The following is a 144,179-nucleotide window of genomic DNA, read 5'->3' as shown; positions in this document are numbered from 1 at the left end:
GTAATAGCAACACTGCTAATAAGGGTAATGACTGCAGAGCTGTAAGAGCATATCTGATGTTTTCACAGGTGATGTAACTTTTCATGCTATGGAGATACAGCTCAAAACCCTTCAGCTATACTTTTTATTACATTCCATTTGCTTTTATCTTTTTTTGTTCTTTGAGTACACTTCTGATTCTGGTGTAAAACAGCTGACACACACATAGAGAGGCAAGTTTCCACAGGCAGTTAAAACTGTGGGTGCAGACATGGGTGCCCTATAAATGACATTTCTTTTGAGGAAGGGAGGAAACACAATGGGAGAGAAACTGTTTTAACTTTTAAAACAACAACAATAAAAGTTTGAAGCCATTTCCTAGAAGATAAAACAATTAAAAGCTGAATTACCAGGTTGAGTACAGGGTAAACCCTTCATCAGTAACAAAAACCAAACAAAATCCCAGGTGGCTAAACAGACATTCAGCTGCACAGGGATGAGGATGGTACTGGAGGGAAGAAGGCACACTTGCTGTGCGTGATGCTCTCTTGGTGCCAAGGTGCACCCTGGCATTGTTACTGAGGTTGCTTGGAAATGTGTTAGGCTAAAGGCTGATGTCAATTACAGCAGCACAGAGCTGGAGCAGCTCAACTCTCTTCAGCTAGAAATGCTACGCCAAGTTTTCTCATGCTTGTGGATGGTGAAAGTTTGGTCCTTTTGTCCTGGACCCTGCCCCACAGCATGCTTTTCCCCTTCCTTGCAGCAGCCCATACTATGTCACTGTAGGCATCACCTGCTGCCTCAAAGGAAGCAAAGGAAAAATAGCACATGTGATTAATGTCTGAAGTTTTTACAGATGCTCACAAAACATCACTTTTTGTGACTACGTGAATTCAAAGTTTAGTCAGGGTATTAAATCTAACATGTTTGCACTGAGTTCTCTTGATTTCAAACTTAGAAACAAAGTGCTTATTCTTTCACCTGCAGAAAGAAATATGCTCCTGAGGAGCTGCTGGAGGGTGTAGCACAGCACAGGACCCCTTCCCATTCAGATTCAGCAATGCTGAAGTGGCTGCTCTGGCACCAATTAGATGACTCCATGTCATCTTGGGATGAAGGAGAACTGGCTTGGAGCTGCAGCCTGCCAAGTTGTTCACTAAGAAGGTTGCCCTTGGGTGTGTACCTCTGAGCCTCTTTGGGGACACACCATGCACCTTTCTCAAGCCCTGGGGGTTATCTCTCTCTGTTTGGCACAACGCTGGTGCTTGCAGGAAGTGCTCGAGACAGCGTGGGCAGGCAGCATGGGCCGGCATGGGAGGAAAGGCATGGCCCCTGTGAAAAAGTCTGGAAAAGTGCCCCGGGATGCCAGGCCTGGGCATGCTGCCTTCCTCCTGGGCTGGGGCTCACTAGGGGCCATGGGGGATAGCTGGGAAACCCCATGGGAAGTGCTACAACATCACAGTAGGCTGGACCAAAACAACCCCACATCTCCTTGGGGAGAATATATAACAGCTTCTCATGGTGCTGTCCCCATTTACAGCAGTCCAAATTTTGCCTGATTCAGTGTGCACCTGGAGCAGCGCCTGGGCATCACAGCCATTGCAATGACCCAAGCAGAGGGTCCATGTCCCTGCCTCCTGAGGGACACTGTGGCCATCCCTTGGCCATCACGTCACCCCACACCAGTGTGTAGGATTGCTACCAGCATTGCTTGGATCTCAGAGCAGCCAAACCCGTGCCTCAAGGGAGCCCATTCCTCCTGCATTGCACACTCCAGCTAGCTGAGTAACCAACCCCACAGGAATCAGGCACCAAGACATTGGTGGAGCTGCCAGCCACGCACCAGGGCTCACCAGCACCGCAGTGTGCAGGGCCCATGCCCAGCACCCAAAAGCCACAGAGAGCACATCCCCACCAGAGCAAAGAGTGAATACCAGAGTCATGAATCCTGCACTAACAGCTCTGGGTTTGCAGAGCTTAATTAAAACGATGAAACGGCTGCAAGGCTGGGCAGGCTCACTGGCATGAGACTGGCAGCAGCAGTGGGGCAATCGGCTCAGCTGGTTTCTCACCACCAAGAGGTGCACAAGCCAGGGAAGGTCAGCTCATGCCTGCTCCTCTGCTACTCATACTGCTCCTGCTGCCTTGAGAAGGAGCTCATCTCCCAGGGACAGAAAGGGATTCATCCACTCCTCAGGTCCCTGTCTTGCTCGGAGCTTGGCTGAACAGCTGTGATGGGTTTAGCCCTGTGTCTGTAAATGTGTCTTCTCTCAGGCACTCACACACCTATTTGGAAGACCCACTGTGGTCTACACCAAGGGACACTGTTGCCATTTTCATCTTCACCTTGGGGATGGCCAGCTTTTGATACTGCAGGTTCAGGCTCTTCTTGTGGAGGGCAAAGCATTTGAAGGGTTTGCCTTTCTGCCAACCCTCACCGCTGCACTGACTAGAGGGATTCAGCTCATCTGAGCTTGGTTTAGAAAAGCTTCAAGATCCCTTTGACCAAACCTAACTGCTACCCACGCAGAGGTTCTACCTTTAAACACTGTGTCTCCAGTCCCCCTGCAGAGACCCCTACCCTGCGCATGGCCTCCACAGCCTGGAGCGGTTTGAAGACGGTGAAGTCTGATGAAGCTCCTGAGGTCTGATGGCCCTCCTACAACCCATCTGAAACTCACAGCTAGCTGCATCCACAAATACTTGTGTCCACACAGATTATCCTCAAGACAGTTCCAAGGACAAGAAACCCCTCATAGATCTGACCGTGCATCATCACCAGGCAAAGGTGCTCCTCTTCCACCTTTCCCACAAGAATTCCACTGCCTTTTTCCCATACACACTCATTTGTGGGTTTAGGAAATCAGGAGTAAATGATACAGGAATGCATGTTCATGCAGCTGGAATATCTCTGTGAGCCCTTACTGCCTCATCTCTTTGCTGCCTGTCTTACAGGACCAAATGTTATGAAAATGTAGATGGTTTGCAAAGAGCTGGAATTCTTACAGATTTTGTATCTGAATCCTTTGATGTCCTTAAAACTTGACTACCATTCCAACACCTAGCAAGATGTCACAGGAACCGCAAAAGCCGCAGATACACAGGTTTTTTTTTTCTCCTGGAGCTTGCTGGCTCTTACAGTGCCCTCAGATATTCTCACTGCTCTTCCTCCTCAGGGGCATAGCTGAGCTGTTTCAAGGGCAAATATTCCAATTATAGATAAAGCAGACAGCTCTCAGAGGCAGGTGCTAACATTTAGCTTATAGCTCTGACTTTTCCAGTACCCCCTTTGAGGTTTCCAGGCGGCAGATGTAATCCCCCCCCACTTCCCTTTCTGTCCACAGGTCTCACAGTGCTCTGAGCACACATCACAGTCACCTCCTGGTAAAGCAGGAAACATCTGAATGACACCTCTGCAACACAAGAACAGGAATGGAGACACAACAGGCATGTAGAGCACCCTGAGTTCACACGATACCATGAGTGGTCACCTCAAAACCACCAGCTGAAGTAAGGGTAGGGTAGCAAAATTGGTGGCTGGGGACTTGCTCTTTGCCCCCTGCTTGGCTGTTAGAGGACATTGCTGTGTCACCAGCCTCCATTCTACCACAGATGAGTTGGAGTACTGCAGATATATCACTCATACTTAAGGACAGCAATAGGATCTACATCAAGCACTGCTGCAATGAATGTCCCATCACATGCATGTAAATTACCATTTCTCAGTGTCAGAAGAGAGAAAATAAATATGGTATCAAAGACAACCAACCTGTATTTTAGGAGCAGAGAACCCTGAGGATTAGTTCCTCTGTAATAACTGCTCTTACTTAATAGGCATCAGATAAAAGCCCCTATCACGTATCAGTAATATTCTGTGTGTCCCCAAAGAGTTAATATTTTTCAGCTAACTTTTTCTGTAGTCAGGAATAACAGAACATCAGAACTGAGTGGACAAAATATCAGACAGGGAACAGGACATCAGGAGAGCCAGTCCCAGTTTTAATGCTATGACCTCAGGCAAATCACTTACCTGCCCCACTCTTTATCCTTCCCATGCTTTGTCGGCCTTGTCTGTCCAGACTACAAGTGCTCTGGGACAGACACCATTCCTCAAAATGTGTTTGCAACAATTTCCCTTGGAGGGCACTGAAGAACAAAGTAAGTGCTTAGTATACTATAAAAATATTTAGTAAATAACAGACAATTGTGAATCACTGTCCTGTAACTCTGTCTGGCTCTTGGTAAGTATTTTTATACACAACTAAGAGATCTAAGTACCTACACCCATCTTCAAAAGGAGGAACCTAAGGGGCTTGACTAATGTGGAGTTAAAAATGCAACGGCTGAGGCAGACAGACGTCTTGTTCAGCCTCTGAAGCAGAGGCGCCTCTTGGATGAGGAACATGAAGAGGACAGCTGGGAGCAATCTCTGACTTCAGCTGTCCCAATATGTAGGGGCAACCACAACTCCCTGAGCTGCCATTATCTCAATCCCTTGCATTGCTTCATTTTTTGACACTAAGAATTTACTGGTCTCTTGGCACTAGGGTATGTGTTTATTTTCTTGTGTTTGTTTTGCCTTTATTCTTTACTGACCTCTGTGCAGGACCTTGTCATTATGGTCTTGTTTAATGATTTAAGGTTTGCTAGAGAGCAGCTATGAATCAGCTTTAGTCTGCAGTGCATCTTAAAAGCACCCAGCTGTGGGGACATCTTCATTTGTAATCACATTGTAAGGGATGTGTCCCATTTCCTCTTCACCTGTTGATCAACCTAATTCATTCAACTACTTGCTGCTTTCTCTTAATTTCTCTACTAGCTCATCTGGCTCCACAGCACCACAGAGGAGGTCGACCTGGTACAATCACACCAGGTTTGGTGTTCCTGACTCAGGCAGAGGACAGCTCATGTTGCCAAGGATGTGTGCCTCACCTCCAAGCCCATCCACCCTTGCACTGCTTTGACTGCTGATCTGACTTCTTGATAGTCCAATGAAAAATCTTGGGCAATCCTGGCGAATGCTCATCACAAGAAGTTGGATGAGGCCTGCGTGTGTTGGAAAGACTGTGCATGCACAGATGATCTGTGAGCTTTTCGTGCCTAAGAGCCATTTCCATACCTGATAATATTGGTGAGTCTCTAGCTCATGCTCTTGGTCTCTCTTTTGTTGGCTATTTCAGCAGTGCAAGTAAAACTTGGCGAGTGAGATAGCTGGAGGTGTTATAAAGCAGTGAGTTTGGCTGATCTTGGTGAACATGAAGATCTGATGAGATGAATGTGGCAGCTGGATCAGCCAGGTGTTTAACCAGGTTCAGGGGATCATTTGAAAAGGTGGGATGAGGAAACAGTATGTTCTTTCTCTCATCAAAGAGCTTTGAATATATCCCTATAAGGGAGCAATTTTAAGCATTTGCCTGTGATAATTTTGTCTGACCAATTAAACCTACCACCAGCTTTTGTGCCTTCCCCCGAGGGCTGCATTGAAATGAGGATGTCAGTGCAACTTCACCTGGCAGGAGGAGAAAAATCACTTCTACTTCTTAGAAATACATGGAAACATATGATACAATGAAAAATCTGTGAATATTTAGAAGGGGGCTGAGTCCAGGAGAAAGCAAGAGTTCCTAGATCAGACCCATTCTTTGTCCTCCGTCGAAGCTGTGACCCAGGCCAGTCTGTAAGGGTGAATTTAAAAGAGGAAAGTACTGCCTGTTTCAGACCATTGCTATGTTACTCAGCACTGACACAGTCTGACTGATGGGGCTCTGCTTCTCTGTGGTCCCCCTGCAAAAGCCCTTTGCAGATGAAACCAGAGCTCCTGGGCCATCAGGTACATTTTATTGTGCCAAAAATGACAGGGCTGTTTGTCCTGGGTCCCAGTGAATTCCTTCTGCTGCTTCTCCTTAAAAGGCATCACCCACCTGGCTTGATTATGAACGTGAACTAAGCAGCCTCACACTCACCCTTGCATAGCAACTGCTGGATAGTGACAGATTTTAAGGGAATTGGTGGTTATCTGATACATAGTTGAGCAGCCATGTTCAAGGCTATAATTGATCCTTGCTCTCTTTTCTTTGCCACAAGCCCACCTGCTAACTGCAGCTCTTTCCATCAGGTTGTTCTCTAAAAAAAAAGAGAAGGGATTAATCTTGCAGTGTAGTTCAAATTACACAGGAGTTATTTGACAGAGTAATATCTGTGCACTCAGCTAAAAAACTGAGCTGGGAGTAAAAAAATCAAGCAAGGCTGTTCTCTCAGTGTTTAAAACATAGAGACTAGGCTTAACTGTTGACATTGGTATGGTGACTGGCGTAACAGACGACACAGAGGGCAGATTTGCATTTTTTATTTTCATTTTCAAGGGGTTTTGTCGTGTTGTGACATGTGCTCTGGTGCAATGCTGTTTTACCTTAAACTGCTTCCCTTGGGTGAATTTAACAGCTAACAACTTGTATGTTATTCCAGCTGTAGGCAGAATGTGTGGCAGCGGGCTTTTTATTTGAAAAATAGTCACATTGGCGCAAATAAATGACACTGGAATAACTTGTGTTGTAGATTATTTGCAGCTTGGGAATTACATAAGGTTGAAAAAGCCCTCATTTATGAGCAGGTTGATAGAGAGGTTAAGACCTGAAATAAGAGTCATTGGCCATGTCCTGTAGCTATGTTTGGTAATGTTTCCTAAATTATTCTTTCTATGGAGATAAAATCACTGCTTTCTTTTCTCCCTTTTCTGGTTTTATGATCACAGAATACATTAACATATATTCATTTTTTTGCACTTTCATAGTTGGCTTTGCATGTTTATGAACACCAATGAATTTAGCACAAAGGCATTTGGAGGCAGAAAGACATTGATTTATCAGCTGAGAGAGGAGGAAAAAGACCAGGGGTAAATAGCAGGGAGGGAGACAGTCGCAGGAGGCAACTGAGAATAGCAAGGGAGCTGGGGAGAATCCAAGATGCTTCATCAAACTACTGCCTGGATCTGCTGTTTACCAGCACATGATCCTGAACTTTAATATCACTGCCAAGGGAAACTCTTTGCAGGAGAAAGGAACATGAAAGCATGACCTAGGCATCATAATTACCGATTGACTGCCAGTCCTGGCAATCCGTGATGTCAAGGAAGCACAACAGGCTTTGTCTGAGCATCTCAGTTAATGCTCAAAAGGGACAACAAGCCTGGAATAGTGGTGACCCAAGTACTATCACAAGGATAGTGCTTTTAGAAGAAAAAGTGTTTCCTTTTGACAACCTTAGCAACAAATTCACTGATGAAAGACCTGTTTGTTGAACAGAAGCTTGTAAACATTAAAGCCTGACCTCAGCCATGATTATACAGGACACTGGTGCAGTTAATATCACTGCAGTTCACAGACAGGATGGAAGTAAATAATACCTCTGTTTGCAGAAGGGGCTGTGCATTCTTATGCCCCTGTAAGCCAGGGACATACCAATTTTCCACTGGGATAATTTCCAACTGAATAAATTACTGCATAAATGAGAAGAAAGGAGGTTGCCCCCTTTCAGTGCAATTGCACACTAATGCTGGGGCTCAGCTGGTGATCTGGTATCTGCAAGGTGGCCTTATAGCACCACTCCCAAGGACACTTCTCCAAATTTTGAGGATAATTGCAGGTCAGATCTGCTCAGGATAAAGCAGAAAGGTGTGTTGCCTGAAATCCTGGCTTGAGCACCCTTATCAAACCACCTAGAGTCCTCATCTGCTTGGACCATGCAGCAGGATGCACCAAACACAAATGGGGTTTTACCTCCTTGCAACAGGTATATGCAAACATCTGTGCAAAAGAGGTGGTGGATCCAGGCCGTGGAAGGAACAAAGTGACTGGACAAGGTTTTTAGGTAGCAGAGCATCCCCATGGCATCAACATGCACATGGTGTTAGTAGCATTTATTCATTAGCCATCTTTTGTGAATTATTTGGGTTTTTTCCTGTCATTCCCTCATTCTTTCCCCTCATCCTCAACTTTATTAAGCAATTTATGCATGTGTGGTGAGATAGAAATTGAATAAGATGTTGAGAAAAAGGAATTATGAAATTGAGGAAGGAAAATCAGTTGAGAAATTACATTTGATTTCTTAATCAAGGAAAACAAGGAGAAATTAAGAGATAGCAGGTGACAGTGTGGGGCTGAAAAGGCAGTGAAGACAGAGGTACATAAATATTACGTGAAGTTATACAGATATGCTTTTCTTTGAAAAAAAGACAATACTGGATTTTTATTCAAGTTTTAGATAACGTTTTGATAATTTTAATACTTGGTATGGCTTTATTATTTTTTATAGCCAATGCACCAGGCTGACAGATAAAATGTGTTTCTGCTCCATGTGTTGCATTCCCCTGTTGTCACTGCAGCAGCGCAGCCTGTGACGGTGTATCTGCTGCATTACAGAGCACGTCTGCTCCGTGGTCTATGACAAATTCACTCGTATCTGCTTAAAGGCTGCTTTTGCTTAAAACATTCTCTTACCTTTCATGAAGTGTAAAGCTACATCCTGGAGAACTTTAGAGAAATAATATCTGTAATTTTACTAAATCTGATTTTTTTTTGCTTAAAATATCCTTTTTGCCCTAAGTTTGGAATTCATGTGAAAAATTTTGGATTTTCCTAAATACAATATTTCTTAAAAAAATCTATTTTTCTGACAAGTGGAGACTTTTTGGTTTACTTTTTCTCCCTTTCAAATTATAGCTTGTCTTTAGTTTATTCTTCCATTTGTCCTTTTAAGTCTAATACTCTGCAGTTATTGGAAAGTCACAGGTGACAGGACTTGTCACCTTCTTTCTTCACTGTCTTAGAGTTAAATGTCTAGTGAAAGCTAAGCTAAGCCTTTTGCCCCTTCCTAGAGAGTGTGGGATAAACTGCCAGCTGGGTGTCTCTCTGCACACTGTAAAATGAGCCCAGAAGCCCAGCTCGAGTAAGTAGCTAACTCTCAAATGGCTAAAACTGCATCAGATGATTTGCACCCAGAGTGACTAGCAGAGAAATGAGACACAGGGATTGATTGAGAGAAAGCTGAAAAGCCGAGAAGAAAATTCAGCCTCAGATACCATAAAATCTATGTGACATTGAGTGACAAGTGAAGAACAAAGGGACTTGCAATGAAGAGTAGAAAGGGAAAAATAAGGAAGAAAATTGTCATTTCAAACATTTTAATAGATCAATAGCTATATTTTCAAAAATTTTTTTTTAAATACAAAGCTCAGCTTTTCTTATACATCTATCTTCATAATTTGGGGGTTCATTTCTATTTTTTTCCTATCTCTGACATATATTGGTAAATAATAATAAACCCTCTGTATCTAGCAGGATAGATTCTAGCAGCACAAACAGCTTCCTCTGTCTTTCTCTGCTTCTCTTTACCAGCTTCAGCTGTTATCCTCTGCCTTCACACATGCTATGTGCTGCTTTTCCTGGTTCCAGATGGCCAGAGAAGCCCAACACAGTGTAGGCACTACAGGACATCTCTGTCAAGCTATAGAAGACACAATCAATTTTCCCCCTTCTTGGATCATCTTGTACATATTTTCTGACGGTGCAGAACACAATGACATGGTGTAGCTGGTACTAGCCCTTATACAAGGGCATTATATGGATAGCCCTGTCAAACTGCTTATACCTGCCATCTTCTATCTTTGCAGCATGGAGCATGGCCTCATACATTTCCATCTTCCCACAGATTCTCGCTAGCGTATGCAAGTCATAATCTCCATTTCAATCATTCTGGCTGTTGACAGCATGACCCTACTGTTACTGCAGAAAGTTTGAGCTGAAAAAATAGGTAAAAAATATTAGTGTTGGAGGCTCATTGTGCAGGGCCAAAGTGGATCCAGTCCAAAATGCCATCAGGCATAGACAGTCAGTTTGTGCCACTTAGTGTCCCAGAAAGCTCCCCTGTCTTGTTTTAGTATTATGCATTTGGGCTAGACCCAGGCTTCCCCTTGGGAAGAAAAACCTTGTGGCAGTCTCTGCCCATGCATCTCTAGGCTAGGATATGATTTTTTAAAGCCTTCTAAGTGATGTGAAACTTAAGGGAGAACGACTGATCTTTGCATGATCTTGCATAATGGGCAGGTCTAGAGAATGGCTGTAGCTGGGGGGGGCAACAAAAGCTTCATGTGAAAACTCCCTCTGATCCAAGAAATGAGGGACCAGGAAAGATGGAAATGGAACAGCCAAGTAAGGGTTGCTCTGCAACACACCACAAAATCAATAGTACTGCAGATAAGTACCTGTACCACTGGTACATCATGGTCCTTCTGGGCCTTAGTTGCTTACCTTACATCTTTTTTCCAGTAGCTCCTTAGGAGTCCAGGAGTCCATTACTCTGTCATGTAAGTGAGCACACCTAATGGAGCCCATCAAGTGAACAGCCTTTCAAGACCAACCTCCATTTTTCAAGGTAACTTAATGGCCTTTCCACTGTTTCACTGGTTCCCATGGCTTTGTTTTCCTAAGGTTGTAGTAGATTTTCAGGATGTTGCACAATTTGAAAGGGTCACTGGATCAAAGGTTCAACTTGTAGATGTATATCCAAGTGTGGAAGACTAGGTAGAAAACAGACTCCCAGGGCCAAGATGGACATGATTTCATGCTGTGCCAACAATAAGGAAAGTCTCCTATCAGCATTATGACTTGTCATCCTTCATAGTAGAATGAAATTGGAAGCTGAAAGAAAAATAGGGAACTTACTTAGGAATTTGCTTATAGTTGTTACTAGAAGTGGTATAGCTGTGTCAAACATGCGTCCAGCTTCCAATGTTCTAATATAATTCATAATTTTTCTTGAAGAAGCAAGAGAAAGCAATGCAAATTAGGTTTTATTTTCCATTGTTCGTTTCTAGCAGTTCTGGTAGTATCTGCAGAAAACCTGCTACCCACACAGAGAACCATATTGGAAGTATATTTAAAAATATTTCAAGCCAACCCACAGTTTGTATTAGCATTATGATACATCTTACAGATACTACGATTGGGCACACTGGGATAGCCCTTCAACAAGCATATGATGAGAAGCAGTGCTTGTTCAGAGCTGGCAGCCACAGGGCCCAAGAAAGTCTAAGGGTGGATAAAGATTAAGAAGCAGTGTCTGAGCTGGAGTCAGACATTATAAAGAGACCAAGTTTCCGACTCTCTTACATTCCTAAGTGCTATATTCCAGTTTGCCATATCGTGCTTTATCCACATCTTCTTCCCTTTGAAATGGATATAAACCCAAATACCAGTGGACCCCTGCAAAGGATCCTGAGCCATTTCTGCTGGCTTGGTAACTTCTTTCAATGTACCAGTAAGAGCAGCATGTGACTGATTTGATTTGGAGCTAGCACACAGTGCTGCCATGACTCTTCATTTTGTTAACTCTTTTCCCAAAGTCAAATATGGAAAAGCTGTGACAGCAGCATGAGCAAAAGGATATTGGAAATAATCCTCTTCATTCAGCCTGCATGCAAGATTTAGTGGTGCAGTAGCATTGCAAGGATGATTTCCACACATCTGATAATACTGTGGCACTCTATAATAAAACATATACCTTCTGTTTCATTTTATCCATTTAAGCCCTTTGAGCAACCAGTTGTTGAGTTTCCCACTGCTACTATTAATAGCTGGGGCAGACCATGTCTGTCTACTTAGATTTATTACATTTTAACTAATCTTGATTGAAGTCTTTGTCTGTATAGGTCCCAGAGCAGCCACTCACCAGGGTTACACACAACATACACACATGTACACACAGATTTTTTCCTGAAACTAGCTCAGTAAATCTCACACAAAATAAACATAAACACATGTATGAGAAAAAACAGAGGTTCATTACCTTTTTCCTAATGAAACCTGGACAACTAAACACAAGAATCACCTCTTTCACCATCATGGATGAATTCTGGACAATTTTGCCCATGAGAAAATTCCACTGAAGTCTATGGGAAGATTTCCCTGAGTAGGGAAACTTGTGCAGCTCCAGAAGTTTTGCCTATACTGAGTAGCCATGATTCAAAAGAGATCACATGCAGAAAGACAGAAAAGAAAATCCTCCCTGATATTCTACATATTTTGTTGGATATTTTTGATAATAGACTTTATTATGTTGAGGGATTTGTCAGTGTCATGTGAAAATCTGCTTAGGGGAAAACTGTGATGCACTTTCTCAGTGGCAAGATAAGCTCTAACAAGCCATATTTACATGTTGCAGCAGATAATGCAAAGGGCAGTGCTCTCCCCATGGCTGAGAGAAGAGGTTTGGAGGCTGCCATGTCCCTGTTTTCTTCCTGTGTCCCCCAAGACTTCATGAGTAAGCTGGGTGCCTGGCTGAGAAAGGACTTCTGAAGAGACTCCGAACACTTTGCTTTAAATGCAACATTTCAGTCCCTGTAAGCCAAAATATTTTGTTTAATTTTCATGTTCCAGTTTACATTACTGCAATAAAAAGTCAGTCATGCTCATTTCCTAAATGATATGTCAACTTCAAACATTTCTCTGAGAAATGTCCAAATTCTAAAAATAAAATAAAATTAAATGAAATAAAATAAAAATAATAATAAATAGCATAACTTCCCATTATGCGAAGGAGCAGTGACATTCTTGAATTCAACCCACCATGAGTGTTTCCAGGAACTGATTTTGCCAATGAATGGTATTGCGCACCAGCAATACTCCCTAACTGCAGGCAGCCATCTCTGAGCTATGCAACCCTGGGAGCTCCTGCTCCAGGAGAAAAGACCCTTTAATACTTTAATAGTATTATTTAACCCTTTAATACTGCTCAAGATTCATTTGCTTGAAGCTTATTTTCCATGGATGCCTCCTGCAACTGGTGCTGGGGGCAGTAGCAGCTGCTGTGGCACAGCACTGCGTGGGAACAGAGAAGCAGTGCCCAGGCCAGTGGAGGTACCCCAGAGCCATCTCCTGTTCCCCAGACAAGGGAAAACTCAGCCAAGCAGGACTTCTTGTTGCGCATTTCCAAGGTTTCCAAAGGCAAAGTTTGCATCTAGCAGCCCCATGAAGTGCTCAAGATCAGATGAGTCTCAGCCATCAGCCTGGGCTCCATGGGAAGCCAATCAAAGCCCTGGTCTCTGAAGTCTCCAGTGGATATTTAGCAGCTGCACTGGCCTTTCACTCTTTGCTGTCCTCAAAGGACAGGGTTCATAAGGTTAACAGGCATGAGCATTTCTATGCTTTCCATACAATGAAGGCATTAGCTCCTAATCATCACTCCTGGGTTAGCAAATGCTCCTGTTGCAAGAACAGGATAAATCCCTTGAGTTTTAAGATTTGCTTCAAAGGTCCTGCATCTGGGTACAGTGGTGGTCTGAAGCCCAGTCAGGCCAGTGGGTTTGTCCTAGCTGAGAACATGCAGGAGTTGGGGCAAGACACAGTGGGTATGGGCAGAGAAATTGTGCAATGCAGGGAGGGTACAGCAGCAGTGCCGGATGCGTCAGGCTCCTGGAGCAAGCACTACACAGGAAATGCAATGTCTTCAGTACAGGTGGAGCTTCCTGACCATATACAAATCTCCTCCACCATTTGTGCACAGCTGGTCCAAAGTGTCCGGGGTGCAGTCGACGTATTCACCACACGCTGCATGCACAGCTTGCTTTAAGATGACCAAGGCCAGCTTCTAGTGTTTGGGGATGTCAAGCTGTCAGTGAGCTGAGTCCCTGTGTGAGAGTGCACTTGAACTGTAGAGTCCTTCTCACTTATTTCTGGAAACTCTGTGAAGGAACCTGACTATTGCCAAAAATTCTTCATTTGGGGAGGAGCAGCAAGAGTCTGATAAGAAGTTGTTTTCTTGCCAGTTCAGCAAAAATGCCATGGGGAATGATAACTAGGGAGGGGTTTGAGTAGTCTGAGGTTTGGCAATGGGATATGTTTCAGCAGGGACATTTCCACCTATTAAAGCCCTCCTATTGTCTAAGCCCAGGACAGAGGTGACAACTTGTTTCCTCTTGCTTCCTTACTCTGTCAGGATGAGACCTGGGGCTTTCCATTGGAAATGTGTTTTGGGTGTTGACAACAGCCCTGATCCTGCACTGCATGGCTGGGGAATAGAGAGTGGTGCTGGAGACCTGAGTGGTGCTCACATGGTTGCGAGGACTAGACTGGATGGCCCCAAGATGCGTTCCCATCCTGTGTTGGGTGGCAACTTCCACTTTGAACTAGTGTTTTGACCTGCAAGCTAAGAGATGGACATTCATGCTGCTCTGATGCGATGATAGGTAGAAAATTCTTTCTGTGCCTGATTGTGCAATGTGTCTTTGCCTTCCATCAGAGAAACAGCATTTCATGTAGAGCTGGTGGCTGGTAGCATTTGTCCTTGAGAACAAAGTAAAAGGGCACCAGTGTTAGGTGTGGAAAGGTGATGTGGACACTGCTCCAACACTTATGTGGGTGCTTTAAAGAGCTGGATGAATCAGCAATTTCTGCTGGGAATAGCAGTGTGTGATCAATCACAGTGTGATTGGCTTGTGAAAATGGCGAACACCTACATAGCTAAAAGGACTTCTTCAAACCCATTGGAATCATAAAAACATCAGTTTCAAGGGATGTGCGTCTAATGTCCTTTTTGGCAAAAAGAGGACATCACCCATCCCCTATCTGCTTTTGCCATAATCATGGAATCATATAATAGTTAGGGTTGGAAAGGACCATAAGATCACCAAGTTCCAAACTCCTGGCCATGGGCAGGGACACCTCACACTAAACCATATCTATCACCCAAGGCTCTGTCCAACCTGGACATGAACACTGCCAGGGATGGAGCATTCACAATCTCCCTGGGCAACCCATTCCAGTGCCTCACCACCCTAACAGGAAAGAACTTCTTCCTTATATCCAATCTAAACTTCCCCTGTTTAAGTTTTAACCCATTGCACCTTGTCCTATCACTACAGTCCCTAATGAAGCGTCCCTCCCCAGAAATCCTTATAAGCTCCCTTCAGATACTGGAAGGCTGCTATGAGGTCTCCATGCAGCCTTCTCTTCCCCAGGCTGAACAGACCCAACTTTCTCAGCCTGTCTTCATACGGGAGGTGCTCCAGTCCCCTGATCATCCTCATGGCCCTCCTCTGGACTTGTTCCAACAGTTCCATGTCCTTTTTATGTTGAGGACACCAGAACTGTACACAAGACTCCAAGTGAGGTCTCACAAGAGCAGAGTAGAGGGGCAGGATCATGTCCTTCGACCTGCTGGTCCTGCTCCTTTAGATGCAGCCCAGAATACAGTTAGCTTTCTAGGCTGCAAGCACACACTGAAGCCAGCTCATGTTCATTTTCTTATCGACCAACACCCCAATTTAGAGACAAGGAAGTCGTGTGGGACAGTGTCGAACTCTGCACAAGTCCAGGTAGATGACATCAACAGCTCCACCCCTGTCCATCAGTTCCATAGCCTCGTCATAGAAGGCCACCAAATTGGTCAGGCAGAATTTCCCCTTAGTGAAGCCATGCTGGCTGTCACCAAGCACCTTGTAGTTTTTCATGTGCCTTAGCATGGCTTCCAAGAGAATCTGCTCCCAGATTTTGCCAGGCACAGAGGTGAGACTGACTGGTCTTTGCACAAGTCCAGGTAGATGATGTCAACTGCTCTACCCCTGGCCATCAGTTCCGTAGCCCCATCGTAGAAGGCCACCAAATTGGTCAGGCAGTAGTAGTGCAGATCAACAAATCATCACCTTCAGGAAACCTAAACACTTTTATGAGCAATTTAATAAAAAGTTCCTTTTTCAGCCTACATGCAGCAGAAGCTGAAACAGGAGATATAACACAGTGACGAATCTGTCCATCAGCAGCAATGTGTTTGGGAAATTTTGTGTCTTTTTCTGTCTCACACACCTATTGCAAAACTGTATCTTACCAGTTTTTCTAAACTGTGTCCAGATTTCCTGTATAAATCATTTTTAATTTAAAGCCATGACTTTGTATCTGTAATGACGTATTTTACAAGACATTTTTACAGTTACAAGCAGCTTGATATAGTATATATTCCACTGAAAAAATAATTGAGCAGCAGACCAAAGCATGGAGATCAAAATGTTGTTTTAGGACTATTGATGCACAACAGTTAAGGAAGAAAGTCTTTGTAGGAGAAAGAGAGAAAGCTCAGGATTGGCTTTGGAGCAAAGGCTTAAGGACACAACTCTGGTCCCTGATGGAGATCCTAGACTGGGTAGTGGTTTTTGTTGTTTTCAGCCACCTGGGAAACCCTCTTTTTCCCTGGGTGTGGATTTCTCTGAAAAAGGCCTTCATGACTGCAATCCATTCTCCCAGGGGTTTGCACTGAAGGTGTGAGCCCATGGAGCAATGCTGGTGAGGTTAGCCACTGCCACTGCAGCCTTCCCCAGCTAAATGACCTCATCATGCTTTTGTCACACACTAGAGAGTTGTGCACAGGAGAGCAGAAAGGGAAGGTAAGCGTAGCTATGGGGGAGGGTAGAGACTGACACCTAAAATCTGGGAGCACCAAGAACCCAAAGGAAAAGCCCTGGTGGAAAGTGGTGTGAACTGAGGTGCAGACGCAGGTATGGATCCTGCAAATGCCATCGGGCAAAGGCCGTTGCAATCCTGGAGGAAGCACATCGAGACCTCGCAGAAATGTTTGTTTGAACCATGCTGCTTTGATGCTGCTGTGGCCAAAGTACACTACAAAAAACCACCCATTAAAAAAAAAATAAAGGGTTTAACAGGGCATATCAATTATGTAATAACAACACTTACAAAGCCTCTGCTCGCTGCTGGCCTCTGATGCTTTGCTTAGTTACAAGACATTATAGAGTCCATTTTGCTTTCTAGACAGAAGGAAGACCTTTGCAGAGAGCAAACTAGGAACTGCTTATTGGGAGAAGCCAATACAATACGAAGTAATGCCCCAGTTGAAAAACCTTCTGTGAACCAGCAATTGGGGAATGAGGGTATTTCGTTTGGCTTCTCCTCCTGGGGACCATTTCGAAGGAAGCCTTCATAGTGAAGCCAGAGCATGCCCCCAGCATTTGCCCGCTCCTTTTACACATCACCTCTTTCCCCAGGCTTTGCAGCAGCCTTGGGTGGGCTCAGCCAAGCCTGGTATGACAGGAATTTCTTAATAAAATGATCTGCATGCCTCCCTTGAGCCTCCTTGTGCTCACAGTCCTCCTGCCCCACGGAGGCAAGAGAACTTTGTGAGGCTGCCGTGGTTCAGGCAGACTTGAAGCAGCCCCACAGGCATGATTGATGGGCACTCTGGTGGTGGGAGCGCTGAAAATAATCCCAACACATGTTTCCCAGTAGCACCTGGCAGCCAACCAGAAGACAGCACTTACATTTCCTAAATGCTGGAAAAATCACTGTCACCGCAGATGCCTCACTAAATATAGCCCAGTGAGGTGGCAGCCTGTGAAAGGCTGGAAAGGGGCAGCTACCCGGGATGTATGTACAGCTCTGGTCCCATCTCATCACTGGCTGTCATCCCTGGGCTCTGAGATCACCAGTACTGCTTGCTGCACAGGCTCTGAAGTCCCAGAACTGATGGGAAAGTGTCTCTCATGGAGAAGGTGTTGATAAAATATTGGAAACAGAAAATACAGAGCTACCTGAGCAGAGCAGGCTGTTACAATCTACGGGCAGAAGATATGATTGTGAGTGTTCTAGCTGGGACTCCCTGGGAGGGTATTTGCTCCCTTTGAGGAGCTTTTAATTTTTAAAGGAGATGGGGATTATCCTCCTCAGTGTGCCCTTCTCCCCTTTGCCCTTGAGGCCTCACTTCAAGAATTAGTTTACCAGCAGAGTCCAGTGGTTCCTTGGGTGACGGCACTGCAAAGCATCAGTCCTATGAGCTGCTCTGTATTGTGTTACAGGGCGAGTCAAGGGGTAGAGCTGCCAGTGTTTGCTTTAGCAGCTTGCTGGGCCACCATATGCCCCCAGATATGTGGTTCTGACACTGATATGTGAGTTTCATTTTCCCAGGCTGTCTTTCATAAGGGGGGAGTAAAGTTAAAGAGACCTCTCAGGTCACTCTTGAAATCTGGCCTCTGGGACAAGTCCCTGCCAAGGTGTTTCATGGTTCTGAGGCTCAGCTGTATCACCTTAAAAGCCAGAATGTTAAATGATGTGCTTCTAAGACAGAAGGGTTTGTTTGCAGAGGTTTCATTTACTCTTCGACCTGCTATCACACACCAGCATGAAGTGCGTAAGGTCAGCTCTGGGAATGGCTGCTCAGCTGCGGGCACATACCTGAAGAGCCATTTCATGAATCCTACCAGGGCAGACACAAAGGGAAGAAATCAGAATTTTGAGTAAGTGGTGTTTTCCGTTGCCACTTACTCCTGCCATGGGACTCATGAGCCATGGGGAGTGATAAGCAAGGTGATGGAGGAGAGCCTTCAAATCATGGAGCATAGAAAGCCCATGGTAAGGAGGGGTTATTAGCCAAGAGATGAAAGCCTGGGTGAGGCTGCAGAGGAGGTGGTCACTGTAATATGCCCAATACAGCTAGCAGGAGGAATGGAGCAAAGAAAGCACCATGGCCCTGATTTTATCTGGTTGTGACTTGGGTCCATAGCATGTTTGTTCTCTTGTTACTTGCACTTGATAAAGCTCACTGTCATGGCATCCTTGCTAGAGATGTGCCAGCAGTGTGCTAATGTCAGCAGCAGTCGTGCTTCATCCTGCTGTGTGGAAAGACCCACAGATAAGGTGAAAAACATTCACCCATTAAAAAGTCTTTTTCTGTTTTTTCACAGAATTATGGGAATGTGTCTTGGAGAAGTGACAGGAACAGCCTTGCTAAACATCAAGCCCAATCTCCTAACAAGCATTGACCAAGAATAGTCCTTTATCAGCAGAGAAGGGCTAAATAGCAGGTTTCTAGTCTAGATGCTGTAGTCCAGGTTGGCCTCCTTGGTACAGTCAGTGGGCATTTGTCTGTTGGATGAAGAAGGTTACACCAGTATTAGATGCAACTGCTGGAGTGTTTGCTGGTGTAGCAATCATTGGTTGCTTCTACAATGTCTGCTGTTAGATGTTTGGCATCTAATACTGCCAGAATTTTAACTCTATGTTGGACCTCAGTTCAATTTTAACAATGCAGAAGAAGCATTGAAGTGGCAGAATTGTTTTTCTGGATTTGGCCTTGCCCTTTGATTCTGATCCGTGTGAAGCTGCAAGTAACCCTTTTCTCAGCTCTTACTCATAAGCAGGATAAAAAAAAAAGACTAATGAACATAATAGAATAAAATGCCCATCCTGCAATGTTATTGTAAACTCTGGGCTATGTCCTTTCTGTATGTTTGCATAGTGCCTGCTACTGCAAGTCCAGGGGTCCTGGAGACCTACCGTCAGACAGGTACTTAGCAAAGGAAGGGAACTGCAGACTTCCATTTCAAATCCATCACTTACCATGCTGGCAGAGGGCAATTCTGGAAATTGTTATCTGCAACTGCCATCTTCTAGACCTAACTCCGCATGCACAGTTCTAACCACTTTTTGGAAACTCTTGATTGTGCTGGTTTTGAAATGATTCAGGCTTCAGCCCAGTCTTGAGGAACAATTAATTTCTGAACCAGGGAGTGCAGGGTTTCAGACTTGCAGGTGTTCCCTCTAATAGGGCTGTCATAGGAACAGTTCCTACAGCAGAGTAGGTAAACAAACGGATATAGAACATAGTCCTCCATAGGACAGCTGGCAAGAAAAGCTGTAAGGGCAGAAGTGTCATTTAGACAAAAATATCTAATTTAGGATCTCCTGTACAGGACATAAGCCCTTATGAGTTGCCAGTGTTTGAGTGTATGGTTATGTCTGACTCATTTTCATCTCCACCATTATCTGTACAACCCAGAATGGAGCACGTGAATTTTTTGGTGCAATTCTTTGCAAGAGATGGGCAAACCCGATCTCAATAAAGAGACTCTCAGCTGCATCAGCACTGCATGCATTTTTGGGTTTCCTTTTTGGCTGGCTCTTCTCTCCAGCCTGGCTGTCTGTGTCCACCTGTTGGCCCTGCTCTTATGTTTCGATTGTAATTGCTTTGGGATAGGAGGCATTTTCTTCATGTGGGGCACTTGTGCAGAACCCAAGCTGCTGGCCTTAATGCTCTGACATGATATGTAATGGTCCTCTATAGCACTGTGGAAAGATTAAGGAATTTTCTGTATTCATAATCCTACAAAGCTCTGTCCGTAGGAACATAAGAAAGTGTGTGCTCACACGCATGGGCAAACTGTGTGGTGTGGCTTTTTGTGACCCTTGGATGATGGTGTGAGAGTACATGAGAGGTGGTGGGGGGGGACACCAGCAGGCATGGGGCTGGATGCAGGGTCCACCTCCTCCCAGCTGGAGGAAGAGACACATCCTGCCCACAGTAACATCTCTTGGCTATGTTGGGGCTCGGCTGTTTGTCCATCCTTGGAGCATGGTATGGTGCTCCTGTGCAGGCTCCTGGGAGAATTGCAGTGTAAGGCATGGGGATGTGGTGTATGGAATCAGAAACTCCTGATCCAGAGTGAAAAGTGAAGCACTCAGGTGAGCCACGAGTGATGAAATTCAGTCCCTTTCCCAGCATGTCGTACAGACAACCACACCCTCAGGGCCTCCTCCTACCTTCCCGTTTGTGTCTCTCCATTCTTCATCTCATCTCTTACCAGTGTCCACCCTGCAGAGCTGGCTCTGTTTCGTACCCTTGTTTGTGGCATGTGGTGAAGTGATAAGGAGAGAAAGGGGTCCTTCAGCCCACCTTTCTGGTTCCTCCCCACCTCCTCACAGCTCTCGTCCAGGCAATGGGAACAAAAACAAATGTGTCTGACTCCTGGAAAATCCTCTGAGCTTGACTCTATGAGATTTCATTACATCATGTCTCATAATCTTTAAGGAGATTTCCCAGCCTTCCCCCTCACTTCAGCATGTTTTATGATGATCTCAGGTGGTTTTGGAAGAGCAGTCCTCCATGACTGAGAATAAGGGCTCTGGCTCTTCCTGCTTCAGCTGCACTACAGTGGGATATTGCCTCCAGAGAGCCATTAGAGGGCATAAAGTAAAATCATCTCAACAAAGGCTCCCTTACTTTTTATACTCATCTTTAGGAAGGCCCATTGCATGTCTTCCATCCCATTCAGGTATTAGCAGAATTAACAGGCAGCTCAGGAGCCATCAGTATTTTCATATTCATACACTTTTCTAATTGTTCCCTTCCCAGTGCCTTTTCTTCCTGCCGGGAGATGATAACGCTCCTTGTCTACAGCCAGATTCCTCCAGCTCCCTAACTAATTTTCCTACAAATTTTGCAGCAAAAGCAGTTGGCTGGTAAACCTGCTCAACACTTAAATTGCACCTAGGGGGAAATAAATCTCCCTAGCTCCAGGTACTTCCATCTAGCTGATTACCATCTAGCCTGCTGTTGTCTCTTTAGAGTCAATGGCTTCAAGTGGGATTTATCTCATGCTAAAATAGATGCCAAAATCAATTACATCCATCCTTCTCTAGAAGGTGTTACATGTCTGTGAAGGGAGCTCTGATAAGACAACAGTGTTGTAAATGTCTAAAATGCTGTGAGATGAATCCTGCTTTTGTGCCACAAACATTTTTCTCCAGAAACTAAAGTTGGTTAAAAGAAGACTGTAAGGAACTATGAAAAATGCACAACTGCACTGAAAAAGCCATCAAAAAGCCTTGACTTCTTTCTAATCGCTCCAGGTGAGTAGTTCCTATTGCCTCCTAATCCCAAGCATCCTCTTGAACCTCCCAACCCCAATGGCAGCCACCAAAGAATTTATATGAAAATTCTGTCTCAGCTTTCTGGGTGTATGTGCACAATTTGTTATCTTATCTGTAATGAATTGTCCCTTTCTGTAGCTGAACTGCAGGTTTAGATACTTTCCAGCTCTGTAGCTGTGATTTTAGGGCAGGCTGATGAGCTGTGGACATGCTTTGCACAACCACTCCCACACCCAGACAATCATGGGCAAAAAGAGCTCTAAGTTCTCCTGAAAGCCTCAAGGTGGGAAGAAGAGAAAGTTTACCTTTGGTTGTGAATCCTGCATTTTCACAGTTCTCAATGTCTGTAAAAGCTTGTGGAGTCTTTAATTTAGTAGGACTTTGGCACATGCCGAAAGGCAGCCACCTAGTGAACTTTCCTCCTGAATGAGGAAACACGAAACACCAGGGCCCTTTGAAAAGAGCATTAGTGTTTATTTTAGGTTTTGGGGGAGAAGTTATGCTCTTGCCTTATGGTTGTTCAATGAACTGGAGACTGTGAGTCTGCAGATACACACATGCACAGACACACAACTGGTTTGCAAACTATCAATTACAGCACTAAAAAAGAAAGTTCGATATCTGCTGAAACACCCCACTGAAGAGGGGAAAAAAAATACATGAAACAATGCAAGCACAGAACTGGCAAGAGAACTGTCCAGAAGTAATAAGTGAAGAAGTGAAGTTTTTAAGCTAAGTTTGAGGACTAGCTGCAACTTGCCACACAGGAAAAAACAGAAGACAAAAGCACCATTATGCTTGCTTAAAAATGTAAGGGTACAGCACACACACTCCCTGACAAGGTCATTAAACATTGGTTCAGAGACCCACAGCGGCATAGACCTGGGTAACAGTGGGTGTTTACTCTTTGATTCAGCAAGGTGCTGATATGCATAGGGGTTGCTGTCGCCTGAAGAACATTGTTTTTGGCCCTGTGTGTATTACAACCACTTGGTTTGGTTGGCGCACAGAAATGCAGCTAAGCCCACCCCTTCAGATATCTAATTTGTTTGGAATGACAGGCATGTCTTGACTAAAAATTAATTCTGCCAGGTGATATAACTTGTTTGAATTTGCAGGAATTTGCCATTTGGAAAAAGGAAAAAAGAAAAACATTCAATTAGGGACAGAGTTAAAGCAGCTAATTTGATCTTTCCATGGAAAAAATAAATTACAGGTTAAAAATGAAGATTATGTGCTCTGGGTGAAGCATGCTCCTTCCTTTCAGGTATGCTTTGATGAGGCTTCTTCTGCTGCTAGGAAATGCAGTGCACGTTTCTTTCAAAGTAGCAGCAGCACTGACTTGTTTGTTATCCTCCTGTTTCTGTCCCCAGGCAGATGACCTCGCCATGCAGGATTTATCCAGGGAGCTTCCCTCTGCCTTTCAGCTCTTTGTGCTGTGCAGCATGTAACCCGCAAGGAAAGGCAAAGCTGGCTGCTGTGAGCATGGAGAACAAACCTACCTCTCCAGGGCTTTCCACCACATGCACTGTCCCAGCTCAGCCTGACCCCTCTCACTGAGAAGCAGAGCGAATACATGCCTTCCTCTTCCCTGGAGCTGGCCAATCCCTTTTATCCACACCAAAACCCCATGGCACAGTCATAGAAAAGAAATGGTGTTGTGGGGAGCAAGAGTTGAGCTGGCATGATGCCACTGGGGTCTGGGCTGGCCCAGGCATGCCCATGAGACCACTGCCCACAGCTTTAGTGTGCTGTGGGGAGCCCCAGGGCAGCCCTGAAGGAGCATCTGGGTTTGCCACATCCCTAGAGCCACCTTGGCTCCTGCCCAGGTGCAAAAGGGGCCTTGCAGATAGGCTTGACCTCAAGCCCACAAAAACCCAGGCAAATTTCCTGTTGACTCTAGCACTGCAGATCTTTAATAACACCAAGGACATGTCCGAGCAGGGATGGCTTTGGGGCTGCCTCCTCCAATGGGAGGTTTGGGACTCCATTGCTCCTGCTGCCTCCCCTGGGACACCCAGCCCAAGAGCACAATACAAGAGAGCTTTGGCCCTATGTCGGAGTGGTTCGAATGCAGACGTGTTCAGACCCACCCTTCCCCTGGCCATGAGCAGATGGTCTAGACCACTAAAACCGCATTTTCTGGAAGTAGGTTCTCAGATGGAGTCACTTCCTGACAGAGCCCTTTGTCTTTTATCGGGAGGAGCATAATCAGAAAAGAGCTAATTACTTACTGGAGGGATTTTTTTTTTTCCTTAAATCTTTTCTCATTTCTTATGAGTGTCCTTCCAGTTTATTACTCATCTGTGGCTTTTTTACAAGTTGTCTTTCAGGTGAGGCACAGTGAAGTGGTGTTACATTCCATACATGTAGGGGCTTAGCTGCAGTTTCATTGTGTATTCAACCCTATAATTAAAACTCAGATAGAAGACTTTATGCCTTTAAAGCAAAGAAATTCTAGGTTTCTTGGCAAAACATTTGGCTGAGTACATAGAGAGCACCTTAAGTACTTAAATGGTCTCTACGTGAAGAAACCTGATGCCAGAAATTATGTACCTTAAAGGCAGGCTGTTGGGAAAAAGCAAACAAACCAATGCTAAAGCGCTTGATGTCTCGAGGTGCATTCTTCCTGTGTATTATTTTTTTCTTGGAAGATGCTCTGTGAGAGGGATTATAGTCTCAAAAACCAACTTGTTACTGGCACCCAATTGCTATTAATGTGAGCCACATAAGGCATGGGGAGTAGGCAGAAACCACCCAGCTGGTTTTCAATAAATTATGAGGGACTCGGCCACTGCCTTGAAGCAAATCAATACAGAGCTGCTGTGGCATGCCAACAGCCAGGAAAACTCGATGTGAAGAAGCTGGCGTCTTTCTTAGGCATTACCACGTGTAGCTGCTGTGCCTGACCACTTCTAAGGGGAGGCTAGAGTGAGGTACAACAGCTGTGGTCATGGGGTGATGCACACAACTGGTCAGGTTTTCAGGCGAGTGTGGGGTGTTGGCATGGGAGAGCTTTAACCATGAGAAAACCCCTGTGGGGAAGAGGAGCAGAGTGCCTCCTCCAGCCTGTAGCTCTGCAGAAGACACCCAAGGGCTGTGGCCCTGCCTGGAGAAGGGTCGGGGCAGCCGCAGGCGGGAGGAGATGCTCAGCTCTTGCCAGTGGTATTTTCCCATCTGGGTGTGCACCCATCGTTTTTCCCTGCTTCTCTTCTGTGTGCTGCCTCGCAGCCTTCACTGCATCCCTCAGGACCTGTTGCTGTATGAACTGGACCCACAGCTGGAATAAAAGCTTCAGAGAGGGGAGTTGCCAGAGCAGCCCTGCAACCCACTGCTCCATGGGGAGCACAGACCAGGTGGTCTTCTATGTTTTGGCTCCTACTGGAAGGCAGTGCAGATCAGTGCAGACTTTGAAGCAGGAAACTGTACGTAGAGAGAAGAACACAGTCATTAGAATCAGGATAAGCAGCACAGGTCATATCTCCCCATGCAAATAGTATCGTCTGGCTTTTGCAAAAGGGCTGTGCTTGCGCTCAGATGCTGGAGTGGTGCAACATAGGCTAGCAGTGTTAATAGCCACCTCAGTGGTAATGAATAGCACTAAGAATATTAATGCTAACAATAATGGTGTACAAACCAGGAAGCTCTTTTTCCAACAGTCCATCTCAAAATACTCCAAAAAAGGATCAATAACATTTTTAATAGATGGATAAACAGCGGCACAGAGCAGTGACCTTGTCACTGTCATCCAGCTGGCTGGCAGCAGAACTGGCAGTACAATTAAATTCATAAACCGTGCTGTTCTTAGCCTAAAACAAACTCAGATTTGCCATTCTGAGTTTTCACAGCACCATTCTAAAATTTGGCAGAGAAAGGTGCATGTATCCTCCACTCACCTCCCCTGTGTTTGTGGCCTATCAAAACTTTAATGAAATGGCAGAACCAGAGCAATAAAGATTTCTATCAATGGGGGACCTCCCACTGCACAAGGAATGTATTTAGTTTGACCTTCAAAAGTAAGCAATTTGCCAAAAGTCAGACAAGCTTTTTAGGGGTATCTGTGCTTCTTTCAAGGAGCTGGTCTGTGTATCAGATGAGCCAGAATCTTTTGGGATATGAAAATTACAACAGCTTCTTCTTCTGTTTTTTGGGTTTTTTTTTTCTTTTTGTTGTTGTTGTTATTAAGCATCAGAGTAAATAGGTATAAGCCCTACACAGAGCATCTTGTTGGGGCATACATTGTATATGCTCCAGGGCGCAAATATTTTACACACCCTCCCCTTTGATTTTTTTTAATGGAATATGTAAATCGTGCATGTTTCAGCTGGGATTGTCTCTCTTTGATCTGACTATTCTCCATCCTGGAATTTCTTGCAGTGGGGAGAAACCGAACTGAGGCATGCAGCTAAAGGGAATTTCACCCTGCACTTTTTCCAAACCCATCCAGGGCCAGCAAACTCACCACAAAGACCTTGGATAATGGCAACAGGTTTGGAATAAAGTCTCTACAATGGAAGGGCCAGAGAGCACCATCCCAGGCCATCGCAAAGGATGAGCAGAAAGGCTTAGGTGCCTCCCACCATGTGAGGATTCACCTCCATAGGGAGGGTTATGTGAAAGAAGATCACTTTATTTCGTTTGAAATGCCTGTCCTCAGCACGAGATGGTGGAGGCATTGACAGCTCGGTCCCGTGAGCGTGATGGATGCATGCTCATGTACAGCAGGATGGAGACCAGCAGTGCATCTCCTACCCAAGCAAAGACCCAGCCAGCCAGATCCCCTGGCAGCACCGGCTCTTAGTGTTACTAGTTTGCTGCCTTTGTCCAGCACCTCTTGGCCCCTCAGGGTCTCAAAAACAATGAAGGGTGCAAACCCTGCGTGGGGAGGGCTTCCAGGCGCCCTGCTGGGCAGAGCTCGTCACCCACAGCGAGTCACAGAGAAGGGATTTTTAAGTGCACACCGGGGGAAGGCTGCTGTAGGAGCCACCTGCCCGGCCGGGAGGTCAGCCGGAACAACAAGCGGTGCCTAGGCTACGCTGCCAAAACAGCTCGCGCCAGGGCTTGAATTACCACCTTTGTGCAAACACCCCGCGTGGCTGCCGTGATCCGCTCCTGTTCTTTGATGAAGCAGATAGGGCTGAAAGGAAAACAGAACAGGGAGAAAAAGCAACATATGGCGATACGTGTGGGTTTGCTGGACGAACGTGCTCCTGCTCCTGCTCCTGCTGGAACCAAGGGAAGTTTTGCCTTCGACTCCAGTGACAGCACAAGCAGAGCTCAGGGGACTGGAGGAGGGGTTTGGCACAAAGGGAAATGAACTGTTCATCAGGGGTGTATCCATGGCTGGAAAGACCTGTATTCCAGGCCATGCTGCAGCAAACTAAGCACAATCTGGAGTTTACATGTATTTAGGGAGAATGATTTGAGTAGTATGGAGAAAATTATAGTAATACTGGGGAAAAGAGAGAGAGAGGGTGTCCTTTCTGAATTTGGAAAGTATTCCTGTTTATTTCTGCTTGCCTGTGGGGGAGAGGGAAGCATAATGAATCACCCCAGCCACATAAAGAGCACAACTAAGATTTTACCTGAGCAAGGAAAAAGCTTTTTCAAGGCTCATAAATGCATATTGATTTCTCCTTTTCTATTTGTGTGTCTGCATTTCCAAGAGCACAAGGGGAAAGAAAACATCCCTGAAAAAAAAAAAAGCAAGCTCTATTAGGAGAGGTCTGACCCTTGGCCCTTTGACAGCAATGAAGCCGCTTGCCTCCAGCGATGGATTTGGTCCATCCTCTGCTGACAAAAGCAAACCATCCCACTGTGCAGAGCCCCTGGCCTGCAGCAGTGCCCTCCTATGCTTTCACCTGCATACATTTGCCTTTTGGGCGAGCCCAGGACACTGCCAGGGGTCAGCTGGGGGGTAGCCAAGAGTTTGGCCTGTAGTGTCTTGGGGCTTATCAATGGACTGTTGTTCAGCTTGGGATTCCTGAGCTTCTTAGTCACGTCTTTGCAGGTAACTATAAATCACTTTCTGCAGAGCCTGGGGTTTTGCAATACCTGGCCGTTTGCAATTTTGCCTCTTCTGCAAATAACAGGAGTGGCCATTTTTGTTCTGCTTGAGACAGGCTTTCAGATTATGGGCCCTGGCTTCATGAAGAATTAGGTTGGCTGATTCTGCTTACTTACAAAAGTTATTATATTTCATCAAATGCAGCTAGAAACACATTAAGTTCCTCTACACTCTTCTTTTTCCATATAAGGAATAGTTGGGCTGGAAAATTGGCAAAAGCATCCACACAGGCATCTCCAAGCAGGCTCAGGAAAAGACTCTGAAGGGATCACATACCTGGTCAAGTTTACATCTCTGGTCACTGGTGGTGGCCTTTCCCCACAGGTGAACTTAGTGTTTCCTGGTTGAAACTCTCCTGCTGTTGCTGTGATGGTGATCCGCTGGGCAGAGGCAGGCAATGTCTGGGGTCCTCCTTCCCTCACCCTGTCAAATCCTATCCACCTCTACGGACAATGGAGTCCCAGAGGACAAACCCTGTGCCTACACTCTTCCCCTGTATTTTATGCAATGCATTTTCATGGTGCAGCAGTTTGGGATGTATATGCATAGCTAAATGTGGGTCCCAGGATAGTCTCATCTGATGGCTTAGGAGTGCTGGGCTCATGGCAGAGCCCGCATGGAGCAAGGAGCCTTTCCACCACTCCCAAATGTGTTTTGGAAGCAAGGGGATGTGCTGCCTGAGGAGCCAAAGCTGAGCTGTTTTGCACCAGCTGAGGTATTTCCCAGCCTCAGGTAGCAGCAATGCCACCCAGATCTGGGCCAGGCTTGTAGCCCGTACATCACGGTATAGGATTGCACCACTTCTGTGGGGTTTGGTTCTGGAGCAGCTGATGCAATGGCAAAGTTATCCCAGTCCCTCAGCCCTGGGCTAATTATTACAGAAACAAGTGAATAGCAGACTTCAACATTTACTGGCTCATTTTTCACTCAGGCTTCTTCCCTTTCTAGGAAGTTGGTAAAATAATGGGAAAACCCTATGCTATTGCAGCAAACCATCAGCATGGCTGTCATGTCTCTGACTCATGTCAGGTCAGCTCTGCCCATAAATGCAGCTGCTGCATCAGCTGCTGAGTCTGCTCAGGGTTGGGTTTATTTCTTTTATTATTATGAGGATAGATTTGACTTTTCCACTTTCCAGGTTCACTCACCCTCTCATTGGTGTCTTTCCTTCTCTCTGAGCTCCTTAATAATGCATGACAAGGAGCACAGGCTGCTTGCTCTGCCACAGCAGCAATAATGCAGCGAGTACCCGCTCCGTGCAGGGTCAGGTTTCTGCCACTCGGGAATTCGACAGATGGAAATGCTGGGATTCTTTCCATGGCCCTCCTGCCTCCCAGGCCCCCAGGATAGCAGAAGATTATCGGGGCATATCCCAGCACAGTCACCAGCATGGGAGAGGGAGAGCCTATGGTGAGGGGAGAGGGGAGGGAGTGGTTGTAGAAGTCATTATTTCAGTGAAACTGTTGAAGATGAGGCCTTTCCCTCTGCCTGGGAAGGCAGTGCATTCGTAATTGCATGGCCAATAAAATCAGTTTGGCTTCTTAAAAATGATTTTGTTTTCACTGTCATGACCCAACTAATTAAAAAAATCATAAACAAGGTCCCCTTGCCTCCCCCCCAAAATGATGCTGGTGTTGCCTCTCCTGTGTTTTCTCTGCACTGAGTTCTCTGTTCCAAGGGAGTCTGAAGAAGGTTCCCAGACACTAGTGTCTGCCCGGACTCCCTCACACAGCAGGGATGAGGCCATGCTTACAAGCCCAAGTGCTTCTGCATGAATATCACACCGCCACTCCCAAGCCACTGCTGCTTCTAGACTCATCTGGAGATGCAGAGACTGGCCCATATTAACAAGCCTTTCTCCTGTTTGTGCAGGGAACTTCGCTTTTAGATCAGTCACATTTGTACCAGATGCTCCATAGGTCCCAGCCTGCTACAGCAGAGGCAGGAAGAGGATTTTGGAAGCTGATCTGGTGGGTAGAGGGATATATATTTTATTTCTATTACCTCTGTTGTCTGAGAGCTAGGGTGTTCATGTGACAGAAGATAGGACCGTAAAAACAGGGTTAGGAAGAGCAAAAATGCACATAAGGTCACTGAAAAGCGGGGCAAACAAGAATGTGTTGTAGCCAAAGCTAAAAAGGAACAACAAAGAAAGACAACATTTGAACAAGTTTGTGTTCAGAAAAAAAAGCACCAGTGGTGGTTTTCTGTATGACTCTGTATCTCCATTATACTGAGAAGCATGAATGAGAGGAGCAGGGTACACAAGCCAAGAATTTCAGGGTTTCAGGATTAAGTAGCAGCCCATGCTAGTGTGTAGGTAGGTGAGGCCATCCTGAAAGATGGGCTGGAATCCACACTCAGCCTTCAGCCCTGAGGCTGCCCCCATTACCTCTTACATTCGTTGGCATAGTAGTATGATTGGTTTTGACTTTGGCCCCAATCCTTTATATATGAGAAACACTTGGGCTGCTTTGTCTGCAGGAGTCATCTTTCCTTCCAAAAAATAACCTTATCTACCTTCCGGATTTCATCCCAGATTCAATGTCTGCTTGTTTCTGCAAGAGCCGTCTGTACTGTAATGAAAATATTCATCTTAGAGTATGAAACACTGCAAAAGTCAAAGCTGGTTATATTTTGCAGTTATGGCAGAGCTTTATCACAAAAGTGCCATTGTTGTCAGAAATGATTGCTAGAATCTGAAAGCATTAGTGCAGCAGATACTGTGGAGGGTTTGGGACCAGTCACCTGCCTCTACAGTTGTTTCCAATGGAGGAATTGTCAAACAGGAATCCATTATTTAATGCCATGCAGTACTGGTATCTGGTATGTTCAGTTATGACCAAGTAAGCCCAGGAAGTCAGTTGCCATGTCTGGGTGTGCTGGGTGCATGGTTTTCGCTGGGCCATTGCACTCCTCCTTCTGAATTGGCAACCGTCATTTTATCTCCTAAAACTGCCTCACACAGCAACAAAGACTAAATATGGGACTTAGTCATATCCATAGTGTAAGGCCATTGATTTTCGTCTTGTCCGGGATACACACAGTGCTCTGACTGCTGTGGGAGCAGAGCATGTGGGAGTGGAAATCACGATGCTCCCAGGTGCTCTGGAGGGCTGGTGCAGCCCCAGCTCTCCATGGCTGACAAAGCAGTGAGAACAAGGGTATCTGCTGGGGTTCTACATCCCCAGCTCCTGCTTGGGCAGCAGGGAGGACACAGCATGGGCCTTTCACTGCTGCCACTGATGGACAGCTGGTGGTCAGAGAAATCACTGCAGGGCATGGGAAACCTCCCTTTGGCTCCGGGGAGGAGAGGCAGGGTATAACGTGAAACATCAGGCAGGAGTATCATTTGACTTTATCCCTTCATGAGGCCACTCTGTGGTCTCTGTCAATCCTGGATGACAAGGTACATAGACAGAAGCCAGCATTTGCTCTGTGTCTCATTTTGCCCCCTCCAACCACGTATGGAGACTTAAAGTGCCTGAAAACAGGGACAGAGACAGCTCCCATACCAAAATATTTCACTGCTGGCTGACACAATCCAGGCAAGAGACAAAGGGACTTAAGACAGCTCATGAAAAAAATGCCATTAGACTCGCCTTTAAACCTTGCCTTCAGGCTTTTGGACTTAAAAATAACACACACCGTTGGCCATTTATGTTTAGCTCACTGGGGGCTTTCTTTCCTGCAGGAATGTGAGGATTAGATGGTCTTCTCTGCTTGTGTGGTGACTCCACCAGCACCCTGCAAAGCGATCATGTTCTCCTCTCCTCAAGTCTTGGTTAGATTGGCAGCAGCGGTGCAACAGCAGATGCATGAATGAGATTCCAGCATGCTGTGTCACATCCAGGTGGGACAGAGGGGACTGCTGTGCAGGACAGGCTCCACGGCAGGCTGGAGTAAGACCTTCAAGCCAAGCAAAGACTCCAAGAAAAATATGGGTGGCATTCATCTCCATTTTACAGGCAATGAAACCTAGTGTTTGCAATGCCCTGATTTCTCAGGGTCAGATCCAGCTGCCTGGCTGAAATTGGTGACAGGCTGCCAGCAGAGTTCAGTGTAGTGAAGTGACCACAAATGACAATAGGAAATAGCTGCAGAGGTTTGTTAAGTCAGAAAGTGTTAGAAAAATAGGTACTTGGCAGGATGCTACAAAATCACAGGAGCAGAGAGGTGTAACAGTGCTCTGCAGTCGGAGCTAGGACTGGAGCCATAATTGAGGAGCTCAGAAACCTCAGTCTGCTCTCAGAGCTAAGTCTGAGCAATCTGCAGTATACCAAAATAGGGTGTGGGGTAAAAGCTATGGCTCCAGTGCGGGCTCCACCCCAGTTCTTACACAGGACAGACACCTGAATCTGAAAGACGCAGCCCCGGCCTCAGTCTAGGCAGCAACTTGCTGTTTGTTTGAGTGGTGAATATACATGTGCAGTCCCAAGGCACAGTCCCTCAGCCTGACAAGACAGAGCAACTGAATGCAATCTCCTCCTGCCCACAGACAAGAGGCTACCCAAAATGGGCAGCTTTTCTCTGGATATCCTGGGCAGGAGGAAGCACTTTACACAAGGGGCAGAACAAGGTCTCATGCTCCACTGCTTGGCTGCTGGTAACACCTCCTCATCTCTCTGGTGTGCAGCTTGAGGCCTGGAGAGCTGTCATTAGCCAGGACACCTTAAAGAAAGAAAAATACCAAGCCTGCTAGCACATTATTTATGTATTTATTTATTTTTAATCTCTTCTCTTTTTTTTTGTTTGTTTTTGTTGATGGTGGGAAAGACAGAAATAAAAGAGGAGGTTTACTAGAAGAGGCCTAGAATTAACATCCACACAACCTGAAAGCAGGTTTACTTCTGATAGTGAACCTGTAATACAGGCTCTGCATCATGGCAAAAGACAACTCTGTCACAGGCAGACTAGTGTCTTCGTCCCTCAGGGGATGGATGAGTGATGAAGCAATGTCCCAAAGCAAGCCTGCTATCCCTGGAGACTCTCTTGAAGATACAGGGAGGCAAATCTTTTTCAGAAGGAATGTTATTAGCTGGGACAGTGAGGTTGGACTAGGTGCTGGCTGCCATGCTGGGTACCAGTGGGCTTCTCCTAGGTGGTTCCAGACCTCTGTCTACCTGCAAGAGCAGTCCACCCAGAGAGATGCAACAGCAGACACTGCTGAGCTCTGGTCTGTGCACTTCAGGATATGATTCATAGAGATGCTGGGCTTCCCCAGAGCTGAAGGAGTGGTTTTAGCCCAGATAATGCAATACCTCCCCATAGAGTCATAGAATCATAAAATAGTTAGGGTTGGAAAGAACCTGAAGATCATCCAGTTTCAACTCCCCTGCCATGGACAGGGACACCTCACACTAAACCATGTCACCCAAGGCTCTGTCCAGCCTGGCCTTGAACACTGCCAGGGATGGAGCATTCACAACTCCCTTGGGCAATCCATTCCATCCACCACAGCCGCTCAGGACATCAGTGTTGCTTGTCAGAGCCTGCTGAGATTGCTATGACTTTCTCCTTCAGTCAGTTTCAGGCTTTCCTAGTGCTGCTGCCTTGGTTCTTTTTACCTGTTTTGGGGTCTAGCTGAAATACTTCTTTGGCTCCCTTCACGTTATTGCCTCTTAACACATTTCACCTCCAGCTGTGAGAAGAGCTGGTGGTGTTACCTTTGCTTCACAGGACCTCCTAAGGGTCACAGCTTTTGGAGGCTCTGTTATGGTATTATTAACACACATGGGTAGTAGCCATCTCCAGGCCTCTGGATTGCATTGAGATAGCCAGCATTCCTCCAAAGCTGCTTCAGTCTTCTGTGATCTTCAGGGAGTAATTTGTTAAGTATAGGACGTAGCGTAGGGCATAAGAAAAGTGGTCCTTAAAATTATGCTTGTTAGAGCAGGAATGTTTGCAAAGCTGAACTTGAAGTGTTCAGCTCAGATGTTAAATGCCATACTGGAAAAGTGTTGGGTGGTGAAATAAAGATTGGCAAACCCTCTTGTGATGGCTGGTTTAAGAGATCAGACATTTTACAGTTAGCCTTTGGGCTAACTGTAAGAATGTGGAGTATCTAAAGAGACATGGGGGCTGGTGAAAGAGAAAAGTGGTGGGTGATCATTCACACCAATTTAGTAACGTTGGAAATAATTTGAAAGGATTTAGTGGTGGAAAATGAAGAGTCAAAAAAAAATATTTCTTGGCCCATGTAGCTGAAAGATTTTCCTTGTGAAAAATTTGACTCTTCAGCCAAATGAGAATGTGTAATTGTAATTCATGGGGAGAAGGAACTGCTGGTTGTCATCATTAGGGATAATATATTAGTACTGAATGTTCTGATGAGGGCCCTATGTGGTCAAGTAAACATGCCTGCAAGGGTTAGCTATAGTGTCTTCCTTATAGAGAATACCTAATTACATCTAGAGAGACCTATTGCACCTTTAATCATGATAAAGTATCATTGCTATTCTTCTGACACTAGAGTTGCCTATCTGCTGAGTAGTGGTAGAGATCAGGAGACTTGGTAGGTGGTTCATTAGTAAAATAGAAATCACTACTACCATATGAGTATATTACTAATGTGTTTTATTTCTACACACCTTCTCATCTCCTGGCTCTGAGCTGCTCAGTGACACACACTACTTTCTTTTCTTCTGACCTCCCAGCCAATATGCAGTTCCCAAGAGAAAAATCACGAGAGATGTTCTACCAGAATGACTTCCATGTTGAAAGGAGGTAGCTCGTCCAGCAAGTCTCCACAGGACTGTGTGCTCCATGGAGGTACATGAAAAAGCTTATGTTCAACCATTGCACCTTAGGACTACTGCAGAGGTATTTATTAGAGTGTTTTCTCTGCTAGTGAGAGGAAGAGATCATCTTTACCTTATGGGTCCTTTGCAGAAACTAGCTCAAAGAACAGCTCTGTATTTATGCAAATTAACCCTCAGTGGAGAAAACGAGAACTTCAGAGTAATTTTTATGGTCACCTTTCTGATTTTCAGCCACAGAGATTTATCCAGTGGTACCTATTAAAATGTTTATTGAGAGCCATTGGGATGGCACAGTTTAGGCAGGTCAGGAAGAGCTCAGAGAAGAAAACTGTCTCTCTTGATGCGAATAAGCCCTCTAGAATAGCTGGAAAGCTTTTTTTTTTTTTGTGGGCTCTGCGAAACATCATGGTCTAATGGGCTGTTATTTGCTCCTTTATACTAACTGTACATGCTGAATGCACACCCTGGCATGACGTTATGCTCTTTGTCTAGAGTACATGCTGGGCACTAACATTAAATGAGTGCAGATGTACTGAATTTGCAAAACCAAGAGGGTCAGAAAACACTTTCAGCTGTACGCTGTCACACAGGTGCAGGCCTTGCTTGGGCTGCATTTGCCCTTGTTTTATACAGGCAAAGCCCTGATGACTTCACTGCCGTATAAACAGGGTAAGGAGCACATGGTAAGTGTCTATACACTTACAGTAGGACTTGGATATACAACAGTGGTGCAATATATCTGTTTCTAAAATCATGTATGTTTCTAAAGTCACGTATGAGACTGGAAAGGCACAGTCCTGAGTGTGTCTGGGCTCTCTGTTTTAGTCTGCTGCTGGGACAGCAGCTAAGCTATAAAGCATCAGAAAGCTCTTAGCTCACTTTAAAGAAAAGTGGTAATTCCTCAATGGCTTGGGAAATCAGGCAGGCAAACTTTGTGGGTGTGGTCCCAATTCAGCGATTTCCACAGGGGTCAGCACATAGTCTACCCTAAGATACCAATACCAGCCTGTGATAATGTGCATTATCATTGAGTATGAGCATTTTCCCAGCTCAGTGCCCAAATGCATGATCCCACAGGAAAACATCTCTGAGAGTTCCTCAGCCTTGTTTATCCTGAGACAGCAGGGACTGCACCCGTCTGACAGCCAGGCTTTTCTCTTGCAACCAAGCCAACAAAGCCCAGACCACATGTGCAAAGCTGCAGATAACTTCCCCAGGCACATTTCTGCTGAACAAGGTGGTCAGGCCAAGGTGGTGGAGGGCTAGCTCAGGGCGTGTTGGACCACCACACTGGAGCAGCCATATCATCGTGGTGGAGCTGGGAAGGAAGAACATTTCCATTTCTGTGAGCCTTAGCTCCCCTCTGGCATCCTATTGCAAATTGCAGCTATGCAAATAGAGAAGTTTCTCTGCACTCTTAGTTGCTATTTGTCATTTTTTTCAGCATTGGTTCACATCCTGTTCTCTTTTCACTGTACTTTCCCCTTTTCCTGTCCCTTCCAAGTGATACAGTGAGGATGCTCTGCCCTTCCAGGACATTTCCTTGGGAAATCTCCCTGCCCCAAGTCCCTGAGCCAGCCCTCTGCATGGGATGATGGTACATATTGATGTTTATTTGCCACAGGGCAGCAGGGTTTGCAGCTTTGGTTTGCTCCTGCTTGTCTGCACATTCCCGCCAGGGATAACAGTATTGTCTCAAGGAGTGACAGGCGTAGGTATGGAATCAGGAAACTTGTTAGGTCATGCTGTAATCACAGTAGGAACTCTTTTATCTGCTCGTATCATGCAGAGCTACAGTGCAGCTTCCCTAAAGCAGTGGTCCCCTTGAGACCAGTCAGTGTGAAGGCTGCCAGTGTGGGACCAGAGACTCCAGCACAGCAGCACTACCCAGAAATGGCTCAGTCCATCTTCCCTGCACTGACAGACACATTTAGCTTCCTCAGGGATCCCATATAAGCAGGGAGGGAAGAGAAAGAGTGCAGGGAGAAACCTGTGCATTTGTTGCAGCTTTCCCCCTGGCTGGGCACTGCTCCGAGATTGAGGCAGCCTCTCCTTTGCAAGCATGCTGTGTGCAGTTGCTAGGCTGCACCTACCTATGTTGTAAATGCCCAATGAAGGGGGTTTCAAATCCTCATGAGCCTGTACAGGGAGCATAAGGACCCCCAGGAAGAGTGCCTTAGCACTCTTTAGAGAGCACACATCGGTCAGAAGGTGATTGTGCTGCCTTATTCCTGCTACAGACAGCTTTCTTGTGTTCATGTTATCTGCTTATGAGTGAGCTTTGAGAAGGCTAAGCCAAAGTTTTGGGTAGCTTGAGGGGTCCAAAGCAAGATATAAATTCAGCACGGTGTTTGTCACCCCTCCAAAGCCTGGCTGGGGTTTCCAGTCAGATTTCTGATCAGAAGTGAAAGCAAGCACCAGGTTTGCTCTGCACTGCTGCCCTTCACACAGAAGGAGGCCTGTTTCAGGCAGCAGCAACAAGGAGCAGCCAATTATCCCTGGCTTTATTTGAAAGAATTGCTGTTCAAAACAGATGCACGCTGGGGTGGTTAATGCATGCCCCACTCTACAGTCGGTTGTCTCCTAATGCTCCTGGATGGCTGGGGTTCAATGATGATTTCTCTGAACCTCTCCTCTGGAGGGGTTTCTTCACATGGAGGAGCTGGGAGGGTGAAAAATCACACCCTGAGAGGCCCTGTGCCTATTTTGTGCCCACTCCACGCATGTGTGATGTGATGAGGCAAGAAAATGAAACAAGAGTGGGGATTTGTAATGGCATTCAAGCAGAAGGAGGGACTGGTCTTTAGAGACTGTGGGTTCAGTCTTGTTTCTGCACTGCCTGTTCAAAGAGTGTTGAAGCCTATTAAAAAGCTGGTGAGCTTAGCAACTGTATTTCTGTGTTTTGTCTAAGAACTTGCTCACCATGAGAATACTGTGATATCAAAAAACACAGGAGTGAGCCAGCTGTTGCAAGCCTTAGGAAGCTTTGTGTTTGATACAAGTGTTGGCAAATTGACTCTGGGCTGTTGCTGTCGCATCACCAATTCTCTCGTCCTCACTTGCCCTTGGTGCTGCATCTTTACCGACCTCCCCCAGATCCAAGAACAAACAGGGCTTTTCCATCACTGAAGACTACAAATCGGGGAAACTGGACAAGACAGAGAGGGTCAGAGTGTCCTGGGAAGAGGCTGGAAATAAGTGGGGCAGCAGGGTTTTATGGTGAGCAGGGACATTGAAACAGTACAAATACAAGGTGTAAGCTTTAGGTTCAGCAAAGATAGCTGCTGAGTTCAGTTTTGGGCTGCAGGACTGAACCTAGTGTAATTAAAATATTGTAGAGGAATGGGCAAAGTCTGTTGTGGAAAGAAAAGCACCGTTGCTTGTTTGCTTCTCCCAATATACTGCAAGGAGCATAGCAGATAAGCAGCATCTCCTGGGTTAGTTCTGCATTGCCAGAATTTACAGCTCCTTCCTTTATATTATTTTACAATAAATCACAGCAGATATTCCCCTGATGGAAACTCTCTGTTTGTTCTTGGGTTTAGGGGGAGTGGCACACTGGGAGCTGGCCGGGGCAGGATTGAATGTGTTTGCACATTCCCTCCCCTTATAGGATTGAATCCCTGTCAGCTTGGTGATGGATGCACTGCTGAGTGTGTATATCTGATAACCAGAATCATTAACTAGATTGTTGGAGGGTCAGGGGTTGGAGGGACAAACACTATTCTTGTTCCCTATTTTACAAGTTTCCTTTGTGATGTAGCGTGCAAGCCAAGTGGTGTAGACAGGGAAAGCCACCAAAATGCTCTGTAATCATGGCTGAGTCACAGGGGGGTGACATGGCAAGCAAGGGACAAGCTGTTTGTACAGGGACTGGGAGAAAACTGTGGGGCTTGGGTCGCTCAGCCACCGGACCTGCCATATCTTTGGAAACGAATACAGGATTTCCCCATGCTCACAGCTTCGTCTGAGACCGGTGTTTGCCTTTCGTCTCTGCAGAAAGAAAAAGGGCATGGTGGTGGCACTGGATTCCCTCACCCATCTTTCTTGCTGCCTTCCTACTCCTCCTCCTTTAGGAAAGGTCATTTATGGGACGCAGCCTCTCTCCCTGCTCCATCAGGGCCTCTCTGCAATTCCTAGCTGTCACACACACGCCCAGCAACTTTTCTGGGAAATTGCCCTCCATTTACTTGTGTCTGACCCACAAACACATGCAGCTCCTGGGGAGGCAGCCACTTCCCCAGGCAGATGTCTCCGGTGTTAAAATAATCATCAGCTGCAGGCTGGGATGCTTCTATTCATCCTGGAGAGCAAACTGCAGGGGAAAGGAAAGGATGCGCCCGTCCTGGCTCTTTATGGAGGATCTGTTGCTTAAGAAGATATTGAACCAGATTCAATGCGCCACTGAGGCATCTGAGAGGGGATTTAGGGACTTAAATTTGCCTGTGGGCACCGATACACACTTTGTGAACAAATGGCTGCGATCCCTGAAGAGGTATCAGGCTGCTGAAAAAGTGGGAAGAAGCAATTGGCTCATGTTTGGTCCTACGAGGGAACAGGATGAAATGGCAGCACAAGGTTCAGATAGGAGAAAAGCGCCCAGGATGAAATTCCTGAGCAGAGATGTGCACTGCCCAGCAGCTTTGTGAAATACACTGGGAAAAGTGTAGAGGGAAAATGCGTGGCATTAAGTACATCCACTTCAGTGACCAAAAAACATTTACTCATTATTTTAGTGTCACAAAAAGGCATTTCTGATACAGCTTTAGATAGCTGCCTGCAAATATTCAGGGAGAAAGGGAAGGGGAGGAAAGAAGAGGGAAGGGAAGGGGAGGGAAGAAGAGGGAAAAAGAAAAGGGAAGGAAAGGAGAAAGGGGAAATGGGAAAGAGGAAATGGGAAAACAGGAATATAAAAAGAAAGGAGAAAGGAAAAAGGAGAATGAACAAAAGGAAAAAGGACAAAAGGAAAAAGGAAAGGTCAATTTCTTAAAAGAACTGAAGCTTTCTGTGGGAACAGAGCTTTCAACCAAAAGTGGCTTTGCAGGAAGTTGCACCAGCACTTTCCTGCCAAGGCCAAGATATTCCCTCATCCTATTCCAAGCGTCCTTTTTTCTTTTTCTTTTTTTTTAAATAACTTTTAATTAATTTTTAATGCATGTTCTATTACAGACATCAGTGCAGCTCAGAAAAGACTGAGCCTGGAATGGGGAGCATTGATTGTATTGACAGAGAATGTTCTAACATCTGAAGTCTCACTCATACCTCTGGAAGATTTCAGACAATTCTTCTATTATTAAATGTTGGTTTGGAACCAGTATTTCAAACTCAGATGAGTTTTGAAATCACATAAATTCCACCCCCAAAGGAGATTCTCATCCTGTGCAGTTTTACTCATTTCCCGAGCAGACCTGCAAAATGTGTCATTGCCAGCACCACTGCCAGGCGTAGGGGTGAGGAGCTGCAGAGCTGGCAGAAGGCCACTTGTGGGCTGTGAGAAATGGGAAAGCCTGTGAGAAAAACCAAACATCAACTACCTCCAAATGTGGATGTTCTTTAATCAAAAGCTGGAGGTATCGAATCAGGACATGAGATCTTGCCATGATTAAAATATGTCAATGTCAGAATGACTGCGAAAGAAATTTATTGGGGAACATCATGCATGGAAGGCAGAGAGGTGCGGTGACCTTATTATCATCCTCTGATGAGCTGGTGCTGCAGGTAGCACAGCCAGAACCTTGTCTGGTTTTAGTACAAATAATGCCCAATGCTTTTTCGGCGGGGGGGTTGGAGGCTGTCCCAAGAGGGCTGTGCTGCAGATTTGTGACTGCATTAACCTTGCTTCTTGATGACCTTTGAAAGCAGATAACTCAGCTGCAGTCTGTGGGGAGGTGCAGTCAGAAATGGAAAGAAAAGATGGCTGGAGACAAGACCCCAGGGAATATCCAGCTTCATGACACATTGTGGTGGTGGGCAGAAAGAAATGCTGAAAAGCAGAATATTCAGAGGTGCTTTTCTTCAGCTGCTTTTCTCATGACTCCACTCCCAGAGGTGTCAAAAGGGCTTCAAGAAGCCAACCTGCAGACTCCCCAGCATGGTGACACAGCTGCAAGGAAGGAGACTCTCTGCAGAGGGGATAACAGCTGTAAGACAAGTGCAGGCACACAGCTGAGGTCAGATTAGAGGGGACCCAAATTCCTGGGCAGTGGAGGACTTGCCAAATGGGTTCTCTTACTTGCACCACCAAAATTCAGAGACTTCTGTGGACACGGCAGCTGCACACCATGGTGTTTGTGGAAAGTGATGCTGCATGGCCACAGCCCATGCCAGGGGCCAGTTCCACACCAGCAGCACTGAGCTGGGCTGCTGGGCATGCTCTGTGGTCAGAGGCAGGCAGAGCATCCCTCCTTCATGGCTGGCTCCAGACCCAGACACGAGCCCAGATCTAAGAAGCAAGCCTGGGAGCATCTCTCTTTATGGCCAGAAACCAAGCACATATTCTCAAAAGGTCTCATTGGCTCTCCATCAAGTAACTCAGCTTCTGTATACATGGGGGAAAGGCAGAAGAAAGAAGCTGCACTAAGAACTGACCTCATACAGTTAACGTTTTTACACATTTTCCTCTCCTATGACATTCTCCCTCTCAGGTGAGATCTACGCAAAGAGCCCTTTGGCTGGCTTACTTGACAGGAGATTCACAGCTGGATGGTGTCCCAGTCCCATTGCAAATGTGTGGGCTCCAAACCCTCTGCACTTGACTCCCTATTTGGGAAACCACCTTGAGGTCACTTGAGAAATTTAGCACCTTGAGGTTTCAAAATTGCAGCTGACTCAGAGGTGTGCAGGAGCTGCTGCCATGAACTTGGCTTATGAGATGACTGCACACATAATTTCCGACACTAGAGCTAATTAATGTCACCGAGGCCGTTGCTGGAGCATTTGCTGAATCACTGCACACCTCTGCCTGAGATGGGTCTTTTTTTATTATTGATTAGTCATAAGGAAGACAGGCTTCCCATCTCTGTAAACCATGGGCTGCTCTGCGGTATCCAATTAGCTTTGCAGGAGAAGGCTGCTGGCACTCCTGTCCAGATTAAAAGCAACAAATATTCAATGTTCTTTCTTCTGAAGACTGAATGATTCACAGCAGGGTAGTAGAAAGGTGTGAGTGCTCCTCTGAGGAGAACTTATGTTTTAAAGGAGAAATTATTTGATAACCAAACAAACCTCATGCTGTGACCCCTTTTACTGACACTACTGTGTGGATCAGTGAATGAAATGGTAAATTGCACATCTCTTGAGTCAGCTGTCTGTGGGCAAATGATTCTTAAATTGTCATCTGAGACACATCTGAGACCTCTTGCACAGAGGGCAAGAAAACACCTACATCCAACCAAGCTAATAATTCCCGGCAAGGAATTTGGTGAACATGAGTGAGGTCAGTGTGAATTCATTAGAATTACTGACAATGGACTTGGGTTTTTCTTGGCAGGTTATGGGTGGAGAGATTTGCTGGGTTTTTTTTTTGTTTTGCTCATTGTTGCAATTTCAGGTGCATTCTGATGGGAAATGCAGGCTGTAGCTTATGTTACTGTCCCTTGATGAACCTAATAAAATCACACAGGATCTTCACTGAGAGAGGAATTTGTGTAGCAGAAGGACAACTCAGTGGGGATCAGTAATTGTGCCTACAGGATAGAAAAGGGGGGGGGAGAGGACAAACTTAGTTACTTGGTCCCATGTGGAAAAATTAAAAGAGATAAAACCAACCAAATAAACAAACAAAACCCAACAAACAAAAAAAAAACCCAAACAAACAAACAAAACCCAAAACCAAACCAACAGGAACAACAACGATGATGCAATTAGTTTAGTTTCTTAGGCAGTCCTGCATGTTCATGTGAAGTCACACTGTGCCAAAACTGACAAGCCACGATTGTGATGGTCTACTGGTAAAATAAGTATTACCATGGCACAAGGGAGGATTTGGTTACAGTTAGCTCCAGGACTACATCATGTCATTGCTCCAGGATGTTAACATGTCACTGTTGCATGAAGTGAGCAAATTCCAACAGGATAATATGAAGTGAATCTTAATGGGGTATGTAGACTCTGGGGTATGTTTCTGTTCTGTGATGAACTAAACCCAGCTCAAGGAAGAGCTGCAGCTGGAAAGCGACAGAAAGAAAATTCCAGAAGTGTGGCCCATGGTACAGATAGAATGTGATCTTTGCCTGGTTTCTCATTTCTAAAACTGGAGGTGACACCATCTATTGCTAAGGCCTGGACCCAGAAAGAAGTCCCAGGAGCCCTTCTACCTCTAATTTTTCTGTTCTAACCAGGTACTAGCTGGCCAGTGAGCAAGTGGGGTTTCCTCCCTGTCCCTGGTGCAAACCACAGATGTTCCTGACTCTTCTTCATCCGGGGCAAAGCCAAAGACACAGTCAGGTGAGTGCAGCCCCTGAGCTTTGCCTTGGGATGGAGGGAAGGAGGAAGATAACCACTTGGTCTTCACACCACAGGTCAAACACAGAGGAAGGGTGCATGGGAGGCTTCCTTTGGGTGCTGAGCTAAAAAACACATTGTGGAAAGGAAACCTCTTTCTCCAATGAGCATCTCTGGCAGTCAAGGTCCTACCTCCTGAACTTCCTTTCCCCAGCCTTCTCTCAGAGCTTTGGGGCCTAAAAGCACTGCCATAACCTGGCATGAGTAGCTCAGATTTTTAGACAATGACTCATTTTTCTTCCAGTGTTTGGGTTCTGGTTTTGTTTTGCTTCTTCTTTTTAAGGGGCTTTGAAAGCCCCTATGACTTGAGTCTGCTCCTCTTTCAGTGTTCAAGCCAACACCTTCCTCGAGCATGTGATGCACTGAACACACCATTAAGTGCTACCCACAGGACTATCATCAGACCTGCCCTGGCTGGTCAGGGATCCCCCATCTGGGATGCCAGCCCTCATATCCAGTGCGATACCAGTCCCTGAGCTGTTTCTCTCCCCCTATGTTGTGTACCTTTATCAAGTCATGCCATCTCTAAACACTACTTGGGTATTTTGTCAGGCTTCACATCAGTAATGGGCTGTTTTCTCTCTTTTAAAATCCATCATTTGTTCTTTATTCACTCCCTTCTGCTGATTCAATATGCTGCAGAAATGAGCCTTGCATGGTGGCTCCTCTGAGATATTGGAGGAGCTGTGCACTTGGGCAAGGTGCAGCCATGTCCTCCACCTCCCACAGAAACCATCAGCTGTGGCCACGTACCATAAATGTGCTCTCTCTGAATCTGCTGCCGAGAGGATCTCAGCCATGGGGATGTCTCCAGTTAAACTCGTGCCAAAGCACCTGATTTGGTCACTGATCCTTTCTAGAGCCTGAGGAAAAAAAAATGAAACATCCTCAGCTTTGGAAATTGTTTGTGGGAGACCAGGCTTCCAATGCTGAATGCCATGGATATATGGAACATATATATCATGGACATAAGAGGCACAGCAGCAATATGAGGACAGGAGGATAGGGAAGGCGGGCAGACCTTACAGACAGTCTCGTAGGAAGCTGAGTGTCTCTTTAAATTTAGCAAAGAGGACTGGGAGTCAGACTGATATATATGCTTTGAAGGGATGAAAATATTCCATGCTACTGGGATCTTCAACATTACCAAAAACATAGGTGGTTTAAGTTAAGGACAAGCATATTTGAACCAGAAGCAAAGCACATGACTAAACAATGATGGCGACCAGTGAAAGAGAAATGAGCCGCTCCATCTCCCAGTGTCTTCAGAGCAATATGGCTTTGGTCAAAAAGGCTATTGAGCTTGAGCAACTGAGTTCAGTGATCTGCATAAATACAGATTTAGCAATTCCTCATGGCCATAAAAGCTATGACCCTGCTGGTTCTCATGGTATACTTGTGGGAAAGGGCTGAATTTGATAAACTCGGACATAAATGTCATGCGATGTATTCATACAAACCAGTGCAGCAGTTTCCTTGTAGAGGAGCAGTCCTGTCCCTGCATGGCAGCACTCATTTATCAATGGGTGGCAGCAGGTCCGGGATGGGGGGCACTCCCCAGGAGGGCAGCTGGAGGCCATCCACAGCTGTCCTAGAGCAGTGGTGTTTCTGGCAATCCAGACCAGCTTCTCTGCTCCTAAGGAAGCTCGGAGGGAGGGTTTTATGCACACAGAAAGGTGCCTTTAAGAGGTCCAAGATCAGCAGCATCCTGCAGCACCTGGACAGGAGCCTAACACAGAGTGATGTGCTGTTTCTGAAGATGTCAGACAAACAGCATCTACATTGCTGTGAGCAGATCTGATGATGGTCTGCTTCATCCAGCATTCATGTAAATGCAATTCTCCGAACACCCAGAACCCCTTAAGCTTTACTAGCCAAATGAACAAGCCCTAGCCCTCTGATCCCACAAAAACAAAAAAATCCCCAAAAAACTAAAAAAAAACAGCAAAAACAAATGGGTTATAAACACTATAATAAATATAAGCTTCATAACTCCCCAAATCCGGTTTGGTTCAAGACAGGGGACAATTTTCAGCTTATGCAGTTTCCTGTGCAGAAATCCCCGGCATCAAGCCTCCTCCACAGGGCAGACACAGGGGTAACCAGAAAGGCTACCACAATCTCAAAGCTGAGCTTGGACACTAGTTTTTTGTAAGATTCATGGCATTAACCAGGCATCTTATGAAAGGATCTTGAGCATGGGTGGTAATGTGGGGAGCGGTGTGAACCCATCAGTGAGAGTAACCAGAGCAGCAGAATCGCTATGGCAATGGAGATAAGGGGCAGCCCTCACACCAGCTGATGAGTGACATGTTTTCTAGCTCTTTCAATGCCTTGAAGTGTTTTCTGTCTTGATTCAAACTAGAAGTAGCACAGCTTAAAACAATTAGTGTCCCCTTGGAGAAAAAAAAAAAAAAGAAAAAAGGTAAAAAAAAAGCAGCATTTTTTTTCTATTTTTAAGTCTTACTTCACTACAATAGCTCCAATATTTCACTCCTGACTCAAAGGCAAAGTCCAAGGGAGCAGGATATGCTGTAGGGTATCTCTCCTGCCACACTCTTCGTGTTATTTTCAAGTTCCTCTCTCCCGAGTTGATCTTGGCAGCAGATCACAGCGCCAGCGCAGCACAATGTAAACTGGAGTCATTGTTACTCCATCTCCCGCTCTTCATCGCTGCAACAACATTTCCCCACACGCCTCCCAGAAAATTGTTGCCATGTCCCGTCCCACTTCCCCCTGCCTCCAAAATCCATTAGGCTGCTGCAGTTCAGTTATTCATCTAGCCCCTCAGGCTGCTGAACCTCAGGTAACCCACCTTGCTTCTCATGAGTGCATGTTAACATGGCCCCAGCACCTGCAGCAGCAGGATGCTCAACCAGCAAAGCCAGCCCCATCCCTGCAGAAAACCCTACAGCCATGCCCTGCCCATGCTCTGCACAGGCTGGTGGGGATGGTACCCAAGATGGGTTGGGAGCAGTGATAAAAACGACATCCGTGGGAGTTCACTGCCAACTTCAGTGAAACAGGATCAAGTCTTCTGTCACTTGGCAACCTGTTTTATCAACGTGAACTTGTATCTCTCCCTGCTGCTGTTTTTCCAAGGGCTATTCATGGTTCAAAGCTGTAGACAATACCATTCCTTTCTTCACTCACCGCCACCTAGTTATCTCTGGCAGAGTGTGACTCTGGAGAGAAGCAATTTGAGAGAGGAAATACATTGGAGATGGAAATACCATGGAAGATACAACAAGGACTTGACTTTCTTCTTTCTATCTTACTCAAGATTATGTTTCATGACGGCATCCACAAAGTCATTTGAGTTCTGAAAATTATGAAAGGAACAAAAAAGATTTTTCATGCACATTGCAGAAAATACAGAATGATTCTGTTAACTTCCATGGTGTGGGAGTGGGAAACAGGGGTCAGCACTTGGCCCTTGGCTAAAAAACAAATAATAGAATCACAGAATCAACCAGGTTGGAAAAGACCTTTAAGGTCATCAAGTCCAACTGTTCACCCAGGACTGCCAAGACCACCATTAAACCATGTAACTGAGGGCCTCATCTACACGGTTTGTGAACACTCCCAGGGATGGTGATTCCACCACTGCCCTGGGCAGACTGTTCCAATGCCTGGCAACCCTCTCTGTGAAGAAGTTTTTCCTAATATCCAATCTAAACCTCCCTGGCACATCTTGAGGATGTTACCTCTTGTCCTATCGCTTGTTACTTGGGACAAGAGATGGACCCCCACCTCACTACAACCTCCTTTCAGGCAGTTCTAGAGAGTGATAAGGTCCCCCCTGAGCCTTCTCTTCCCCAGACTAAACAGCCCCAGTTCCCTCAGCCGTTCTTCATCAGACTTGGGCTGCAGACCCTTCACCAGCTCTATTGCCCTTGTCTGGACTCACTCCAGCACCTCAATGTCTTTCCTGTAGTGAGGGGCCCAGAACTGAATACAGGATTCAAGGTGCGGCCTCACCGGCGCTGAGTACAGGGGATGATCACTGCTCTGGCCCTGCTGGCTACAGTATTGCTGATGCAGCCAGGATGCTGTTGGCCTTCTTGGCTACCTGGGCACAAGCTGGCTCACATTGAACCCGGGGTCAGTCAACAACCCCAAGTTCTTTTTTGCCAAGCAGCTTTCAGCCGCTCTTCCCCAAGCCTGTAGCACTGCACAGGGTTGTTGTAACCCAAATGCAGGACCCAGCACTTTACCTTGTTGAATAAAGATAAAGAAAAGCAAAAGAAAGATGAAAAGAAAAAGAAACTTGTCAGCAAATATTAGCAACAGGTTTTTAACAGGTGGAGGAATTATCACATCTATCTAGGAAAAAAAAAAACCAACAAAACAGGCACTCCTAAATCACCAGCACTGATTTAAGCATGAGCTTTTAAATACAGTGTGAACAGCAAATAAGTTCTAATTGAGGAAAGCTTGTAAACAAACAACAGCTTTCATCTGTAGCATCACATGCAATACCGGCTTTGTGCTGGGGGCTGGACTGTACTGCCTCAGCCCTGGCCTGGGAATGGAGACAAGAACAGGCTCCAAATCTCTCTAATGAATTACAAGGCAGAAGCAGAAGCATCCTGGAGCAATAAGGAATGGCAAACCTGGAATCACACTTCTCGGAGTATGAATGAGCAAAGAGAACAGTGTCAGGTCAGCAAAAGGCACACATGAGGATCCCAGGGCTGCTGCGTCTCATCCAGGTGCTACAGAGAACCAGAGCAAGGTCTGAAGGCAACCTTGGAGCAGATGAGTCACTTTTTAAACCACCTTTGAGTGATGTCATTTTTTTGAAAAGAGTAGAAGGCCTTTTCCAGCACCCATGTGGGCATCTGATGCATGTCATGTTCACTCTGCATCTCCTGCGCTGGGTAAAGACCTGCCTGAACATCCAATGTCTATTGAGCACAATGAAGATATATCTGAGGAACAATCTGGGAAAGTGGGAGTAGCTGAAAGGAGAGAATGTGGCTGGAAGCAAGCCTCTGAAAGAGAAGTGGGGCCATAGTCAGGAAAGAAAGTTCTGCTGCAACAAAGCATGCAAAGTTAATGCTCAGCCTGTGATACAAGAGAAGGGGAGATACAGCATGTCAGGAAATGTCTAAGGAGTGTAGATACAATCAGGCTGAAAACACACAGAGCATGCCAAGGAAGTAACCTTGAATGTCTGCTGGTATTTTCTCTGGAAAGCAACAACAGGATATTACAGAGGGACAGAAACATGGACATGGTTGCCAGTGCTTACCAAGATACAGTAATTACCTGCCCTGGAAATGAGCATGAAAAAGAAAAGTGTTTATACCGGGTTCTAGACCAGGGCTCCTTTAAAGGCAGGTGCCAGCTCCACTGGCAGCAGTGCCCTGCTGAGCAGTTGCAGTCAGCTGGAGGTTTTGACAGTGGGATGGTTGCACTCAGTATTGCAGCTCAGCATTCCCACTGGGTCTATAGGGGACAGGCCATGAAAAACACTTCCCTTGCAAGAGAGATGCACTGTAGTACCCGAGCTACACACAAATCAGGTATCTGCTGCTAGGAAAAATAGTCCACCCTAATTAATTTCTTTTCCCAGAAGTTTCAATGACTTTCTGCTCCAAGAAATGATCAATTACTCACATGAGCTGAACCAGAAACTGGCAAATCAAAGCCACCCTTGTTTTGAAAACACTTTGCCCACAAAACCCAGTTAAGCACCAAACCCCACAGCAGGAGAAACACAAACCCAAGCAGAATATAGCACCCACAGCTCCCAGCCCAAGTACCCAAATTTAGGCATGTAGATAGAGCAGCTTAACCCTGAGGATTGCTGGGACCCATATAGACCACCAGAGTCAATGGAAGCAGCAGGTGCTTGGAAACACTGCAAATCAAAGCACTCATTTAGGGCACTAAATATAGAGCAAAATTCAAACACCCAGGCTGGAAAATGCTGGCCATGTAGTCCCTCTGCTGCATTTCGCTGCGGGTCCTGTGCACCCAGGCTGCAGCCACATGATGCCCGTAGAAGGTGCTGGGTCTCAGCTCCCACTGCTGCTGCTCATTAACAGGCTTTTATCCATGGTGACACAGTGCAAAGTAGGTTCTCCTCCTCACTTTTTTAGAGGATATTGCTGCACTTAAGATAACCTCACTGGTTTATCAGTACTGAAAGCAATGTCAGCGGGCTGTCAGAACACCTCCCTGTTGACCCACCGCGTCCTGGGGGCCATGCGCAAGAGCTGTCCCTGTGCCACCAAGTGGGGACCCTCACCACGTGCTTAGCATGCAGGCACCCCCCAGCAGCCCACTGGGTCCAGGGAGCCAAGGCAGTATCTTAAAACTTCCCAGCATCTCTCTTCAAGGAGTCAAAAAACTGTTATAATTTATACTTTGCTATATCTTTGTCATTTTATTAAAAAAAGTAAAAGGGAAGCATAAGAAAAATAGAGGGGAGAGCATGTTGATCCGCATTTACCTTTTAACTTGCCCAAGTGTTCAACTCCAGCAATGCCTTATTTTACCTCCTGTTGAGAAGCTGCTGTACTTTCCATTTTCATCTTCTTTGGAGAAGTGGAGATTAGAAAATACTGCAGCAACTGAACCTTCAGTGCCAGGGGAATTTCAGCCCCACGGTAGACAGGCCAGGTCAAGACTGCCACCTTGGCTGGATCAAGGGCTGCCTTGCACATCTCCTGTGCAGGCTGACTTGGGGTTTCAGCACCAAACAGCCCTTTAGGATGCCTCTTTAAACCACCTTGTTAAGTAGCACGTGGAGGATTTTGAAGTGTAGCCCTGTCATGTAAACATACATCAGTGAAGGGACCACCAAAGAGGGAAGGACTAGATAAGCCATGTGGCAAGAGGAGAAACATACAAACTGTCCCTGTATTTTTAATCCATACAGAGGTCAGGTCCTAGGTCTGAATCTAACAAGAGACCTCACTTGGAGTACTGTGTACAATTCCGGTGTCCTCAACATAAAAAGGACATGGAACTGTTGGAACAAGTCCAACAGTTGAGGGCCAACAGAGGAGGGCCACGAGGGTGATCAGGGGACTGGAGCACCTCCTGTATGAAGACAGGCTGAGAAAGTTGGGGCTGTTCAGCCTGGAGAAGAGAAGGCTGCATGGAGACCTCATAGCAGCCTTCCAGTACCTGAAGGGGGCCTACAGGGTTGCTGGTGAGGGACTCTTCATTAGGGACTGTAGTGGCAGGAGAAGGGGTAATGGGTTGAAACTTAAACAGGGGAAGTTTATATTGGATATAAGGAAGAAATTCTTTACTGTTAGGGTGGTGAGGCACTGGAATGGGTTGCCCAGGGATGTTGTGAATGCTTCATCCCTGGCAGTGTTCAAGGCCAGGTTGGACAGAGCCTTGGGTGACATGGTTTAGTGTGAGGTGTCCCTGCCCATGGCAAGGGGGTTGCAACTTTATGATCTTAAGGTCCTTTCCAACCCTAACTATTCTATGATTCCATGATAAAAGGAGGGACAACCCCTTTCTTCACAACAGCTATCATATTCTATTTCAAGCCAATGTAACACTTAGAACTTTATATAAAACTGCAGGTCCTAAATATACAAAATGGTAACGCTTAGCCATGTCTGAGTGATGTTGCTGCTTTTTCCAGCACTGGCAGGTACCAGGACCTGGAAAAGCCCTGACAAGCTATTTTGTCTGCTCCTAAACCCATGAGCTGTCTGCAGCAGTTCTTAGACATGAGCAAGCTTTTAGTAACAGGCAGCCCAGTGATGATGAGGAGCTGCTGCTCTCTGCCAGATAACAGTGTGGAGAATCCATCCAGGCTGCTCTCCTAGCTGGAGCAACCATTTGTCTGCCCAGAGCTGAGCATAGGACAACAGCCATCCCACCAGCCACCTGACCCTTCTTCCTTCTCTCTTTTGCTTCTTCAACAGCAAACCAGGAGTGCTGGTGGTGCAGCATGAACATGGCCATTGTGGCCTCACTTTGGAGAGCAGAGGGCTGTGAATACACCACTTTGAGAAAGACTGTGCCAGATGTGACCTGCTGCACCACTCTTCAGCAGCAGAGAAATTGAGGAGGGATGAACCAATGTGATAACTACCTAACCCTCTCTCTGGATCCTGCTGATGTTCCCCGAAACACAGTCCTCTTCCACACTCACTGATGCCCATGTTCTTTTTAGCCTCCTCTGTGCTAAGGAGGCTGTAGTGTTAGCCCTTCCAGTAGCCTTCTCTACACAAGTTCTGGCCATTGGCATATCTGCATATACACCACCCCAACAATGGATAGGATTGCAGTGCTCAGGCCCAGCACGGTCATCCTCACCCCACCTCCTGGTGCTGACCCATGCAGACACTCACGGGCACAGTAAGCTTCTCCAGGGACCCCAACACCCCAAACTGCTTTGCAACCTCTCTCTAATGAGAACCAAGCACATACAAAGCCAAGGAATGAAACAACCACCTTCATTTCCCCACCAGTCTTGAAACCAGCAGGGGCCAAGAAGTGATCAACCCACCAGGGACTGTCAGGAAAGGATTTGAATCAAGTGGAGAACAGTGCTGGTTTGTGTGCTGTGCCTATGCATCAGATGCTGTTCAGTTTCGTCATCCTGACTCAAAAGTGTCAGAGAATAACTTGGAAGAGCAGGAAGACCAGCTGGAGATGTGGTACAGCATCTCTGCAAGTGATTCTGCAATTCATGGTGCAGTTGTGGAACTCTGCCACAGGATGTTGTGAAGACCTAAAGCATAAAAAGATTATATGATGCCCTGGAGAGGTATCAGGAAACCCCTAAATCACTTATTTATAGAATCTGGATGGCTACAAGGACAGCTAATGCTACAGTTCACTGCTTTCTTGTAGTTTCTGCAAGCATCTTCCACTGGCCACTGCAGAGCACAGGAGACTAGATAGTCCTTTGATCTACACCGGTACAGTTGTTGGCTGAATCAACTCACACCCACAGGTAGGGCCTTGTTAATTAACAGGTGAGGTTATGCCCAGAGTTATGGGCCAAGCCTTCAAAGGGCCTTACGTATACTGCTGCCACAGCAGTTTCCAAACCTGCTCCACAGCTCCCTGCTCAGTGTTCTTTCACATGTAGCCTATCACACAGCAAATCTGCTGCAGGGAGAAGTCTTCTCTAACCCAAGCCTCCTTCAGATGGGTGGGAAAAATGATAGGATAGCAGCTGAGAAAGATCTACAAGTTAACAAGTCCCTCCCTACCAAACAGGGCTGAAGGGTTTGCATTTGGTTCGTTTTTTGACAGAACACTTGAAAGGAATATCCTAGCTTGAGAACACATAGACCAGGAGACAATGTGACACCCTAATCAGTCTTGCATCCTTACAGGATTGTCACACTTGCATCTGCAAAGTGATTCTTCTGCCTTATCCACCACTGAAAAAGAAGATTATGTCTCTGTGGTTATGAAGAGTAATATGGATGGAGTCTCACAAGAGCAGAGAGGGAGAACCACCTCCCTGGACCTGCTGGCCATGCTTCTTCTGATGCAGCCCATCATAGAGTTGCCTTTCTGGGCTGCAAGCATGCACTACCAGGTCATGTTGAACTTCTTCTCAGCCAACACCTTCAAGTCCTTCTCAGGTCCTGCCCAATTCAGGTGCAGGACCTCGGCCCCTGGTCTTGTTGAACTTCATGAGGTTCACATGAGTCCTGCTCTTGAGCCTGTGGAAGCTTCACTGGATGGCATGCCTTCCCTCCCGTGTGTAGACCACACCACACAGCTTGGTATCATCAGGAAACTTGCTGAGGGTGCACTCAATTCCACTGTCCATGTCACCAACAAAGATGTTAAACAGTGCTGGTCCCAATACCAACCCATGAGGAACACACCACTAGCCACTGGTCTCCACATGAACATTGAGCCATTGACCACATGTCTGAATGCAACCATCCAGTCAATTCCATATCCACGAAGTGGTCCATCCAATACAGAAGTATAACACCTCCCAAGCACAGCCTGTTTGTTTCCATGTTTTTGCCCATCTAGGAAAAGTTTAAGCAGCTTTATTGCCAGGGGAAGTAACTAAACTATCTCCTATGAGTTTCTAAAGACCTGGACATTTTTCACCCAAGCTAGATATTTATATACACCTTTCATAAAGTTATTTCAAGGTACTCTGAGACATATGTGCTCCATCTGCACAGCTGTAGGAACAGATTATAGGTATGAACTATGTTATTGGCAGCAAGAATCAAGATTGCAGTGTTTAAATCTTTGGGAAATTGCATACCTTGTGCAAAACATGCTGATTCTCTGCAAATAACCTGGATTGTTAACTCTGAGGCAGGAGCACTGGGTCTCTGTCGAACAAACTGGTAAGACTGACTTACCAGTGTTTGTAAGTGCTATAAACACACTTCCCTCTACAATCTCCATTTTTTTTGTGCTTCAGAAGTAGTACATACAGTATAAAAAGGAGATTCATATCAACCACACAGATTTTAGTAGTTTTTGCAGGGGAAATGTTGACCCAATGAACCATGAAAGTTAGTGATGAATGCAGGGGAAACCAAAAAAACCCAACATCCTATTTAAGAATATTACTTGGGACATTAATTTATAAACATTTGATCACAAGCAGATATTTACAGTGAAGTGCTTGAAGAGAGAGGTTTTTGCTCTTAGTCTAAGTCCCTATCATGCTGAAATAAATCACTTGTATACAGAGCAAAAGCAAAAATTTCTACATATCTGCATTGAAACATTGTGTGCATGAGAATGGGTGCTTAAAAGGGATGAACGTGGGAAGGATTTAGTCATATTTTATTCCCAAGGCAACCTTTTGTTCCTTTACTATTTTATAAGTCACCATCTGTGATGAAATAAGGACAAGAGGCTAGTTAGGAACCGCTTTGCAGCACCGAACAAAGCAAGTCTGAGATTCACATATTTTTTCCTAAAGCAAAAGTAAGATTCCAACCAAGAGTAACTCAAACACCTACTTTACGGCTGAGAACGGAGAAAAAGCAAAGCCAACCTCTACCCTCCTCACTTGCTAGCAGCCCCCAAAGGTTACAGCTAGACTGTCTAATACAAAGTATGAGAACTGCCTAGGACGGTTTGCAAGCTACTCAAACTTTTCATGTTCACCATTCCTCTGTTCCATTCAAAGGACTGTGACAGCCACCAGCACTTGTGAACAGTGAGACAGAGAGTGTGTGACCAAATGAAACCTAAATTCCTGTAAAATTCAACTCCACAATACCTGAATCCTTTATTGCCCAAGCTACCTCACAACTGGCATTGCAACTAGTGTCCTCTGCAGCTTTCAAGTCAGTGACTAAAATGCCTTTCAGCTCCTGGGCTGTTCTTGAAGTATGGGGCAGCAGCAAGTTAGTTCATACAACAAAATAACTTCCATCCAGGCATTGCTTGGCCTCAAAAGGACCAATTACGTTGTCTGCTAGAGAACAAGCCAGACAATAGCAAATTGCCAAAAGAACTGAGCCCACAAAGGGTTTCAGGTTAGCATCAGATCCTGAAAAGAACATCACAGAAGACAAATTAACCTGGAACCACTCTTTACTTAGAAAATCCTCAAAGAGAACCCCATTTACTAATTTTCCTCATCATGTAGATTTCAAAGATATTATTCTGGAAGTAACATATTGCTTAGTACATGTGCACCAGCAAGAAGTTGAGACATACAAGTTCAACATTCCGTTTAAGTAAAATAGAAACAAAACTACTGAAAAAGGTGATAGGGAGCAAGTGAAGAAGACATGCAATTCATTTAAGAGCAGCCCAGAAATAAAATCTGCATAAAACAGATCAAGGTTAAATTGAGCAAGTTGAAGTTTACTTTTTGTTCACCCTCCTCTTTTATTCATGTTCTTTCACATAATTTATATATCTCAGTCTGCATAACTTGTCCTTGGTCATCATATGAAGATTGCATAAAATAATTCTTCGTTTTGGCAGGCAAACAGCACTAGCACATTGAACACTTGCTCATGCTGGCTCTGTGATGTGGATTGCATCCTGAACACAGTATCAGACACAGGGGAATGCTCTGACCCTTTGTTTGGAGCAGTGGGTGATGACCACTGTTGCGATGCCACTACTTTATATAGCATTTCAGTAATGGGAAAGAAGCCAAACTAGCACCTTCAGGAGCAGTGGGCCAGTTCACTGCTGGAAGACAGAACAGCAACAGCCTCATTCTCAATGTATATAAAACCCCCTATTATTTTTTCCCTTTGCCTACAGCAGTGACACCTACTACATTGATTTGCATTCATGTATAACTTGCAACAAGGAGCATTTTCTTAGCTATTTTAAGTACATTTTGAGTATTGGAAGCTGCTTTCTGCAGCAGGGAGACACAAGTAACTGCAGCCTCTGAGAACAGCAAACCTTACAAAAAGACATTTTTCAAACCTGGCACTCTTCTGAACAGCTATAGCATTGCTCCCACTATTTCTGAGGAACTAACAGCAGTCACCAAGTCTTTCCAAGGCACCATGTTGAGTTGATTTTAGGAAGTCACCAATTAAAATAAAAGTTGGTTCTTTATCTCATCTTTAGATTCCCCCTCCTCATCAGCCATTTTGTAAAGGACAGGAGACACATTTGAAAAGTGAAAATCAAAGGTAACAATAGATTTTCAAGGTAAAGACATGCCAATACTCCAAGAAAAATAACAATGTAACTGTATGATGCCTGGAATAAAAACTTTGCTAGGGTCTAGAATTCTGCTTTGGAGGTTGATAGCTATTAGGAAAAATTCCACTTTCATATTCCACATTACCCTATGTAAGAGTTTACCTTTTACTACAGAGAATATTCTATACAAAAGCTGTTGGAAGTCACCATAAGAAACAGGCACAGACCTACTAAATTGAAACTGGAACATGACAAAAAAAAGGCTGGAATGGCTGCAGAATAGAAAGGTATTACCTTCAAAAACCCAACTGAATTTGTCAAGAATACCTCATGTCCCTGGCATGCCTGAACAGCTCTCTTACCACCCAAGAAATTAAGACGATAGTGCTCCCACAAGACTCTATTCAGCAGCTTTCAAAAAAGGCACATCATACACAGAGGCAGTACCTGTCAGCTAAAACCAGCCTTTCTGCTTTTTAAAGAGGCAGTGCAGGGAGATTCCTGGGTTAGGTAGTGGAGATGTCCATGTCTCTAGACCCATGTGGGATGATATCACCTCCTGTGCAGTCAGAGGTGCAGCAGTGGGCAGAGGACAACGCTGCTAAACTGTCTGGGGAAGTATTGGCACTTGTGTGCAAGCTCTAAGCTCAGGTTACAGGAAGTACGCTGTATTAAATCAGGACTGTCACTCCATTTAGCCTCATCACACCAGAACTCCAAGCACTTAGAAAGCAAACACGATCTGAAGTATCTTACACACAATGAGGGAATAATTTTATTAGATTATGGAAGACAGCAGCATTACAGTACAAAAAGTTACAAGAGTAGCGGAAAAAAAAAGAAGTGGTTTTGGTTTAAATACTCAGGATTATACTGGGGAACATGAGAAGGATAGTACCCTTTTCTAAACTAACTCCTAACCAGGTTATCAAAATAAGTTCTGAATATTTAGCACAAGTAAAAAAGTTACAACAAACACCATTATAAAATGCTTTAATAAATAGTTTCTTTTCTGAAAGTTTTTTTAAGAACATGTCAAAAAATGTACTAAACCAGAAGATCCTGCAAAGCAAATCCTGTATTCCTGTATAAAATAACTGATTTCAAAACATTCATGTTTACATTGTTCATGGGCCAGAGTTTACACTCTCAAACATCCGCTTCTCTCACTGGTAGGGTAACTAGGTGTATGTAGTGTTATGTTTCTTCAAGTAAGTAAAATAAACTTATAGTTTGCCCAGTTAATAGCAATAATAAAAGCCTTTAAAAAGAAAATAAAGCCCCAGCAACAAAAACGCGTAAGCCTTCCGTGACAAATACCCATTTCTAATGTGGTACTCCCATCCTCTGACTTTGCCAGCCTCTTCTCTTTAGAGCAAAAGATGAATAAAGCACAACAGAAACAAGATTGAGGAAAATATTGTTCCCTTCATTAGGCCTGTATTTAAACGCAAAAAAGTAATACCACATGTAATTAACATATTCACAAAAGAAAAACAATGCCTCACTATGTTGGTACTGTACAGTAGATGCACCTGTTAGTGTTTTTGAGATGGACTGAACGTGGGGATAAACAAACATTTCTGGATCTATTTACACGCAAGTGGTTATGCTCCTAAATACAAATGACCAACAGATTCCTAACATTGATTGTATTAACATCATTTTCTAATCTGGACATAATACCAAAAAAAGTCTTATAAACTGCCATAAAGCCTCCTTTTTCTGCAACATAAATTAAAAGGAATGACATGTAAAAAAAAGACCAAAATATTTAAGTTATTAAATCAAATATACAGAGTGATTCATTTAATATGTACATATTTACAAAAAAAGCACTTTAACTATTAGAAAATAAACTGTGTCAGTTGGGGAACCTAGAGTTCTCACAATTTTACTATACTGATATGGCAGTCTTTGACAGTTGCTATAGAAAAAGTTTAATCTCAAGGCACTTGTCACATGCTTCAATACTGCAATTCTAAAGTAATTCAACAGAAATAAAAAGGCCACTTTTAATCCACAGTTGAAAGATCTCTATAATTTTTTTTTTGTTCCTATTACAAAATGTGTAAGGCAAATTTGGAAAAATCTTACAGAAGCTACTAACGTAACAAGTGCAGTGAGCTGCCATTAATAGAGATTTAAAGTCAAGAAAGCAGTTTAAAGTTCACACAATTTCCTCAACCAGGAGGTTTTAAAGCCACCATTAAATTAGAGCAAGTAATAAAAAGAAATACATTCTGTAAACAGTGTACAGTCGTTTGTAATAAACTTTACACATATTGAAAATACAACCTCTCCTCTGCCACACAGCGAGTGTATTATAAGTAAACTTTACAAAAATAGCAACTATCAAAGATTACTCATTTTTTTTCATCTGACAGTCATTGAATAATTTATACAAGGCTAAAGAAACAAAATAAATTTTCTTTATTATTTTATTTATTTTTTTTACGCAAAATAAAGAAACTATGAACATTTGACTCCAGATACTTTTAGTCCTTGATGCAAAGTGGAGATGTCAATTTTTCCCCTCCCCAGTAAGTGTAGGCACAGTCTGCCTACATTCCAAATACAGGTTAGTCTCTACTGCCTTCAAAGTTTGATGCATTCACATTTTTTACAGATCTGTTGTCCATTTTGCCTATTTGATGGGATTTCTTTACTGGACTGCTCTCTGATGTGTCAGATGCCTTTGTGGGCAAAGGCTTTGCAAGTTTGTGAGAGAGGAATTTGTCCATTTCCTCATCTCTTTCCTCCTCTTCATCCTCCTCTTCCTCATACTCCATATACTCCTCTACTGCATCACAAGTTCTTTTTTGAGGAGATATGAAGTTTTTGCATTCATAACGAATGTCTTTGTTACTGTAAGATCTGTCTATAGGATTTCGTATGGGATTTAGAGGTGCCCACTGATTATTGGCACCCTCTTCTCTGGGAGGACGACTTCTCTCTCTCTCTTTTCTTCTCTTCCGAGTCCACCACACGCAGATGATTATACAAGTCAGCCATACAATGCTAAATACCGCACAAAGAATTGGAACCAAGTAATCTAGAAGGCAAATGAAAAACACACACAGAAACATCAAAGACTTGAGTTAATAAAACTAGATACATAGCACTGGACATCTGCAATAGAAGTATCAATACATACCTACAAGTTAGCACTAGAAAGATTTTTAGGAAGAAGGAAGATGCCATTACAGCACAATGATAACTGTTTGAATGCACTATTCCATCTAGAGATGCTCTTTACCAACTTAAACCAAGGCAGAGTTTTCCCTGCTTAATAATGTTACATTGGAGATTTTTTTCCCTCCAACAAACTGGTTGTATGAGCAGCATCTCTTTGTCAAGCACGTATGCTAATCAGCCCAGAAAACTCAGTAACACTCAAGAAAAAAGAGTCTATCCTTGTAGGAGGCAGGCTAAAGAGAGCACTATATCTCTAAATTGTTCTAGAAGAACTAGCACTTGCATCAGAAATATGTCCTCCATATCAGAAAGAGTCCTTTGCCATCAAGTCCACAGACATTTATGTATCAGCTATCTCAAGAAAAATTCAAGTTAGAGCTATGTAACTGAATCAGTCATGCACTCTTTAGGGTATTCTGGTTTTACTTCAGAGTAAAACACCATAATATTTTCACTAGAAATGAGTCTTCACTGCTCAATGAATAAAAAAAAAATAAGTTGAGGCATTTGTTTTTCTCCACATTCCAACCACAAAACCCCACTAGTGCTCTCCTAGCCACACAGACCCAGGTTATTTCTGTAGGAAACCATTCCTGTATATATAAAGATTACAGATTTAGACTATTTTTTTCCTTAAGGCTAGAGGAAATCAATTGTGTCTAAATGATCACCCCCATCTAGACACTTGTGCATCCCACAGAAATGAGATTCTCAACACATAGGGCTTTACACCACATTTTATAATAGGTTTCCACCTACCTCACCCAATTAAGGGCTAACAAGAAACAAACCAAGTCAAGGAACATGAGAGTGCAGGTTACAGTTTATTTCATAACAACTCCAATTAAAGGACTAGGGGCCAGTGGTCAGTACTGAGCATCTACATTAAAATGATGAGTCTGGAAACCATTCTCTGCCCCTAGCTGCAAGAAGTTGAAGTCTATCCACTTTCTTGGGAGAATCTTTGAATCTTATTGAGGTGGGAGGCAAAGTAATCCCCATCACTTCTGGCCTAGCATTTAACACAGAATCAAAAGAAAGCAGATGAGGTATGTCAGAGACTCAGCTTGAATCTTCATGTCTACACAATATCTGTTCAAGGAAAGAACAAAAGCCGGCACACTCCTTCAGGAGAGCTGAAGAACTATCACTATTGCAAAGGCTTTAACAGACAAAAGACATTCCCTAGAAGGTAAACAGAACCTGACAATTTACTAATTGTTTGGACTATGGGTGGAAGACCTTCCAGCAGATTATGGAGTTGGGAGGGTCTCCCACCATTGTAAGATTTCCACTCTGGGGCTTAGTTGAACTTGAGCATACCAGAGGTCTTCCACAAGAGCATCTCCCACCTCACCCAGGCAGAAGAACACAACCATACACAATCTTAAACTGCTTATTTTGGCATTGCTCTTGGAGAGTCAGTATTCAGATATAAAAGTCTCCCCAGTCACACCATATCCACATTAAGAGAAGTGACCATTTCTTTTTAAACCAGCTGTGTACTAGTGAGAAGCACATGTTGAAAGATAACAAAGTTTTACATCATTATGACCAACTATTGGAAGATATTGCACATCTTTAACTCTTTTTAAGGCATATAATACATAAGTACTTCAGAAGAGAGCTGGTATCACACTATGTGTCTTTACCCTCACCATATTTTTATTACTTCAGTCTCAGCTCCTACAGCACAGCAGCGTCAAGTGATTAGGTTGGGTTAAGGTTAATGCAGGAGAATTGGAAAGGATTTGAACAGTCCACAAAAAGAACTTCTGATCTTGTGAAAGATATGCTTAGACTGGAGAATAAGGTTGGAAGTCAGAGCCAAAATAGTGGCAAGGGTAGGTAATCTCTTACTATGTAAGAGATGAGATTAAGTTTAAACTTGCGCATAGGCACAGAACCTTGATTTTAAAGCCACTTTCTCTTCAGTTCGTAATAGCAATTAATTGAACAACCCAACCTATAATTTTCCCCAATGTGTAAAGATAAGACTGACAGTAAGGGAACAGAAAATGCTCACATACACAGAGGATGCTAACACACACAGAATATGCATGCATTGGGAATCTTACCTGATGATGAATTCCCAACAACGATCGTCTCTACTTTAACTTCAGTTACTGCCAACATAACAGTGCTGTTTTGCCTCTTAGTGATTGCATTTACTATTATATTAGCAGCATTCTGTATGAGACTATTATCTTCTTCATCTCGATGCGGGACAAAAGACTAAAGGGAGAGAAGAAAAAGAAGTTATTGCAATCACCTAACTGTGGAAATCTACTTTTTAAATCCAGCTACACCTTAATTGAGTTCACTAGGCGGAGTTTACAGTAGTCACAAATAGTATCCCCAGAAAGTGTCCTGAAGCAACAGCATGGCTGGCTCTATCCAGACTGCAGAGACAGCATCAAGACCTGGTGGGTAACATGCCTACTTGATAATCTAGCATACCTCAAATAAATGGCAGCTGACTTCCATGTTACACTGCTGAGCTAAACTTAGTCATAGTATGGAGTACTTCAAGACACATGGATTATCTAGATAAGAAGCTTGGACTAGTAACAGTCTGCTCTATTTATACCATATACTTTGCTTTTTGCATCATGGCTCAGCACATTCTTTACAGTACTCAGAGAGACAATCCAGCTTTTGCCTGGATAAAATATTTTATAAAAATTAACTCACTCTTAGAAATTAAGCAATTCAACAAGCACTGAGAGATTGGGTTCACTTGCTTCTAAAGCAAGTCTTTACCTCAACACGGCAACAGTTACTTTTATTTACTCAAATTACACCTCCTTCCACTTCCTACTTATGTATTTCATAGAATCATAGAATGGTTTGGGTTGGAAAGGACCATCTAGTTAAGATCATCTAGTTCCAATCCCCTGCCATGAACAGCTCCAGCAGCCATACTCCGCATGCACAGCAGAAACTTCTTCAGCCACCTGCAACTGTAGCTCCTTACTGAGAAGGTCAATAGCCTAAGATTTCAAGATAGGCACCTGTTCACTAATTTCAGCTGAATTAGACTTCAGAGTAATTTATCAGGAGGTTGTGGTAGCCTTCTCTCATTAATGAAACCTGCAGTTTCAACAATCTACTATTACAGGAAATCACCGGATCACAAAATTGCTTTGCAGTCAGACTAAGCCACAGATTGCAGTAACAGCACCGAAGTGAAATAAGCTTAAATCACCTCTTCCCCAGCTCAAACAAATGAGGAAAAAAAAATCCTATGTATATTAATACAAGTCTCATACTTACAATAGCAACTTCCACTGCATTCTCTGTGGAGTAAGACAGATCACATAATATTATCAGAGTTCTGTCCCTAGAAACACTCCTAGTAGCTGGTAAATACCGGATTTCAGAACAGATATTTTCAGTTGTAGTACCCTGTTAGAAACAAAGGAGATTGTATGACTATTTTAACTAAAAAAATAGTACAAAAAAATAAGCATCTTCAGAGTTTTTTGCAGTTACTGAGACCTGAAGAAGGCAGCAAAGGGGGCAGCAAGAAAGGGCAATAAAATGAAGAAAAGGGTTTTGGAATGAAGGGCAAGAAGCTGACCTTAACATGACTACCTTAGTATAGTGTGAGCCCATCTTGAAATGTGAGAAAGCAGTTGAGATTTAAAGAAAATAAAATATTCAGTACAAACCCTTATTTTGCCTCGCCTTTTAGACAAAGCACAATTAACAGCAACAGAAGAGTCTAACAATAAATTTAGCAAGTTTATGATGGCAAAAAAATATTAGAAACATTAATCTTCCAAGCTTTGACATGGAACGTATTCCTATACATCTTGTCACAATTTTGTCCTCACCTGGGGGATTTTGTCTCCATTAAAAATTAAAGTAATTCTAGCACAGTCATTGTCCAAGTATCCAGAATTAGGCAGACACTTGATATTGGCAGGCAGAGGTTCAGAGGCACTGCATTCTCCCCAGTCCATGCATGGTGGCTGAAAACATTTCATGTACTTCTCCCGGCATTCTTGACCCATGGGACACTGGTTATTTGAATTATCCCAGTGTTTGTGTAACAGACAAGGCTTTTTCCCACACCACACCTTGAAATTAAAAAGAAAAAGTACTGTTGCAGTTAATTGCATTTATGCATCAAATCAAAATAAGCCATTCTCATAAAATGGTCATGATCTACTACAGACTGCAAAAGAAAAAAAAAATTCTATTTCAATACTGCTGCAGTCCTAGTAGGAGATGGAGTTGCTTTGCACAAAGATACATTGTATGGACAAAAGAGTAAAAACTGTAAAAATTACCCAAAACATCACTGACTGGCCATATCTCCTTGGAGGCTTATGGATTTGTCCTCCATAACAGAGTTATACAGAAGTTCAAGCATTTATTTTAAACTAGTCATCTAAGCTTCTATAATCTAGAAAGAGAAACACCTCTCCAAAAGAATTAATTTCTCTTCAATATTTATACTGCAATCCTTGCCACAGAACACTGAAGATTGAAGAGCTAATGCACGCTGGTAATAAGCACCATCATTTCAACCACTCTCCCAAAAGAAAACAGTATGCCAGTACCAAGTTACTGAGGTGTAGCAAGCTTCCAAACACAGCTCCATTTCAGGAGGAACCTTGAAGATTCCATACAGGAACTCAATACAGCTATTAGTTTGGGTACTTACAGACTTCTTAAAGCACAATTGTCACCAAGAAATCATGTTTGTTCCATGAAAGAACCAAACACCACATATGGGCAAGTTGCCACACAAACATTTCTGAGATTCTCGTTACCTTCATGTACTGTTATCTTCTGAAGATATCTCAAACTTGAAATCACAACACCACAAATGTTCTAAAATAGCGTTTCTAAATGACTAACTGCAATATTTAATTATAACGTTACCTACCGTGCACACTTAGCTAAACAAAGCAATATTAAGGCTGGATAGAGTAATAGTAAGACCCAGAGGTTTTTAAACTGGTGTTTCCAGTGGAATGTGGGAGACTGTCGTGTGAGGCAGTGTTTCAATTGCTATTTGCTGCTCATCTGGACTCACCCAATTAACCTTACAACTTGTCTGCAGCACTGAACTTGTCTCTACATCTGTGATGTAAAGCTACACAGGTACCACAAATCCACTGAGAAAGCCTATCTCAGGAGAGCTGAAAGGCTTAGAGCACACACTAACATGTCCAATCTGCATTTAGGCTAGTCTGATTTTTTCCCAAGTCACAAACACCAGGATACAGTTCATAATAAATACACAAAAGAATAAACACACAAAAGTTGCCATTTGTCAATTCATAAACCTTCTGAAGCGTAGTACAAAAAGACAGCTATTACCCACTGAAATAACTTTCCTGCCTACATGTTCTTTACTTTGGAATTAATGTTGCACAAAATTAGGAGCTCTAAAACTATGTTTGCAAAGATTTAGCAGAGTCATTCATTATCCTTTCAAAGGTCATTATTCCAATTCCAGTCCATACTTCCTTTTCTGTAAATGTGCCTTTCTGCTTTTAGGCAGCCTGTTCTAGCAGGTAGAGAGTAGGACAGTAGTTTATGATTAGAGAAAATCCCACAAGTATTTTTTACAGGAAGTCATTAATTTTTTTTGAGGGACGCACAGATGAACTTGTACATGAGGAACACTAAGCTTGTTTCAGCCAGAAGGATTTAAGAAAATTGGTCAAAACAGCTACCTTGGTGCAGTCAATACGGCCATCCAAACAGTGGCAGTTGTTGCATTCTTGATCCCACCTGCTGCCATGGGGAAATGTCATTCCCTTAAGCCAACATGGCTTTCCAATTCCAATCACTAGGAAAAAAAACCCAAAAGGGAACATTCAGACACTCATTCAGACACTTCACCACTATGAATTACTGAAGTTATACAAACTTAAATAAAATAAAATTTAAAAAAATAATAATAGCTACTGTTTCTTCCACATCAGACTACTGTATGTAAACTCTGTACTGGCTATATTGTACCCTACTGGGTTTGTGGCTAAAGACTGACAGTAGATATAGAAATACCTTCTTGGCACCTAGGACCAATTCTTCCAGGAGGACAAGTGCATCGGTATCCATTTATTTCATCTATACAAGTGGCACCATATCCACAAGGTGAAGACTGGCATTCATCAATATCTAGATAGAAAGCAGGTAAAACTCAATGGCAAGGGCATAGAACATTGTAATTAAACATTTACTGAGATGTAATCTGGTAATACGTGCTTTCTTAATATGCAAAAGGCAGTTAAGCTTCAAAATTAATCCCCTAATTGGATAGTTCTACCATTTCAGCAGTAACCTAACAGATTTCTCATAACTGCACCCTAATCGAGGTTCTGCTAATCAAAGCAGCAGTCAGAGGTATTGGACAGCTGAAGGTGCTAATATCTTCTCCACATTCAGCTACAGAAATTAAGTCCCACGTCTTGTTCTGGCACCAATGTCAAAACATTTAGGCTTCTTAGAAAAGCACATGCTTTCAGGAAGTTATCACAATGCAAGAACTGAACAATGAATTGTCTCAAAAATGCTCAAAAGAAGTGACTCTTATACTGTTCACCATAAGGAAGAATCCCTGGCAGTGTTCAAGGCCAGGCTGGATGAAGCCTTGGGTGATATGGTTTAGTGTGAGGTGTCCCTGCCCATGGCAGGGGGGTCTAAACTAGGTGATTTTAAGGTCCTTTCCAACCCTAGCTATTCTATGATTCTAAGAAGCAATAGTTTAGTTTGCAACAGACATTTGATGTTACTTTTTCTTAATAACCATGAAATAGTGAGTAGATTAATACATACAGTTGGCCCAAAAGCCTAAAGCAAACAAACAACAATATCCAAAGACTGAGAGATTTGGGCATAGCAATCTATTGAAAGAGGCAAGGAAGCATAGTTCATTCAAATGCACAGCAATGTGTTGCTATCCTGAGGAAGTGACCAACAGTAATTTATGCAACAGTTTACCAACAAAGGCAAGAGAAACCAACCTGTCAAGTTGTGAGCCACCAGCATCAACTACTTCATTTTCAACCACAACCATTCCCTTGCAAAGCATCTTTTGAAAGGCTTCCTCCCATTGTAAATGAATGCCCACTCTAGTCCCTCAAAACCTGTTTAAACACCAGTTCTTGACTTATGCACGGTATCAGCTCATCTTCTATGTTTAAAGGACTGGACTTAAAAAGCAAACATGATAAATGTTGTAGTGCAACTGTCACCCATGTCAGCAACAGAAAACACCAAATGGTTGTGGAAGGGCTTTTGGTTCTATTCTAGTTTCCTTCAGAAACGTAACAGATTTTATAGCTTTGAAGGACCTTAACCATTCACTCCTCTGTTATTCACATGCCAGCACAACACTCCTGATGTTTTTGTTTTCATTTGAGGTATCTCAGTGTATTTCAGTTTTTAATGTTAAATGGGACACCTGGCCATATTTTTCTTTAACTTATTAAAGAAGTTGCTTATCAAGAAGAATACTTAAAACTTAATCAAGCTTCTATGAAGTCAGTACCCCAGAACCTTCAGAATTGTCAAATAAAATCCAGCTAAATCCAAGCTTTTTAAGCCAACTCATTTCAGTTCCAGATAGTGACATGAAGAAAGGAAAACAACCTACTGTTATTTACAAGTATCAGTACCTAGCTGCCTGACACGTGGGTTCTGCTTCAATATTTAGAATTTAGCTAACTTAATGCAAAAAGGGTCACAGGGCATTCTTTCCGATTTGTGCATCAGAATAGTAAGCCTTTGAGGTCTTCACCCACACAGGTACTTACTAATTCTGCAGTCAGGGCCAGCAAACCCAGGTGCACATTCACATCGAAACCAATTCACACCATCAACACAGATGCCTCCATTGTAACTGTAAAAGTAACAAACCTATTATTACACAAAGTGTTCACAGGGTAGATTCATGGTCTACAGATGAGCAAAAATGCCAGTTTTCATGTGGTGTGTTTAAATGCAAATTGCTATTGTCCCTCTTCATGTACTTTCTCACTATTCAACAACACTGAATTAAAAAGTCCTTGCTAATTCAGAATATATGTCTACTTAGTAAGCCTTCTACATTGTTTCACTGGTCTCTAATTAAAACTTTAATTAAACCTTCTGGTGCTGTTTAGGGGAATGGTCTATTCCCATCAATAAAGAAAGCATAATGTTAGATAAGCAGTCTTAGTCACCTGTTAGAGCAGCAACATCCTATAAAAGTGCATACATGAAGGGGAAGTGTATTAACAGAACTCAAGGAACTAAAACCTCATTGTAAAGTGAATACGGAGAAAGCCTACGCTTATGCAAGGTTGGTTTTCTTTAATATAATGAAGTACAGGTTATTGCATCAGAATGGATGATAGAGAAAGATAAGGTAGCTGGTTCTCTTCATCCACATTTTCCCCCTACAACTGTAAAATCAACTTTTTTTTTTAAAATACTCCCATTACATATTCCAGAAAATTTTGGTTTTAAAACGTATTTATACATAGTATTCGATCTAGCAGGACATTTTTATATTAGCTAAAATTATTTACACTAACAGGTTTTAATTTCTTATTTTTATTCTGAAACGGAGATGAAGGTGCTTGAATTGTTCACAAATCTTATTCATTTCACATCACAGTAATTTATTCTGGCACAAAGACAGCACTAAATACTTTTTCCTGTTCATATGAATCAAGTAAGATTGTTTTGTAGTTTTTTTTCTGCCAATAAATAAATAAGGCATGGCAAAAAAATGTTTTAAGATTTTTTACACAGGTTGGCTTCAATTAGTTTTGAACAGAGTTCTAATCTGGAATGGGAATCCATTTTACAGTGCTCACTTTCATTTTCAGAGTAGGCATGGAACTGAAGTTTGCATACTTACCATGGATGAGGGTTACAGTCATTGGTATCTATAAAAAAAGAATAATACAAGCTAATGTAACTAGTGGCATATTTGGCTAATATGGTATAGCTCAGGAAAGCAAAGAAGACCAATATAGAAATAAACATTTTCCTCCACACTTGCCAAGAAAGTTCAATTAGACCTAACAGACCTTAACATTTATGAATAGACTGACAAATGCCAGACTTCACAATTTCAGTGTATTTTGATACATAAACAGAACAATCTTGATAGGCAGCATGATGGCAACATAACAGAAATAAAAAAAGGTATTGGTTGCATTGGTAGTGGGTAGTTCAACCAGGCTCTAAAAAGCTTTCTAAAGAATTACTACTGCTTTGGCATTTCTTACGTAATGGTATGTGGAACTAGCCAGATTTCTTAAACAAATCTTTCCCATTATAAACTGCTCCAAATTCATTGTTAGTATATATACTTAGCACTGGTCAGCTTTAAAACAGGTAACTGGGGCATATGTCAATACAACAGTAATTTCACAATAGATTTAGAGCAAAAACAGTGCTCAAATTTAGACTTCCCCACTCCCGCTTTATATTACACCATGAGAAAAAACCGAACAAAACCCCACCCCCCAAAAAAAACCAACAAAAAAATTCCCCAACAATAACAGAAGTTGCAGGCTTTATTCCACCTAACCAACTAATTGGATTAGTATGTCAAAGTAATTAATTTTTAAACTCAGAAAATGATGGAATATACACCATTGCCTGCCTTCTTAAATAGTTGTCATTATTAAACTTAGTATTTCTATAAGGACTTTTTTTTCACTCTGCACATTTCCAAAAATTTGTATTTCTGTAGAAAGGCTGAAAGTTCTGTTTTGGCACAGACTATGTACAAAAAAAAAATCATGACAAGTTCTTCATTCATTACTTGAGCATCATCATCTTTACCTACCTCCCACCCTGAATGATTCAGATATTTTGGCACGTGAACACTATAAACTTGCTTTGTTTCAGTTAACAGCTCTGTGCCAGACACTCCTAACAGCACAAGGGAATTCAGGGGAAGAAAGGAGAAAAGCCTTACTCTGTGTGCATGTACGTCCTTCCCATCCTTCTTTACAGATGCAAGAAAAGGAATCTCCACTGCCAACACATGTTCCACCATTCATACAGGGGTTTGGAATACAGCTGCTGTTTTTAGCTTTGAAAGGTGAAAAAAAAATCCCTATTTAGCACAGAAAATGAATGGTACTTATCATCTGGATATGTTAATATCACAATCCTGAACAACATTTAAGTCAACAGTGCAAGACTTACAGGATGATTGAAAGACTCCGTAAATTCTCACATCACACCTCTCACCTTCACCATCATTTCAATTCAGTTGTTTAATTGAACTATTTTCCCCATCTGTCTAAACATCCTTCAAATACTGTTACATTCTTACTTTAGCAGTGTGTTGAAGTTCAGATTTTGACTGAATGTTGCAATTATATCTAAAAATCTCTTTAGTATCCCTACTAAGTTACCTTCATCCAACTTGTTGGTGCTGATGGAAGTTTCATATTCAGAAAAACATATCATGGAGACTACATTCAAAACCCCAAAAGATCAAGAGCAGCTCCCTACAGCAAGCAGTAACCCTGGAAATCCCCAAGAACCACTTCATTTTGTTTCTCCCAAGTCTGCCTGCTCATAAGCTTCTCAATCACAAACTTACATTATGAGCCTTGCAAAGCAGGAGACTAAGCTCCTAAGCAGACTTTTACACATGGTCTCTAAAGACTAACAGAAGACAAGATACAGGTGTTCCAAATCTGCTTAGAAGGTATGTAAAAGACCCTGTAAACAGCCTGAAGAGAACCGTTTCCTGAAAATCAGTTTCACATCAGGTGAGTGGAAGGAATTACTCTAAACCTCAGTCACCAGCCGACTGGAACAGCCAGAACAGTGTGCCCATTTACTAAATAGCCATTATTTAAATGCTTCACTACTTCTTCTGCCTTTAAAAGCTTACCAGTGTTGCAGGTGCTTCCTATCCATTCTGGAGGACATGAACAGCGGAATGTATCTCCGTCATCATAGCATGTTCCACCATTGCTACAAGTATTCGCATCACACTGGTAGTCACCTATACATCACAACAAAGCAGTTTTAATTCCCATTAGCGTTGCTGAATTTTAAGACCAGGTACATGTTAATCACAAAATTACTTTTAATATTTAAATGCAACAGAACTAGAAATGCATAGTTCCACTTGCTGTATCATAGTAAACAACCAAAAGAGCTAAATCTAAGGCATCTCTTACAATACTCTTTTACTATATGAAGGAATAGATTTTTTTTTAAATGTTCCATTTTGTTGCTGGGAAACTGGAAGAGGTAATGAAAATATGCCTATTATTTCAGTGCAATTGTTTTGTTTTAAATTTCAGGAACTCTTGTCTCATGAGAAGAAAGAAAACAAATCTTTGGCTAAACTAAAGATCAAAATAAAGAACACTTACGTGAATGGCAAGTTTTGCCTTTCCAGTCATTCTTACATTCACAATAGAAGTCATTTACTAAATCAATGCATCGGCCACCATTGTGACACGGGTTAGGAGAACAGTCATTGAAATCTAGAAAAAGAGTTATTCAAATTAGATGATCCAGCCTAGCCAAGGGCATGAGGAAATATAAAATACTCATTTATAAAGACAATAAATTGTGTACTATTTAGGAAGACCATTCCCAATTGTTATGGGGTTATCTTTACAAAAGCAAGGAAAAAAACCTCTGATTTAATACAGAACAACATGAATTATGAAAGATTCTTTGACAGCTTCGGAGAAAATGTATTATTCACTGCAGCTTCTTAGTAGAGCACCGGAGTAGATTTGTTTTTCCAAAGAGCCATATTCTGCACTTCATAGAAAACTTCCTAGTAGGGACCACAATGTCCTGGCAAAGAAACCCCAACCCATGACATCCACATGAGGCAGTTAAGTCTCCCTGTCCCACGTTATGTCTAACACAGAGAAAATGCCGTTAGACAGCTTAACCGTACATATACACATATGCATGTGTATACATATTAAACATATGCATGCATTAAACACATACATGGATTTTAGAGAGAGTTCTCCTTACTTGAGACAAACATTTTAATAGGTAGAACATTTTTTCCAGGCCAAACTTCACCTAGACCACACAAAAAGCTCTTCTGACAGTGACACCTGCCAAAAGTTTCTCAGTCTTTATTTCATATTTTATTGGTACATACATCTCAGCAAGTCCTTGTGGTCATGTTTTAGAAGCAGCTTCATTCAGAGTACAAAAAGAACGAAGTGCAGTTTCCTCAGAGGTAACTTAACCATGAACTGGCCTAGTACACTTCTCTGCCAGCTGAGGCCCAGTGTGCCTCAAGCCAGGGCAGCAAGAGCAAATACCTGCTTCCACAGAACCCAGACTATAAAACACTGACTCATGATATAGAGTAAAAATGTATGCTTCAGCTATTATTTTCTTACTAAAGGAATAGATACAAAGATTATAAATTCCTTCAGTTAGGTGAGAGCACATTATAGCTTGAACTGGCTTAAAGCAAAAAAAACTTTTGAAGTTTGGAAACTACTACGTATGGGTAGATTGGGTAAGGGACAAACTTATGTACAGGACGTACGGAAAAGTACATATTCTTAAAGCAATGAAAGCAGTATGAGTAGATCCCTAACAAGGTATATACATTTTTGCTTCTCAGGAAAAAAAGCAATTCTCCTGAGATCTCTTGTACTATAACCAAGAATCAGGTTACGTTCTTGTTAAAGGACTTTTAGAACTGCTACCCAAGAATCTTCTGAAAACAACACTGGGTAGTCTGTAATTACAGAACAGAAAAATTACTTCATTATTATTAGTCATGTGGCAACCATCACTAACTTACAGCAAAACTGTTAATATTTGACCCTGTTATGCTTAGCAGTACTCACTGGTGTCACACAACTCTCCTTCCCAGCCACTTGAGCAGAAACATCTAAATGAATCAACTTCGTCGATGCACGTGCCACCATTCTTGCAAGGTTTTCCAAGACAATCGTTGATATCTATAACAAAGTTAACAATTATTGCTCATAGCCTATCTTCACCTACCTAGAGGAGTTACCCACACTTGTGCCTCTAGGAAAAGGAGCAAAGTTATACTCCATTAGTACACCCATTGGAACAACTCAAACATCTGTTTTCAAGCCTAGTACGGTTTCTAGATTTTCTTTCACATATCAAGTTGAACCAAAGCATTAAGTTTACCTGGCAAAAGTATCCAGGTGTTCAAAAAAGTACCTGGAACAGCAATACACATGCTCCTAAGCTGGGCTGTTAATGTGTCTGCGCCCTTTCTGCATCATTCCCATATTGGAAAAATCCATGGCTTCTTTAAGACTGTACATAAAGATAATGGGTACAGACACATTTTCCCTCAAGTTGGACTGAAACCAGTTTTCCTTCACAGAGGAAGCATATACCACTACAGAGATGAGACAACTGTTACCAGAAAAAAGAATGGATTTCAAGCAGTACACCTGAAACAATGCTCTACACAAAGTTTTTAAAGCCTTGATGTTGCAAGTTTATATTGTAAAGCTTCACAACAAAAAATAGAGTTTTAGAACAACAAAATAATCTAAGAGAAATTCTTACTTACTTTCATGACAGTATATTCCAGTAAAACCTCTTTCACAGGCACAAGTAAAATTCCCTCCTGGCTGACTAATACACCGTCCATGAGGCCCACAAACATTAGATGAAATGAAACGGATTCCTTCTTGGGTAGCATTAGTGAAGACTTCTATTGTACAGCTGTCTATTACTAAGAATGAGAAGTACAGCATCAGACTATTAATCTGCATCACCATTAAGTCTTTACTTTTTAAAAAGTCAACCAAAAATTAGGACTAATCACAATCTAAAAGTTATGTTCAAGTTTAAGTTACCCTCTACCCATTTAAAACTTAGGATGGCTACAAGCATTTCTTCTGGTTGCCTCACTTCCACAAAGTCCGAGTACAATAAAAATGTTTCTGCATGAAGCTGTTCCCAGAAATACTACCTTTTTGTTGTACCACTAATACTTTAAGACAAGTTTCTGGAAAACAGCAGGTACCTTTACAAGAATTGTTCTTGCAGTGGTCCTTGAGATGAGAACAATTCTTTCCATCATAGTCATCAGGGCAGGCACAGTAATAATCTCCTCCCAGATCATAGCATTTAGCTTCATTCTGGCAAGGGTTGGGTTCACAGAAATCAATATCCATCTGTAAGAGAGGCCATAGTTAGCACCATCTGCTTCATTTCCCAGGAGCAAGCAGCATTATCTGTGTGCCAAAGACACAGATGAAGTTAATGTACAAAGAACTTCAAGTTTTAAGGTTTATGAATCATATATATTACATTCCATCCTGCAACAGAAATTTCAGGTTACTTTAGTCAATCCTAATAATAGAGCATTTCTGACACTCCTAAGTCAACATTCCTTTGCAGGAGGCTGAACAAGCACACTTGCAATAACTTAGCAAAGAACAAGCCACGAAAAGACATCTTACTGTGATGATTCTGGATCATTACAAGTCAATTCTCTGTCCTTCACATCTACATATTAAGTGCTGTAATGCAAGTTAAATAAGAAATGCACTTGTCAACTTTACCTCCACAACACTTAAAATATGCAGAACTCAAAAAACATACGAAACAATAAATCCTGTTCTCCACAGCAACTTCTCTTTCCACCTCAAGTAATACATAGAATTTGTTATAGAACCACATAGCTTGGAAAGGACCTCTAGAGGTCAGCTACTTCCTACCTCCTGCTCAGAGCAGCTCTAGCTAGGCCAAGCTGCTTAGGGGCCTCATTCTTACAAATACTATCCTCATACCGATTTACACACAAATACTAGGTATATTTTGAATACTTCTTACCATCTGATTCAAAAAGTAAAATTTAAACCCTAGCTTTCATAATATCACCCTTAAAACAGACAAATTGCTAGAACAAAGCAATCCTGCTTCTCCACATCTTAGACTGACATACAAGATCACTGACTGGTGATGCCCTAAACTGCCCTCAAAATCCACGAAGTGGCTTCAAAAGGGATATAGTTACATCATGGTATCTTTCCTCTAAGTTGTGATTCTTAAGGGTTGGCTTCTTCCCATCAAATAATTTTTTCCTACTTCACATCTCTTGTGATAAAGATAATTTTATGTCTTTAAGGTTGAGAAAGCTAAGACCAGTGGAGGATTTGCTCACTGCTTTTAGTAGTTCTTCACTAAATGGGTTAAAAATCTGAAGCTAATTAAAGCAGAAGGAACACAAATAGCATTAAGTTTTTAACTGAGAGCAGCATGTACAATTCCAGCTGCAATAGGGAAATTCTTACATGGCTATTTTATGTTTTCATGTGGGATGTTCAAAGCAAGCTACACAAAATAACTAAGGTCTGAGAAAAGATTCTCAGATCTCCTCTATCAGATGTCTCCATTTGTTTCCTTCCATTAGTGTAAATTTCCCCTTTGCGATGCAAGTTCAGTAGCGGGTACTTTAGCATCTGGAATCAATGGTAGATATTTCCTGCAACACAAAAGGCAAGCAGCCAACTCCCCCCTATTATTCAAACAGATTTGCTAAAACTTTAATTACATGGTATAGTATGAATCAGCCAAGAGTAGAGCACACAAGCTATGATCTTTATATAATGGTACATGAGCTATTAAGTACTGCACCAGTTCTATTACACTGGTCAGTACCTGCAATCCTTCTAAATTTTGACTAAAAGGAGGGCATTGTTCCTTTAGCAATACAAATGTAGAAAAAAATTACTTCACCATTTAAGAGAGATAATTCCAATGTCCTCCATGAAAAACTCTGGATGAAATCCAACAGAATTACAACCCAATGTCTCCAGTTGGTGTCTATCTTGAAAGCCATAATACTTAGAAGAATTTGGCTATCAGTGAAAGCCAGAAAGTACACATTTTGGGCAATATAACTTTGCACTGAAAAGTCCAATATTCTCCCTAGGAAGAACTAGAATTATCTTTAGCACCTTATTTCATATCTTATTTAAGCACTAGAACTACATGTTTCTCAAAATTATCTCAAAAAGAAAGTTCTGAGAGCTGATACTTGCATATCTGCCTGCTTTTAATTATGTGGATGCTCTTACCAACAGCAGCAGGATTACTTGGAAAGTAATTCAATTATATACTTCAAAGTTATTAGGATGAAGACCTAAAGCATTCTAATGGAGCAAAAAACCACAGGTCCTGAAAATTGCAAAGGTAAAAGCTTCAAGCTTAAGGAACACTTGCAATTTTAAACATGTATGCGCAACAACTTGCACTTTGTCAGGCTGCAAAATCAAGTGGTACAGCTACTGTGACAGCACTGCACAACAAATTTGCTTATTCAGAGTATCAAGTAACAGCTACATTAGTTAGTAATGCCTTAGCCTTGGGTTACTCCCATTTAAACCTGCAGATATGTTTCTCTAAAGAATTTGATCCATGAGAAGTATTGCAGTAATGTCACCACTGCCCTCACCTCACAGAAGACTCCTGAAAAGCCCTGTGAACACAGGCAACTGAATCCATTCACCAGATCTTTGCAACGGCCTCCATTTTGGCATGGATTGCTTTCACACTCATTGGTTTCCATCTCACAGTTTTTTCCTGTGAAACCACGAGGGCATAAGCAATGGTAACCATTCACTTCATCCTTCATACAGGGGGAGAAGAAAAAAAGTAGAAAGCCTTGTTTATTAATAAAACTTGCACACAGGAAGTCAAGTTATTTCTATATTCTGGATTTGTGAACAGCGATAGCTCCACAAAATTATTTTGTGAAATGGTGCAAGAGTCTGCAAATCATAAAATAGTTAGGGTTGGAAAGAACCTGAAGATCATCCAGTTTCAACTCCCCTGCCATGGGCAAGGACACCTCACACTAAACCATATCTATCACCCAAGGCTCTGTCCAACCTGGCCTTGAACACTGCCAGGGATGGAGCATTCACAGCTTCCCTGGGCAACCCATTCCAGGACCTCACCACCCTAACAGGAAAGAACTTCTTCCTTATATCCAATATAACTTCCCCTGTTTAAGTTTTAACCCGTTACCCTTCTCCTATCTCCACAGTCCCTAATGAAGAGTCAATCCCCAGCATCCCTGTAGCCCCCTTCAGACACTGGAAGGCTGCTATGAGGTCTCCACGCAGCCTTCTCTTCTCCAGGCTGAACAGCCCCAACTTTCTCAGACTGTCTTCATACAGGAGGTGCTCCAGTCCCCTGATCATTCTTGTATCCCTCCTCTGGACTTATTCCAACAGTTCCAATCTAAACTTCCTCTGTTTAAGTTCTAACCTGTTACCCCTTGTCCTGTCACTACAGTCCATAAAGAAGAGTCCCTCCCCAGCATCCTTATAGGCCCACTCAAATATTAGAAAGCTGCTAGAACACTGTACTTTTATCTTAAGCCTTATTTAACCAACCTGCAATTCCAAACTATAGAATTCATAACTAGAACAAGATTAATTTTCAACATGGCATAGAATAAATAAAAGTTACCTTACAAGTCCCTCCATGTTGACATTGCCCATGACAGTCATTAATATCTATGGATAAAATATGCAAGGCATTAGAATTCATACTGGAATACTAAGTTGTAAAGTACATCTCTAGCATAAAAATGGGGAAGAAATGATTTTCAGGAAGGATTCTTCTAGATGTTTCAAAGGAAGGCAAGGATACTTGGTATCTTAATAGATTTCTTATTTAAAAAAGAATGTGTAATACAAAGATACATCTTCCATATGACATTTCTATTACACTAATAGAAATCTAGTTAAGTGCTATCAGCTAATTTCATATCTAACATTTTAACTAAAAGGTATTTTAAATTGAATCAGTATATGACATAATTCAGAATCAAGGCTGAGAGAGTAGGGAGATATTAATATTAATAGTTATGTGTGTGTATTTAAGCTCATACTAAGCGCATTTCCAAATAAATTGTCAAGCAGTATTTTTAATTTACATTGCTGGAAGTTTAAAAAAAACCTGACAACAGCTATTTTTCTCCTGTATGTGTGCTATGTTCATAATAATACACTTAAAAATAATTAGGCAACCTATGGTCAACATATATACTAGAAAAATACTAACTGATATGACAATTTACTCCTGTCCATCCTGGAATGCAGTCACAGTAATATCCACCAATGAGATTTTTGCAAGAATAAGCATTAACACAGGGTTTCCCTTCACACTCATTAGCATCTGTGAAAGAAGATAAAGAAGAGAATAAAGAACAAACCCAGAAACAGATTACCACAGCACCAAGCAAAGTTCCCATGCAATCCAAGCATCAGAAGCTCATATTATACATAGGTAGGGCAGTAAAATCACTTACATATCAGAGGATTTTAATGCATACTTGTCTATGTAGCACATGCATGTTATTTCACTTTTCCTTTGGCCAAAACTCAAAAAGGTACTATGTTAGTCAGGGCAAACCCCTTCCTAGCCTGCATAAGCTTATAGTCACTGTTTTGCCACCATGAAGCAGGAGCTACCATCACCAATGCTGTATTTTGAAACAGGAAAGTTATCAGGCATTCTAGAAAAATTATTATAAGCTTAAGTTGGGGCTTAAACAGTTACAGGTTCACTTGAAACTTCTGGCTTCTCAATCTGCTAATGCAGAGCTACAATACCAGTAGCAACATGCATCTTCAATGTTTTCTTCAGTGAAGATAATGTCAGAAATGCTTACAGTTATTATTTAGTAACAATTATTTAGGAATTATCTGCAGTTGTCTTCAAAATTTTAGAAGGCAATTACTTACCAAGCTGACATGTTGCTCCAATCCACTGTTGTGGACATATACACTCAAATGCATTAATACCATCAATACAGGTCCCTCCTTGAGCACAGGGGTTAGATGCACATTCATCAATATCTGGAAAGTCAAAGTGTACCTTCCATTACACCATTTAGAACTCAGCGTAACCTGCTTGTTTATTATTGTGTGGGAGTTTTTATTTGGGTTTTAAGTTATTTTGAGATTAAGGAAAGAATGCATAAACTTAGGAACAGACTAACATTTCTAACCTAATTTTTACTTAGGCTTTTTTCATATCTTTGAGTTTGAAAATCCAAAGTTCCTTTTTCCCCTATCTGCAAACAGCAAGAAGATTCAGTTAATTTGCTAGTGAAGAACATGTTCGTTGACAGTCATGTTACTAGATCATGACACAGTAGCCAGTACTTAGGTGGGGTTTTAGCATAAGGGGGGTTTTAGCATAGTTGCTGTTGAAAAATGGATAAAACCCCTGTGCTCCAAATCACAGGCAAAATGCAAATTGATATCACAATATGTTTCTACTATTTCCCCATCTTCTGAACCGGACATATATTTGAGTAATCTATTCTTCTATTACTTTCAGAAGGGGAGGACTTTCACATCCACACAAAATGATCTTTAAGGTCCCTTCCAATCCAAACCATTCTATGATTCTGTATTTCTTAAAATAAATCCATTCTGGATTTTGCTTTAGCTAAAGAGTCAGAAATTGTCCTACAGGGCACTTCTTTGGCTATGGTCTATCTGTGCTTTTGACAACCTGTAGACCTCCACTCCATCAAACGGATACTGCTGGCTGCACAATACCTTTAATCTTTTCAGAGTATCCCAAACCATAGCCATTAGAAAACTAAGGTAAAAGACTACCATCAAATCTGTTACCAACAGAGCATGATATTACCAATTAACCTGTATCAGCCCTTCCAACCTAATGGGTCAGTCATCAGAAGTTGCATACCCACCAATAGCACATGTTGGTCCGCTCCACCCTGATGGGCAGTGACACTTGAAGCCTGATGAAATTTCATGACAAATTCCACCATTAGCGCAGGGATTAGATACACAAGCATGCTCCGCTGGAAGGAGAGGAAAAGAAATTCTTCCTAAATGCTCTTCCAGTAACAGTTAATGAGAACTTACAGTTATAAACTGTGTTCTGATTAAAAATAACCAAGAGCATGAGCCGTAGAAAGGTACCTGTACAGAAGTTTGGAGCCTCCCTCTCCTACCTACAGAGAGCAAGATTCCCAGTAGGAGCCAAAGCAGGATTTTACTGAAGGTGAATTATCATCCTTCCTATCTACTGACTAGAAAGCCTAAAGATAGACAGGCCACTATCTCAATATCCCTATTAACCTACTGCTTCCAGCTGCACACTTCCAGCTCCAGAGTCCTCCAGCACTTTGTTCTCCCCCCCCCCCCCCCACCCTGGCTCTGTGAGACAAAACAGGTATGCCAAGTGCAGAGGTCTGAACAGTAGTAGTAGTTCAAAGTATCAAAGGCCTGTTTAGCTTCATTCTAATACTGTTCCTTGGAAGCAACAAAGAACAGAGCTTGCAATTATAGGCAGCACTGCTTGTTGTCACCCCATGTAGGGCTGTAACACTTGTAGAAACTGCGCTAAGCAACCAGGTTGAGCAGGGACAAGTTGCATGCCGTCACTTTTGATATTTTCTCACTCAGAAGGTAAGGAAGCTTTGGGAAACAAGAAAACAATCCCTTACTAGGAGATCACTTACTAGGCAATAATTTCTAACTGTTGCTATCACTTTTCACACTTCCCTTCTCAGAATCCAAGCTGGCTTTTAAGAAAACAGCTCCTCTACTCAAAAACAAAAAAAAAAAAAAGAAAAAAAAATCCAAAAAAAAAAAATGAAAAAAAAACCAAAACCAAAAAACCAACAAACTAACCAAAAAAAAAAAAACCCAAAAAACCAAAACAAACAAAAAAAAACCCAAAACCAAACACATGAGCAGCAATGATCATAAAATGCCATCTGGCCAACTACAATGTAGCCATCCCTGAAACAGTTTCAGATTTCTGAAGATACACAGGATACCTAAAGCTTACCAATTTCACAGTTCTTTCCAGAGTAGCCATCTGGGCATGCACAGCGATATTCATCTGGTTCAGTATTCATACAGGTTCCACCATTCAGGCAGGGATGATGATTTCCACAGTAATTTAGATCTGGACAGAGAAAAGTGTCAATCAATCAACAGGGAACACAAATCCCACCATTTTAACTCCTAGGCAAACAGATGCCTTTCTGGCTTGAACATCATTCACCCACATCATCCCCATATTCCATTAGCTAGCCTATCACCTGCTGACTATCCACAGAACAGGGGAGGATAAGCAAGAGCCAACTACATGAGTTAGAAGAGTCAGGACAATTCCAAGCCTTTTGTCTTAAACTTCTTACACTTACAATGTTTAAGCACCATCTGCTATAAGAGAATTAGGCACAGAAATACTCAGCTGCACACTAGCAGAAAAAAATGGTTAATGAGTTATCAGTTAATCATGCAACTTTACTTATTTTTCCTGTACATTAATGTTAAGTACCTTTGTTACAGAGCAGGCCACCCCAGTTGGTTTCACAGTTACACTGCCATGGTTCATTACAGCTCCCATGAGCACAGCCTGGGTAGCGGACACACTCATCACAGAACTGTCCTTGCCAACCATAATGGCACCTAAGATGTAAGTTCACATGTTAAAAGTTAGCAACATGATGCTTAATTATCAGCATTACAGGTATTTGGAACACTACACTTACCGTTCGCAAGAACAAGGTCAACCACACAATGTGCAACAGATAACAAAATTTTACTTCTCCTGTTTAGAAGGAACATACTAGTCCTGTTGAACATCCTTACTGGAACTCATTTTGCTCAACCATACCACATATTATGGCAACAAGCGACAGCAAGTACTATGCATTATGAGAACTGTACGTATTCTTTTACAAGTCCCATTTCATATAATCATCTCACACTAGGACAAGAATTGTGATTGATATAAGAAAGTTGAAATTACTTTTCAAAAGAAGACTGTTGGCTCACTGCATTAAGCACTACAGCTTTTTAATGTCTGTGAAGATTAAGATACTAGCTAGCTTCCTCTAGAGTGCCAGTTTTGAAAGACCAGGACAGCCAGAAACACAGCCATCTTGTCAATTTACTCAGGATTTAGTTTCTCAAGAGAATCGTTTTTACAGATTTATCCTCTTATACCCCCAGTATTCTCTAGTGACATAAAAAAAGTGCTCTTTGGAAAAAGGAGGAGAACAAACAAAACCCATTAATAAGTCATTTGTTTTAAACAGTTGAAATTTTGATACAAGATTTCTTCAGAGATCAGCATCTTTGTGTTATCTGCAAGATAATTCTGCTAATAAAAGTACCTGTTTATGCTACAGGAAAGGCAACAAAGTCTGAATCCCAGGGGGAGGGGAAAAAAAAAAAGGATAGATGCTTCTTTTTTTTCCTTACCATACATTTCATACACATTTTAATAAAAAAATATAAAAATAGTAAGTTTGCTATATTGGGCCAACAAAAAACCCTTATGCCTGTTGTTTAAATAGTATTTCTTACAAACAACGTAAGAGCCATAGTAGCAACAAAGAGATGCATAAAACCACACTGAACGGCAATTGGGCACATGCATGCCAGTAAAGCCTTAATGCCTAGGGGAAAAAAAAGCATTAGAAAGTAAACTGTACTTCTTTTGGATTTAACACCATTATTCTATTATCAACATGCCTTAAAAACCATAACAGAACAGAAAACAAATTCTTAACTGTTTGGGGTGTAGTAAGAGAAGAGAAGGAAAAGTGTAAATAAGGAGCCTTGGTTCCCTGAGAATCAATACACTTCCACCCTTTCAGTAAGTTGCATCAATCCCTGAAGCAATAGAGCAGGTTATGGTGGCAGCACATTATTTAAATTTCTACAATTTGCATAGGCAGAAGGAGTCTACATGCAGATCTTTGCAAGGCAATTTTTACTTATTTTTATATACATAAAGTTCTAGAACTCCTTTGAGATCTTAGTCCCAGTATCTGCTCCTCAAAACCTCACAGTTGTGGGATCACTAAGACAAGCCTCAGCTGCATACCTAGTCCAGAGGCCTCCAATCGCTCATCTAAACAAAGCTGTCAGAAGCCTGGAGAATATCCGTATTTCAGAGGCAGCTTTCTTTTGCTGTATTAGCAGTAAGAGGAAACAAATACTGCTCTTGCTAAATTTGATCTCTTCCTTCCTCCTCAAGGACAGAAAAATCTTTTCGGGCTGGTAATAAACAATAAAAAAAAGCACTGTAACTCACTTTACTGGCCCCAACCCAAATCTCCATCCATGCCAAACCTGGCAGTACTGCCAGTGATTCACCACAATATCCTAGCCAGGGCCAACTCCCCACCCACATATAACAAGCATTTTCAAGGGCTGAAAGACTGCATCACAAAGCAAATAATCACAATAACTTGGTTTGTTTTCCATACCCAATGGATAACAAGTTTCTTTGTTTAACTCTTCATCACCGCAGTGGTGATTAAGAGTGCAAAGAAAAATACATCCACCTTCTTAGAACCTGAAGGCATCTTAAGCACCTACTTGAGTTTGTAGGTATGCTTGACTGTATTAAAATTACTGAAAAAGCATTGCTGCTTCTTCATGACATTAAACATGAATTTTACTGTTAAAGTTACCAATATGCCTGAGGGAAATAATTTCTGGAGGCTAAAAGCAGTCCAAAAGGAACACAGTGTTTATAAGTCAAAAGGTTACTATGTGGTAAGCTGATCAGCCTTCAGTTTACAAGGAAGAGTAAATTAGGATTTCCTCTTGAACAGGAAGTCTGGTTGCATCCTACATTAAAGCTGCTCTAGCACCTGCTAATTCCACTTCCTTCTAAAAAAGATAATGTTTACACAGATCAACTCACCCCTACAGCAAGATGTGATCAATAAAGTTAAATAAATTCAGAGATGGGCACAGTCATTTATGAGAACTATCAAGCTAAGACACAAGGATGAAAAAAGATCAACGATCCACTATGAGAAACCCAAAAGGCACAGAGACAAAAGCAACATCAACAAGAAAACCGAACTAGAATTTCTTTTTCAAGTAACAGCACTTTGTGTAAAAGCCAGAAGGGAACAGCTAGTGCAGTTAACAGTGGGCTAATGTTCCTTCTTCCCTGCCTCCCTGCCCTCAGTTGAGAATAATTTGTTGGAAGTTTCTGCAATCCTAAATTTTTCACATCCCACTAAGTAAGAAAGCCAAATGTAGAGAATTCATAAGGATTCCCATTGTTCAACAGACAAAGAAAACTTATTGGAATCAAGATTCTACTTCCTCTGTCCTTCCCCTCTACAGACTTCATCAGCATTAACTTGTCTTTACAACCAAACACACACAAAACAAAATCAGAGATGGCTTAATCTTAGCCCTTGCTGGGTTATTAGCAGTACAAAAGAAGCTACCATAAATAGACTGTTATAGTTCAGTTACTTCCTGATGGAAGGCTGAAGTACAGGCATCTGCTCCCAGACCAAAGCATTCCTTCAGGTCAGGATTAACACAGAGAGAGTGAAATAGGAATAGAAGAACAATTGCTAGTTATCTTGAAACCAAGAACTTGCCAAGAAGATCCTGGTAATTCTACAGGCACACTTCACAGCTTCCAATTTCCTTAGATGAGACACTGATGGCAATAGAAAATCAGAAATCACATACAAGGCTGGAAAAGGGGGAGGTGGTAGGAGTTAACCTTAGAAAAGCTTCTAGATAACATTTCAGTGTTGAGATTAGAGAAACTGCAAATGTGCCGGAAAAATACTGTATGTAAACAGACACACGATCTGCAAGAATAAGACCCTGAGTAATCTGGTCTAACTAGACTAGAGGTGGGACAAGATGATCCTGGAGGTTCTTTTCCAACTCCTTGATTTAATGGGAAATCCTAAAATAGTACTTACGGAAGTCATACAGAAAGGAGAAGAAACATACCCAGATCCTGATGGTTTGTAAACCATGATCCCTCAAACATTTCATGTGATCAACTCCTCCTTATGCAGAAGGAGGATGTCTGTTACATAGCAAAAAGTTAAGAGTGTTCTCAATGGTCAACCAACCTGTATGTTTCGTACTATTTTCACACATGGTTTACTCTCCCCATTCAATCCCTTCTGGTTATTTAAGAGTCCTGAACTTTCTGTGCAGAGAGCTTAGCTAAGGAACTTCATACTCCAGGTCTCATGTCTCATCTCTCATCCAATCACTAACCTACTCTGGTTAACCTACAAAAAGGCTCATAATACACTAGAATGAGAAAATACCTAAACAAACTGTTGTACGCCTTGCTGCAGAGCTTTGTCAGCATTTAATGTATAAATACACATAAGGAAAAGAAGGAAATGAAAACAAAATCAAAAAACCAAAAACTAACCCAAAAACTATTTCTGAAGTTTAGGGCAGAATAAGGGACCTAAATTAAAAAAAAAAAAAAAAATCCTAGAGAGGATGTAGGCAGTGCAGTATGAGCCTTTAATCACCAAAGGTTCTACATATCGGTATATTGCACATCACACAAATGCCAAAGCGAAATGCCTCGTGACTTATTTATACATAATTTTTTAGGCAGGCTATTTGGAAGGAGCTTCTCCCACTCATATTTCAAGTGGAAACTGTGGCCAAAACACTCAACACAGGAAAAATGAAGCAAAACAGTGACATTAAGAGCAGAAGCAAAATGCATCATTAAGGGGTGGGGGAGAAAACCCTCTTACATGGAAAAACCACTAAATTTTCTAATGACGTGAACAGGATGGTGTTGCATAGGCCAGAACAATAGCTTTATATTAGTTATTTACTTAAAATAACTATAAGAAAGTCTGTTTAATCTTTTAAGAGATTAGTTGTTCCATAGCAGGCAGCAATATGGCCTAGCTGTTAGATCCTACAATTCTGAGCATTTGGATTCAGTATTATAGCTAGTACAGTACTCATTCACTAAGACATCACAGAGGCACTTTCCTAACTTTCCTACCTTTGAAATAAGGCATGATACTTTTTGACTAGGGAAGGAAAAGCTGCTCATTAATGAACTGCAATGATTTAGTTACCTGAAAGCCTGCCATTTTTTCTTCTCACCACCAGCATTCTTGTTAGATCAAAATATAAAAGCCTTTCCCTACAAACTTTTTTCTTTAATAAAGGAATCTATTGAAAGGTAACATTCTCACTCCAATACTTTAGAGTTTTGTGAAGGAGTTGATAGAGAGATGGTTCAAAATTGTTCAGCCAGAACATAGGAGGAAACATTATTCAGCTAACTCATAGTAAGTGGCTCTAAGGGTGTGCCTACATTTGCATTGATTCACACTAGGAGCATACTTTTTAAGTGAACTGCCTTATAATTCCCATTGATGTTGTGTTGGTTCACATCACAGAGCTGTTCTGGAACAAAAGAATTGGATGTCTTTTAGGTTAAACTAAGGTAATGTAAGATAATGTATGCCAGGAGCACACCTAATGTGTTCCAGCTGCAAACAGGCATTCAGTCCACAAGAACAGACTAGAGCTACTCTAATATTAAAAGAACTGAGGTGTTTTTAGTACGGCTATTGGGTTCTCAACACTGCTTTGATCTACTCTTCTAATTTGTCTGCACTACCTACTATTGTCGACACAAGTTAAAGCATTCCATATTTTTACTTCCTGTACACTCTCACACATTCTTCTGGAAGAGGAATACACCTTTAGGGTATATTCTGTACCTTCTTACCCACTAACTATCCAAGGAAGTGAGTGCACAGTGTGCCTCAGTTCCTTGACCAATAAAGAAACAAAACATGGGATTCTCTAACTTAGTATGTCTATTTGCAAAATACTTGCCAACAGTCTCAGAAGGCTTAAGAATAGGATATAGAAACTGGTAATAAAAGGATACTGGTTATGATAACAAGAAGGACAACTTACATGATGCAATACATAGCAACTGAAACAATTTTATAAGTTCTTTGAAACTTGAAGCTGTGATACAGCATCTTGCAAAGAGAAGACAAGAGAAGATGTCCAGGTACTGGTATGAAGTGCATTCCTGTAGGGCCAGACAATAGCCCTGTGCTCCTTAGGGATCAAAGCTAGTCTAATTTAAATGCAGAAATTTAAATGGTCAGATACCACAGCAACTAGCACACTACTCCAGACTTCCTAGTTTATTGTTCAGAGCAGTTTATGAGATTTCTCATAATCCCATTCTGCAACAGTTGGGGAAGGAAGCCATATTGCTTAGACCTGGCTGATCTATCTTATCTAGCTGGTATGGAAGTTCCCCATCTCTTGCTTTCTACCAGTTTTAAAAGCAGGCATTGTATTTCCTTTATCAATCTCTAAACACTTCTGTTAGTCTTATACAATCTTTCAAAAGCATCAGATCTCCTTGCACCCAAGAATAAGTTTACAAGTATTCAGTTGCCTTTTTTTTTGTTGTTAGTTTAGGCAGAATTTCCCATGTTAACCATGTTATCTCCCCAGCTGTCATGAAGACAGAAGTGAAACAGTGATATTGGTAGGCCTCCTACTGAAAAGGACAGGAAGACTATGCAGGTCTATAATGTTTAACAAAGGATCTCTAGAACAACCCCAACAGTCCAGGTAGTTGTAGCTCACAGAATCAGAGATTAGGTTTGGAAGGGACCTTAAAAGATAATCCAGTTCCAACCACCCTGTCATGGGCAGGGACACCTTCCACTAGACCAGGTCGCTCAAAGCCCTATCCAACCTGGCCTTGAACACTCCCAGGGATGAGGCAGCCACAACTTTCCTGGGCACCCTGTGCCAGTGCCTAACCACCCCCCTCTCCCCCCCCCCGGTAAAGAATTTCTTCCTAATGTCTGATCTAAAATCTACTCTTTTTCAGTTTAAAACTGTTCCCCTTTGTCCTACCACAATTTTTGCAACTCAAGCTTTTGTTCCTGCATATTCGTAAAGTACTGATTTATAGCTGAGCAGGTTCTGCCCCTCATAGAGACAGATTAAGTAAGCAAAACCCCTTAGAAGAGGCCTACATCATCTGCAGGCACTGTTGGACCCAAGAAATCAGCCTCACAAGCAGGGCTGAAGTGGAACACAGGACTACAAAAGGCATGGCACTAGACAGGAAGCTTGAAAAACCTGATTCAACAGGACAAACCTAAGATGTGATAAAATAAAAATAACAAACGAGAAAATCACCAATGTAAAATTAAAAATTTTGTCACATAGCTCAAAAAGTAGTTCTAGGGTAAGAGCTCAAAAGCACAAATTCATTTACTTCAAACATTTTTAAAACTGTATACTTGCACAATTTCACATTAGAGTACCACTAATAGTTGCATTTCTAGTTTATTTCGGCTACTCTACACATTCTAAAGACATTTTTTTACTACAGCTGTGTGACGACCTGCATTTTCCAGGACACAACATGGGTCCTGCCACAGCTCCAGAAGCTGAAGGCAAGCCGAGTAGTATTAGGGATTTGACCCCCTTTTTTTAAATTTTGGCTTTGGAAGACGAATTTAAACATTCAAAGGCAACAAGAAAAGCAGAAAGGCTTCTGAAAATACCATCATCCTGGCAGGACTATGACAATGTAGGCCAGACATGAGGCATATGTGGACTTCTGCCAAACCCATACCATTCTGGATCACAAGGAAGAGAAAGATTAAGTCGTTAAGCCTACTGACGTTCAAACATACTCAAGTCAGCAGTTTTAATTGAGGAAGGAGACTGCCACTTGTGGTTTCTCTATATTCAACTCTTGATAATTTCATAAGGTGATTGAGCCTAAGCCAGGTATAAGCCATTAGATCAAACTTCACCCTTCTCTAGACAGTTTAATGCAATTTAACAAAGTATTTCAGATGATGCAATAACAACATACAATAAGCACCAATAACATACAATAAGCATCAATTATCATGGCTTGGCAATGTTGTTTCTTAGACAATCCTTCCACTACTTCGGGCTGGTGAATTCAAACAAGGCCATTTGGTCTGCCACTGTAGGTTAAAAAAAGATTACACTTGTCTAGATGTAGATTAAGGTTGGTTTGGTTTAACATTAAAAAACAAACAAAAAACCAAAACTACTCCCCCCCCAAAAAAAAAGAAAACCAACCCCAGAATTTTAAGAGTATAGAAATTTCCAATCTTTGCAGGATTCAGCTACATTGCATTTGCTTTCCTCAAGGATATATTTCTGCTCATTAATCAGTTAAGTTTTTACTTTTGCTGAACTGCCTCCATAATTACACAAACCTATCACCCAGACCCAGCCACACCACAAAATCATTACCTACGTGAGGTCATCCAACTTATTTCCATTTCTTTGATGAAAGCTCAACAAAAGGAAGGGCAAACTTTACAATACCATTAACTTCCTCAAAAAAAATTACATGAACTTGCCTAATAGATGATGTACACTTATAGCTAATGGCATATTCTTTATTAATAGTCTGCAGTCATTTAGTTATTTTTAAGATGTTTTTGGTACAACATTTAATCCAAGAGCTCTAAATTACATTAGAACATCAAAGCATGGAGGGTAGATCTTTTCTATTAGAGTTAGGCTGAAGCCTCAGAGCCATTGCTCAAGTTACCTGCATGTTCATGCAAGTTGAAGATTGAAAATATTTTCCAACTTTTCTATTTATAAATGCCACTGCAGATTTTGGCAACCAAGTAGCTATTGGCACCAGTAGATTTCCATACATCTCACACCCATATTTTTCTCACATTTTCATTTTCTTTCTGAATTAAAAAAGGACATTGTTTTCACCTGTTAAATGACAGTGGCAACTGTCCAAAAACCAGGATGAAGGAATCTAGATTACAATTCAATAGCACCAAACATAGCAGTTTGTTTTAAATAACAGCTTCCTTTGTATTGCTGAAGATAAAGGTCACATCTGTAAGCCTTGCTTATTTTTAGTTCAGCATCATTTTTCTACAGAAAGTATTATCCCCATTTGTGTTAAAAGCACATTACTAATTTACCCTCATAACTATTGCAGAATACCGGTTAAAGATATCTGTGTGAACAAGCTCAAACTGCCAAATCACATTTAAAGAGGAGGCTAAGAACCTTCTTCAATACTGCAAATAGAGTAGCCACAGAAAGGCCGCTGTTTTCCTTTGACCTGTTGACCACAGATCTATCACTGAAGCAGATGGGTAGTAAGAAACAATGCAGATAGCATACAAGCCATCTAAAATATTGTCCCCTCTTCCTTCTACAGTACCTTCTTTCAGATGAGCGAATCCATCCAACAAAATAGCAAGTTTTCTGCTCAGACTGCTTCAATGGACTCAATGGAGGGCTGTTTTGTTTGGGTTTTTTTTGTGAGCTTAATTTAACTGGGCAGGTTAGAAGGGGGCACCTAGACTTACAACACTAGATACTTCTAGTATCAGGTGACATGCTGTAGGAATAGGCTTTGCACATGAGACTACCTATTGACAGATACCTTAAAGTACCACAGTCATCCAGCCCCCATCTTTAAACGTTTTGTTTCCTTCTTTAAACCTTCCTCTTCCTCTTCAGCTTCTGTTTTCCCAGATACAGCTGGTATCAGAGAAATGAAAGCCAAGAAGGAAACTGCACCACCCCCTCTCACCTCCCTTCTGTTGCCCAACCCCCCAAGGATACTCTTGTGTGGTTGCTTAAATGTTGTTTTTCCACCTTTATTCAAAGGCTCCTTGCATTCAAAAAGCAAATATTCCTAGGCTCCTAGGATACTCCTTTGATGCCTACAGAACTCTGGAAACCTTTACATGAACCAGAATGTATCAGAATAGGTTCTCAAGGAGAAAAATGTGTTCCTGGAAGGATCAAGGGGAAAAGTACTTGTTATACAGGCAGAAGTGATACTGGCCCAACTCTCAACCACAATTTCTACTTGTAACCTAAAACAAAATAATCACCTACAGTAGTAGGAACACACAGTATTTTAAATCCCAAGCAAAATGTTCATTGATACAAAAATATCACAAATAACATGAAATAGAAATATTCTCTCACAGAAAGAAAGCTGTGGTTTAAATATCTGCTTCAGAAAAAAATCTTTTAAGGGAGATTTTATAGCTCTGCAGAAGTGAAGCTGCGCATGCACTGAAATGCTGCACTTCACATACTGGAATTTACAGTTTTCAGTCAGATTTGAGAGCTGCAACACACCACATCATCTACAAGTCAGCAGCATCTGATGAAAGTTCCAGGGCAGTAAGAAACCTCTCTGAAGTGCAATGATTGAAGACTTTGTTACCTGCTATACGTCACTGCCAAAACTTCAGGCTTTCCAGCAGGATGAGACTTGTTTGTATGTCACCTACCACGACTCAAAACTGACAGTTCAACCCCAGCATAGCTCTAAGCCCAGCAAAGCTAAGTGATCTGCATCTAATTTCTGCCACTTCTGTGATAACTATTGTAGTTCCTAGGAGAAGGGTAAGGCAGAATTAAACTATCACAGCTTGCCACAAATGATATTTGTCAGCTCTCAGCAGTTCTTGCAGCCAGTTTTGGTTTCACATCGCTCCAAGCAAGCGGATTCAACACAACTTAAAAAGGAGCCACTTAGAAATCTACTCTTACAATGATGCATACAACTCTGACCACCATGAAAACTGACAACTTACACAGGGATCCCCCAACTTCCAAGCAGACCTCTCCCTTGTCTTCAACAGCCAGTGTAAAAATAACACTTCCCCTTGTCCTACCACGCTGGATGCCTGAACTTTTACACGGAAACAATCAACTCCTCTTGCTATCACAGTCTACTCAGGCTTCATCAGAAAGTTAAAGGGACATTTCAGATACTGTTCTCTCATATTTAGGGACCAAAACACATTTACCTGGGGTAGAAAGTTTAGTTTGGGGTTGCTACTGTATCTCCATCAGTACTAAAAAAAAAAAAAAAAAAACCACAACTTTTCTTTTTGGAAAAGTTTACTATATTTTGGTGAAAAAAATATATATATTGAGAGTTCTAGAGTGTGAGCATTTCTTAGTCATGACAATCCCAAGAAGAAGTTCCCTGTTTTATTTGAGGGGAACAATCAGTACATAGAGATTAGAGCTCTTAAGGATTTTGAAAAGAGGGGGAAAGAAAAATATTATTGTCATTGTCATTTGATATAGGTATAGTTTTGGATTACATGAAGCAAATCTGTTCAGTCTTGTATGTGCAAAAAAATAGGTTTGAAAAAAAGGTATGAAGTATATGCAGTTCTCACATGAAATCTATTTCAGATCAATTTCATTGATGCTTTTGCATAGATTTTTTTTTCCATTTTAAGCAGACTTTTTAAAAGTAGTAACATACATGGAAAATGCTAGAAAGATCAGCACTCAAAAAGATATTGAAGCACGTAGACTTACTTGCATTCCCCAGGTGTACTGCAACCCCCATGGAGCAAATTACATCCTTGTTTACATACAGCTGTAAACAGAAAAAGATTTAGGCATCAGTTTGAGCAGTTAGGTATCCATTTGCACAGCAGCAATATGGAACTGTTCACCTAGAACTTCTGTCATTTATCCTGTTCGTTGTTCATGCAAAGTAGATTGTCTTTTGCCACATTCAAATAGTTTTTGTTTACAACTAGCTAGTTCACAAAACAATCCCACAGCAGCTCTTTATGAAAAAAGAAGTAACTTAAGATAACTCTTTGGAGAAGTTTCTAATGAATAGGTTTGCAGCAAGATTGTCAGCACTGAAACATTCAAATACAGTTCTTTTCTAAACCCAGTATTATACTGGAAATCCCAAGCTTCCATGCTTCCAAAGCACACATGACCTTGCATAAACCTTAAAAATTGTCTCCCCTGTCATTAGCAGGCTTTTTACTGAAAAGAAACAGAAAACCAAAAATCTCTCAGAAGACTATGTCAAATAATGTTAGCATAATTACTCACTGAGACTGAAGGGAAAATGCAGAGAGATTTGATTGAGTGGTACATTATAAAAGGGGTGACTACACTTGAATTTCTGTTCACATTAAGAACTACTGAAAAGCTTTCAGCTTTGCATACATTACACTTAAAACTTTTTCATTTGCAAAAATAGTGCTACAAGGGAATTTTCACAGGATGAAAGTCTATAGTACTACGGATATCATACCTGTTAAATAAAATCTTACATTAACAGGTGTAATACATCATTTTGCTTTAAAATAACAGATCCTCTGAATAAAGTCAATTAGTAAATTAGATGTTTCATTACTTGGAAACCTAAATTTACTGTGTATCCCTCATAGAACAGGCCACAAGTAACACCGTACCCTGTGCTGGGCTCCACTCTTCGCAGAGGACATTTTTTCAAAGATTTGTACTCAAAGGACGAAGTCCATATGTATCAAAATTAGTATGCTACAGCACAAACACCACAGAAATATCTACTACACTTTATACCTACTATATATACACACTAGAGCTAATCTAATCTGAAATTAAGCTAACAATACTACCTTGTTTACATTCTTCTCCCATCCAACCTTCCATGCAGGCTTTGTTTCCATTTTGATCACATGTGTAGTGACCAACAAAGTCATCTCGAGGGCCGCAGAATTTATTGCACAGAGCACTGTAGTAATTTTCATCACACTTCACTCTTATTTGTACTTCAAAATGGGCAACAGGACCATTAAACTGTAGTGTCTTCCATCGATCTTCCGGGTTGATCATGCCAGCATGTGCCACTCGTTCTATTAGCAAGTCCTCACCTTTTTGAAAATGATAAATTCAAGAGGTTACAAGTTTGATAGCACACAAGAGCATATATATTCATATCAAAATCATTCAAACCATTAAGAGAAAATCTAGTAGAGAAAATATGAAGATGATAAAGATCTACTGTATAACTGAATTTTTCTTTGCCTTGCAAAGTTCATTACAGGAAGGCCAATTTAAAAAAGTGTCCCAAAGGAAATATTAAAAAACTCTGGAACGTAATCCATAGGAAATAGCTTATTTTTCAAGGCAGCCAAACATACCACACCCACAGGCTGACAACTAGCAGCTTTATCTTGATTTGAGGCTTTTCTTGCCTCCTATTTACTCTTATAAAATTGCAAAATCTGCATAACTTTGTAACTGAGATATTAAAGTTCCCTGGTGCAAGTTTAATTTTAAAAATAAAGCAAAACATGTCTGCTGCAAAACTACTGCACAATAGTAAATGCTCTGGTAGACCTGGATTATGTATATAAATTAGCTTGTTTCCATGTACTCATTCTCTCTAAAGGCAAAACACCTTTAATAAGCATTTCATGGAATACTGTGTAGCCAATATTTGTCATTTTGATGAGAAATACACAAGTGAACCCAGGATTACCAAGGGGCTGTTCTCAAGTTTGTATCCTGCCTATCCTTATCCCCAATGGAACTACTCATAATTATGATCAGTGTCCCAATACATTCTTATAAGCAGCCTGCCTTGCCCTCATAGAAAGCAGCAGCACTGCTACTGCCAGGTTCCATTAACTGAGACCAAATGTGTTATTTATCACATAGGACCAGAAGATTCTAAGATATAAAACTATGGAGTTGCCAAAGCATTTTAATATTTATGGATATCTACTTCGTATTCATTGTACTCTCAGTATAGAAGCACAGATGCTTCAGTACTAGGAGATGAGATATAATTTAATTCAACTGACTATAATTATACAACAAAATTACACAATTGCTTCAGCAAACATTAAGAATAAGGAAAGCACAGTAAGGATAACAGTAGACAGTGAGTAACCCCAGGGACAGAAGTCCTCAAATGCTTTCACTGTTCAAATCTAGTAGCATCCTACTGCATAAGTTTTTCTAGGTGACTGCAAGCTGCCGCTAGAACTCCAAACACTATTTAAGGACAAGAAAAAGATATGAGAGCTCCACTGCTATACATGAATTTCATACCCATTTATGAAATAGCTGTAATATTTCCAGCTTAAAGCTTCAGCATCCACTTTCTTTAATTAAGAGATTCATTAAAACACATGTTAAAAGAACCACCAAAACCATGAGCACAAGAGACTATAATGGTAGTGAGATGAAGTATAAACTTCAGATTATTAATAATATAAAACATGCCAGGCTCTTAGTAAGCAGTGTCAATTTCAGTAAATAGATTTCACCTTCTTATTTTCTACTACTCATTAACCTGATTTGTTTAGAAAGTAAGTCAATGGAGTGACTGTTTCTCACCTAGAAAGTTATTGATAGCATAGGGGTATCCTGTGCATCTGTTACCAAAGCTGCACTTCCCCCTCAGACTGTAAAAGGACAAGCTACAATTTTCAGTCACTCCAACATTGAAGAAAAGGAAAGGTACAGAAGTAGCAGGTTCTAGAATGTATTTTGTTAATGTCTTTTTTCAAGCTTTCTTCTATCGTAAGAAAAAAGAACCAAACAAACAACTTTCTCTTAAAATTCATGACTACTGAACTTTAAAAAGCTGTTTTAATTAAGCATTGTCAGTTTCTCCAATTATTTAGACTCAAAGCATATCTCTGCTTTAATATTAAAGTGCTATTGCCATGTATAGGCTGCAACTCGTGCTTGTCTGGACTAGTCTTCATAAAACATTCTATGGCTAGACATGACACACTGAAGTCAATCCTTGTTTTTTAATTCTTATACAACAAGACCTCTGTCATCAAGCAGCACATGGTCAAGAAGCAGGGACAAGAAATCAAGCAGCATGGACAAGAAATGTGCAAGCTAGGAAAGGCTGCCTGCATTTTATTTTTGACTGAACCGGATATCTGTTATACCACCGGTCACCATTAAAAGCTTTGTGATTAGATTCAGCATCCTTTTATAATCTTATTCTTCTCTAATGACTATTGGTCTGAAAAACTATAAAGGAAAAATGCTGAATCATGAGTGGCCAAGGAATTTGAACAAACAGAAAACACACATTATTAGAGCTTTTTTCCAGCCATAAGCAACACAGGCTAATTAAAAATGGCTGCAACAGACACTGCTATAAAAGTGTTTCCTCAAAGTGCATCAGATGGACTGAAGAACGCATCCTGAGATTATAAACCACTCCCTTGTAATAAAAATCTTATCAATCATCTTCAGACTAAATTCATCAGAGCCAGCCAAACAACTGGAACAAGCATTACAGTTACTGCAAATATACCTATACAGAACAGTCCTCTTGATACCTGTGGGTCAAGAACAGGGAAAATAACCCAACAGTGCCTTTTTTTTTAAAAGCACTCAATGTTTATCTTCACAAACTCCCCTGAAAAAGAATTTGAGTCTTAAGAGCTTTTCTTTCTGTCTTACACGAGTAAAGATAGGGATTAACAACCTAAAAAAGCAAGCCAAATAATTTACCCTGAACTACAAAAGGCTTCAGGAAATCAGCTCCAAGCCATCTCATTTCTAATACTAAATTCTTCAGTACTAGAATGAAAATTCTGCTTTACTTCCAGCTTAAGACTGATCCCAAAGAGAAAATGCATCTTCCAAAGAGATCAATAATTGCAGAGAAGAATATGTTTGTCAAGGTTCCTCTTCCACCATGCCAACGTGTTTCTGAAGATATCCACTCTCCCACATTTAACTGTTTTGATGAAGCAAGTTTTTTCCCCGAATCTGGTTTTCCATTAAAATTCATCTTAGGAACTCCCATTACTTTTAGGTCTCAGTAAAGGCAGTGAGCTACATAACTGAATTTGTCTGGTTACTGGTACACACCACTCAAAGCTCCCCCTCCACACATCTCAGAAGCAATAAGGCCTATTTTCTTTAATCACTAAAAAGTTTTCGACAAGCCTTTCTAGAAAAGCAGACTGTGCTTTTGCACATGTGTTTGCCAAGTTTCATACAGACTAAGATGAAGCAGGAAGGAAACCACTGCATCCCTGAGGTGGACAATCTAATGGAAAATTACTTTACACATGAAGATGCCAGCTTGCTTCATAACGGCAGCACCGGGTTGTGCATTGCCAAGACCTCTGCTAGGGCCCAGAAGTTTACCAAGTTAAATGATCTACCTAGAAAGTAGCATGAACTGCTGTGACAGATGACACAACAGGCCCTTTACAATGACCTTGTATTTTCCTATAGATATATTCTTATATTTCCTTTGAAGTTTCCTCTTCCCCTCCTACATTCTCCCAGAGCAAACAAGTGGTAACATTATACTGCCACAAGCTTACCTCCAAGCCAGTGCTGCAGCACAAGAGGAAAAGCACAGGAGTAGTTCAAGAATTGAGGTCTGCAAGTCTCTTGGTTTGTAGTTTGAGGTAAGTACTGGGGGAAACATTCGCCCTGACAGACTGGGTCTTGAGATGGTACTTCACAGATCTCTGAGCAACCCTGCCTTGCTTTTAATGAACACAAAGAAGGCACACAGGATGCTAGGACAGAGAGGGAGGGAAGAATGACAACTGTTCCAAAAGCTTCAAGTTGTGCACTGGAAACTCTTTCCAGATCTGGGGATTTTTGTGTCTGCTTGTTACTTTGTTTGGGTATTTGGGGTAGGTCTTATTTTGGTTAGGCTTTGTTTTTGTTTGGGGTTTTCTTCAATACCCACTTGAAAGTTCAAGCTGGAACACAGGACCTGCATGTAAGTTTCAGCCTTACTCATCCCCACTAAAGGAAAGCAAAACCTGACTTTGAAACTAATCAGGTTATAAACAGACTCTGGCAATTACTTTCATTAATCTTACATTAGCAATAGAAGACACACATAACCTGATCCAAAGATCAGCACAGTGTTCAGGATATGATAGGGACTTCAGTTTTCCACAGATACTCTCTTCACTCCTCCAGGATACAGACATTGTTGTCTTTTCCCTGGAGATGTTGTCATATTCCCTTTCCTGTGCTTTTACACATGCATTTTTACTGATCTATGCCTGTCTGACAGTTCAGTAATCCTTGCAGAAATACACAGGAAGTGTCTTTGCATCTTGACAGATTCACAAGGCAAAACCTACTGGGTTTGACCTGCCAAGACCACAGAAGAGGGGAAAAAACCCAAACCCTTCAGCATTAAGGAATGGATTTCTTCCTAGAAATCCAACATGCATGTCTAAACTGCAGAATGGCAAAGCAGCAGGTCTCTATCATGGAATCAGTAGACAGTCTACAGAAGCATATGACAGAGACAAGTGTTTAGCTAGCGTTCTGTCAAATCATAGGCTTAGCAGATTTCTAGGTTTCAGATGCAATACAATTTAACAGCTCCTTTCTGGCAGCTTATATTATAGGGAAGTTCACCTTCCATTGGCAATTTCTCATGAGAGCTAAACTATGTAACATGACACTTGTATAGACACCTGTAGTTCATGGAAACTGGTAAATTAAGAGGATGGCCCACTGGGCCTTTGGAAGATGCTGTATATATTGTAGGCGTGAAGTTCAGGAAAAGGGTCACCAAAGCAAGTCAACAGATTTGTCACAGCATGTTAAAAACCTAATAACTACAGAAAAACTTAAACACAAGCCTAAAGTAACTGTCCCCTTATCAAGCATATTTAAATAAACACCTGGGTTCTACATCTACAGGTTTGCAAGAGGATTCTGAAGGTTCCAAGACATAAATATAGCAACTTACAAGACCATTATTTATTAAGAAGCTTATTAAAAAACAAAATTCACCACTTAAATGGATACAGGTCTGTTTTGCAGAATAGGCTCTTCATGTTCACTCCTTCCTACACCACTTCATTTGTTGATCTGCCATCTATTCAAAGCATGAATAGTCAAACATATGCTGTACTAGTGACCCCTGGGTAAATTGTTCCCAAAATGGAAACTATTTAAAGGAATTAGTTTCATGTAGTACTTTGTAAACATTCAAGTGGATACCTCCAATCTGTTGCTACATAGGATATTTAAACTTACTCTGCTTCAGGCTTACTCTGCTTAGTACTCAAGATCTCATTTTGAATACCATGTCCAGATTTTGGAAGTGCTATTCAAGGTGGCATTGAACCAACTCAAGGGTTGCAGCAACATGAACTACCAGAGATCTAAAGAAAACATACCTATTACAACAGGTTGAAGGAGCTATTAAACAAGACAGAAGCTCAATTCTAACAGAAGGAAGGCTCAGTAAGAAACTACAAAATCATTAGGTTGTCTATCATTGGAGATAGAGTATGCTAGAAGAATCTCTAAGTTAGGAAAGTTTTCCAGGAAAATGCAAGCAGGGCTGATCCCAGTCTTCAAGGAAAAGGACCTTGAAACTCTAACATTGCCTTAACATCAGTTGAGCTTCACAAATTTCTTATGCTTGATACATCTTGGTAAGAACGGTCAGGATTGAAGCAGCAGAGAATGGAACCTATTAGAAACTGATCATGATATGGGACATAAATCTTTGCTATCTTAATGTCCAAACACTTATCTTCCTCTATATTGATCCCAGACAAGATCAAATAGTTCATCATTAATCACAATGAAAATCTGAAGTTCACTTAACATCTGTAGCCAAAATCATTATTTGAAGCAGGTTTGTAAAGCAGTACTAAGGAGTAGGTTCAAGCTGGAGTCCTACTTTAGTAACAATATGGCAACCAACCATCACATGATTTTAAAGTATTTAGACAATAATCTTGCTTTTCCTTCAGATCAGTAGCCCTGCTCTGATACTGAGCATTACATTTTCAGACAATAAATGCAAGGTAACTTTCGGTACCTGGGGAGAAACAGGAATTACCCCATGACTTTCATCACAAACATCAAGTATGGTTTCTTTATCAGAAGCAAGAATGTTTATTTGTTTACCTGATCATGAAAAGTATTGCACAACATGGTTATGGGTAAACTGAGAAAGATTTTAAAATACAGCTCTGCAGCACAGGCAATTTCCCTTAAAAAAAAAAAAGCCTACCATGATTTTTAAACATTTTTCTTCTAAAGCTAATTACTAAAGTGTTACAACATTGACTTACTATTGTCCATTCTTTTTCCTATCATCAGCAATTTTTCACTGTTCCTAACCCAATATTCACTGCTTCAATTTGTAGATGCCCTTCACTTAGATAGCAGGCACACATTCAGACTGGTTTGGAGGGATGACTAATTGCAGCAGCACACCATTTCTCCCCATCCCAATCTGTGTACATACAGCACAAAGTGAAAACTGCAAGTTTTACATAAATACTCACCAGCTTTTGTATCATTGTCCCAATCCCATGCTTCTATTATTAATGTGAATGATCTCTGAAAAGAAACAAGACACCAGTTAGATGGTAATAAAAAACTACTGTTACACACCAGACAAACAGTGATTTGGAATAAGCAGATACTGCTGCTAGAAGAAAGCCAGCTGAAAGTAGTTAAAGATTTCACTTCTCTGCTGCCATGTGAAAGCCTTGAAGGCATCTTCTCAAAAGCCTGAAACATAACAGCATTCAAAACCGTGGGGCAAAGCATGCTAATAGCAAAACAAAAACATCCCCACACACTCCAAGTACTGAATTATTATTATTGTCCTCCCACTCTAAATCATCCTCAGCTTTGCTTAGCTACAGAAATAATTTTCAGAAGTAGCCCTAAGGTTTGAATGAAGTGAGAGGTTCTTAATGTTGGGAAACAAGTAGGATACTTAAGACTTAGGAACTGAAGATCCCAAAAAGAGGAATAAAATCAAAGCCATCCTTTAGAAAGCACACAAAAGATTAGTCTATATAACTGATTGCTTTACTGCTTTCCAGAAAAATATAAAGAAGAAACACACAAAAGACCATCCTGCATCTATAAAGAATTTAGACTTCTTTCTGATGAAAGGGTTAGTGTAAAAAAATTGACCTTCAAAAGACAGGAGAAATGTAACTTAAAGGAAGCACACTCTGTACCTCACTTTTCCCTGAGGAAAGAAAACCATCATTTCAGACAACTTAAAACTTTTTGTAAAAAAAAAAAAAAAAAAAGTCTTTATTTCACAGTAAAGCAAGGCTTCAGACATCTTCATTTTACAAACAAATACATAAGATAGTGACATCCAAATAATAAACTTTTTCCTAAGTTACTACATACATGCATATAATGTTTACCTGCTTTGTTTTTCCAAGTTGTCCAAGTTAACACTGAGATTCTCACATACATTTAAAACTAAGAAAAAAAGCCTCTAAAAACAGAAAAACTTACTGCACCACTATCCCAAAACCCTCACATACACATCTCTCCACTCAGAGGAAAGCCACACCAAAACCTGAAACTAAGTACTGCAGAGCTAAGCCTTAATGTGCACAGAATCCACAGGCTAATTATCTATGAATTCACATGGAAAGAGCACCCTGTTAGGAGGAGGATTATGTAAGAATTCAGTTATCTTTCCTAGGGCATTTAGGATTATTTAACTCTTACATCAGAAGATGTGTATTTTTACTTTGAGATAGCTCATCAGTGCTTTGTATGCTCCTCACCTCCCCACCAAGGAGGGTTGATCATAACACTGAAATGTTCCCAGTTAAGAAGAGCAGCAGCAAGAATAAAGATCCGTGCAGCACCCTAAGCAGAAAGGCTCTTTGCCCAAGATTTTTCAAGACCACAGCAAAGGATCAGTCTATTCAGAAATGTTACTTAACAAAGTATGTATTTTCCTACAGCTTAGTTACAGAAACATATAAACCAAACTATGTCTTTTAAAAAGACTTTCTTCTGTACTTTCAGCTTCAGACAAATATTAGGGAAGGTGTTTTTCCATCACTGAAACAGATAAAAAGTTTAGTGGCAAACATTTAGATTACACTGAAGGAAGGAGGGGAAATAGGAAGCTCAGCAGTTGCTGCACTGGACAGAGGCATACTTGAGCTTGAACTGCCTTTGGAAAAGGGCAACTGATAGAGATCAGCTGAGAAAGTAAAGGCCTCTACTTGTGAGGTATGACAACACAGCACAACCCACAGTTCCACATATTTCTGGAAAACAAATGTTAATGGAGCATTTCAGTATCTTCACCCTGCAACTCCCTGCTCTATCCTGTCCCCCAAAACTCCACATTTAGGGAAGCAGGATAGGTAGGATCCTACTGTACTCTTAAAATGCTACCTGCACCCCTCTCCCTAAACTGCTACCTGAAAAATAGATGTAGAGTGAAGAGTATTGGAAAATAATACATAGCATTGCTCTAATTTTATTTTCTGGCAAGTGCAAGTCTCCTCATTTGGCAAGGAAATTGCTAGCCTAGGCAGAACTCTGCAAATCAGCAGATCATCTAAAGCTTTGTTATCCACCTCTCCTGCCTTTAACAACTGATCTTCTAACATATCCCTCAGTTTTCCTGTGTTCCATTGATTCACATTCAAAGTACAAAATAGTGCTCAAGTGCTTCCAGATGTCCACTTACTCATCTTATGTAAGGGCTGGTCTTTCCTACTGCAAATTGGCTGTTTCATCTGACTGCTCACATAGGCTAAGGCAGAAAAAAATTTAAGCTGGACTTGATGTCTTAGTAAACAGATCAGTTAACTATGCCTTCCCACCATTCCACTTGAAAACAGATTTGTATCTCTGCCTAGGATGCTAGGGAATTTTTGTGGGTAGAGTTCCACACAATGCACTGTTCCAGCATGTTCATGGTGGAAGGTATGAGCAGGCATTCTGCCAGTTTTAGGACACTTAAAGGAAGGAGTCCCACAGGTCCGGTGGCAAATCCAACCATCTAAGCTTCCATACACTCTGCAATTGAAAGCGTTCCTGTACTACTCTATAGTTCCACGGTGTGGAACAGCTACATTTCTGGCCAAATGACTGACCCCTGAAGCCCACACTGCCTCCTGGTGGCAGGCAGGGCAGGGACACAGCTCTGCAAGCCCCAGGTTGCACAGGCCTGGTTCTCAAGCTTTTGCTGTCCTTCCCCTGGTGACCATTAAAAAATATAAGCCCAGCTATAGAAAGCTTAAAGAATGTACCTAATAAAGACAAACTCTTTTTGCTTACTGCTATCCCATAGCCTCAGTTTCCCCATATCTACTTATGGATAACAGGCTAGCATTTGCCCATTTACAGGAGTAACCACATGGAGTGCAGCAGCATTTTAGGCAGGTTTCCAGTCATGCTTGCAGGATATTAGAGATGTTACTCAAATGGTAGTAAACAGTATTGATGGACAAATGCATATTTACTGGAAGATCCATTTCAGCTGAAACAGTTTTCAGTTGTGCAACTTCCTGCTTTCTCCTACAGTTACACAGTCACCCTTCAAAATCCCCTTAAAAGAAACAGTAAAAACAACCAGGAGAGAAACTGATTTTTGTGGTTATTCTGCCTCTAGAAGAAGACAGTTAAGGTTACCAACCCAACTTGGTTATCTCTTCCTCACCTCCAGCTAGTCAATAACTTTAAAGAAGAATTCCTCTCTGTGGTAGCACATTGGATTATCATGTTACAATTACTACACCTCAAAACAGGAAACTGATTCTTAACCTACTGCTTCAAACACCACCACCATCACCATTCCCCCCTCAGAAGTATCAAGCCTCAGACTAACCTTTTGCACTTCACTTTAAAGCAGCTAAAAATTTATGAAGAAGCATCCACGTTGCTGAATGCGCACATGGTATGCTGCATTGAGAGCTTTCCAGTTATTGCCCAACTATCAGAAACACGTTTGGCTACCCAAAACATTTATTAGTGGAAATTATAATATGCATACACTCATCCATACTGTCACCTTATCCAATAACCTAAGAGCTATAGGCTGAATAACACTAATGAATATAAACTCTGAAGAATATTTTTAGCTTACATAATGGACACTCGTAAATGGTCTACCGTTGTCTTGCATTTGCCATTATTTGCATAGCATTCTAACACAGACTACCCAGAACACCCTTTGCTAGCACCAGCTGCAAGTAACTCTCATGTAGTACAGATACTTAGAGCACACAACATCTTTCTTCAACTGTACTTACAATAAACAATGACAACTCACAGAGTTTAGCTCTTGTCCAGAATATAAGGTCTGCCCATACTGCAAAATCCTTAGACTCATCACATCACCCAGTGGTGTATGAGCTCTTTGATGTGTCTTTCATAAGAACAGGTCAGCTTAAAAACTATTTTAAGTACAAAGTTCTCCACAGAGACTACTGATACAGATGTGTCTAGATTCCTGCATAAAGCTATCAGAAAATTCTACAGTTTTCTACCAAGTATCCTAAGAATGCCCCAAATTCATGAGCCTTTTATGAATAATGCACACACACAACTACACTCGCTTCTTTTCTGACTTGCACAGAACTTGCTACAGGGTGATATGACTAGCACCACATAACAGCAGGACACCCACATTCCAGTCTACTCTCATATATCAAAAAAACTTTGTAACTAACAAAACTAACAAAAAGTAACTAACAAAATATTTAGAAAATATTTGAAAAGTGACCATGTCACAGACTGGAGTGGGAGGGGATAAGGGTGAGCATACAGCACTGAAAATACATTTGATCCTAGTCACCCAAGTCAGTAGATTTATCTTCTAGAAGAATTAAACATGACAACATTTGTGCTCATCAAATAAAAAAAAAACCCAGAGGACGTTAAAGGCTACCAGTCAGAAGAGCATCAGCACACTTCTGCAGAAGAGTACAGCTTTATGAAAGAACCATTTGGCAGGAGTTAACTAAATAGATATGCCAAGTAGTTTGGAAAGATACACATTAAGCCTGTTTACCCTGGTTATGCCACTTCTCTTGTTTTGGGGTTTTTTTGTTTTTTTTCCCCCCCTCAGGATTGGTGTTGACAAAAGCAACTTCAAAGCATTATTCCACTGCTTACACTAAACAAAACACTCCCCATGCTATCTCAGCGACCTCTCCTTTCTGGGGAGGGGGGAAACAAGACCAACAATATTGGTTTGGCATTGTCTTTTCATGAACTATTACCTTGATATTTGCAAGACAGCAGTTAAAAGTTTATTTTTTGCCAACTGGACATGTCAGATTTTTCATCCCAAGAAAGATGATCAATCTGCAGACAGCTCTTTCAGTCTGGTATAGAATTTAAGTTCTCCAAGTCTGAAAAATGCAAAAAAGTGAAGCTTGAATTTTCTGCATCGATAACATACTATTGTGTATTAAAATAATTTTATTCTAAGAAAGAATTATCAGTTTCATCTGAATAAAAGGACTGATGAGAGTTCCTACAACAAAAAACCTCAAAAGAAATCAGGAATCAGCTACGAAATAAAAAGTGTGGCTCCAAAACAAATCCAGAGCCCACCTTCTCTTCCTGTTCCACAGTCACACAAGTAAACACAGGGTTTCATCACCAGTCAATATAATTTCCTTTCAAACCTCAATCAAGGATAGGCAACATGTGGTTTTGAACATTCCTACTGTAAAAACAGGTAAAAAAACAGCAGTGTATCACTATTCTTACTCCTAGCTTTTTTTGTAACTTCTGGAATAAGTAGTCAATAATATCCCTTGCAACCAAGTCCATTAAGTCTTGATCAGCACAGTCAACTCTCATACTTGGTTTCCTTGTGAGGCAAGCACAGGTCTGGGGGGCTTCCCCCCACCTTTTTTCAGCACTTCTCCCCCTCCCCCAGGCAGCCTGCTTCCCATGGAAAAAGCTGACTTCAAGGCAAGCATATTCCACTTCCTTCCCCAGGAGCACTGCAGCAAGTTCTTACAACTTCCTCATGACTAACTCAGAGGTGAAAACAGAGTACAGAAGAAATGAAGAAAGATTCTAAGAAGGTCCAGGACTCATCATCATCAACACAGAGATGCTTTAATAGCAGACAGATGGAACAAGCCTGCAGGTCAGTCTTTTAGAAGCAGATGTTACAAAACCATAATGGAGACTTTTACTGAAGGAAAAAATGTTCCCCATTTAGGGGGAGTGGAGGAGAGAGGGCTGTTTTTTGAAACTTGAGAGCCATATTCACATGCAAGAACTTGTCTGCTGAACTCAGAGGCCATTTCACCACACCAAATCATAAAGATGACTATCCTCTAAACCCTCATTTTTCATTTGAGTAGTAAGCACCACTGGCACAGCAAGTCCTAAACAAAAGTCTTCCCTTTGGAAAACGTGGATAAACAGCCCCATTTTGTTAGGAGTGCTGTGGAAGGCCAGGGCAGAGTACTGCAAACAGCAGCAGCAGAAAGCAGTTGAGCAAGTTGAAGCTTTCTATTTGAGAGTAATTACTGCAGTTATATTCCTCTTGGCCCTGTCACAAAAGCAGGATGATGTTTACAAACTTTGGAGCCCTACTGTTTTGTGAGGGTGACTCCTCAAATTAGCTCCACCTGATAATCTTTAGGAAGTCTGCAAAACCAGGAGAGGTGGCTACTTTTTGCCATGGTTAACAGCCAACAAGCTAGTATCTCCACCTACACAAATTTGAACACTTCATTCCCCTCCTCCCCCAAAGTAAGTTAAGTCAAAACTGGAGGGGTGTGTATGTGTGCACACATATGGGGGTGGCAGGGGGAAACCTAGATGTCTAGACTATTAAGACTCATTTCATTGCAAAAGGAGCACAAATAAAAACAACAGGTGAATAAGTCAAAATTGACACCCAGGTAGATACTCACCTTCAGTTAAAGAAAATTACCCAGCAACTGGGTAGAAGAATCCTACCATCAACCAGCTGCATGCATCTAAAAGATAAAAGAACTTCAAGGAGGAACTCAAAGGGGTATGTCAACATCAATTGGCAGTGCATACTGCTTTGTGAAATAGGACCATAGCATGCTTCTCTCCAACGTGATCAAGCTACTAGATTATGCCATACCTATACCTTAACAGACTATATATCTGCAGAAAGATCTTCAAGTGAAAGCTTGAAGATACTCCAATCCTGCTGCAATGGCAGACTGTAACAGGAGTTTCCCAATATGAGAGGGTCTTGACATACCACAGGACAGCAAGTATTTTACCTGCAGTGCTCTAAAAATCATCTGAAGTCACATATTAGCTTTAGCTAATGCCTGTAGAAACAATGACCCATTTTCAGGCAGATCAGAGGGCCAAAATGCCATGATTAACTAGAGCTCCTCAAGGGAGCACATTAATACAGTCACCTCAGACCACACAAAGCAAAGGGGAAGCCCTCTGGAAATCCATCTATGGGAGAAGCTAAACCACAGGAAGAAAGACTTTACAAGCTTCTCATATCCTAGCACTCTAGACAAAAACCCAAAGCAAATCTCAGCCAACTCAACCTTGTGACAAGTCTTAGAGTATTTGTTCCCGGTACCTAAGTACTGGCGCTGACCTTTTGCAGTACCCTCTATCAGACAGCTGCCACAGAGCAGCAGTATCCCTGAGTAAATAGGAAGCACACACCTCACTAAGCTTTCACAGTGCCAGAAGCAAGTCAGTAGCTTCTTTCTTAGAAGAGCTGCAGGAAATATGACCAGGCAGTAGTCATGCCTGGAGTTCATCTGAAGAAAAGCTGTTCTGCTAGCTACTCTCAGCTCACAGGGCACTACAGGTTCTTGAAAAGCCCATCCCTATTCTAAAGCAGGGCCTTCAGCCATTACACACATAGCAGCAATGCTAGTCCTCTGAAACAGAAGCAATTCCTGCCTCTGCTTTTTATAGCTATCTGCTATTCATCTCCACCCTCCTCCATCCCCCCTTCCCCGACCTCAGCATATACACATTTCTGCTGCATTCAAGGAGATTAAGTTCCGACTCTGAAGTCCAAACTGTCAACTGCAGACACTTCAACTTGAGCAAACAGCATGGAATTGACTTCCAAAACATTTATTTTCCTTACACTTTCAGAGCTAAACAACAACCACCACCAATGAAAACTTAGCTACTCAGGTACAAGGGCCCCAGTCATAGAAACAAGAAAAACTTTATGTTTAATACCAGTCCATGCTATCAGCTACCACATTTACCAGTTCTGTTGAAACACTTATTTTACAGCAAGTATCTTCTGTTTCTGCCATCTCTAGGGACCTCCTGTGCCACAGGTCTCAGCAAATGTATTGGTTTCTAAAATTAATCAACATATCAACAATGACACAGATGACTTGTTTTCCCCACTGAATGAGCAAGCATAATGCTTATTAAACAAGTAAGCAATATAATCTTAGCTGAATGATCAGCAACTACAATTTTATTCTAGTGACTAGAAAAGTGGCTTTCTAGGAGGCCTTTAAACTAGATCTTGGAATAGCATATACAGTTTCATCTTACCATTTCTTTAAAAGAATTCTATGTACCAGTTGTCAGAACAGCAGTACAATATTTCAAATCTTGTGATTTGAACTTCTGACCCTGCTGAATGTAAAATGATTTTCAGAGAGCCCCACAGGACCCTGTGTGAATACCTGTGACTTGGTTTGTCTGTGCAAATTTGTACTGATTAGCAAAGCTTAAAAAAAATACATCTTGTGACCTGTCAATTCCATAAACAGATACTGCTTCAACCCACAAAAGCCAAAAGCTCAACACAAGTTCTTTGATCAGATTCCAGTACGAGATCTGCTTCCCACCCTCATCCATGCCTTTACTGCTTAATATTCAGAAGTCAGAATAGTGCACCCTGGCTAGAACAGGAGACTAGAGAATCAAGGAAGACTTCATTCAGTGTTATGCCACTGTATGATTCTGTAACTGAAGATGGAGTGAAGCAGTGTGGTTCTCCTCCCCCTCCCAAGAGATGGTATGAATAACACTGCCCAAGAGAGGGAATGTTAGAAATCAAAGTCCAAGAGAAAAGCAACAAGAAGGAACAAAGAATCAAATCATCTCCATGGAAGGAATGAAAAAGTTGGTCAAAACTCCTCAGCCTGAAAGACAGACAGCAGAAGTATGTGATAGAAGCCTACAATGCTACAAGAGGCTATAGGGATGGTTAGAAATAGATCATCTGTTTTCTTGTTCTTGACAAGAACTGAAGGGCATCAAACTAAGCCAACAGGAGCCATGGTAAAAAGAACAGAAATAAGACAGCAGTTCATACAAAGCTAGGCAACCTGGGTAACACTCTGCCAAAGGCAGAAGTGATTTTAGTAGTTTTTTGGATCCAAGGGCAGACTGGGACAAAAATACTTTGGAGAAATCAATCCAAACTTATTCATGAAATTCCCAGGTTGAAACAAAGCTTGGGAGAAATTTTCCATATTCTTGCCCTTGGACTTCCATGAACATTATGTTCCCTGAAGTCTGCTTTCAGCATGGGTGCTATTCTGAAGCAATTATTCCACTTTTTCTGATAATAAAACAAGAGTAGTAAAAAACCCAAACCAGCAAGTTACACTGTGGAATCTTGCATGCCTGCCTGAGACATTAGTATCTATCCCAGGGTAATCAAAATTATGACCAAGGAACTTGAGAGGAAAAAGGGAAGCCAGGAGAAACAGAATAGAGTTCTAAAACAGATTTATAATTATGGAGTCAGAAACTCCTCTTTGCAAGCTGTGACAGAAGTCATAATTGAAAAATCCAATCAAGATTCTCCTTTCTGCAATACTGATATCACATAAAATAATTGCAAAAAAAAAACCAACCATGTATGCGATAGATGCATACTAAGCCAAGTACCTGTTGCAGTAGATGCAACAAATGCTACTCAAAAAAAGACAAGCTGAGCTAGAGCTATTAGCAGAGAGATCTTAGTATTTGGAATAAAGAGATAGAGCTTCTGAAAGTTGCCCTGAGGAAAAGGTAACCCAGACTGTCTTTTAAGAGTGATTAAGTCAGGTGACACAAAGCAGAACATACAGTCATCCAAGCCAAGAGAAATGCACAAATACAGCATTTATCATTTATTAACTAGCTGAAGACTGATAAGTACCAAGTGAAATACTAAGCTTACTAGTTTAATAGCATATTTTCAACACTAAAATCTGTCAGTACATTTGTGATAAAAATCCTGGTTTTACTGTAAGAAAACCAGTATCTGTCTTGGGGGAAACAAAACTAAGGTTTACAAAGAAAGGCAACAGAAATAACTAGGCAATTCATCTCCAGATTTCAGCTATCTTCTTTACAGTAGTCAAAACCTACTGTGTTTTCTGTTTAACATGGATAAAGGCTGGTGCTAGTCCTAGTTACTCCTTCTCCACTAAGAAAGTGATTCTGCACTTCATTGCTGAGCCAAGTATCACAGTTTCAGACAGACACTAGCTGTAGAGCAAGCAAGAAAATAGCTCCCTCATTAAAAGCTGGACCTCTTAGTCACTCAGGAACCACTGTCTAAAAAGGAAAAAAAAAAACCTAAAATCAAACAACAAACCAACAGCTTTCAAAACACCAAGTATGTTCTCCAGAGGGAATTAGGGAAAAAATAGAACAGAAAGGGTGAAGCTCAGGTTAAACTGGCAAAAAAAAAAAAGCTGTGAAGTCAAAAGCACCTGTGACAATCTGTAAATACCAGCTAACAAGAAAGAAGTGTTAGAACTTTGAAGCTGGAAAGTGACAAGTCACAGATTTACTGCAGAATTATCCCCAACTTGACTGAACTACCTCAAATGCAACACTTGTTATCTGTCAAACCTGCCCTCAAATGTTGTAAAGAATCCTTGTCTCTACTCAAGATACCCGACAAACTACAGAAAGACCCAGTCTCTTCAGAGCAAACCATATTAACAGCCTAGATTTCTAAAAAATGCTCCTAAATACACTGCCCAGATATCTAAAATACTCTCAGTAAGGTATACCCACTTGGCCCCTTTGCATCTGCTGCAACAGCTATGTACCTGCCAGTGCTATAGGCTCAGCCCAGGCTTCAGACAACACAGATTCAGGATTTGAGTTGAGATCAGAATCCTCAGTGACCTCAGGAAATCAAATTTTGAGCCAAAATGAATAAGGATTGGGAAGCAGGAATAAAGACATCACAGGCCTTCTAAAGTCATAGCTACTGAGGTAAACCTATTTTAGATAAACTTCTTTGATTTGAACTTTTTCACATCATCCAGTAGGAGACAAAATGCCTTTTGCTCAGTACCTACAGAAGACCTCCTCCTTCAGGTCTCTAAAGTCATTAGAAAAGACTTGCAGAAACTCATTAAAGCTGTTTTTCTTCTACATAAAGGAAATCCATCTCTCCACACACATTCTAATCGCCAAAGAGCATAGCAGATTTTACTTGCATCTTAGAGAAGATTCTTGCATCTGTTGGACAAAGGCCTAGTGTCTCCCCTCAAAAGCTTTAGGCAAGTGGAAAACAGGCCCTCAAAAAGGACAGCTTCTCCCAGTTGCCAGCTCTTCCACATCTGCCTGAGCACTGCAATGCTTTGTTCACCATGACTACTGTGGAAGAATAACTAACACTACTGAGATGGATGATATGTACACAAAGTAAAAGCTACCTGGAAAGAGACTTAAACCAACCTGCTTATCACTTAGCTTTGTTTCAAACAGCTGATCAGAGTTAACGATGAGCACAGAACACGAATGACTAATACAACCAGCAAATACCAGTGCTCAGAAGCTAGTTATTGCTTACAACTCATTATCTAGTTAATGCTAGTTATCTTTCTTACTGCCACAGCTCTTCTCTGCTGGTTAATTTACCTAGCACATCTATATACTTGAAACTTTTAAGCAACCTGATTAGAAGCTAACTGATCTTTGGTGCTATTGTATCTGTTCCAATGAGTTTTTCTCAAAAGCAAACCAGGATATAAAATAGCATCAGCAAGCTTTCCTTCTATACCTTCGAAGAAATTACACAGTAGAAAAGCCAGCCAACTACCAAAACAAAACAATTTTAAATATAACAGCTACTAAAGCAATAGAATTTGGTATGGTATACTACAACTATAGCATACAAAGAAGAGATGTCTTACTCATTTACCTGAGTAAATGCCAGTTTGTGTTGTACCTGTCTCTCAAACATAAGAGCCTAGAGTAACCTCCCCAGGTTTTGTTTCTCTTTTGACAGTTCTAAAGCAGAAGCAGCAGGAAGGAAAATTAAATTAATCACACCTGCATCAGTATCAGCTCTGCAAACCTGATAAAATCTTAATAGCAGCCTACCCTCCCATCCTATTCAGGAAGAACACAAGGTGTTGATTTTTAATTTAAATTAGAAAATGAGATGAAATTGGAAGCTATATGCAAAAGAGTAACAATTCCAGCAGATGTTCGTCTGCTAATATCCAATTTTAGTGGACAAAAACAAAATACCAAAAAGCCCGCTGGTTTAGATGGAGGGTCACAGGATAAGTTTCAATAGTCATTTTGCCTGATCATTACATAGAAGCAAATAAACAAGGTATTTACCTCTTCAGATATTTTCATGATTTCACAACTATTAAGATAGTCCACTCCACAGATGGAGTTTCCAGAAATCCACTTAGTTAATCCAAAGAACAGAAGAAAGTATTGATGAAATTAGAGAACAGAGAAAAAAGCTTTTTAGAACAATATGTGTACACCACCAGACAGACAGTTGGGTACTATCTTAACATCATTTTATTAAATTTAAGCAGAAGATTTCAGCCTGGCTACCACCTTTGAACTGTTTCAGACAAACCCAATATTAACCAAGCATCCACATCCTACTATTTTCCTAAGACTTGGAAGAAGTCCAAGATAAATCAAGCCCATTATACATATACTTTCTTGCTGTATTAATGAAAGTGTAGCTAGATTGTCTCTTTTGAAGTATATGTAACAACCATGAAGACCGATTAAGAATTAGTGCAAGACTTGTTTTATGCTAATATTTAGAATTCAAAGATGAACTGGTAATTAATACTGCTCTTCCCTCCCCTCCACACTCCATGTGTCACAGATATTAGTGTCCTCTGGGCACTTCAAGCCAGGCATCATTATAATTTCAACTTGAAGTCAAGAGGGAATTTTACTAACTATGTAATAACATATGTTAATTATTGTTCTAGACCCAGAACACCTGCATGCACTCTCTTTTGTATTGGAAATATGCATATTAAGAAGGTAGGCAAATATAGAAAAAAAAGATGCCCCCAAGTTTGATGCATGCAAAGTTCCTGGGAACAGAGTACTGTTTTAACCCTTTTAAATAGTGTTAGATGTGATAGCACTGCAATCTTCCCTTTTGTTTTTGAAAAAGGGAATGGCCTCAAAACCAATTCAAGCTAATGAGCTTAGAAGTCTTACCCTGGGAAGAGGAGAGGCCCATATTCAACCCCTGTTCCTAAGGGAACACAGAGATTAGGGCACTGTTTTTCTAAATCCTCTTCAACTCTCCCATCAGTCCTATCCAACTGAGTCAACTCTAGAGCTAGCTGGCAGTATCAATACCACTTGACAGAGGACAGGTGAGGCAAAGACTTTGCTGTCCCACAGTGATAGAAACAGCTGACTGATTAAACATTCATAAAGCTCCAAACAAGATGCAATCTTTTTCACCAAGGGCATTAGCTCTGAGCACAGGTATCATCATAGGTGTTTTCACTGTAAAAGAACACAAATGTCTAGGTTTTTTGTTACTTGAGTTATGCAACAGTTTCAGCCAATTTGAATTTCACATTTTCAAAAGAGACTTTTCAAACAGTTTGCAGATTTCCTCACAGCTAGTAACAAGTGTCATTAGTCCAGAGAAAGGATATAATGCGCTCAAGCTGTCCTTCACTTTGGCTCCAAACTGAACACCAGCTCAGTTCTGAATTTCTGTACATGCTAAAGAGACTGGCAGAGAAAGAAACAAAGAAAACACCTTATTTCATCTTCACAGACACCTGCTCATCTTCCCTTACACCCTCCTCAGCAATCTAGACCAGGACACTGCAGACACAAAGCTATATGCATGTCTTGCTGTTCTCCATGAATTTACGGGAATAAGTTGAGCAGAAAAAAAAAAAAGTCACCACTGTAAAACACACTGTCATTGTAGATCAACACACACAAAGAACTTAAAGGTTTAAACAGGGATTCTGCACACAAATATGAACACATGCTGCAGCACCAGAGTTTAGTTGTGAAAATTCTAAATTCATATGTATGTTCTCAAAACAAATGCTTGTACCATATTCCAACAGCAGGACTGAACTTCCTGAAAATACCTCATGGCTACTGTAATGCTCTATACCATGCTTGCAGCACCAACCACTATGTTGTATTTAACTGCTCTTAAAAGTGAACTACTTACAGCAGCAAATAAACACAGCATACAACAGCATATGTAGACTACAATTGCATGGTACCTATTTGAATATATGACAACCAAGGCTTGAAATCAATCACCATAACAAAACAACATTGGAATTCTAATATCAAATCATGTCTTTCAGATAAACTGGAGGGGATCTGACATAGCTTTGTATTGCTACAAATCAGACACAACTCACAGACTGGCATGCCTTTAGAAGGAAAGCTTTGCGACAAGTATAGCAGAGTACATGTAACACCCTCTGAAAGCAGGCGCTTACCCTGTAAATTTACTCTAAGCAAGTGAGTAAGAGTGCTTCTCTATTTTTTCCCTTCTCCTCTCATTGGCATGGATCTGGAAGCTATGAAAGGGATATTATCTCAGCAAATCTCCAAGTTAATTTCATCCTTGCCCCCTAGTTACTCCTCTGGTGGGAACCAATGCTACAGCTTTCCTCATAAGGACGAGCATTAATGGAAAAAAAGAATAAAGCCATATAAAGTAAGCCAACATTAAAATAACCTGGAGACTAATTTTGCTAGTCCAAAACTGGGCTCATAACTCAAGAATACGTTCTAGTGAATATTATTCAGTTTCTTTAGTACTTCATTTGCCACCAACCCTCACTCTTCTGTCTTCTCCAGATTCCTTGGCAAGCTGAAGTTTCATAGACTACCAGATCTTGAAAACCATCCTAAAGGCTTAGGGACAAACAAACCATCACTAATAGCAAGCTGACCCAAGTCAAGACTCTCTTTTCCTGCCAGCTAAAGCTTATTTCATTTACCTTACATTTGTGGTGATCTAGGAGTAAATATGAAAAGATTGAGAAGAGCTGTTGATATGCAACAGCTTGTTCTTCTGTCCAAGCCTGTGACAATTTCCTTCTGACAGTCCACAGTTTAAGTCCAGGTCATGCAGAGTTATCAAAAAGGGATTTGAATTCTGGAAATTAACCTCTCAAGAACTGGGTTTGAGAAATCAGTTTCTCTCTACCTCTTAAACAGCAAGAAGAGATATGAAGTGACTACGAACTGTAAACCATACAATCTCAAAGCTAACACAGCTTAACAACAAACATCATAAGGCACTGCAGGAGCACTAAATATTTAACAGGCAACAACATAAGCATGTATGCAAGTCTAAATGTATCAGTTTCTCTGCTTCCTTCCCTTTCTCACTTTCTGACAAAGAAAGTACTGGTCTGTGTGTATGAATCATTGAAACAATACTTTGTTTTACAAAGTTCAACAGCCAAACACAACACTAAAGCATTTTGTGCCTATTTATAAACATACGGTTTAAACAACAGTCTATAACCAACACAGGAGGTGCTATCAGTTCACTACTGTGTACAAAACCTAGCCACTGGTACAGGGCAGCAGATGGCTGTACCTGTTCTTGGCAGCCCAAGTAAACATGGTCTGACTTCTAGACTTTGCTGATTACATGCAGCCAGTTATAGTAAAAACTCCATGTGAGGTAACAAAAATAATGTTATTGTAACATAAGAGACTTGGAACTATCAAAAGCACTCAAAAAATTGTATATGGTATAAGAGAATGAAACTACCATTAAAATGTATTAAGCAGCAGCATAAGTTATCAGACCAGTGCTATTAAAATTGTCCTCAATCCACAGGAAGAACAATGAGTGGTACCAAAAAATGTACACAGTAAAAAATCTTCCACTTCAGTTTTGATTGGAGTAGATCAATAATTAAACTATTTACATTATTTCTCAACTTACTGCTTAAAGCACATTTCAGTCAAGCCTTCCAAGTATGAACAAGCTCCCTAATTAGAATTTCAGTTCTCCAGCTGGAATCCTGGACCTTTAACATTAAAAATGTAGATAGTGTTTGAAGGTAGACATTTCGACTTTACAGTGCTATAAATAGAATTTTCTTTTGGAGGGGAGGGATAAGGGAAAGCAAGACTTAAAGAAGTTGATGTTCTAGGTTCACTGCCAGCACATACAATATTTCACTACAAGCTGCACGTACAGAACTGCTTCACAAGGAGTAAGGAAAGTTAGCTCTACCTCAGACTAGCATTTTTCTACCACCTGTTGGATACTGAATCAATATTAACATCACTTACTCACTGAATGTCCAGAAAGGTAACATTTATCCAATTCAAATGTTAGATACTTACTTAACCTGGTACATTCAGGGAACTAGGAAGCAATGGAGAGACTAGATGCCTAATGGGCTACCTGGAAATAGAAGAGGCATTGCTAGAAAAATTTAAGTGTAATAATAAGCAAATCATAATGTACGTAACAAAATCCATGAGAACACACCCTGCTGAGAACAAGAAAAATATATTCAGGACTTTCAGGCCTGAAGCAAGGTGTAAACAGACTGCAGTTTATATACTGATATTCCAGTCTTATCTCAGATTTAAAAAAAGAAAAAAAACAACTTCAGAGAATGAGCACCTGTGCATCTGTCCAAGGGGCATATAATTGGTTACTCAAGGACTATTAGGCTGTTTCTTAGCAACCTCTGCAAGCTCTAATCAAGTAAGACTGTCATTTAGCCTTGAAATGCCTTGCACCTTCTATCTCCTATAGCATACTGTTATTTAGGCTGTCATTTCAATCAGATAAAAATCCATGCTTACTATGTATTTCACCTGAGAGCTCTTCTTAGCACTTGCTATCATATGATCTCCGTGTCAAATACACTTTTTACACTTTATTATCTGAAGCAGCAATTAATAAAATAAACCTTTAATTTTCTTGCTTTTTATACAAAATAGAGGCTAACTACAACTATAAAATAAATAGCCTTGGGAATAAAGTTTAATAAATGAGCATAAGCTATAGCTCAACTCTTAAATGAGATCTCCAAATATCATTACAAGAAAAATGCTTAATATCAAAGCAGCAGCAGGCACATCCAGGTAAATAGCTAGCATTTATCTTGGAGCTAGTTGGTATTTAAATCTTAGGTGATGCTGAAATCTATCTACAATGCTGCTAGCACTGGTTTTCTAAAATCAAGTATCTGAACAAAGCTGTGGTTATCAGACCAGAAAAAAAAGCCAAAGGCATTGAGCAATCGAAAAATAAACTCATTGGTTCAGCCCTAGTCTAGCATCACTGCTCTTTATAACATCAATGGACTACCAGTGGACAGTCTCCATGTAAGACAGCAGTCTTAAAGATTAAATTTTATATTTTTCCTAATACAGAAAGCAAAGGGACCAAAAGCCTCCACTTAAATCAGGAATGGCCACTTCTCCTGACTCAAGATCACCTACACAAGAGCCATCACACGGCTCTCTGCAGCTCCCACCCTCCCAGTCTCCCTGGGTATATACAGCAGGGGAAGGCCACAGGTCTGAGAGGGTCCCACCACCCCACAGGAGGCAGAAGCCCAGCAGGTGCCAATCATGACCTAGCACAGATGGTCTTAGACATCTCTACTAACTCAGTCTCCAACCCTGGGGGCAGTGGTCAGGCTACATGCCTGCCTCTTGCTCACATGACAGCTGAATATGCAGCTTAAAACTCACCAACTGGTTATGGCACAGTACTGCCAGCAGTCACCCCTGGCCAAAGACTGACTAGTTTTAGACACCCAGAAGCCAGAACAGGTTTCCAGCAAAAGGCCCATTAAAAGTAGATCAGAGAGCTGAAGAGGAAGAGAATGGTGGAGTTACTATCAAGAAACAGTAATGACTATCCTTTGGGTAAGCATCTGGCTAAGCTTTAAGGAGTCGAGAAGCAATGCCAGTATACCCTTAACCCTCACTCCTTTAAGTAGCCTCTCTTTCTCCAAAGTGAACTCCCAAGCTCATTCCAGATCAGAAGTTTACTAGCAGCTAGAACTGGAGAGGACCAAAGGAAAGTAAATTGGCTCACTAGCAAGAAAGTTATCCCCCTTTTTAGTCTTTTCAGTAGGCTGAGCAGCTCTGAACTAGAGCAACCAATGCAAACAAGACCCACACAGAGTTGACAAAACACTGGTCTTGTTTTCAGAACAGGAGGGAGAGAAGCTTTCAGGCACACAGTAATTTAAAGCTTCTGCAGATGACTTAGTATACAGTGCAATCACAGCTGCTCTACAGACTTAACAGTAGTTTCTAAAGGATGTTCATAGAATGTATTTAAGAGCCAACACTTGCACAAAGTAACACCTACAGGAAAAACAAGAGAAGATAGACTGCACAAAAAGGATGAATTCCAGTCATCTCACATGCAGGTAATGACTTGATGGCATTTGTCAAAACAGGTGGCAGACAGCCATGGGCCTACAGGGACAATACAAACAAAGGTAATTTTAAAAGTTGAAAAAAAAAAAAAAAAATTATCATTTACCTTGCACATTTGTCTCAAGTACAATACTCCCTACACAATAACCAACTAACAAGCAGGTTAAAAATGCACTACACCATTTTTTGCATTTTTTACATCCAGAAAACTTATTTCACATAATTTTTTGTTGGACAGAAGCTTATTTTTTGCAGGTTTTGTGCTGACAAGCAGTGAACTCTAGTAGTAATTCAAAGTGAGCTGTACTCCTGCAAGGAATACAAGCATTAGCATCAAACACAGAAGGCACCTCTTACAACACAAAGCTTCTCAACATCTGCAGCAACAGATTTCCTTGAACTTCAGAGGATCACTCAGAAAGCCTACAATATAGTGGGAAGAGAGCCCAATTAGGGCAAACATCACAAGCCTGATATAAACACAACCAATTATGGTTTTAATCCAACCGCCTATGTTAAAGATAAACCTGATTGTTTAAGATTAAAGCTGTATGCAGTCATGCCTTTAGCAGACCTCTCATATGCAGACTTTTTTTTCCTTTAATATAAAACAGTGTTTGAAACATCTTCAAACAACCCAAAGACAGTGTTACAAAGCCTCCATCCCACTGCAGTGAATTGAACATGCTCTGTTTCTACCTCACCCTCTTCTGCAGCTCACATCTTCTAGCGTAGAGTAATCCTGACTAATACCTATTCCATTTTCAGTCAAAGATTTAATGCCCACACCAGCTGCATGGCTAAGAGTGTAGCATTTCACAGATAGGCTGGCCGGAGTCCTTTCTGGAATAAAGATTAGAAAGTTGACAAGAGGTGTATAAGCATACCACTTTCAGCATCTGGGAGGTAAGGTAGCTTGTCTGTGAGTTCTGAGTTCAGCTTCAGTGTTTCCAATAAATAAGCAAGTGTTTATTTAAGGAAGCTTTCAAGGAGTATAAATAGAAGTGTTCTTTACTATCTGACCATCTCTGCGACATTCAGAAAACCCCCAGAACTTTAAGGTATAAAAGCTTAAAAGTTAGCAGAATACTGTCCTCTGAGGCATATTAATTTCAAAGACATAAGAAATTTTAGATTTAGTGACATCCACATACAAAAGATTAGGCGTGCAAAGAGCATTTCTGCTTAAAATTAGAAGATAGATTTTCTATAGTTACATGAAACATAAGCCTTTAGGCTTCCTATTTTGGGCAAGCTGCAAATAGTTGCTGGCACACACAGCATGCCAATAATAAATCCCTTTTTCAAAGTGTGGTTCTGAAGTGCTCACCATTAAGGCCTTGATTCTTTTTTAGAGGTGACACCTGCAGCTGCTATTGAAATCAGCTGGAGTTGCCACTACCCAGCATCACTGAAGTCAGCCCCTAAAACATCACCCACTTACCTTACTTAAAGACAGAGCACAACAAAACCTGAAAGCCACTTTTTGCATCTGTGTCACTTGAAACTAGAGATATCACTTTTATAATAAACCAGTCCCCCAACCTCAACCTTTCATTTATGACCAAAAAAGCTTTTAAGGCAAACACAGTACTGAGCAGCTAAAAGCATGAATTGTCTTATCTATTGCCCCAGGACTGAGGAACCATGAATCCATGTTGTCTAATCCACAATGTATCTATCCATGAAAGCAACAGGCAGGGGAATGTTTTACAAGCTCAAGAACTACAGGTGTTTTGGCATGGCAGTTCCACAGAGCCTGAGCTTATGGACAAGCCCATCAGGCAGCCAGCAAGTTCAGGGAAGAACAAACAACAAAAAACTGTTGAAGTATTAAAAAGGAAGCTTTGTGCTATCAGCAGAGGCTTCCACCTGGGGGGGGGGGGGGGGGGGGGGGAAGTTAGGCTGCTGACAAGTCAGACATTAAACATTTTTGTAGCTGCTAGCCATATATTGATGAACTATGTTTCTCCCCATGCTGACTTCCTCTCCTAACAGGTGTGATGCATGCACACTAACCCATCACTATACCAGGTGAATCTTGGCTCAAGGTCTTGCTCTCACTTCTTATTCCCTGCCCTCAAGTCCTGCTTGGGACTGTGCATTTGCACACACTATTTCTTAAAGGGAAGTTTCAGTGGGGCAAATAACTATTTAGAGGTAAAGCTTGCCATGTTTCACTTGAGGATGCTTCATTTGTGAAATCCTGATCTTCCATGAGAAAAGTATACTTACTGCTCCTCAGGTACAGCTGTGTACAAGTGCCTTTTTCAGTGCTAAATGGCCAAACTTTAACCTGCCTAATTTAAGTGTATCTGCTACAACGGGTTGTCATTCAAGCTGACAGGATGCATGTTTACTCTGTCAGGGAGCACAGAGTAACCTAACCCAGGATATTTTCATTACAAACCCTCAAGATCCTGATCAGAGTAGTGATGGCTGTGTTAAGACAGAAGGTAGACCAACTGTGGATCTACCAGCCAGACAAAAATAGAGTATTTCCTATACTCAGGCTATCTAGTTCCCTACCAGCACCACAGATCCCAGATAACACACTTGAAGGCTAGATGCCTTCCAGGGCCTGACCACCTTTGCTTTTCAAATTAGAAGAACTGAGCTTGATACAGAATCTTATACTGAAGCAGACATCTGAAAGTGACAAGCAAAACACTGTATTCATTAAGTAATGAAAGCTATAAGGTCAAGTATTCCTGCTCAGGTTTTGGTAGAGGAGGGGCTGCTTCCTAAGAAATTCAACATTTACTGCTGCAGCCAAGTTATCCTCTCAAAAGCTTTACACATATTTGATGGTTCACACTCTTGTGTATATTTTAGATCAAGACTGAACCCTTCCAGGCATTTGGATGAGACATGTGGACTGCATGTGGATGGAACTCACACAGAACCTGGGTATTACATTTATATACTTTTACACATTTTTATCTACCCAAAAGTTAATAGTACTTCAGAAGCTTAGAGAAAGGTGCTACAATCACATATGGAGTAGGAAAAACCTAAGATCAGTGATTACAAAAATAATAAATTAGTGCCCACATTCTAGTGGGGAAAGCACCCTTTACCCAAGCAAATTGCAAGGGCTGCCTGAACCTCTACTACCCCTTCTTCAGTCCTAGCTAAGTACCAAGGAAAAAGAAGTGCAACTGCTTCTTTCTGCTACCTATCACCAAGGACCTGAATGTGGAACTTCACCTGTAGAGTTCAGTGCATACTGTCCCCAATATGGACACTGCCCTGTCTGCCACACTAGAATCCCAGAAAAAGAGGGGCTGAAGAGATACAGTGATGCATACCATAATACACGATTTCAACATCCACAACTTGTCAGAACAATTCCTCTATATGACTAATTAGCTGAAGTAATAGATGCCATACCAATATTTATGGTGCTGGAAAAGCTGTGAATTCCCCGAGGGAAGGAACAGGGTGGAGGGAAAAACCACACACACACAACTCCATTTCATGGCATCTAGCAAAGGAGTATGAAAAATGGTTCCTCATAATCCATCCCGCAGAATGCCTATAACTTTAAAACATCATCTTCAGAAGCAACCTTCAATTAAACCCAAACCTAAAACTCTGCCTAATTACAATAACCTAATTGTAATTAATATTGCTGTGCAAGGTAATTCTGAAACTTCAGTCCCTGAGCAAACAGCTCCATTAGAAAAAAAAAGGCTGAAAACTAACAAACCTAAACTGTGAGTGATCAGAATCAATCCTTCAGAGCTACTTGAATACTTTTGTCTTCCTTTGTTTTAAAGTTCCACATACATTTTAATTGCATCATTTATTTATTAACATTCTCAAACGAGCATTAAGCTTCAAGTTTTACAGCAGGAGGCAAAAAAATGTGAGGTAGGTGGGTGAAGAAGACAGCTGTATTGTTCTAGCTGTTCCTCAGCCTCTCCCACTGCCAGATTTCTGTGGATGATGTATCCCAAGGTAGCAATTTTAAGAACTTTTTGGCAATATCCCAAGCTCCTCTTGCAAATCAGAGATCAGACTAATGATATTAAAAAGAGAGAGAGAGGAAATAGGAATAAACTGGATAATTGACACTGTATCAAGAAGTAGAAATCACTAAGCACTGGTTCTACAGCTTTACAGAAGTAACTTGTCCAAGTTTTAGAGAAAAATTTTACCATGTGAAATAAAAAATTAAAAAGAAATTAGCATAACAAAACCAGGGCAAAGACTCCACCTTTCAAGATACTACTTTCCTTACAGCTACTGCTAGCTCAGGACACTGCAACATCAAATAGATAAAGAAAGCCTCCCTCAAGCAATTTATACATTTGCCTCCACACACAAGGGAGTTATCATTCAAATGCTGTTCAATAAGAAGTCTGCATACACCAATGCTGACTTCTATTAAGGTTGGATTCCTCAGTCTTAAAAATCCAATATAGAGCTACTGAAATAAGTCCTTTGCTCACTGCTGGTACCAAGGCAAATGCATTTCACAAATTAAGAGCATAATTTCTGATTCTGTTTAGTCTTGTTCCTTCCCAGCATATTCAATAATGGAACATTAATTTCATTACAGTTGCATAACAAAAAAAAAAGCATTATATGGAAAGATTACGTCATATTGTTGTTTCTTTGCAAACGTGAGTAGAGAGAGAATATTAATTCTGAACAATTTTGAGATTACCCCAGGGAGTTGAAACTCAACCCAGGAACTCAATCTACTTTAAAAAACCCTTGTGTTAAACTAACATTACAATTGAGTCTCTCCTTGCAGAGTCTGTACAGCTTATCTACAGTCAAGATGCCACATCCCCCAGGATGCAGAGTTCAAGGTGTAACCACAACATAAAGGAGAATATCTTCCCATAGGTGCATCCACAGACTGCAGTACAGGAACTGTTCTTAAAAGTACAACTACTCCACAGCTTATTTTTAGAATCAAGGGTGGGCAGGGAGAATATTCAGTAAACCTTCCAAAAATCAGCCAGCCACCCACTGAACTGCAGTGGCACTGTTTAAATAACTTACAGGCTGCTTTGTAATAGCTACACAAAAAAAAAAACAAACAGTGGAAAGACTGACCAAATACCAAGTCCTTTAAAACACTGGAGGCAACAATACAAGAAACAGCAGCAGATGGGGCACTGTATGCTATAGATGCTGTGGCAGTTTACCTGCAAGAGGTAAGTCAAACAGGCCTTTCTTAGGGCTGGATGAGCATAGAACAACAATATCCGGCAGCTGCAAGGTAAGAATGTGCTTATTCCAACAGAGAAAAGCCAAAGGAGGTTGGGCTTTGGGACCTGCATTGCACGGGTTATCAAACTCTCCTCTAGTTTCAAGTAGCAATATTAGAACTGGCAAAATAAAAATGTGAGTTAAGTCACCTTTACTTCCTCATGTAGGCAACACGAAGTTTGAGGTGCTAATGTTACCAAAATCTCCTACTGAAGAGTTTATGATTTTATCAAGCCTGCATTAAATGATAAATAAAGATGAGAAAGAAACTGAATTTTCCCTTTGATCTTACAACTTGTGAGTAGAGTCCTAAATACCCTGGTTTTCCGGTATTGATTGTACCCATTAACAGAAACCTAAGTTCAAGAGGCCACAAGACAAAACAAAGGCAATCAGAACACCCCAACTTGGCAACCAGAACCTAAGCGCCTCTGTGCAGAGAAACTTATTGGTTGTATTATTTAACTATCTAACTCCAGCAAAACCCTTTATTGGAAATAGCAATCAGTTCTTAACTTGATGTGCATGAGCATCAGGTTGGGGGGTCCCTGGCAGCACATAAACTTAAGCAATGTATGTGAACTGGTTTCCTTTAGCACAAAATACAAGTGAGCAGCAGCAATTTTCCAAGTAACAAAGATCGCAAAAGTGACATGTCTCGAGGGCAAGGGCCGTTTCACGTTGGTCACCAGGTACCAAACGCGACCCGCAGGTACCGGGCCTGCCGATACTCATCCTCCTCTGGAGCGAGAGCACCGCACCATCCCCATTCCTCGGCACCTCCCAACTTGCCAGCTTCCACCCCGTGGCCCACTTGGAAGGGCGGCGCGCAGCAGCTGTGAACCTCGCTGCACGGCCCTACCTGCCTGCAGCCCTGCAGAAAGCCCGGCCCTTCCTCCTGTCCAGCCCGCCCCGGCACTGCCCCTCTCCGCACCCCACGTCCCCGAAAGGCAGGAGGAAGCGCCCCGTCCTCCAAGGGCCGGGACAAGACTTGGCCCGCAGCCCCTGCGGGCGTGCGCCCTCAGGCATGCGGCACACGGGAGATGGGGCTGAGCCGCAGACACCCCCTGTACCCCGGGGGGAGCTGCAGAGGACGGGACAGCAGCACAGCCGCAGCGCCCGCCGCCACAGAGCCGAGGCAGCGGCTGTGACAGGAGCGGAGCAGGGCCCGGCTGCCCGGCGGGGGCAGCGCCGCGCAGGCCCTGGGGGGAGCAGGGGGTCGCTGCGCGGGGCACGCGCCGGGCCCCCGCCCTCTCCGCTCCCAGCGCCGACCGCCCGGCCCCGCCCGCGCCCCGGGAGGAGCGGCAGCTCGCGCCCTTCGCGCGCCGCGGCACGCGCCCCGCGCCCCCACCTGCGCCGCCCGGCAGCGCCCCCTGCCGGAGGCCGCGCCGAGTGCCGCGGCCGCGCCTCTGCTCCCGGGACGGTTCCCAGCGGTGCTTTCCTCAGACAACGTTAATTCTCCGCAGTTCCTAGCCCGCAAGCCGACACGAGCAGCACCTGCCGCCCGCGAGGGAGCCCAGCATGCGGCCAGCCTGCAGCCGTTCCCCAGCACCCCCGGGCCGTCTCCAGCAAACCCCCGCAGCCGCGGCCCCTGCGCCCCTCCGCGGGGCGCGGGCTGCGCATCCCCCATACCGCCGGCCGTGCCCCGCAGCCCCGGGAAGCGGCCGGCCCCGCTCAAGGCAGCGCACCGGCAGCTCACCCGGCTTCCTAACGGGAGAGAGGCCGGCGCCGCGGAATCCACACCAGGTGTATGGGGGGGGGGGGGGGGGGGGGGGGGGGTTATACGGGACGTTAAACAGGGTCGGTAACAAGAGCGCGATCATCAACAACCTACCGGCCACGCAAACTGAAAGGGAATAACAATCCTGCCCGTCTCGGGGGTTCTGCCTTGATAGGAGTACTTGTTGTTGTTCAAATAGAAAATATTTCCACCGAGAACGGGGGTAGATCCGAATCCGTAGTTGCAAGGTCCGACCGGTGTGATCTTGGCCTGATATTCCTTGAGACAGACTTTCACGTAAGTGTCGCACTCATCCCGGGCGCAGTCCAGGTTCTGGGGGCTTCTCATGCCATCGCAGCATTCCCCATTGAACAACTCGCCGTTTACATTCCGCACCGAGTTAAGCTGCAGCTCGAAATAGCCCGTGGACCGGGACACCTAAAAATAAAAATCAAAGGGGAGAGAGCCTCATTACTACCGCGGCCGGGGCGGGCAGCGCCGGGAGCGCGGGGCTGCGGCGAGGCTGCGGCCCCCGCAACTTTCGCCAACTGGGGTTTAACCCCGCGGCTGCGGCACATCTTTATACAACAAAAATATCACGCGTACATAGGACATGCGCAAGGTGGAAAAGGAGCGGAGCGGAGGTAGACGCGCAGCCCGCGGTCGGGAGCGGAGCCCCCCACGCCCCCCTACCTGCACGCAAGAGCCGAGGAGCAGTGCCAGGCCGAGCGCAGCGGCGCAGGGGGCCCGGTTCCGCTGGCCGGCGCCCCGCATGCCTGCTGCTCCGCGCAGCCGCCTCAGAGGAGCCCGCCGAGCTCACCGGCCACGGACCGGCGGCCGCTCGCGGCATGGGCGGCGGGGGAGCCGCCCGCAGCACGCCGGGGGGCGCAGGGCATGGGCTGCCGGCGGGGCCGCCCGGAGCGCTCCGCCGCCGCTCCCCTCCCGCGGGCTCCGCTCGCTCTCTGTGCGCCTCAGCTCCACAGACAGCCAACAAGTAGGTGCCGGAGTGACAGCTTCATTACCCATTCGCCGCCGCTGCCGCCGCCTTCATATTAATGAGGGGGACGGCCCGGCCCCGCGACCGGCGGGTGGGGCCAGCGCCGCTCCCGCCGCGGCTCTTAAAGGGCGGCGGGTAGCAACGGCGCCCCTTTATCCTGCCCCACTCTGCTGGCAGTGGGGAGTCTGTCAGCCCCAGGCGGGAGGAGGAAATAGGGGGAACGCCCGCTGGGAGTGGATGAGCGTAAGCGGGGTGTGCGCACCCCCCGTAGGTGGTGTGCGGGGTGGTGTGAACGCTCCATCGCCGCGGAAGAGCGCGCACAATGCGCGCATCAAACTGTTAGAGGAGCACTCCTGGGGTATTACGCACCCATGGCTGCAGAGGAGAGCCCTGGCCGAGGTATGTGCACGCGGTATGTGCACCCACACTGATGGAACCGTGCAGCGTGTATGCACGCACAAGCATAGAAGAGCACATGTGATTGCAAACACATCAGCCAAAAAGTGCTTGGGGCAGGAGTGCCCCAGCATAGTTCATGCACCCACAGCTGTGTAGCAGTGCAAAGGGTGGGATCACCCACAGCTGTGGAGCAGTGCACAGGGTAGGATCACCCACAGCTGTGGAGGAGTAGGATGCACTCCCAGTCATAGAGGATTGTGATAGTTAGGAGTGCCGGCAGCCATGTAGGAGCATGGTACATGCAAACATAGCTATGGAAGAGAATGTGGCATGGAGTCATTCACTGCAGTGGAAGAGCATGCATGGTGCATGCCCCGACAGCTGTGGAAGAGTGTATGGGGTGGGTGCACCCGTAGCCGTGGAGGAACACAGGGAGCGGGAGCATCCACCGCACCACAGAGGAGTGTGGGGTGCATGCACCCACAGCTGTGGAGGAGCACACATGGTGCATGCACACATAGCTGTGGAGGAGTATATGGGGTGCATGTCCCCACGCTCATATAAAAGCACAAAGGGTGTGTGAACCCACAACCATGTAGTTCACCCAAGATTGCTTATAGAGTGCTCTCAGTGACATTTGCAGCACAGAGAGCAGATGGCCAAGTAGTGGGATCATGTCTTCCTCCAGTGGTGGTTCAAGCAAGTATGAGAGTAACAGAGCAGAGATTTCTCCTTTAGTTTAAGCACCGTGTGATTTTGATCCCTGATGACAACTATGAAAGCTATACATACAGACATGCTATGGATACACCATCAAAGCCCAGATCCTCATTTAGGACCTAAGTTTTCCTTATGTTTCTTTCCCTGCCTCCCTCCCCATTTAACTGTTGAGTGCTGATCACCCACCAAAGTGGACAACTGGAGAACAAACAGCTCAGAAATCAAAGGGCTGTCATGTTCCCCTGTGCAGAAAAAAACCTTTCACAGAGCCTCCCCCTGCCTTTTCAGCCCCCCGTCTGCCTTCCGTCTCTCCAGCAGCCAGCCGGCACGCTGCTCCTCCGCTATTCATGGCCAGCGTGCAGCTGCAGCTACTCTCCTAGGCTGACACAGCAGCAGCTGCTATATGCGTGCCAGCTGGCTAGCCGCTCTCCAAAATCCTCTTGTCCACCCTGCTCCCTTTGCTTTCCTTCTTCCTACCTACAGACCTGATTCTCCTTCCACACCCTCGTCTCCCACTTGCCCCATTCTGCTCTAGTTTCCTATCTCCCCACTGTCCTGATCCTACCCCTCTGCTGTTCTGATTCACCTTACTTGCTCTCTGGGAAGCATCTCGTCTTTTCTCTCTCATCCCTCCTGAGCTCAAACAGGAGCTCTCTGAAGTGGAGCAGTGAATATTGCTTTTAATTATTTTATGTGTCCTGTCTTTGAAACTGTGCCTCCCAACATAACTGCATTCAAGCATTTTTTTGGTTAAGATAACCTCTGGTATAACGACCTTTAGAAGGCGGCAAAGGAAAAGGAGGGGGAGCTGAGGGAGGGCTGTTACCTTGGTTTGAGGTGTTATTTTAAAGTTGCTATGTTTTGCTAATCAGAAACTCTGCTGGGCCCATCTTCTTGCCCAGCTGCACGGCTTGCTGGCTTCCAAATGGACAGGCAAATGCTCTTTAGTTTTAAATTACTTTTTCTGGTGGTGAAGAGAAGGAGTTTCTTAGACAAGCTTTCTGCCTGATTATTTTGCAGTGGATGGCAGCCAAAATATTTTGCAAGACAGGTATTTTGTTTGCATGTAATATCGTAAACAAACAAAACCTCATAATCTACCTTCAGCATTATGTGGTCAATATCCCTGTGGAGGATATATTTTTATCACCAAGCTAAGCAAATGTAATACCAAAGAAAGATGATCCAGTAGTTACAGCATATGCTCAGTCTCTACAAAGCCGAGCTCGGTTACCTGCTGTATCACAGAATTTCTTTGTTATCTTGAGGACACTCCATCTTGGTTTTGTGCTTTGGTTTCATCTTGGTAAATATTCTACAGTATCCAAAAACTCTGGTGCCATTTTAAGACACCTTTTCTTACTGTACCCTTACTTCACAGGACCAGAGAGGGGAGGTGAACCAGGCATTTTCTCTGCTCAGGAAAGTACTCGTTTTATTCCTCTTAGTGCTGCAGCCCCATTTTCAGCCTGAACTCCTTAGTTCTCTCACTGTGGTTATTATTTCTCAAGTGTCATGGACATTCATTCTATTCTCCTTTAGGTATGGAAAGTTGTTTCATTTGAGTTATGCACAGATAGAGATGGTTTTCAGGAAACACAGGAAAAGTGTTTCTTAACTTATGAACTCTGAGCTTTTTACAAAAGCCTGGTGGCCAGATCTGGAGATGAATGCTGAGCAAGGCTAAAAGGAGCCATCCCTCGCAGCTTGAACAGCCTTAATCAGGCTGACTCTGCAGGACCACTCTCAAGGAAGAACAGTCCAGCCTCCAGCGTGGTCCCCGACTTCCCATTTAGGGCTGCCTACCACCAAACCTTTAAGGGAGATGAACTTAAGTAGGATGAAAAGCAAAAGGTCCTGCACAGCCCTTGGCATGGTGCCTTGGTCACTTCCAGCAGGCCATCCTGTGTGTCCAGGAGAGCAGTGGCAGGATTTTTCCTCCTGCCCTCCAGTGCTTCCCAGGCTCTGGACCCCTGCCGCAGGACAGCTCACAGGACTGGGCTTCCCCGCTCTAAGCAAGCACGCAGAAGGCGGCTGGCTCCATAACTCATTCCCAATCAGCTGTGCTCTCCAAGGTCTGCTTGAGCTCCTGGCTGCCAAGTGTGACATGTCTCCTCTTTCACCCACACCTGCAGCCCAGCCTGCTGTCATACAACCCGCCACCTTTCCTGCCTCTCCTGCATCTGGCTGCTCCCCACACCAGCAGCAGTCCTTTTCCCATTGGGTGAGCCCAGGACTCTTCCTGCCATTCTCTGGGTTCATCCTCCCCTCACCTTCCTCAGAGAAGGGTCCATGTTTATTCTCATTGAGTTACAGGGCTATTTGTGCAGTCCCATGCGGGCGAGTACCTGCCTGCTGCTCAGGGGAAATAGATATTATATTCCATATATAGATATTATATTCCATATATAATATGGACAAGCTTTGAGGTGCTATTCTTTCATTCCCCACCAAAATAAAGGTTGTCAAGATCTAGATTAAAACTCCACAAATATCCTCCCATTGCTGCTCTCTCCCATCCTCCAGCTGCTGCTCCTTCTCCTTTCTCCAGCAATCCCTGCTGATGGTAGTAAGTGGGAATCAGAGCTGTCCATGAAAGAGTGGTGGAAATAGGGCTGAGAAAATTCATGTTTGACTTTAGCCAGGGTTTGAGCTTGCAGTCAGCAGTTATTCATCCTGCACAAGGGATGTGACCGGAGAACACCAGTCCCTCTGGCAGGGAAGGGATGTGCTCACTGCTAGTCTCAGGCAGAGTGCCGGCATGCCACACCTCCTCATTCCCAGCCCTCTGGGCCAGGATTTTTGCTTTTGTGCTCTAGCTGTGTGCTTATGCTAGTTTATGCCTGTATGCAAATCCTTTTCAAGTATGCCCATTAAATGATTTGCATAAAATATCCCCAGAGGTTCATAGCAGCTAGGAAAGAGCAAGGTTTAACCATTTGCCTTAGAGACAGCAGAGGTATGGGAATGTCATTTGTCAGTATGCGTATGGATATGGGCATATATAAAATTTACCCAGGCCAGAATGTGTCCGCTTGGGAAGGTGAAAAGCAAGAAGATCCTTTTGGATGTTGTCCATCTGAAAATTGGCAGGGTAGGAGTTAACCCTCCCTTTCTGGCCAGAAAGGCTACAGCTGCCTGTCCTTAAAGCAAGGCACTGCAGGACAGAACCAGCTGTGAAGAATTAATTTCTCTTTTTCCTCCATGAGAAGTCTTGTGGGTTGGGACTAAGAATATGAATCAAGAAGGCTGCTCAGGAAGAGAGCAAGAGGGGCAAGAATTTTCTTTCTTTGTGGAGCTTTGCTGTAGATTTGGCAGGGTTAGAGACCTGTCTTCTCCCTTGATCGAAGAGTCCTGTTGGATTTGTATGGCTCATGTAATGTTTTCAGTGAGTGTGTACATGTATGTGTGTGCTCTTCATGGAAGCAAAGCTAACTTGAACTGCAAAGGTGGTGTTTTGAAATATCTTCCAGTATAAGGTCTGTGAGCCATTTCTCTTAAGATTGAGTTGCTAGTACAGCCCAAATAGAAGATCAAGTGGAGAAGGCATAAGGTAATGCTGATATTTGTTTTCTTTCCCAAATACTACTAGGAAAGTAAAGTTATGCTTGGTGGAAGTTGTGCCAGGAAAGGAGATGAGATCTTGGCACCACCCTTTTCTATTTCAGTGGTTGCGCAGCTCTGAGCTGGCACTGGTCTCTGTGGGCTCCAGAGCAGAAAGAAAGTGATTTCCTATCATTTCAACTTTGCTGCCTGGCATACTTTCTGCTTCTGGGGCCTGGTGGTCTGCCAGCAGAAACATATGCTGAGTCTGGCCCAAAAAGTCAATTTGTACAGGCTAGCAATATTAATAAAATGAAGGAGGTGTACTGAATGCATTTTTTGAGAATACCTTCTAGCTGATCACCTCCAATGTTTCAAAGCCCTGCCTAAAATGTTAACACTTGGGATGAGGTTAGATGTGTTAACTGGTCACTTGGTGGTGGTAAATTATAAAAGCAGCTCAGCTGATCTGACTTCTGAGGCTAAATCCACTCCCTTAATGTAAAGTTCCTGCTCTCACAGCAGCTTACCTTCTTTATGGATGCTCAGAAGACAACTCATCTGAGAAGCCTTCTCAAAACTGACTGAATCATGCTGTATCCCCTATTCACAACCAGCCTTTGCTCTTCAGTTTCATCGCAGCCAGCCTCAAAAAAAACATCTACCTATGGCTTTCCTGATTTTTGAATCATAGAAAATAAGGTCGGGGGCTATTCAAAGATTACCTAGATTATCCCATTACACAAGGAAAGACAAACCATGCCTGCTTCTTGCATAACAGATGGGTATCCATCCTTTTCTTAAAAACACTCCCAGATAGGAATTTCTTTGCTGTGATAACCTGTTCTAGTGGTTAGCCATCACATAATGTATGTTACTGCATTGCTGCCATTATGTGTCCCTTCTCCAGTCTTCTGACACCTTGCTGGTTCTCTGTGGGGTTCCAGAGAGCAGTTAACAACAGTGAAATTGCTTTAACAAGCAGTCTAAGCACATAATGTTTAACACAGCAAACATTCTTCAGTTATTCTTTCTTCTTTCTAGACAGATCTTTCTCTGCCATCCATGGCACAAATTGTGTTAACCATTTGGGTGCGAGTGGTCTTTTGACTGGAGGCTCAAGTTAAAAAGGCAAATACTTTCACTGTCTTCACATCATGAATTACCAGTTTTCCTTCCCTGTTGGATAGTTTTTCCACAGCCTTCATGTCAATGACAACATATTTTATGTTTTCTTGAAATATCACCTGTTGGTTGTATTTCTTTTTGCATCTTGACTTTTTTTGTTTGGTCCCTACATCTTCAGCCTGTACATTTACATTCACATGCAAGTGAATTTGTTTTACATTTTCTTAACATGCTATTTCTTGTGTTAGAGGTCAATGAAGTGGTCATGATTTAAGCAAATTTTCCCTTACAACCATTGCTTTCTCTTCTCTGCTGGGATTGTTTGAATTGATGTCCTTACCATTGTTTCTTTAAGGTGCTGCAATCTTTGCTGAGTTCTATTTTCTCTGAGACTTGTTTCTCATGATTAACAGTTCTATGAGGTTTTTGAAATATGGTTTCTGGAAGTCTATTGTATTTATTTTGCTGTTCTCCTTCTTTCCTTTCCTGTGACTTGTGAACCCTGTTGTTTCATGGTCATTCTCACCCAAGCTGCATTCCTCATGCATGTTATAAGCAGTTCCTTCTTTTTGCTTAGAGTCAAATTAGCTCTCATTTTGACTTTTGTATCAAGGTTTTAATCTCTTCTTATTTATTTCTTATGCTGTTTGCATTATTTCATTAGGTTACCCACTTTAGCATCACTCCAATGATTTTCTTATGAGTAAGGTATTTCCCTTAGTTTAGGGAAATAGTTTAGTTCACTTAGTGCCCAAGTACTTGCTGCTTGTATTTACCTGTTCAATTTTGAAAACGGTCCTTGAGGATGCTGGTTGCATTAATTCATCAGGTCAAGGCTCAGAGATGCTCTTCCTGTCTTGTGAGTTGAATGCCAGCTCTGATCACCAGTTCTTTTACTTGGAATATCCAGGTTCAAGCAAGTCAAAACTCTCCTGGTGATACCACCTGCACAGCCATGCATTCACTTCCAGGAAAAGAGTTATAAGTAGCTGATGCCACTCATCACCAAAATAGCTAGTACTTTATTCATGGAAGGAATTTTCCTTTCCTCCTTTTATACTTGAACTGGTCTGACCAATGCTAAGAAAGCTCACTCTGGATATGTTGTTTCCAGCCAACTGCCAACATGCCAGATCTCTAATTCCCATGGGAAATTCATAGGGAAATTATCCAAGATGTAGTTAGAAGTTATTCTAATTGAAACATAATCTAGATACAGATTAAGACACTGACATCTTGGATAATCTGCTGTCAGAAGAGGGAGGCCAGACAATCCCCCTCATGTATGTGGACCATTTGGAAGAGCAGAAGCTGTTGTTGACCAGGAGGTACTGTGGTCCTGCTAAGAGGAGGCAACAGAATTCAGGAAAATGTAGTAAAGTATCCACATCTGTGGAAGGGACATATTCAATGAGCAGGGAGGAAAGAAGACATCTGTCTTTGAGATTAATTGTTAAGGGGTAATGTATCAAGGAATCAAACATATGTACATAGGTATAATGGTACATTTCTCTTCATACAAAGGTATTTCTTTCACCACATTAGCCATGTGGTTGGCCTTGACCAGCTCACAGCTTGTTAAACTTAAATGTGAGTAAGGTGTAGAGTATGGGAAGATGACAGGGAATATGGTGTTCCAAGCTGTAATTCAGTCTTCTTTATTTGAAAACATACTACTTGCCATCAGTGGAGTAGGGTTCACACATTCCTCACTGATATTAGGCTTTTGCACAGCAGCATCCTCAGCTGATGCTATCCACATTTATGGTCACCTAGAAAAACTACCCAATGCTGGAGGGAAAGAAAGTGCTTTTTATTAGGGTTCTCTGTCACATAAGGACCACTCTAACCCAATGTGCTTAGAAATAAAGCAGTCAGACCTAAGGAAATGCAGTACATGGCACTGCTGAACACCACACTGGTGATGTCCTAGTGTGAGCCTCATGCTAGTCCAGCCTAAGTAGCAGAGATGTGTAAGAGAAGCTCTTCCAGCAAAATGGTCTGGTGATGCGCTTACACAGTGATATCAATTTTAAAAAAAGAAAAAAATGGGAAGAAAAAAAAAGGAAGAAAAAAGATGATTGATAGCTACAACATTGCTAGAGATTTGTTTTTTTTTTCTATATGTTTACATTGATTTGAATTGCTGCTTGATGCATAATTTGGTCTAATGTGCACATTCCTGCAATCTCTCTTCCCTCACTGGCATCTCCAGCACCTTATATTTTAATAAATAAAATCAGATCTCTTTCAAAAAAATTGTCTCTGGGCTTCTGTATAGCTGAGGTTGTCAGAGGAGTGATCATCCACGTCATAGCTCTTGAACTAAAATACTTGTGCCGCTGTCTTCATTAACACTCAGATCTTGGTCAGGCTTTGACTTTTCTTTCAGCCACTGTGTTCTAGCGCTTTCTGTAAGAAGGCTATGTGCAGGAGCAGACCTCTAGCTTGCAGAAGACAGCTCAATTAATTTGAGATAAGCGGCTCAGAGCTAGGACCATGACATCCATTGTGCTGGATCACAGTCACATTCACAATTCATCTGTTTATGCTCTGATTAAACATTCAAATAAAATTTTTATCACTCCTCGTTAAAAGCAGACATAAATGAGAGCTTCCTCTTCTGAACAAGAGACCTTGCTCTGAAACAGAATTCCTTCTTCCTGGAGCCAGGCAAAATAACCAAGAGGGGCAGCAGATGATTCATGTACCAGCACTCTCCATCAAAACCTGTAGCTAAAACAAGATTACTAAGAAGAAGAGTGCTATTGAAGGAGGAAACTGCTGCTGTAATTTTGTTAAGGAACATGAGATTATTTAAAAGGCTTTTAAAAAGTGTGTTTATTCTGGGAGAGCAGGAGTGAGGGAGGATTTTAGAGAAAGACTAATAATCTGTTTTCTCCCTTTCTTGCCGATAACGATTCATGCTGCTTTATTTGCCCTAGCCAGCAACGATAGTGATTTCAGGAGCAATTGTGAGTCATTACTCCAGTCCTAATGAACAGGATAGAACCTGCACCTTAGCTTTGTAGAGGCTGAAAGCATGGGGGGAAATAAAGCTTGTGGGGCATAGAAGATTTGGTGCATTATACAGCACATAACTGCAGGTTAAGATTTTTTTCAGCCTGCATTTTTGTTTCTGGCCATGATGATCCTAGCATGCTCACACAGCAGCAGTCTCACATTGTTCAATATTGCTCTATAAACTCTCAAAGCCTCAAAGTGTGTGCCTTGCTTCTCACTGGTAGCCAGTTTTGCTCTTGCTTAGCACATGAAGCAGTGACAAAGCAGGTAGTGAAACAGGCTGACACTGCTTTCAGTGGGCTCTGCTGTATCTTATTCATGGCGAATTGCACAGCACATACATGTTAGTGCAGTGACCCCTTAGGAAGTGGTGCAGGCACTCATGGGGCAGAATCCCAATGCTGGGGGGAGCTGGGATTTGGGTGAGTCTGCTGGGAAAGATCTGGTGCTGGCTGCAGACCTTAGCTGTTGTCTGCTTCTGGAGTTTGTCTGTCTCTGGTGTAGTGGAACTCCACTGAGCCAGGCCAGCACATCTATCCCTGGGATCTAGGGCATAGCCTTCACCTGGAGATCCCATTCTGCTTCTGAAAGAAGCTTCTTCACACACCAACTGGATGTATTGCAGGTATTATTGAGAGAGAAAGGATTTGTGCCCTGCAGTTGCAGATCACTAGCCAGAATTTACATGTAGCTGCTCCAAATGTGATTCTGTGTAGAAAAGCTAAGGGAATGAAGAGTTCCATTAAACCAAATGCTTCAGTCATACAAAAAGCATTTTGTGTACAGTGTCAACTCACAGTCAAAGCTGTGCATTTTGATCAGGTTTTCAAGGTCAGATGGAAAGCTGATGGTGATCCGGTCTGACCTCAAATGGTTTTCAGGCTTTCACTCTATTTGCTGTACTGAACAAGAGGCTCTGCAGCAGGGCTCCCTATGCTTGGTTCAGGAAGGGACACTAACCACACAGGATTTGGCCTGAAGCCTGCCTGAGAAAACACAGCAGAGAAAAAGCTTCAGGACCCAGCTTCAGGACACAGCAAAGGCTGTGTCTGTCTCTCTTTCCAGACAAAGGAAAAGTGCTCTGGAATGGAGCTGATGTCGGTTCCTTAACTGAGTGCTAAAGTTGCACTGCTGTCATACATAAATGGTATGTTTTAAATGCAGAGGTCCACTGAGCAGAACGTTAGAAAACTTTTGTTTTGTAATGTGGAGGCATGGGAGGTTTGTGGGCACTGTGGAAGTTATGGACTTCAAAAAAGGAAACATTACAAGAAGGAGCTTGGAAGTTGAGAGTGGTCCCAGTGATGAACAATTTTGAGTAAATACTGAATTCATGCTGAAAAAAATGTTCAGAATGTGGCTTGTTTTCTGTAGCTTATTATTTCTAAATATTTAAGAAAATAGAAGATGGGTAATGGAAATGATGCTTTGATTAAAAATAGGATCAGAGGTTCTACTAAACAGATGTAGAAATTCCAGTTTATTGTACCCTGGGATCCCTCCCTTCAAACAGGCTTACCTTACTCAATGCAGTCCTGGAAAGGCAAAAATGAGTTTGCATTTTAAAACATACGTCTAGAATTTGGTAGCTGCCTCAAACTGTGTCCAAAGCATGTTGCACACAAGACATGATGTATGTATGCAAGGAAACAAGGAATCAGACATGTTGTTACTTTAATGTGTAAACTGAGTCCCATGTGGAGTGAGACCCCCCCCAGCTCCTGTGTCAGACCCACAGTAGGGCTGGCGCAGCATCCCCTCTCCACCGTGCCCTATGATATCGCTCTCCGCAGTCCAGCAGCGTGCCCGGGGCCTCCGAAACCCTGATTCCAGCTAGCATGGACCAAAACACACGGAGCTGGCTGCAAACCCACACGCAGGGGTTTGTGGGTGTAATGTGTCCTTGCATACATTTCCAGGCAAAACATATTACACCTAGCTTTGGATGCCAAACTTCTCCAATTATGAGAGAACAGTAATTCACCAAGGAGTAAGTATTCCTTCAATTTCCTTTGCTTGGAAATGATACTGAGAATCTGTTCTGAATGGAGGCAGATGAAAAATGTTACATGTTAATGCATATTCTGGGTTAGCTGTCTTTGTTAAATTAGAATGAATGCTGCTCATTTCCCATCTGGTCCTGTTTGACATTACTTCCAGAATATATTCACAGCTCTTATTTGTACAGTACAAATGGCTGGCTGTAGTACCAACTTTACCTTTTATAGGCTGCTAAAATGTTGGTGCCAGATCGCAGAATAACATTCTACTTCTAGGAAGCATCTGTGGACATTACTTGCTCCAACAGCTTTCTTTTTTCCCTCCTCTTAATTTCTTTAAATGTAACCATATATGTGAAGTGAGTTTGTTGTCAAACCAAGTGAAAGTTGACAGTTTGACAGCCCTGGAGCCTGCAATCTTCCTCACCAGGATGCAGCAGGCAGATCAAGCAAGGTACTATCAGCCTGCTCATCTCTTCTCTACAGGCTTCCCCGAGGGCTGAAAGAGCAGATACTTCTCCATCTGCAGCTGCTTGGTGATGTCTGCTGGCTGCTGTGCTGAGGGATTTTGTGCTCTGGATCCCTGCACACTCAGGATTGCCCTGAAATACCAGTGCAGTAGAAACTAAACAGCTCTCAGCCAGAACTGAATCTGGCACTGCTGACCTGAGCTGGTTTTCTGATTATTCCTAAATCTTCCCATCTGCAAGTGTTTGTTTTTGGCAGTTTCATTAGCAGGCTCCCTGCTCCAGCAACCTCCACCCCTGCCCTCCAGTGCATTTTAGACCTACCTCAGTAAACAGTGTTGTGATCTAAAACGCACACATTTGTCTTCTTGGAGTGACCAAGGGCTGCAGCACAGCACTGGGAATTCTCACCATAGCAACTACCTGCATCGACAGAATTTGGTACTCATTAAATAGTCTGTTTGTTTATTTCTCAGGCTGTGAGAGTAATGGTGAAACACTGTGAGCTGAACAATGCTGGACTGCCACTGGTATCTTCATGCGTAAAACAAGTAATTACTGTGTTCTGCAAATGCAACAGATAGAGAAAGCCTGAGTCGGGTAGGAGTGTTGAAGATGTAGGGTGATATGGCATTATTATTGGAAGATCATCAAGCATGCTTGTCACACACTCCTAGGTAGTCTTAATGGATCCATCAGAAAATGAATCCCTGCTCATCACATGTACTGGACAGAGAGTCTAAGTGACCATGTTCACAGAGGTCACACACTTAGCAACCAGCAAATGCATGGGGAAAACAAAAACCAAAATTATTGGTACCCCAGCAGAAAAGAAGGAATCTTGCAGATAGAAGCTCAGCGCTCAGCCTCTTGGGGATCAAAGGTGTGCAGGTGGTATTGTCGATGTCCAAAATGCAGACTCCCATAACAGTGCAAAAGTGATTTCCACAAAACACCTCCCATCACCTGTGCAACTGTTTCAGTTCCAGCAGTGCAGCATTTGCCAGCCTCTGTGCAACCCCATGCTTCCAGTAGGCCATAACTTGGTGCAGGGGTGTTGTAAGCTGTAGATGATAAAAATAGGAGGAAGCAACCATGGTCAAACCTCTGCCCACCCCAGAGCTGCCCAACCTCCTTGGCAGTGCCTATCAGTGTGATGCGCTTTCAAGATCTACACAAGGGCGCTGCTGGGCATCCACCACTGCTCGGGCAGGAGCAAGTCAATGCTCAGTCTCTGCACAAGCTCTCCTAGCTGTGGTGTCCCATGGGTGCTGCACACTGAGTGCAAACTGCCCGTGCATACACCCTGGCAGCAAAGCCTTGGGGCAGCCCTGTAAAATCAGCTAGTGAGTCCCCAGCACAGCCAAATCCTCAGAGAAGGGACAGGTGCAGGCATGGCCAGAGCATACACTGGGAGCATTGAACACCAAACATACTGTAGCACACAGCTGTGGTTTCTGTCTACCACCCAGATATGTTGCCCACTGTCCCAGATGTTCTCTACAGATGTGGTCTGGATAGGAATTCCTACTTGCCCCTGTCTTCCTGCTGCCTGAGCACCACTGGCATGTTGCTGGCAATCAGGGGCCCGATCCAGGCAGCAGGCACAGTGTGTTGCTGTGAGATGCTGAAAAAAGAAAGAGAGGCCAAACTGCGTAACCCCCACCTACATCCCCATAAAAAGGGGCTGGAGGTGCTGCTCAGGCCCCTGTCCTAGGCAGGTGGGGGAATAGAGGTGAGCTGGAGTCGCTTTCCTAATAGAGCATTTCTGTGAGAGGGATGGGTCCAAGCCCTGTCCCCTTCACCTTTCAGGGGAGCACAATAGCTACCCAGTCACAGGTGGGATGATCAGAACTTTGTGCAGGCAGGTGCTTGCAAGAAGGGAGGGCAAGGGGAGGAGTACCTCTGTGACAAAGGTGAGCCTGGAAACCAGCCTCCATAGCTCTGCTGACTGCAAAAAGCAAGGGCTCTACAGGCTTTTATTTACACTTTCCTTCTGGCCTTACCTTGAACTAACCTCTCCGCCTTCCTTAGGCAGTAATTAATTTTTTCCAGATCTTTGCTAATAGCCCTCTCCCCTGTGCAGGTGCTAACCCTTCTTTCCACTTAACTAATTAGCAAAATTAAACTTGATAAGTTGTGCTCATGTATCCCTAGACTGGGATTGCTGCTTCCCTTTCAAACCCAAAGATGGGCTTTTAGATGAGAAAACCTGCCTTTTTTTTTTTTCTGACCATGTGCGGTTGTCTGATGAGGGGCATTTTATCTCCATACAAGCCTGGCCTTGCTTAATGGCAGGAAGAGGAAAGCCCTGCAATCTTGTCCCTGCTATCCCAACTCTTTCAGCCCCTGTTTAATTTTAAATGCAGAGTGCATTCCTTAGGGGTGCCCTGAGCATGAGGCTGATGAGTTGTTTCCACTCCTCACCTCCTGGCTAACAAGAGCCTCAGTTATTTTTGTTTCAGCACCAGTGGGAAGAGGGATGGAGAATGCTGACATATCCCAGCCAGGATACGGCACCCAGCAGGTGCTTTCCGGGGGGACTTCTAATGATTTTGGCTCCTCATATGACTGGATGGAACTGCAGCAATGATTTCAGCTACCAGGATCTTGGGAAGTTTTGTGTAAGCTGGGCTACCACGACTTTGCTGCCACAACCAAGGGTGCAGCCCTGAGCAGAGCTGGTCTCACGCAGACCCACATCATGTGTACACTGGGGTTCATTTGGACAACACATTCATTTGGACAAGCCCCTCATGACTTCAGAATCCTCTGGTTTTGGTGCTTGACTTTAGATGACAAAGATTTCATTTTCCAAGGTGCTGCAGCTCTTGCAGCAGAGCAGGGCAGAGCACGGCAGAAGCATCAATTTAGAGCCTCTTGTTTAGTTTGAGAATGTAGATAGCAGCAGCATACCTGCAGGGCAGAGGTTATTGCTCTCCCTTTGAAAGGACAAGGATGGAGTTCAGTGAAGGTATGGGGATTAAGCAAATGCTAATGATGAGCATGTGCATGGACGATCAGATTAGGAGAGCTGCAGGCCCTTGCATGTGGGGGCAAGCAGGACTGCGGGGCAGCTACAGGCCAGGGGGCTCTTGCTTTGGCTGCTCCTGCCTCTCAGAGAGGTGCTGCTGTGCTTTGGTTGGTTGATGCTGGCAGATTGGTGTGTTGCTCTTGTTACAGCCTTCCCACTTATTACGAGCAGGCACATCTTACATTTTGAAGTATTTTCCTACTGACTGTCATACGAGTGGGAATATGACCCAAAACACAGCCTTGATTATTTCAGGGTGATCCTATGAAAGACCTTCAACAGTTAAAATTTCTTCATTCAGACATTTGTGGTGGGGCTTGAAGTTACAGAGATGTTGAAAGATGGTTTCCTGCCATTCACTTCTACAAGGAGAGAGGAGATGGCATGTGTCAGGCTGTGATGGGGTGGTATTCCCCACTCACCTAGAGGACCTTTCAGTCAGCCTTGTGTGAGGCTTCTTCAGAATGGGATAAAATCATTGTTCCTTGGAAATTTACCATGAATTCCCATGGAGGAAAGGACACTTTGAAAGTGTATCTTTGCTCAAGAAGTAAGCAGTGTGAAAAATTAATTACTTTAAGCAGAAAAAAAAATATTTGTATGTGGATTTTGCACATGAACAAGCTAGGTAAGAGGGAATATGTTGTGGGGTTTGTTTTGGTTTTTTTACTAGATTTTTTCTGCTTTCCTAATTCCATGATTTCTGATGAACTGCAGTTCCCTAATTCCACTTCAAAACATTAAGGAGAGCAACTGGAAGCAGTGTGGAGTAGAACACCAGAAGAAAACATCTCAGTTCATACAAGGGTACCAACCTGAGTCTTTTGCCGAACTCAAACAAACCCTGAACATCAGCAGTCACTTCTGATTCCTGCTTTGGAATAACACCAGTGGCTTTCCGGGGTACCCATTCGAAGTACGGCCTGCTCTGCATCTGTACATGTAGCATTCCCTTGTGTGGAGGGGGGGACCCAAGTTGGTGCACACTGACCTTGCTGAATGCTTCCTACACTGGCTGCAGTGCTGGGCTGCAAGTGAGAGGGAGGTCAGGAGCTGAGCCTCTCTTTCCCCAAACCCTGAGCTATGGGACTGCCTGCACATCCGCATACTCACTTTAAATACACCCTTTCCCACTGTGATGATGCGCAACCATGATATGGGGCTGAACTGGAACTGGGCTTCAGGGACAGCTGAGCCCAAACCAGACCTGAAGCCCCGGATTTATCTGATTGCTACAAATCAGACAATAAGTCCCTTTGTTTCCCATTTCTGACTCGTCCTCTTTCACTGCCTCACTTTTCCAGCAATGAATGGGTCCAACTGCCAGTTCGGAGAATTATTTTTGTGGCAGAGCGTGCCTGATGGAAGAGACACCCATTGCTCTCCATTTCCATTAGCAGCCTGTCAATAGAAATTAAATTACATGAATAAGGCGCTATCAGTGCCAACATCACTGCAGGAAAACATTAATTAATCCTCATTTACATTAGTCAGTGCTACCATCAAATAGACTCTTCTGTTGCTACAAAAGACATTTCCACAAATGATTGTTGCTGTCTGATAAACAGATTTACAGAACCTCACAGACTCACTTGTTGTGCACTCGCCATCACATTCGGGGTCTGAACGAAGCAAATGCTTTGTGGGATCCTATTCAAAGCCCAGGTTGAATGTTGGGCCTCTCTCTGAATCCCATTCAAACCAACCCAGACACTGAAAAGGTGGGGCTAAGAGTTTTAAGGAAAATAAATCCCCAATTAATTTACAACAGTCAAAGCAAATTTATTTTTCTAAGGACTTTGTGATGTTCCCATCACCATTGTATCCAAACTTCACTAAGGGTCTAATGATTTTTCAGAGCTGCTATACAATTGGAGGAAAACAGTGGGGACTGAGCCTTCCCTTCTGGCTCAAGAAGGGAGGATTAAGAGCTGAACTCTTTCCTAAATTAATGTCCCATTTAAATAACAAGATATCTTTACTTTGGGGATTTTTTAGACCTACTGAAGTCCGGATTTGCAAACAGGCTGTCTTCACTGCAGACAGAATGAAGCTGCTTTGTCCAAGCACTGCTGCTGTTTGAGGGGCTCCAAGCCCAGCTCTGCAGCATGGATCATCCCAGGGACCCAATCCCCGACTGCCTGCTCTCCTTCTGGGGAAAAGAAAGCAAGGAGCAGTGCTGGTTCATCAGGAGAGCTGTCTTTCATGTCCAGCTTTTGGGAGATAAAGAAAACACAGTACATGGCCAGATCCACAGCTGGAGCTCACCCAGTGCAGTAGATGTGACAACAGTGTCACTGTAAAGAGTGACCCCAGAGGCTTCCCTGTGCTCCCACATTTTCACTGTCCTTTCCATCCACTGACCTGGCACAACTGACTTCAGAATCAAGCAATCTGGACATGGATCTGTAGTGTAAGCAATGCAGCCCTGCTGTCTGCAAGCAACTCCTGGTCAGAAAGCAGTTTGGAGAGGTCAGGTGCCTGCTTTGGGACTGTAAGCTGTGTTTCTGGACCTGGATACTGGGTGCAGCAACATTTACACTATTTGAAATCCTTCCACGGATGTGGAGGGAGCATTGTGACCTGATCATCAGTCCCTGACAGGCATGTTGTTGCTCCAGGAGCTGTGCAGGTATTGACTCAGGCTGAGCAGCACAGCAAGTAGAGCTGATCACTGTGGGTGTTTCTGTCTGTGGTGGAAGCCAGAAATGAAGCCAGAAGTGCCGGTAGCAAAAACCCAGTGGAATGAAGAAAGAGGGACAAGGGAAAAACAAAGAAAAAGCCATAATGCCTCTAAATCATGACACTGACTTTTTAAATGAGTTGCATTGCATGTCTGGCTATGCTGGACACTGAGATGACCACAGGTACCAGTGTCACAAGTATTTTATTCTTCTACTTTGCTGCAGGAGACAAATTGGTCTAATGGGAGGTGGGAATGGGTAGAAATGGAAGTTGTGATCACCAGCAGCTTTTGCCAAGAGATAAGAAATGCCATTAGCAGTTCTCCATGGCAGACTGCTGGGTCATGGACACTGCTCCTCTTCCCTGAGTGCTCAGGGGAGTGCTTTGTCAAGCCACTACCATTGCTGGGGAGCTGTTTGGAGAAGCAGAGCTGCAAATCTCTGCTGCAGTCTTGTGTGCTTGTGCTCAGTCTTTCTTTTACCCATGTGGAAAAGTAGTATTGGTATGGGTCTGTACATTGAAAAATGGTATTCTGAGCCAGTTATGTGTGATAGAGAAATAACAGAAAAATCAGCTTAAAATCTCTGGATTTTGGTAGGTTTTGAAATTGTATTCAATGCTCTATCTGTATAGTGTCTGGCACAAACTGCCGGTTACTGTAATAAGTCTCTAAATCTACTGTAAGTGCCCTTCTGTTTCTTTCCTTCCTTTCACAAGGCGTGTGTTCCCCTGCCAAATGACTATATGGGGATGTATTAAGCAATAAACAGCAGAATCCAGATAAAAAAGCTTAGCTGGGATAAAGATAAGGCAGTATCCACACAATCAGTGCATGCATGGGCAAAACTGAGCAGGAAACGTGGGATGCACTTCACAAACACTGCGTACAAAAGCAAACTATACCACATAATCCTTTTGACATTTAGAAGGAGGAAGTGGAGATGTAAACAGCATCTATTTATTGATCCTGCCCCATCATGAACTGTCCTGGGAGTGTGGGAATGGGCAGTGCTTTCCTCCTTGGTTAAGAGATGCAGCAACAGGGCTTTGAAGCAGTGCTGTGCTGGTGCATGTAGTGGCTGCTTTTTGCAGTGCCCAGCCTGGTCCTACTGGGCATAGATGTGGGGATCATAGACCTCCTGCTTCAGCTCTGTCTACACCTATCGATCTATAGGGATGGAGCATTTCAGTACATGACCCTCCACAGCTGATGCCTGAAACGGTCTCAACAGGAGATAATGGTGAGCAGCCCTCAGCAAAAGCATGAGCTAAATCTGATTCACAGCGATCGTTTGAAATGTGTTACCCAGTCATCTGCTACCTTGTACTGCATGCCAACATTAATATAATAAACCGCTGATCGTTCACTTAATAGCTACACTGTGGCTGAAAAGCTGGGGACTCCTACATCATGTAAATTTGCCTAGATTTCATACGCCTACTGGTGACCTCCAATACCTTTTAAATAGAATGGGTTTATTCTGGCTTTTCAGTGAGGTAAATGAAACATGAGGTAGGTCCCTAATGTTATGTTAAACTGCATTGAATTACCAATGTCAGAAAATCTCCTCTCAGGCAAAATGGCATACTTTTAAATGCTTATCTCTAGCTTTCCTTGCATGAGGTGCCTTTTTTCCTCCCACTTTTTCAGATTATGACCCTCTCTGCTTCAAAGTCAAGGGTGAGGATGCAAGGGCTGAAACTCCAGGGGATTCTCATCAGGCAGGACAAGAGTAATTAGATAAAAATTATGTGGCACTATGAAAGACTGATAGTGATGAAAGCAGGGAAAAAATTGTGGATAGTGTTACCCCAGGGAATTTAAAAAACAGTGATTTAAAGAAGTTAACTGCAGTGAGTGCTAAGAAATCAAAGCCAAAAATCACCTTCAAATTGCTTATCACCTTAGAAAATGCCTATTTAAATTGAAATTTTAAATAGGTTTCCCTAATTCAACTCAGAGACTGGTTTCAGTCAAGACCCTGTGCTGTCTGGTCAAGGCTTTATTCAGCACAGACATCTCCCACATGGGCAATATTCCTATGGCATGGTGAACAGCCTGGTGCCCACATCCCTTGTGCTCCAGGGTTTCTCCCACAGGCTGGGGATGGCCAGCCACAGAGCTCTAGAGGGGCATTTTCACTGTCTGCTGAAGAAAGCAGGTGGTGAGTTAGAAGAGGTGGAAGAGATGGTGGAAGGAGGGTGTTTGAACACCAGGCTGGAGAAACTGTCTTCACCTGCACCTTCTGTCCTGCAAGTTTCACAAGTTGCTCACATGCAATTTTTTAGTGTATTCCTCATTTTCTGTGTGTGCTGTATGAGACATCCACTTACTTTACTCCGATATATTGCCACCACACTTTA

The 144,179-nt window shown here is 42.5% G+C and overlaps 1 protein-coding gene across 2 annotated transcripts; it reads right to left on the bottom strand.

The window, feature by feature from the left end:
* Positions 1-56,362: 56,362 nt before the first annotated feature.
* On the bottom strand, positions 56,363-124,660 carry JAG2 (jagged canonical Notch ligand 2). 2 transcript variants are annotated; one of them, XM_034061730.1, is made up of 26 exons: positions 124,512-124,660; positions 123,933-124,256; positions 98,755-98,809; positions 92,095-92,349; positions 91,007-91,067; positions 80,142-80,272; positions 79,644-79,763; positions 78,535-78,648; positions 77,555-77,668; positions 76,872-76,985; positions 76,275-76,321; positions 75,253-75,426; positions 72,817-72,967; positions 72,358-72,522; positions 71,648-71,761; positions 70,184-70,297; positions 69,694-69,807; positions 68,761-68,877; positions 67,690-67,717; positions 66,599-66,684; positions 64,848-64,961; positions 64,514-64,629; positions 62,657-62,902; positions 62,094-62,225; positions 60,896-61,052; positions 56,363-58,674 (listed from the first exon to the last, which is right to left on the bottom strand). In XM_034061730.1, the coding sequence occupies exons 1-26, from the start codon at positions 124,590-124,592 to the stop codon at positions 58,202-58,204; spliced, it is 3,717 nt and encodes a 1,238-aa protein (XP_033917621.1). In that variant the 5' UTR covers positions 124,593-124,660; the 3' UTR covers positions 56,363-58,201. The 2 variants fall into 2 exon arrangements, with proteins under 2 accessions (XP_033917621.1, XP_033917622.1); XM_034061731.1 differs by lacking the exon at positions 76,872-76,985.
* Between the last annotated feature and the right edge of the window lie 19,519 nt (positions 124,661-144,179).

This window comes from Melopsittacus undulatus, chromosome 4 (genome assembly GCF_012275295.1).
Source record: "Melopsittacus undulatus isolate bMelUnd1 chromosome 4, bMelUnd1.mat.Z, whole genome shotgun sequence".
Classification (NCBI taxonomy): Eukaryota; Metazoa; Chordata; class Aves; order Psittaciformes; family Psittaculidae; genus Melopsittacus; species Melopsittacus undulatus.
This window is presented reverse-complemented; position numbering and strand designations above follow the sequence as displayed.

Coding starts and splice junctions, on each gene's coding strand:
- JAG2 (XM_034061730.1), bottom strand. CDS start 124,592: ATGCGGGGCGCCGGCCAGCGGAACCGGGCCCCCTGCGCCGCTGCGCTC. Junction 78,649..79,643: donor TGGAAAGAACTGTGAAATTG/GTAAGCTTTAGG, acceptor CTCTCCTTCCAG/CGGAGCATGCTTGTGTATCT. Junction 72,968..75,252: donor TTTCAGGAGTCTTCTGTGAG/GTGAGGGCAGTG, acceptor CCTCTCTTACAG/ATGGATATTGATTTCTGTGA.